Genomic DNA, 141,504 nt, shown 5'->3' with positions numbered 1-141,504 from the left:
ATTTGGGAGAACAGTGGTGTGAGGGAGAGTCTTTCCTGTACGAGCTTTGCACAGGGACAAGCAGGAGGAAGAGATTGTTGGGTGGTGTAGAGGGGGTGGGGGACGCCATGCTGGTGTTTTGCGTGGATGGCAAATGACTAAAGCTTGTGTTAAGGATTAATTACTCTTCCAATCACTAAAGGGGGAGGGGTTTCACCTTATTCCCGCAGAAGGAAAGTGAGCCCAATGCCAAGGGGCTGTGGATGACAAGGACTCCAGATTTGGGGTGGTAGACAGAGGATGCTTCTAAAAAGTAAAATAAGGCCCTGGGGGGCAGGGTGGCTGGACTCAGCTTGCACAGGAAGAAGACAAATTTGTCTTGGGCTAGACCCTTGGATGAGGCAGGTGGGACTCAGGGTCAGGCAAGAATCGCCTGCAGCCAAGGAGACAAACGTGAATATAGAGTATTCCCAGCAGTCAGACTGCTACGCCCTGGGGTTTGCCCAGGAAGAGGAGGGAAGCAGCCCGGACCATAAGAAGAGGGGTTGCTGTCACTGCTGGGCTCTGGGGGGTGCAGAGGGAAAGGACCCTGCCTGTCCCCTGGGCAGCCTGAAGGCCAAGAGATTCTAGCTTTTCCCATCTCTTTTAGAAGTTGTTAGTCAAATCTGTCGTCTACCGTGTCTGAGAAATAGGACCTTTCTCTAAGGTCCCTGATTAAGCTGTGGACACAGTGTAGTCCACAAGTCAGGATCCCTGGTTCTTACCCTGGTTTTGCCACTAGCTAGCTGTGTGGCAGAAGATGAGTCATTTAACCTCTCTGGACTTCAGCTTTATCATTTATAAAGTGGCAGGGGTGGAGGTTGGGGGAGACTGTTGAGACAAACTCTAAAGACACTGTTGATACTCACGTCCTATAATTTTCTAAGATCTGAGGAACCTTAGCAGGCTCAGCTGTGCCCCCCACTGCGCCCCTTACACATTCTTTGAACCCCTCCCATCCCTGATCAGCACATACACAACCCCAAAGGGTGCATGTTCTCTTCCTCTCTCTCTCTCTCTCTCTCTCTCTCTCTCTCACACACACACACACACACACACTCACTGCCTCCTTGCCCCTTGTATTGTGCATCCCTGGACTCCCAATCATTTACGAAATTTGCTGTGGTTGGGAAGGAGCCCAGGACCAGGGCACCCCAACAGAAAAGCTGACTCTATGTATTTCTGTTAAAAGAAAAAGGAGGGCTTCCCTGGTGGCGCAGTGGTTGAGAGTCCGCCTGCTGAGGCAGGGGACATGGGTTCGTGCCCCGGTCCGGGAAGATCCCACATGCTGCGGAGCAGCTAGGCCCGTGAGCCATGGCCGCTGAGCCTGCGCGTCCGGAGCCTGTGCTCCGCAACGGGAGAGGCCACAACAGTGAGAGGCCCGCGTAAAGCAAAAAAAAAAAAAAAAAAAAAAAAGGAAAATACCTATCAGAGCTGGAGACTGGAGCACTGAGGCAGAAAGTTAGCACCAGAAAGGGCTTGCAAGTGGGGAGAGGGACCATTGGGAGAGGGAAGAGAGCCCTGGAGAGGTGAGGAGAGAGAAAGACGGAGAAGGCTTAGCTTAGCTGCAGGGGACTCACGCTGAGAGTGAGGAGTGAAACGCTGACAGCCTTGTCAGGAAATCACCTCAAAGTGTCCCACACCCCAGCCTGTCAGGCTCCATCTCCCCAGGGGAGGAGCCCCTGTGAGTCATGCTGCTGTCTGTCCCCTTGATTCCACCCCTTCCTCCGAAACACACAGCCCTGCTCCAGAAGAGGGAGTTCCTTTCTGGCTGTTATTTCCTTCACCTGGAGAAATGCTGTGCATTTTGGCAGCATCAGGGGAGAGGAGAGAAGCAGGAAGAAGTCGAGACTGCCTGGGCTGGGGCCTCCTAGGATGGCTCTGCATCAACCAGAGCAATGCAGTGCCTAGGATGGAGCTGGTCTCCTAGGCAAACGTGGCACTTAAGAAAGAAGTGGGGTTTTCTCTAACAGCGTGGAGTCTGGAGCAGCGGTGGGTCACCTAGGACCCATCAGGGGCCCTGGAACAAAGCTGGGCTCTTGTATAGGCTCAGCTCTGTTGAAGGGGAAGCTTGGAGTTTGGAGAGAATGGTTCGGGCAGTCTTACTTGTGGAGTGGAGAGTCTATCTCTCTCTTAGCCTTGGAGGTCAGAAATGAGTTTTGGAGGTCAGAAATGAGTTTAAGTCACTTTGGGAATATTCTGGGGTTTCTTCTCTGGCCCTGTCTCCTTTCTCCCACCTCCCCTTCTGTGGGAATAGGTCTCAAATTCCAGCCCCAATCCCCACTTTCTCCCACTTCCAGAGCTCCACTCATCACCTCCATAACTCCCTAGTCTGTCTTTAAAGGATTCTTTTCATTGTTCTTTACTTTTAAAATATAATACATGAATATATGCTTATAAAAATTTCAAACAGTTTCAAACAATCCAGAAATGTGTAGAGCAAGAAGTAAAGGCTCCTCTTTCCTCCTTCCCTCTAATTCTACTCTCTTCTCTATAGGTTACTGGAGGTAACAATATGGTATGTATTCTTCTAGGTCTTTTACACATTCACTACACACACACACAAATTAGATTTTAAAACAATTATTGTATATATTTATCATGTCATACTACTATTTTAGTATTTGCTCTTTTCACTTTAAAAATATCAGAGATATTTTCTGGGTCAGCACATAAGGATGTACCTCATTACATTAGATAATTTCACGTGGTACTCCATAATAGATTTAACCCGTTCCTTAGTGGTGGACTTTTACATTGTTTCGAAGTTTTTGCTCTTACAAACAATGCCACAGTGAACCTCCTTAAACATATGTCATTTTGCACAAGAATGAGTATTTCTGAGATTCAGATTTCTAAAAGTGGTACTGTTGGGTCAAGAGATATGTAGTGTATGTATATCTAACCCTGACTTCTCTTTCAAGCTTGAAACCCACATTTCCAAGCAAGAGCCCACAGATGCTTAGAAGGGGGTGGCCTGCTGATTTTTTCCAGGTGAATGTCTCCAGACACTTCAAATGCAAAAAGTCCAATACCAAGCTCCTTACCCCTCTTCTTCCATCCCTCCCCCTGCCTCCCAGCTTCCTTGCTTTGGTCAACATCACCCTATACATGCTGTTGCCCAAGCACCACACCTTGGGTCATTTTTTTTTCAGTTTATTTATTTATTTATTTAGGCTGCGTTGGGTCTTCGTTGCTGCACACGGGCTTTCTCTAGTTGCAGCGAGCAGGGGCTACTCTTTGTTTTGTTCTGTTTTTGTTTTTTAACATGTTTACTGAAGTATAATTGCTTTACAATGTTGTGTTAGTTGCTGCTGTATAACAAAGTGAATCAGCTACATGTATACATATATCCCCATATCTCCTCCCTCTTGCGTCTCCCTCCCAACCTCCCTATCCCACCCCTTTAGGTGGTCACAAAGCACCTAGCTGATCTCCTGTGCTATGCGGCTGCTTCCCACTAGCTAGCTATCTTACATTTGGTAGTGTATATATGTCCATGCCACTCTCTCACTTCATCACAGCTTACCCTTCCCCCTCCCTGCGGGGGCTACTCTTCATTGTGGTGCGCAGGCTTCTCATTGCGGTGGCTTCTCTTGCTGTGGAGCACAGGCTGTAGGCGCACGAGCTTCAGTACTTGTGGCACGTGGGCTCAGTAGTTGTGGCTTGCGGGCTCTAGAGTGCAGGCTCAGTAGCTGTGGCACATAGGCTTAACTGCTCCGTGGCATGTGGGATCTTCCCAGGCCAGGGCTTGAACCCGTGTCCCCTGCATTGGCAGGTGGATTCTTAACCACTGCACGACCAGGGAAGTCCCAAACTTGGGTCATCTTTACCAAGGTGTCTGTGTGTCCAGATTTGCCCAGGATTGTCCAGTGTATGTGTACTGTCCTGGGGAAATGATTGATAGCACTTTGTTTGTACTCAAAACTGTTCTGGATTGGGCAATAAATTATATTGCCGCTCTGTTCCTCTTCATCTCTGATTTCTGTCCAATCCATCGCCAAGTCCCACCACCTCTCCCTTCATTCTTCCCTGTATTCCTTTCCCATTGTGTGACTTTGGATCCCATGATCAGGCTTGAATGAAAACAGGCTCCTAACTAGCCCCCGGCTCTGCATCTCTCCTCCCTTCAACCCATCCTTCTACTCCACTGCCCATCTTATCTTTTTAGGCCCTTCTTTTATCACAGAACTCTCTTGCTTCCCGTTGCCTGGAGATTCCCTAAAAGCAGGGGACCATGTATCTCCCCTCTAAATATGGACTCCGAAGGGCAGTTGACATTTCTGTGCTACTGTGCCTGAGTACAGACTCATAAGACTGAGTCCACTCGTGATCTATCATAAGGCCATAGTTCACCAGAGCACATATTTCCCATCCCCATAGGCCAGGAATCTGTATCACCTTAACTGGAGAAGGGGCAGGAATTGGGCACTGGAAAAACTGTTCCATGCTCCCCCAAACTAATGAAGAGAAAGACTCCTTGTGATCTGAATGAAGCCTAGAAGGTAGCTTGGTGTCTCTCTGAATTCAGATCTGGGTTGTCCAGAGAGGCCCCCTAAGGCACTCTTTCTCTTCCTGCTCACCTGGTGCCACAAAGATGCCAACCAGTTTTCCCTCCATCTCTTGTTCCAGGGCTGGAGTCTTCAGGGATATTTTATATTTGGCTCTTATCCAGCTGCCACCCGCCCACTGCACTCCATGCCAGCTCTGAGCAGTGTCATATATAATCAAACATCACAGGAACTTCCAGTCCTTGAGTGAGAGGGAGGGTGGCAACATAGAGCTCATGATGTATATAGGTAGTGTTGTTAGAATCGACCCTCAAGCCACTGTAAGCCCCACCCTGGAGAGAGGACTTTCAGGAACCTTCAGGGCGGGTCTGGACAGGATGCCGTATTCCTCCCCCATCATGTTAACCCCCACCCACCTGAGTCTCTGGGATAAACCTCTGGCGTGCTTCACCAAACTTAAGGGCACCTGCAGCCTCTCCAGTCCCTTCCCTGGCATCCCCTCCCCTCACTTAGATGTTGCCAAATGGATGGTGATCTTGGATGGGTCCTGGTGGCCGAACTCCAATCAGAGGGGGAGGCATCCTGGCCCCCTGCCAGCATTCCGTCCAGAGTAATTTGGCAGGAAAGCGCCAGCTGCATATATTTGCACATCTGTTTATGCCTCTGGCTTGTTACTTATTCTCTGCCTTTTATGGGCAGTAGAGCCAGAGCACACCTCAACTCTTCCCAAGTTAGATTAACTGGGAAAGAAGGCTGGGACACTCAGTCATGACAATTGCTGATGTTCATTGAAGGGTATGCCTTTTCCAGCAGCTGCTGCCACTTTTCATAGAGACACAGAGGAGAGGAGCAAAGGGGAAGTGAGGGGGAGGGAAAGGGTGGAAGGAGGGAGGGGGAGGGGAGGGCTGTGGGGTTAGAGCCATAGTCATGCTGGGAGTACTTAAATCAGGTGGGCTGATCCCTGGCTCCACCGGGGAGGGGGAGAGTTGGCCAGTCTTTCAAACACAATCACTCTGATCTTTCTCCCTGCTGGACACCAGATTTCAGCTTGTGTGTGTATTCTTGGATGGTGTGGGTGAGAGTCAATCATGTGGATAAGGTCTTTAAAAGAGGTTATGTAGGATAGGCTTCTTGGATGCTTAAATAACTATTCTTTTTTTAAATTTTTTATTTTGTTTTTGGCTGCATTGGGTCTTCGTTGCTGCACGTGGGCTTTCTCTAGTTGTGGCGAGTGGGGGCTACTCTTCGTTGTGGTGTGCGGGTTTCTCATTGTGGTGGCTTCTCTTGTTGTGGAGCACGGGGTCTAGGTGCGTGGGCTTCAGTAGTTGCAGCACACGACCTCAGTGGTTGTGGCTCGTGGGCTTAGTTGCTCTGCGTCATGTGGGATCTTCCAGGACCAGGGATTGAACCCATGTCCCCTGCATTGGCAAGCAGATTCTTAACCACTGTGCCACCAGGGAAGCCCCCAAAATAACTATTCTTGAGGGATTTCTGGAACAAAGTACTTGGTGGTGGAGAACCAGAAGCCAGGTTCTGTCCCTGGGATTAATAAGGAAAAGGAGTGAGAAGAGGAGGAAGAAGAAGAGAAGAAGGGAAAGAAAGAAGGGGAGGAGAAGAAAAAGGAAAGAAAATGTTAAAGAATGGAGAAATGGCAGGGAAGAAAGAGGGGAGATTGGAGGGGCCTGGAAGCTTAGAGATCCTTGAAATGGCTGAGGTGCTATCCTTGGTCCTGACCGATAAAGGGCCCAGGAATTGTCCAGAGTCCCTGTCCTGGATGGGGCTCCAAACTCCCTGAAATTTCTTTTGAAGGTGACTGGATAATTTTGGAGTAAGAATAAAGAGCTTGAGCCTCATCTGGTGAGAACTGAATCCACAGGTCTAACTTCTCCCCCTCTAACCCCTTCTCCCTCTCCTGCCTTTCCCAAAAGCAACTCCCTATGCAGTCAGTGCTCCTTGCAGCGGACAGATAGATGTGGGCTCAAAGAACCCTGTGCAGGACTCCTGGGTAAGGATGCAGGCAACTGAGTCCTGGGAGACCCCTAGCCTAAGTGGGGGAAAGTGAGGGTGCCCTGGGGGGAGGGAGTGCTGGCCTGGTCAGATTAAAAGCAGTTGCCAAAAGTCTGGACAGACATTTTGCTTTCACTTTCTTTCCTGCTCCTTTACAGAACTCGAATACCAACATCATTTTTTCCCCATCCTTCAAAAAATTATATGTAACGAGCTGTTCATAAGCGGGCCTTGCACAGATGGGGGTTTAATCAGCTAGAGTCTAAGCACACGGGCATTCCAACCTAATCCAATTCCCATCAGTTCATTAGGGGAAATATTCATCACCCAGAGATTATATTGAGGCCAAAACTCAGAATGGATTCTAAAGAGCTGTCAGTGGAGCAGTAACTGCACCAGCCAAGACGGGAGGCCAGATTGTGTGGAGGGTGCCTGGAAGTCCCTGGCCAGGTTCTGAGACACCTGGTCTTACCAGGCTATGTCATAGGTACTTTTTTTTTTTTTTTTTTTAGAATCACTGTTTATAGACTTTGGGGCCAGGTACTGAGGGAGAAGATAGAATGGAAATGTCAACTGCGCTTGGGAGTCCATATTTAGAGGGGAGATACATGGTCCCCTGCTTTTAGGGAATCTCCAGTCTGATGGGAGAGACATGGCTCCCACCCTCTGGACTGCTCTCTGAGCTCTCTGAAGAGTGCTAACTTGTAAGTGATCACATATCTCTGTCCTAGAGTTTCTAGCAAGAGGCAAGAGATTGCCACCTCATGAAGGCACAGGTAGGGACACAACTCCTACCAGTTCCTACAGCAAATCAGAAAGAGAAGTTGGGTATAGAAGGCAGGGTACAGACTCCAGACCAAGGGACACCATTACGTTCCTTCTGTCGTGGGGTGTTGAAGCAAGTGAAGCCAGGAGGAGAGGTTAAGGGGTTTCTCCAAGGTTGGCTTCTCCCACATAGATGAGACCCTCACTGATATCAAGGGACCTTCACCTGCTGGTATTGAGAATCTTAAGCATTTCCCCATAGTTCTTTCCCACATTCCCATGTGAAGTTTGGGAAACATGTTTGTTTATCACCTCTGGCTTTCCTGATGCCACCCTCTGCCTGCCATTTTTCTTTCATCCTCCCTCTGGTGGAGGGGGTCTTGTCTTAGGTGGCACACACTCATCCCAGGGTACTTCTGACCCAAAGGCAAGGCATTCACAGGGCTAGACTTTGGTCTCAAAGCCTGTAGTGCTTCCTACCACCTTCAGTCCTAGACATGGTCCTGTGGGCTGAAGAGAGCTGGTCCCCTGCAAAACTTGTCTCCTCTGCCTGGGTCCTCTGCCCATCTGCTCACCTGGCCCAGAACAGAAGTATGGGAGAGAGAAAACATGGGGCATGAGGCCTACCCTCCACTAGGGGTGAGGAAGAATTTCCTGGAGGAAGTACACTGAAGCTGAGACCTGAAGGGAAGTGGGAGGCACGCAGGTGTGGGGACGGCAAGGATTCTCACCCTTTTTGGTCACTTCTGCTCCCTTCACCTCTTATTTCCCAGGCTCCTGGGACCCATTCTTGGCTCAGTGCCCTTCAGTCCAGTCTCCAAAAGTTATCCTCCCCTACCCACACTCTATCCAGCCTCCCCAGGGATCTCCCAACTCTGGGACTATGCCAGGACACTATCCCGCAGGGATTCAGTTGAAAGATTTTGGACCTTGAGGAGGAGGGCACAGAGGGGGTAGAGTCTGGATGTTCCTCAAAGAGAATGACCAGAGCCTCGAAGATACGTAAGTGATGCCACTCTCAGGCCCATGTGTTCAGGAGGGAATCAGAGAGGGCATCAAGAACCTGGGACAGAAGGGCCTGGAGCTGATGGAGAGGACAAGATCCAGATAAGAAATGAAAAATCAGCTGAAACACAGTGATACTTAAGAGTTATGAAGTATGGGGAGCCAAAAATACCTTCCCACGTAGGCACAGGTATAACCTACCTGAGACTTGGGACCTAGGGCCAGGTCCAGCTGCCAAATGGAAAATGGTAACATAATTGGGGGTCCAACTCCAAACCTTATTTTCCCAACGATCAAATCTTTGATCAGCCACTGTTTTGTATCTGGTTCCAGTTTCCCAACCTCTAAAGAGAGGTATGTCAGTCAGGCCAAGGACCAATTGGCTGACGCGATTGTGGGGGTTGGTATCCTGGGTTCTTGATGCTCTGACTCCTTCGTAAGGACGTGGGGCTGAGAGGGGCAAACCCAAAATCTGTAGGTCAGGCAGTCAGGAAGGAAAGATCAGGAACAAGCTGGATGTCCTGGGCACTGACAAAGCTGTTGTCCCCCGGCAGTAAGGAAGATCTAGCAATTGTACAGCGAGCAGTTGTAGGCCCAGATGGCATTTGCAGTCTCCTTCATCAAGAATAGCTCAGTCCCTTTTAAGGGCTCACCTGATTAGGTCAGGCCCACAAAGGATGATCTCTCTGGTTTAAAGGCAACTGTTTAGGGACTTTAATTACATCTTCAAAATCCCTTTTCAGGCCCTAGATTAGTGTTTGATTGAATAACTGGGGGAAGGCGTGTATTTGCTGCAAAGTGCCTTCTTCCCTTTCTTCCATTCTTTTTTTAAATAAATTTATTTATTTAATTTATTTATTTTTGGCTGCGTTGGGTCTTCATTACTGCGCGCGGGCTTTCTCTAGTTAGGGCAAGAGGGGGCTACTCTTCATTGCGGTGTGAGGGCTTCTTATTGCAGTGGCTTCTGTTGTTGCGGAGCACGGGCTCTAGGTGTGTGGGCTTCAGTAGTTGTGGCACGTGGGCTCAGTATTTGTGGGGTGCAGGCTCAGTAGTTGTGGTGCATGGGCTTAGTTGCTCTGCGGCATGTGGGATCTTCCCAGACCAGGGCTCAAACCCGTGTCCCCTGCATTGGCAGGCGGATTCTTAACCACTGCACCACCAGGGAAGCCCCCTTTCTTCCATTCTTATAGCTTAACCTAGTTGCCACATCAAAAACCCATCACATGGTGAAAATGATTTTCATGAAGATTAACTGTTAGATACTCTTTGCGAAAGTTCCCAACAGCCCTAACTGTTGGGAACTCACTGTAGGTTAGTCAAACCAACCTAACAGGAATTTACACACTGGGGAGCTGGTGCCCCTCTTCCCTCAGTAAAGGGAGGCTAAAGAGGTCCGTCCTTTGTTGTCCTTGGTCAGAAAGAAGGGCATCTCTTCAGGGCTCTTGGGGTTTGTGGATATGGTTCAGCATGGGGAAGATCTCAAGATCAACCAGCACTATGGGGATGCCCTGCCCTGGCTGTTGGGACCACCAGAGCCAGAGGCACAGTAGCAGGTGATGGGAACATCTTCAGTGACCGGTGGGGCTTCAGCAGGTAATTACCCGGCAGAAGTGAGGAACTGACAGGGTAATTATTAGCTTCTAATTGCAGGACAAACTCAGGCTGAGATCCTCCTCTCCAAAGCAGAGGGCATTACTATTTGCATAGCAATTAATTACTTTGGGAGCTACGGAATTTAATTACCCACTAGTCCGCAGGAGCCAATAATTAAATTACTCTCAGAAACAGGGTATTTATTTCCCAGTTAGGCTGAGCAGGTAGCTTCTACCTTGGGGAGCATGCCTGGGTGGTGACCCCTGAACTAATGGTTGGCCCTTGGCCTGAACAGACATGAGTGGCAAGCTCAGTGCCCCAGGAGGGAGTGTCCACAGTGCAAGGCAGACAGATACCCAACACGCACAGATGCCGGCCCTCGCAGAACACTCGGACACATGGCACACTCAGACTCGGGGCTGGAGCTCAGACGTGTGGTAGCCCATGGAGCTAGGCACACTCATCCCCGCAGAGTCACACATATGGTGGGAAGAAGTGCCAAGGGACCAAATAGGGCATTTTGGGCTCGTTTTGCCATAGTTGTTTGGCCTAACTTGTGTCAAAATATAAAATATTTTTTAGTACCATGTATTTTGATCAACAGACTGTGGTTCTGAGCCCATTCTAGAATCTCTTCTCACCGCTGGTTCTTCTCATGGATGGGGTTGGAGTTGGGAGAGGCTCAGGACAGAGTGGGAGCTAGGGAGGGGCTATGGAGTGTCTGTTTTGAACACCAGTTGATAATAATTAAAAATAATTGTGGGGCTTCCCTGGTGGCGCAGTGGTTGAGAGTCCGCCTGCCGATGCAGGGGACACGGGTTCGTGCCCCGGTCCAGGAAGATCCCACATGCCGCGGAGCGGCTGGGCCCGTGAGCCATGGCCACTGAGCCTGCGCGTCCGGAGCCTGTGCTCCGCAACGGGAGAGGCCACAACAGTGAGAGGCCCGCGTACCGCCAATAAATAAATAAATAAATAAAATAATAATAATAATTGTGAAAGTTTAATGTTTCTGCATCAAAATGGTCATGTCGAAATGTCATGTACTCCTGAGAGATACTTCAGTAGAAGGTGGCCTCTTGGAGTGGAGCTGTGTTACATCCAGCATTTACCCCTCCCTCTTCAAAGAAAGCAAGGTGGGGCTGGGGTCATGGAGGTGAGAAGTTGCTGAGAGGAGGGAGAAGCCACCAAGGGTGTATCTGGTCAGCCTGTCCAGTGACTGGGACCCCCTGTCCCCCAGGCCTGAGAAACCTAGTGGTTGGGTAGTGTTGTCCTCCCAGCCCCCACTGCTCTCCCCTACGTCCACCCCGTCTGCTCTCCATCTCATTGCTCCCCACCGGCTGCCTGGGAGGCCAGCAGCTGCCAGGTAGTTGAGGCAGTGTGGCTTTCTCCTCCACTCCATCTGCAGAGTGTAGGGCGAGGTGTCTGGCTCCGGTGCCGGGGATTCTAGCGTCAGGGCAGACTGCAGCCTGGTGTGGGTGGGCCAGTCCTCCAGTTTGGAGGGCACCGTGCCCCTCTGAGGGAGGATGAAAGGAATAGGGCTCTGTTTCCTTACTCTTCACTCCCTTCATCCTGGGAAGGCTCTCAGGCAAATCAAGTGAGTCCTGGTTATTCGGTCCTATCAGCTTCCTCCCTCTCTTTCCTCCAGGTGACATTATGGAGCCCCTGATGTGTTCAGATCCAGAGCCAGGCCACCTCTCTGCCCTGTTGCCTTTGGAGTTTCCAGCTGATATGAGCTCCCAGCTCTGACCCCTTGGAATTCCCTCCCAAAGCCTAGAGCTGAGCCCCTGCCCCCCCCCGCCCCTCCAGGCTGGCCTCAGGGCCTCCCCAGGTGGGACCCCATAGGCGCTTCTAATGAAGTTCTCTCTGACTCCATTCGTGGCACCCACCACCCGAGGAAGGAGCGGCCGGCCCTCAGCCCAGGCTGCTGACAGCAGCAATCCATCTCCATCACAGTAATGGCGTCCCCATTAATCGGCCATAAACTAATAAAGCAAGCACTTTCCACCCCTCACCCCCCCCCCCAACTTCATTAAGTCTTTAGTACATTAATATGTCTTACTTAGTGTCAGCTAAGCCTCTTTCTCCATTTGGGGTGGAGCATGGCGGGGTGGGCGCCTTGCCCAGTGGGTGGGTGAACATGACCCCTCGTCTGGCCTGGGCAGAGGGGCTGCTGACTCAGGGCCACCCACTCCCCTCTCCTTCCTCCACCACTGCCCCCTTCAGGGGCCTGAGAGGCAGTGATGGAAGCAGAAGCAGGAGAACAGGAGACGATGGAGAAGTGGCAGAAAGAGGAGAGAGAGGAGGCTGGAAGGCAGGAGACAGGATGGGGGAGGAGCTGTACACCTCCAAATTAAATCTGTGATTCAGGCATCAGATGGGCTGACAGCCAGAGATTAATTCGACTGATCGAGTTATAAAGAGCGGGAGGCCCGGGTAATCAATCTTGCTGCTGTCAGGCCGACAGGCAGGAGTATTAACCTGGCTAGACGGCACATACCGAGGACTTTCATTTCATTCACCCCAACCACGTCCCTGACCACGTCTGGCCCGTCTCTCCAAATAATAATAATTGTGGCTGTTAACAATGACAGAGACAGGATGAGGGGACTAGCTCCTCTGCCGGGCCCTTCTGTCCCGGACCTCCCACCCCTCGCTCGGTTTGACCGTTCCCAGGAAGCAGAGCAAGTAACAGCTCTTGGCCCTCTTTGAGAGGTGGGGAAATGGAGGCAGGAGCTCCAACTAGACGTTCAGACAGGCCAGAGGTGGGGCTGGGAAGGCCCTTGGAGATCATTGTCCTAGATCGCTCTTGCCTCCTGGGAAAAGAGTTGCCCCCCAACCGGCTGGCTCAGCCCCTGGCACTTTTGGCTCTGGCCAAGGAAGCTGGGATCCAGAAGGTCAGACTTAGCCACCCTCTGGCCTCTTCGGGCCCTGGCCACAAATCTGCGTCCTGGGTGGGTTGTGTGGTGGCCCCACCCCTAAAACAGGCCCCTGGGCTGGGCAGAGCTGCTCTCCCTGACAAGGCGCCTCCTCCCCTGCTTGCTCTCCTCATCTGACAGCCGTCAGTCCACACCTGGGGGGGGGCGGTTGGGGTCTCCCTGCAGAGACTTGTGGAAACACCATCCCTTGGACAGAGAAGGGGTGGGAGTGGGTGTGCTGCCTTGAAGTTGACACCTCTCTCAGCTCCAGTTAATTTTCATCCTTCAAACCCTCATGTCTCTTTCTTCCTCCTTGCTTCAGGGAAAGGAAGGAACACTTCGCGCGTTGTGTGTGTGTGTGTGTGTGTGTGTGTGTGTGTGTGTGTGCAAGAAGATGTGATGGGGGGGCACCTTTAGGGCTTATTGGAAGTGAGCCAGGACTAAGTCAGCCCTCTGAAGTTCTCATGCCAGTGTGGGCTATAGGAAGTGGAGGCCTTGGAGGGCCGAGGTGAGGAGACACAAGCCTGCTCCTCCTTTCTCAGTAAGAATCAGGCACAGGGTTAGTTGAGGGGGCCCTGGTTCCTATAATGCTCTAACAGTATCTATTATTATTGTTATTATTACCAATCTAGGTACCACCTCATCCCTGACAACAACAATGCAACTCTCATTCATTGGATTTGAAATACCTAAGCATTTTATGTATGTTACAACTTTAATGCTCACAAAAAGCACTGTGAAGTAGGTTCTATTTTCAGCCCCATTTTACAGATGAAAAATTGAAGTTCAGAGAGGTTGGGAGACTTGCTGAAGCTCACACAGCCAGGACACTATAAAGCCAATACCTGTACCCTACCCAGAGCCTCAGCGCAGGCTATCTTTCCCCCAAGGCACCCAGGTTTCCCTTGACCTCCACCAAGGTCTCCTAGTGTTCCTGTTGGCTGATTCTGGATATCTCCAGCTGAGGCTCCCTGGGCACCAGATCCCTCTGGGTATGAGGAGGGTGGGGAGGGTGGTGCTACTGTTCGTTCAGAGGGTGGAGATGGGGGCTTGGTGTCAGAGAACACCCATCCAGGGCAAAGGGAAGAATAGGGGCCCCATCCGGGGAGGCTCCCCAGTGCCTTGCCCTGGAATCACCCCAGGGAGGAGAATTCGCCCCCTCCCCAGTTCCCATGGCCTCTTGGGAAAGGAGAGGGTGCTGACTTGCCTGCATCACCCGCCCTCCCCAGGGATGGAACAATTGGAGGGGCACCATGCTGGGTGTGTGGTGGGTTAGGGGGACTTGGATGGGTCTAGACACAAAGCTCTCCCTCTCACCTCCTGACCCCAGCTGGGGCTGGGCCCGAGTGGGGGCCGGGGAAGGAGTCCTGGCTGAGGCGTCAGGAGTTGGAGGCTGGAGCCAGGCCAGCGCCTCTCCCAGGCTCCCTGGGACCCATTTCAAGTGGCTGCTTCCAGGCTTGGCCAGCCCGGGGGAGGGGGAAAGGGAACAGGGAGCCTGTTTCCAAGCAAAGGTTCAAGGGTCTCCCTTCCTGAGCCCCCGCGCCCTTGCTCAGGGCAGCTGTTGATTCCATCCTGTCAGTCTTGGCGGTATTTACTCCCTACTCCTTTTCCGGGGCCAAGGCCCAGTGGAGGGACCTAAGGCCATGGAGAATTTATGTGCCACCCACCCCATCTTGAGGCAGTTCTTGTGCTTGGGGTAGGGGTGGATGGAGACCCCTAGCACAGACCCTCAGGGGCCGGAATCCCCAAATCTTAAGGTTTTGATCACTGGGGGGGGCTGGGGATTTACTTGTGATTGCTCTCAAATACCCTTTGCTCCCCCACCCCTACCAGCCTTTGCATTCATGCCAGACCCTGGATCGGGGGTCTGGGGTCTAGTAATTCAGGGACCTCTTGTGGCAGTAGGGAACGGGAATGTTCTCTGATTTCTAATTCTCTCAACCCCATCAAGGTTGATGTGGAATCAGATCCCCAAGGGCTGTCTTACTGTGATCACCACGATGGTCGCTGCAACATTCTCTATGCTGTAGTTCCCCATCCGAAGGTAATAGAGAATTATCTCCATGGTCTCTGCTTCTTCTGCTTTAGGCTGGAGAAAGGTGGGTTGCTGGGGAAGGAGAGAGGAGAGATCTCTTAAGGCAGTTCACGTAGAAGATCTGTTTCAAAAACTGGCCATCTTTCTGGGCCTCCGTTTCTTCATCTGTAAGATGGGAGAAATAATGTCTACTTCCTTGGTTTGGGGTGATGCTCAAGAGAGATGGCAGAGGGACTTCCCTGGTGGTCCAGTGGTTGAGGATCTGCCTTCCAATGCAGGGGACACAGGTTCAATCCCTGGTCGGGGAACTAAGATCCCACATGCTGTGGGGCAACTAAGCCCGTGCACCACAACTAATGAGCCCACTCACAGCAACTAGACAGCCCATGCACTGCAGCCCGTGTGCCACACGAGGAGCCTGCGTGTTGCAACTAAGACCCAACGCAGCCAAACAAAAAGCAAAAAACAAGGTCCTACTGTATAGCACAGGGAACTATATTCAATATCCTGTAGTAAACCGTAACGGTAAAGAATATATATATAAAAGAGAGAGATGGCAAAGAGGGCCTCGTACTGTGTCTGGCACATTGTGGGTGCTGAATAAATATTTAAAACCATCAGCCAAAGCAGGGGAAGGGCCCGGGGTGTGGTGAAGGTGTGGCTTCATGGGGGAGGCTCTCTGTCTTCCTTGATTCCTGGCTCTCCCACCCCTCACTCTGTGACAAGCCCAGGCAGAGGCCCTTGACTTGGACATCCCACTCTGAAGAGCTCTTGGACAAGGCTGGGAGAACGTCTGCCAGATGGGGTTGTGCTTGAGGGCTGTATGTGTTTCCACATCTCTGTTTTGAGAAAGGAGTTGTTTGGACCTTAGCCAGACTGTGTGTATATGTGAGTATGTGTGTGTGTGTGTGTGTGCATGCACACTTGTGCACGTGTGCTCAATGGCTGGCATCAAAATACTTGCTGATTAATCTCTGTCTTCCCACGCCCAGCCACGGTCCCTGGGAAGCTCTGGGCCTAAGCTGGTGTCCAATGGGCCTGAGGGAGCAGAATCAGGCCCAGGAAGATGGATTTCCCTGTCTCCTCGGCCCCCACCCAGCAGGGGAGGGGGTTGGCTGCTTCATTATGTTTAATGGGATTATTGGGGGGGACAGTAGTCACGGGGCATTAGCTGCTAATTGGGTCCATAATAAAGTTAATAAAGCTCTTATGGTCTTTGCCATTAAGTGTAATTAAGGGGGTGCTCTGTGGGGGGGTGTTGTTGGCGGGGAATGGGTACTGAGCTCTCCCTGGTAGAAGAAGCCAGAACAGGAGCAGGTGACGGGGAGGCTGGCAGCCATGCCAAGGCAGGAAGCTGCACCAGCCTTTGGAGCCCACGCCCATCTGGGCTCGCCAGCAGGTCCTCTGGGGGCTGGAGGGGGTGAGGTAGACAGGAGGGAAAGAGGGTTCACTCTGTGCAGTAGGTAGGAGCCCAGGGGACATTATTAACCCAGGCTCAATGTCCACACCCTTGAAGAGGCTCAGAACGTGGAAGAAATATCACCTCTGAGGAGTGATGGTATGGACGAGCTATGAGCTTTGGGGCCTGACTCTGGCTTGTGTCTGCTGTGTGACCTTGGGGGAGCTGCATAACTTCTCTCAGCCTCAGTTGTCCATTTGTAACATGAGAATAATAATTTCATGGTCATGAGAGTTCTGGAAGCTGATGTGGGAGGAAACTAGAAGAGTGACTGTGGTGCTGTTTTTCTTTTTACAAGCTTTTATTTATTTTATTTTGTAATTATGCAAGAAATACTTGAAGTCTTGTTGTATATACAGAAGCATATATGTGAACCTCCCCATCTCATTTTCCCCCTGTCATCAACGGTGTTTATTTTGGGGATAGAGTTTTGGGGATACATTTATGTAATATACAGGTACACAGAGAAACATATGGTTTTCTCTTCTTTCTTTTATTTTTTATGTAAATGGAATGATATTTCTGTATTGTTTTGCAGTTTGCTTTTTTCCCTTACATTTGTCTTTGTAACGTTTCCGTGCCAGTACATGTAGATCTACTTCATTTTTGCATGGTCACTCAATATTCTATAGTTTGGATGTACCACCATTTATTTAAACAATTACCTATTGATGGGCATTTGTTTCCAATATATGACATTTAAGCAATAGATCATACTTGTTTAATTTTTGTGTGGGCTTGTTTTATTTATTTGTGTGGGCTAGACTTCTGGAAGTTGAATAGTTGGGCCCCAGGATATATGCATTTTATTTATATTTGTGTGTATAATAGATTCATTTTTGAAAGGTAAAATACATACAAAGTTCAAAAAAATCATAAAGTATAAGTAAAAATTTTGTCTCCCTCCCACTCCTGCTCTCCACTCCTCTTCCCACAGCCACTACTGTTACTTCTTGAGGATTTTTTCAAAGATATGTGAATGTTTGCTTGTGTATTTCCCTTCTTCCCTGCCCTCCCAAATAGTGACATCTTCTATATTCTGCTCTGCACCTTGCTATCCTTATATCTTTTTTAAAAGAAATATTTATTTATTGTGTTTATTTGGCTGCGCCGGGTCTTAGTTGCGGCACGTGGGATCTTCCTTGCGGCACGCAGGATCTTTAGCTGCAGCATGCATGTGGGATCTAGTTCCCCGACCAGGGATCGAACCGGGTCCCCCTGCATTGGGAGTGTGGAGTCTTAACCGCTGGACCACGAGGGAAGTCCCACTATCCTTATACCCTGAAGATCATTCTTGATGGGAACATGCAGATTATTCTCTTGAATGGCTGCATAGTATTCCACTGTATGGCTGTGGCTTCATTATTTAGCTAGTTCTCTAGGTGGACACCTAGAAGGTTCCTAGTCTTTAGCTCTTAAATGCTGCAATAAGTTCTCTTGATATATTCCTCTGAGAACAAGTGAGGACATATGCAGACAAATTCATAGAAGTAGAATTGCTGGGTCAAATGAGATGTCCAGTGAAAGTTGTGTAAAAAACTTGCCAGATCGCACATCGAGATGATTGTACCAATCTAGCCCCACTCCCAACCCGGTGTAGCTGCCGCCTCCCAGGCCCTTAGCTGCAGCCACATTGGCTGTGCTCAGGCACACTCATGGGCAACAGGTTCTGCTGGCAGCTCCTGGGATCAGGGAGTCCAAGGAGAGTGCAGCTTTCCCCAGGAGAGATGGGCAAGAAAAGAAAGGCATAAGCCCTCCCCTCTGTGCCCAAGAAAGTCACTGGGTAAACACAGTTGTCAGAGGGGAGGAAGAGTTACAGTCGGGGTCAGGGGTTAATGCAGATGGAGCTACTGGACACGCTGCGCAGAGCAAACAAAACAAGTTGGGCTGAGGGAGGGGCTGGCCCTGGTGGGGGGCGCCAGCTAGCTTGGACTCAGCTCTTTCCTGGGCAACTGCTGTCATGGGCACGGGTTCCGGGCTGCTAAGGACCTTGTGGTTGGCTGCTGGGCTCTGAGGCCACGGGGCAGCTCTCCCCTTCCATAAGGCCTCCCAGCCCAGAGCTGGCAGGGCGGGCCCGCTGAGCAGCCCTGCCTGACTCCAGGGCCCCTCCACGGGGTAATCCCCCTGGAGCCCCGTCTGGGAGGCTATTAGAGGTGAGCCAGGCGGCGGGCCCTGGAGCCAGGCACAGCTTTTAGAGCATTCCTGGGCATTAGGCTCCCTGTCCCAGCCCAGCCTTGCCCTCACCCCACTGAGCCCCAGGGCCTTCTCTGCCTCAGCCACTCCTGGCCTAATTACAGGTGTCCATGTCGGGGTCAGCAGTGGGGTTAATTTGCAGCTTGTCCTGGGGCGTCCAGGGCTCATTAATGGAGTCCCAAGGAGTCCAGAGGATGAGCCAGGCAAACAGGGGATTAGGGGCCAAGGAAGACTGTTGTTGGGGAACAATGGGTTAGACAAGACTGTGAGTGGGGCCCCAGGTGGGGATCAGCTTCAAGTGTGTGTGTGCACATTCACCGTACAGATGCTCAGAGACACAGCAGGTGCTTGGACACACAGACACACGCAGCCTTGGAGCCACATACTCACCAGACACATGGATTTCATACCCACACAGGCTCACACGTCATTATGACTCAGAACTGCTTCCCACGAAGCCGCGGGCTATGCTAGGGTGGGGACTTGGGGGAGATGAACCAGAGATTCTCTCTCCAGCCATAAACCCTGCCCTGCCCCTGCCAGCCTCCCTTGATGCCCATCCCACCCCCACCAGGGGGATGATGTTCCCTTTTCCTTTTCTTTCAGCACCTCCTCCTGCCCCAGGACTGAAATTCTGAAGCATTGGCCTGTGGGTAGAATGACTTAGAGCAGGCTCCCAGCCAGGCTGGGGGAGAGAAGGGAGTTCTTCCTCCACGGCCCACAGTCCCCCAGAGGGTCCCTGTGCCCAGCTGTCAGCTCAGCTCCCAGAAGAGCCCCCACACCCACCCTGTGCCTCCTTACCAACCCTTGGGTTCTGAGGGGGAGGCATGTCCACACTGCTCAGAGGTCACCGGAGGGGAGGAAGAGGAGGAAGGAGCTGATAGGAGCCAGGGCTGGGAGGGGCAGGGCTGGGGGAAATCACTTAACCCCAGAGCCGCCACTGGTCTTTGGAACCCCCAGCACTGATGGGGGCCAGCTGGAGCTGGCTGAGGACGAGAGGCCCAAGTGTGGGAATCCAGGGAGGGGGCCTCCCAGGGCTTCCTGGGTCAGCTGGGAGGAGGGCACCAGAGCCTTCTTCCGCAGCCTGCCTGGCTGCCACCATTGCTGTGTAGGATGTGGAGACAGGACCTGGCTCCTGAGCTCTGGTGCTGATGACAGGGAACTTTTTCCAGCATTAACCACCATCCCGCCCCGGGCTAGCTGGCTGGCTCCACTCCTAGCATGGTGGCAGTGGCAGCAGGGATTGTGGAGGAGGGGCAGGTAGGGGGCTCAGAAACCCAGCATTCGACAGTGGAAGAGTCAGATTTTCCCAAGCATGCCTCCTTCCGTCTGTGCCCCCTTCCCAAGGCACCCCCTTGACTAGTATTTAGAGGTCACCCCAGAGGCAGTGTGACTTCCATTACACAAATAGCCACTACTCCATCCCACTAACTTAAACTTCTCATCAGTCAGGTGCCCACAGGGCTAGGCTGCCACCTGTTGTCACCTCACCTTGGTCCTAGGCATCACCCGTTCCCTCCCTGGGCTCCCTGTCTGCCCCATGCCATCCCTAGGACCCCCCACATACTCCAGGACCATAATTGAATATAAAGGCCCAGAAGCCAATGCAAACAGCAGCATTAATCACCAGCAACCTGGCAGCCTCCTGCCATAGATCTTTCTCACACATAAAATAGCTCATGTTAATCATTGCAGCTGATTTATTGTCTTCTCCGCCTTGTACATAAATTATTCACCATTGCGGGGCCCGTGTGGAGGAATCCTGTAATGAGGGCTTCCATGCTTCCTTCTCTGAGGTGGATCTTCAGACCTCTGGGTCCGCATGGCAGCTGTGCAATTCACTAGTTTGGTCCAGACATGGAGCCCCAGGCAAGGGGATTGAGGGAGATGGTAGGGAGAGGGGGCCCCATTCACGAGCATCTGTCCCACCCAAGAGCACACATGGGAAGTTTTCAGCTCCAGGAAATAGAGCTAAGCCCTCGGGCACCTCTGCAGTTTTGGACAGAAGAAGCGGCGTTTAGAACGGGGCCTGTTGGTGGCCCCTGGGCTTCTGAGACTGGGCTGGGTAGAGCAGTGTGAGACTTTACGTGGAGGTTCCTGATCAACACCTGAGTCTCCACTGCCAATCAAGCCCAGCTCTTGGGAGTTCCCGGTCCCAGGAAGCAGGATGTGGGCATGTCCACAGGACTTGGAGACCTGCCTCCCCCACCGCTCCTTCCTACCCTGGGGTCTGTGCTGCTCTCTGGCCATGGCCTCAGAAGGTGGTGGCAGTAGTTATAGCGATGTCCACCAGATGGCAGACCTAAAAACCAGGACAGCAGCTCCAGGAGGCGGGAAACAGCACTTGTGTGAGGAAGTGCCTTTGGAAAGGTAGGTATCCCCTGAGGAGAGTGATGGAGAATAAGTGGAGAAGGTAGAGTCTTCTGAGGGAAAGAGCCCTTAGCCGCAGTGGAACCAAAGGACAGGGCCCGTCTCACACATCCAAACCACACATGGTGCCATCTTCCAATGAGGTCATCTCAGGGGGAGCTGGGAGCCCAGGACACATGTGTAGGCAGTGCGACCCCTGCGGGGAAGGGTGCAGCTAGTCCTGACGTCACTGGCCCTGGTCCAACTCCCCTGAAATGCAACCCGCCTGTCAAGGCTCTCCTTCCCAGGCTCAAGTCCATCGGTTCCTGCTCCTTCTCTCTTGGCTGGGAGACCCTTGGAAGCAGCCAAAACAGGATCTACTGGTGTAATATGGTCAGTGGGGGTCCAGCAAAGCCCAGCTCTCAGCATCTGGGGCACCCACTGAGCCTGCAGACTGATCATTCACGCCCACAGGCCTGTGAGTTGCTTGGATCCATTCCACTCAAGGACCTCTCTCCCCCCACAGACCCACACTTTCCTCCCTTCTCCAAGTAGAGTGGTAAGCTGCTCAGAGACACAAATGGGTCCTAAGATTCAGGACACTTGTGGCTTCAACACTGGGCTTTCCAGAGATCCCCAGCGTGACCCTTCTCCAAACCCATCAGCTTCCACATGTGCCTTGGGGGTATGGTCGTATGCCATCTACTGGGGCTGGGCAGACACTGTAGCATGATGGTGTGTGTGGACCACGGTGTGGGCACAGCGTGTGTGGCGTTGCATGACTACCTAGCCAATGAAATGCCTCCACCGGAGATGCTGGGCTCTGGCCCTTTAAATATCCTGAGCCCTGAGGGTGGAGCTGGCAGAACCAGGCTCTAAAGGACAGCCAGGCCTCCTTTAGGCCCAGCTGCCTCAACTGGAGTTCTAGGAAAACAACTGGAACATCCATCTCCTTGGCAGTTCTTGTCTAGGTGTCTGTGCTGTAAACCCCTAAGCCCGGCTCTCAGCAGGTGTTATCTGGGATCCCAGGGTGCCCCTCCTGGCTCCCACCAGGGCTTTGTGTCCTAATGGGAACTTCCAGCCCCAGGCAGGGCCCTGTCTCCTGCTCTTAGGCTACTTGGAGGCAAGGTCAAGACGTCCCCATCAATGAAGATGTGTTTCTCCATGTGTGACTCCTGGGCCTATTGAGCAGGCTGTGAGGATGGGGTCCAGGGAATGGAACTGTCGCCAAGCTTCCTAAAGTCTGCACAAGAGACTTCCCTGGAGCCAGAGGAAAGCCCTATTAGAACTGAAGCTTCCTGAAGGCAGCCACAGACCAGGGCAGGTGGGTGGGGAGGTCTTCCTAGTTGGCCTCAAGGGCTGACTTTCCTGCCGCAGCTGCCCTGGAAGCAGGCACACTGCCGGCCTCCTCACGGTCCCCCTCCCTTCCCAGCCAGCCCTCCGCGCCCAGCTTGCCCAGCTTCCCCGGAACCGCTGTCTTCATGTCTGTCTTCGCATTGGTTCCAGGGCTGCCCCAGCCCAGCTTGTTTATCCTTCAGAGGGTCCGAGTGGGTATTTCAACCCCAATTATGCTCTGACCAGTCACCACAGATACCAAAACAAACGTCTTAGGCGACAGAGATGGGGGAGGCTCAGACAGGCTGGTGCCAGGGGGGTTGATAAAGGGGGATCCACTTGGGCTTGGAGGTGATGAGAGCTGCTCCTAGTAATGGGGCCCTGGGGAGCAGGAGCTCATGGCAAGGCCCAGGCCACAGAGGGGGCAGTCTTGGTCTACGTGCCCCGCCCTCCCACCTCCAGCTTCCCTTCATTCTCATCTAATAGAGGCCTGGGAGTGCCGTGGAAACGTCTTGTCTCTCCCCAGCCACTGGCTAAAACTGGCCTCACCTCCAGAAGACGCAGATCTTGACTCCTCAGCCCAGGCCAGCCCGTCTCAGACCTGGTGCTCAGTGTCTGGGGTTGGAGGTAACAGTCGGGATTCTAGCCCCAGCTCTGCTGGACTCATTCTCTGACTTGGGCTGGGATCCTGTACCTCATTTTCCTATCTCAGGGTCAGTTAGCAGGAAATGTTTCCCAGTCTGACTGTCCATGAGTGAGACTTTTCCTGATCCTCCAAGCCTCCCTGGGGTGCCCGGAGAATGCAGTGAAGCTTCTCGGAGAGTAGTGGTGAGCAGGATGCCATGCCTGCTGGGGCACTGGGGCCAGAGATAAAGAGGACAATCTTGGGCACTGCTGATGGGTGGGCCCTGATTTCTATCTAGAGCTTCAGAGGGATGGGATGCGAGGTAGCCAACACTAGGGATAGGCCCCCGGTTCCCATCTGCCTCTGTGACAGGGCAGGAACTGCCCTCCAAACCAGGGGACAGGGCAGAGGCCATGCTCAGCACCGCCGTCCAGCTGTGCCTGCCCCAAGCTCTGCCAGCCCCCAGCTGGGAGGAGCCCCTCACTCACTGCTGCGCTCTCTGACTTCTCACCCCAATGCCTGCTTTTACCTCCACCCTTGCCCTTCTGCTATGCCCAGGAAAGGCCACCTCGGCCCATCTGCCCATTGGCCGATCTCTACAATGGGCCACACCTGGGAACATTTTTAAATAACTGTCATAATAGCAAGGGTAACAAAAACCAACGCCCATTTACTGAACATGTTCCATGTGTTGTGCCAGATGTTTTTGCAATTTAATCTTCATATCAGTCCTGCCAGGCAGGCAGATATAGCAGCCCCGCTCTACAGATGAGGAAATGGAGACTTAGAGAGGTTAAGTAAATTGTCCAAAACCGCATCACTAGGAAGTGGGAAAACTGGGTTCAAACCCAATTAAGTCTGATTTCTCAGCCCAGGGTTTTTGTACCAGGCTCAGAGTGGCCTGAGGAGGGCCCAGATGACGGTGGGTTTCCATTTCTGATCTCTGTTCTGACCTCTCTTGCTCATTCAACCCTCACCCGCTGCACAAACAGAGGCAGCCTCTGCCCCGGGGCTGGAGCCACAATGTGGCAGGTGGAGGGATGAGAGGTGTGCTGTTGCAGCCAGACATCTGCTTCCCAGCCACTCCTCAGAGGCCTGGACTTACCTTCCTCCCCAACACACACTTAGAATGGGGTCAAGGTTAAGATTAGACCCTTGGCCTCTGGGAAGGAGGGAGAGCCACCAGGGGCTTATGAGGGTGAGTGTGGGTGCACTTGTGCCTGTGTGAGTTGTATGCAGAACACTGAGAGTGTATGTGTCTCTGACTGCATGCAGTTGTGTGCCTGTGAGGCTGTGTGTTCACCATTGATTATACTCTTTATTGGATTATACTCTTTATTGGAGTATAATTGCTTTACAATGGTATGTTAGTTTCAGCTTCACAACAAAATGAATCAGTTATATATATACATATGTTCCCAAATCTCTTCCCCCTTGCGTCTCCCTCCCTCCCACCCTCCCTCCAGGCGGTCACAAAGCACCGAGCTGATCTCCCTGTGCTATGCGGCTGCTTCCCACTAGCTATCTACCTTATGTTTGTTAGTGTATATATGTCCATGCCTCTCTCTCGCTTTGTCACAGTTTACCCTTCCCCCTCCCCATATCCTCAAGTCCATTCTCTAGTAAGTCTGTGTCTTTATTCCTGTTTCACCCCTAGGTTCTTCATGACATTTTTTTCCCTTAAATTCCATATATATGTGTTAGCATACGGTATTTGTCTCTCTCTTTCTGACTTACTTCACTCTGTATGACAGACTCTAGGTCTATCCACCTCATTACAAATAGCTCAATTTCGTTTCTTTTTATGGCTGAGTAATATTCCATTGTATATATGTGCCACATCTTCTTTATCCATTCATCCGATGATGGACACTTAGGTTGTTTCCATCTCCTGGCTATTGTAAACAGTGCTGCAATGAACATTTTGGTACATGACTCTTTTTGAATTATGGTTTTCTCAAGGTATATGCCCAGTAGTGGGATTGCTGGGTCATATAGTAGTTCTATTTGTAGTTTTTTAAGGAACCTCCATACTATTCTCCACAGTGGCTGTATCAATTTACATTCCCACCAACAGTGTAAGAGGGTTCCCTTTTCTCCACACTCTCTCCAGCATTTATTGTTTCTAGATTTTTTGATGATAGCCATTCTGACTGGTGTGAGATGATATCTCATTGTAGTTTTGATTTGCATTTCTCTAATGATTAGTGATGTTGAGCATTCTTTCATGTGTTTGTTGCTTTGCCCATTTTTAATGCTTTTTTTTTTTGGCTACACCGTGTGCCTTACCTCAGTTCCCTGACCAGGGATTTAACCTGGGCCACGGCAGTTAAAGCACCAAATCCTAACCACTAGACCACCAGGGAATTCTCACCAAATGTGTTTTTTAAAATCTCTTTCTCGGTGTGTTAGAATTCTTTACTCTGGATGTTAATATTTGTTATGCTTTGGTTGCTTGTCTTTCTATGTCATTTCTGACCTTTTATCACACATCAGTTTTAAATTTAGATGTAGTATATTTGTCAATATTTTTCTTTATGGCTCTTATAGTTTGTGTCTTATTTTAAACAGCCTTCTTTAATCCAAAATTATTTAATTTCAACTTGTCTTCTAACATCTTTAGGGTCATTTATTTCCTCTGGAATCTACTTTGTGAGTGGTGCAAGATAGAAATACTGTGATCGTTTTGTAAAGTTTGGAGACCTCCGCCACCATCACCGGGTACCTGGACTAGGAATCTGACTTGCTAATATCAAGGCTTGCCCGTTAGCGTTTTCACAATTTGGAAGTGAGAGACCTTGTAAGCAATGGCAGGTATCTGGTGTGGGGAAGGTAGGGTGGGCCTGGAGGTGGGTGGGATGTGAGAGGTCCCCTCACAGGGCTCAGCTGAGTGAAGATAAGTATAGGAGCCTGGCCTTGGCTCTCCCTTTCCCCCCTTCAGTATGAACATGGCTCCAGGCAAAGAGAACTGTAGGTGATCCCCTGATGGTCCTAACAGGCGAGTCTATGGGTACAGCACGTGTTATACCACATGAATGGTCTGTTTCCTTAGCACCGTCCGCACTAAAATGTCAACCCCCGGGGGCAGGGACTCTTCATTTTTATCTCCCCTGCACCTGCCACAGAGTTGGCATCCTAGGGTGAATACACACATACATTCTCCTGCTCACAGGTGCCCTAGGGGCGTGTTCCTGGGTGAGCACGTGGCCCCCTATGTGCATGGATACAGGTTGAGACTGCAGTGTGTGTCCTCGAGTCCCTATGGCCTGTGAGTGCAGGCTGGTCTACCCAAGTCTGTGGCAGAAGCCCACGTGTGCCTCTCTTCCCTCCGCCACAGGTTTTTCCACCTCTACTTCTCTGGTCAGGGAACTTTTTCACCTCGTGGGTGGGAAGGTTTATTAATGGAGATCAAGACATGGCAAATCTTCTAGTTTCTCCTGGGAAAGCCATTCTTTCCCCTTCTTCCTCCCGCTCTTTTTTGCTCTCTTTCCCCCTTCTCTTCCTAGTTCAGATCTCTCCCCCTCCCCGCTCTGGGAGGAAGCTCATCTGAGCTCAGCCTTTGCTGACACGGCCATTTGGGCCCATTAGCTGCCTCCTAATGAGTGAGTGCCTTCTTGGCCCCTTCCCCCACCCCAACTGGGAGGGAGGGATCAATTAGCTGCTACACACACACACACACACACACACACACACACACACACACACGCGCCCTACACATGTATCCATGCCCCCCGTACGTATGTACATGTCACATATACACTCATAACAAACACACATACGTCCTTTTCTTCTTGGCCAATAATATCTTTTTAGGGGTCCCTACCTCCCACAGTATTCCTCTAGAGAGAGATCCTGCTCAGTTCAACAAGCAGAACACCCATTCCAGCCTCACTCACCCCAGCTCATTCCCAGATTCCCATTATTCCAAATTCAGTCCAACTCTTATATTTTACCCATGGGCAAATTGAGGCTCAGAGTGGGGAAGTTACTAGTCCAAGATCCTTCAGTTGATTAAAAGCCAAGCTGGAAAGGGACCCGTGTCCTTGGACTCCCAGTCTCGTGCTATTGCTATCAACAGATAGAAATGGGGTGTCCCACAAACGCCCACCCTGTACTCAACAGAGCTGTGAGGTTTCAAAAGTAGTAAGTTCACATTAAGATGTGTGGACATGATCCTGGAGGTGACGGGGACCTGGGGAGGCTCTGCTATGTGCAAAGAAGGGAGAGGGTGAGCTCTTGAGGAGGCCTACCTTGTCCCATGGAGTCAGCTTGGCCCAGAAATTATTGAGAAATGGGTAAAGCCTCAGTTCCTCCTCAGTCCTCTCAAGCCTCGCCTTGACTTTCTCTCCCTCCAATGAGTACTGACCTCAGGGATTCCTGATGGAAACTCCTTCTTGTTCAGATAGGAAGGGGGCACCTTGTTGAGGGTTCTGTTCCAAAGAGTCTCTCCTGAGGACTGGGGAAAGGCTATCCTGGCCCTGGCCCATTCTCTAAATTCTGTATGAGGATAGGAAATGTAGGCACTGGGTTGCAGGCCTGAGACACGCAGGACCCAGCAGGGACAGCCCAGGCCACCTGGGTCAGAACACCCACTGCGTCCAGCCATTTGGGAGTCTCGGAACCCTCAGCAGCTGGGGTGCGGCTGAACCTTGGCAACTCACACCTCCCCAGGTCCCACCCCTGCAGACTCTGTAGGAAGAGAGGTTGAGGACAGGTCTGGGGGCAGGCGTGGGAGGGTCCTTCTGAAAGTTTACCCAGGAGTAGTCACAGAAAGCTTACCTGGAGGCCTTCCAGAGCCTCTACTCGCCCCCAGGAGCTAGGAGTAGTACTTGCCTTGTCCCTGCTCAGCCCCTCCCAGAGGCAGAAGTGGAGGGCTGGAATTCTTAATTAAAGGCCCCTCTTCTCCCTGTGAGCCCCAGACTCACACCCCCTCCCTGATCCTGTGTCCCTGCCTGGGAGGTACTGTGAAGACTGAGTCCTGTCTGCCTGCAGCTCTCCTGAACCCTAAGGCCTCAGTGGAACCTGATGCAGACTCGAGAGGGGCATCCTTGGACACATCCATTGGGTGACGTGGACCCTGCAGTGATCTCGGTCAGGATCCCAGGCCTGCTCCCTGCCCTTTCCTTATCAGGGATCAGCCCCGGCAACTTCTCCCCTGGATTTTTTTAACATCTTTATTGGGGTATAATTGGTTTACAATGGTGTGTTAGTTTCTGCTTTATAACAAAGTGAATCAGTTATACATATACATATATTCCCATATCTCTTCCCTCTTGCGTCTCCCTCCCTCCCTCCCACCCTCCCTATCCCACCCCTCCAGGCGGTCACAAAGCACCGAGCCCGTATCCCTGTGCCATGCGGCTGCTTCCCACTAGCTATCTACCTTACGTTTGTCAGTGTATATATGTCCATGCCTCTCTCTCGCCCTGTCACAGCTCACCCTTCCCCCTCCCCATATCCTCAAGTCCGTTCTCCAGTAGGTCTGTGTCTTTATTCCTGTCTTACCCCTAGGTTCTTCATGACATATTTTTTTCTTGAATTCCATATATACGTGTTAGCATACGGTATTTGTCTTTCTCTTTCTGACTTACTTCACTCTGTATGACAGACTCCTGGTCTATCCACCTCATTACAAATAACTCAATTTCATTTCTTTTTATGGCTGAGTAATATTCCATTGTATATATGTGCCACATCTTCTTTATCCATTCATCCGATGATGGATTGAGTTGCCGGAGGGGATGGCCTTCTCCAGCACAGCCCCTCACCCTGCCCTAAGAGCATGGAGCAGCAGGGGTGTGGCCTGCTTATGGGGGTGGTGGACCCTCTCACCTCTGCTGGGCTGTCACGGTGCCAGCAAGTAATGGAGGAGGCAATGGACCCAGGGGCAGCGGGAGTGAGAGCACAGTTTCCAGGTGAGGTAGACTTAGGTTAGCAACCAGACTTCCCCCACTTCACACCTGAGTGACATTGGAGAGCTGCCCCAGGTTTAAGAGTGTTTTCATTTGTAAAAAAAGAGAACCAGAGCTTCTTTGCAAGGATTTTGATACAAGGATTAGAAGGCACATATAATCTCTAATACTATTTTTTTCTGTGTGCATTGACAATTTCTGGAAGGGTAGCAGTGGTCACCTCTGGAAGTGGGAAAAGCAGGAGGAAGGAGGGGGACTTTTACTTTTCACTTTATTCTCATTTGTACTGTTTTAATTCTACTGCTAAGCATACTTTACCTTTATTTAAAGAGAGGAAGGAAAGAGAAGATGAACCACTTCCAGGAAATAGTTGAGCCTCAGTTGAGTCAGTAAATGGCAGCCTTAATTGCTGTCTGTTTACAGGGTAACAGTAACAATCCCTCCTTCAGTGGACGTTGTGTCTAGGCGTGAAAGTGATTCGTAAATAAATTGCTGTATGAGTGTTAGGCATGATTAACATCTGGGTAAGGATGTGTTTCTATGCTATGTATGTGAGATGGCTTGAGTAGGTGTGTGTATCCTTAAGGGTAATTATGCAAATGTCATAGGATGGTGGTTAAGAGCAAAGGTTGTGTTGCTTGGGTTTGAATCCTGAGCCCCCTATTTACTGGAGATACGATCTTGACAAAGTTACTTAACCTTTCTGTGCCTCAGTCTTCCTATCTTTAAAATGGGGATAATGTATACATATAGCTGATTCACTTTGTTGTACAGCAGAAACTAACACAACATTGTAAAACAATTATACTCCCATAAAGATATTAAAAAATAAATAAAATGGGGATAATGAATATACCTTCATCATAGGATTGCTGTGAAGTTAAATGAGCTAAGTTATATAAAACTCTTAGAACAGCCCCTGGCACATAGTAAGCATTCAAGAAATGTTCTCTATTCTGTGTATCTGTGTACACAAGTTAGTATTTCTCATCCCCTTAAAAGGAGGAACATCGTCTCTGCCCGTCTTCCATCGAGGAGGGGGAGATGGCTGGGTGGGTCTGTCTGTCCTTTGTGGATGCCTACTGAGGGGGCCTAAGGTGCTTGAGGACACTAGGGTCACCCTTTTTCCAAGAGTCCAGAGCCAGGGCCCCATCCTCAAAGGGAGCCCTGGGGAGGGGTATGGTGACTCACAGCTATCTCTCATCCCTTCCAGGCTTCCAGGACATTCCTGGGGGTGGTAAGCCCCAGTTGCTCCTCTGGGTCACTCAGATATAACGTCAGCTGAGCCCACAGGGTGGAATGAGCCACTGAGGGTAGGGGTGGGAAGAAGGAGGTCGCTGTCCCAGTTCAGAGCTCCTGCTGGCTGGAAAGAGAGACCCGGGCAATAGGGGAGGGGGGGCTACAAGCTAAGCTCTGAGAAAAGAATCAGAGCAGCTTCTGGCAGTGGCAAGCCTAATCTCCCCACCCCTTCTGAAGGGGTCAGTCTGCCTTCCCACCTACCCCACTCCCAGCTCTTGCTCTCCTGGTTCTGGTGTGATGCCTGTTCCCTTGAAGAGGGGTGCAGGAGGCACCTCTGGGAGATGCTGGGCTGCCAAGCCGGTTGAGCAGGTTTGGGAGATGGTGGGAGGGACCCTGATTCGGGGAGTTACCGGGACCTGGGATGGAGCTGACAGAGCCGGGTTCCTCATGGTGCCAGGGCAGGAGGGGCGTGAATGAGCCCGCTTGGAGGAGGATGGAAGAGCTGAGCCAGGCTGACCCTTCCTGCCCTGGAGACACAGCCCCTTTCCCAGTGTAGACCCTATGTCCTGGAGACCTACAGAAATCTGAGGTTCTGAACCCCCAACTGGGACATGTGGTAGGCAAGTGTTTGTGGGAATCACAGGGCAAAGTAATTTGGAATGAGATGTACTTATTCTACCTCTCCCACGTAGCACGAGCACTCATACCCCTGGAATCACACGTAGGGGCTCATGTGTACGTCCCAACATACAGGCACAAGCACACGCAAGGTCACACACATTACCTGCGGGCACGTGTATGCAATCACATAGACACAGATACACAGATAATCACAGGGACAGCACAGGAACCCGGAATGCTTTCTCTCACCGTAAGATTAAGAAACCAGGTCCCGGGAGTTTAAATAGTGTGGTCAAGGTCTGCCTTTGGGGGTTTCCAAAGAGAGACCCTCTTGAGATTTTTCTCTCCTAAAAAGCCACCCTTAACCAATGCCCTGTAGCACCCACTCCTTCCCATGTGCATTTTGTCCCTCTGTAGGGTGGCTGGCCTTCTAGCACTGTCGCACCAGTGTACACACCTGAGGTTGGGCCCAGTCCAGAACTTGGGCTTGAGGGCTCCTGGAGGGGGGCGCCAAACCTTCCCCCATCTGAGTTCTGCGTGCAGGAGAACTGCCTTAGATGGGGTCGCCGAATTTCAAGGGGAGGCCAAGGAAGGTGAGATGGAGGTGGGCAGGAGGGCCGTGGGGCTGGGGAGAACCCCAGACTCAGCAACCCTGATACATAAGCCTCTTACACACCCAGACACCCTCCCCTTCAGGGAGCATGAGGAGTGGGAGGGAGGAAGAGAATGCAGGGCAAGCTGGTGGAGGTGACAATGGGGGACGCTTCAGGAGACCGTCTTCATGTTCATTTTTGGAGGTAAACACTTTTATTGAATTATAACATACATTCGGACAATACATAAATTGTGCACTTTATGGTTTATGACTCTATATGAGTGTAGAGCTCAATGAATTTCCACAAGATAGACACACCCATGTAGACAGTATCTGATCAAAAAGTAGAATATTATCAGTATCCCAGGGACCCCCTCATGCCCCCTTTCCAGGCACAATACCCTATCCTGACTTCTCATACCATAGATTAGTTTTACCTATTTTTACCCTTCATGTAAATGGAACCGCAGAGCATGTTAACTTCTGTGTCTGGCTTCACTTTAACATTACAGTTCTGAGATCTTTCCGGGCTGTTGTGCTGACACAGCCTTAAACACTCTCCGTACCTGGAGATGCACACACACTTATAAGAGCTCACACACAGGCAGGGTCATGCGTATAGGGTTCTGCCATAAGTATGCACATAAGCTCACACACAAGCACAAGCGCACACCCAAGTTCTCATGCACGTGTGCACATTCTCATTACGCTCACACGTGTGACTATCATGCACACACATATATATATGTGTGTATATATACACATATATATATATATATAAATATTCCCACCCAGATGCTCATGGTTATACACACTCACGTGGGTTCTCCCACACACAAACACGTTCTCAAGACAGGTGTGCTATACTCACGTTGGTTTTCCCACACAAATGCACACCCTCACACCATGCCCCATCCGGATCGTGTGCGGTACCCGTTTCTCACACACCCGTGCCCACTCTCACATGCTGAGGCCAACCCCCAGCCTCTTTGGCTCAGGCTCTAAACAGACAGAGGAATGTGATCAAATCGACAGCTGAAAACTGTCCTGAGAGCAAAGCTGTACTTTGTTGAGAAATCCGAGCCCTTATTGGAGGGATACAAGTGTCTGTGTGTCTGGAGGCTGCGGGGAGAAGAGAGGTGGTGGGGTGGTCTCCCAGGGCGCCTGTGGCCATTGGGCTGTTTCTATTATAAAAAATGATGAAAGGACCAGAGCAGTGAGAGCACGGCTGTGAGTAAATAAAGCTGCCACCTTTGACCCCTGGAGGGCAGGGCTCACCACAGAACGAATGCTCATTAGGGAGGGGGGTGCTCAGGCCCAGCCCAAGTTCTCCAGCACCCCAGGCTCAAGGCCAGACTCCCAGGGGGAGGGGGATGGGGTGGGGACCTTAGACGCTGTATGATGCTAGGGGACATTGAAAGGGAGTAGGGGGAGGAGGTTGGGGACATTCATGGGGGAGGGGTGGAGACAGGGAGGAGGGCTCTGGCTTCTGACTCTCTCTCTCTGTCTCTGCACCTCCCCAGGTCTCTTCTGCTCCTGGGCTCCGAAACAAGCATATGTCTCCCTTCTCATGTTTAAGGCTTGCTTTGCTTGTTTTTCTAATCACCAGGAACTACAGGCAAACAGGGGTTAGCAAAAATAACAAACACAGGCAAACTACAAAGTCACCAGGAATTCCAAAAAGGTTGAGAAGTGGCTGATTCCGGCTTTGACAGAAATGAGAGTGTTGCTGGACCTGCCCCCGCCCCGACCGTGAGCCCCTGCTGAACTCCCTCCCAGGAGGTCTGTCCAGCTCAGCCCCCAGCAGGCACAGTCCCTGGTTTGAAGAAAACTCTGTCTGGGGCAGTGGCGTTGAAACGGTCGTCATCCCAGCTTGCTGTCCTTATGTGTTTGTCTGCACAGAGCACAGAGTTGGCTGCAGGGATAAATAAGTGAATAAATGAATGGGTGTATGAACGAAAGAAGGTTTCATTCCGTGGGTCTGGGTGCAAAAGTCTTCCAACAGGGCTTCCCTGGTGGCGCAGTGGTTGAGAGTCCGCCTGCTGATGCAGGGGACACGGGTTTGTGCCCCGCTCCGGAAGGATCCCACGTGCCGCGGAGCGGCTAGGCCCGTGAGCCATGGCTGCTGAGCCTGCGTGTCCAGAGCCTGTGCTCCGCGACGGGAGAGGCCACAATAGTGAGAGGCCCGCGTACCGCAAAAAAAAAAAAAAAAAAAAGTCTTCCAACACATATGTGGGGATGGCCTCACTGTGGAGTCAGGAAGGACCCTCAGCCCTTTCCAGACCTCCTCCTTCTCTTCTCTCTGCAGCCGACCCTCTGGACACTCCCTCTTCCCAGGGTTGACGTTCACTTTATTCTGTAGCCACCTTGGCTCCTAGAGGTTCCCCCGGTTCCGGTCCCCAGGAGAAGAAAGTGCTTTGCAATCTGGCTCTCAAAGAGCCCTGCCCTGCAGGTCTCTCCATCCTGCATGGACCCAGTAGTCACTCCCTTTGCCCCTTCTGGGAGACACTAAGTAGGTCCTGGGAAGTCCTGCCTTGGCTAGTTATAATGAGAGTGATAATAACAATGACATATAGCAATAACACAGAAGTTTTCATCGAAAGATAAGGATACTCCCAGGTTTATGTGTGAGGGACATATAGGGAAACATGATAGGAAACAGACCATTACACCTCCACCCCTGCCATCCCATCTGTGTCTGACCTAGCAAGAGGAATAGGGGAAGACAGAACAAGAAAAGCTTCTCCATTTTCCTGTAAACCTGGAGACTTGTGGCTGGAGTTGAACTGGAGGGAGGGATCATTGGAGGAAGCCAGACAAGAACACTCCAAGCAGGACAGAGCTCGCCTGGGAGGCCAGTCCTTGGCTGGGGAAGCTGCCTCTGTCCAGTGAGACATGGCCCGCAGCCAAGTGCCCAGGACCTGGCCCCTCTTTATACCTCAGGCACAAAGCCTATTTTCCCCCAAATTCCTGATGGGAACCTGGCTTGGTCTTTGTCCCTGCGGGGGAGGGGAGGCTGAACCCCCATGGCGGGGAGGAGGAATCTGAGGCAGCTGAGCCCTGTGTGTCAGCGCTGGATTCTTGGTCTGCACCAGAGGGCCCCTCTTGGCCAAGTCTCTCTGGCCTCGTCAGCTGATATGAGGGAGAGAGCCAGGTGGGCTCAGCTCCAAAACCAGCCAGAGATCCAAGAAATAGGTATCACAGAAATCAAACACTGCTTTCTGCCTCTTCCCTTAGAATTCCCTCAACCTCAAATTCCCTCAAATCATGACCGACTTTTACTGAGAAGTTACTCTGGGCCACACACTATTATGTGGATTTACATGAATTAACTGATTTCATCTTCACAATAATTCTAGGAATAGATGTTATTATTATCCCCATTTTATAGATGACAAAATTGAGATCCAGAGAGGTTAAGTTACTGGTCTAAGGTCACCCGGTTTTTAGATGGATGACTGAAATTGGAACCCACGCAGTCTAGCCTCTAAGGAGCTGGTGAGTATAACCAGTTTGTAGGAGCTGGCTGGGGGACAGGAAAGCCCAGGTTCAGGGCCACATTCAAGAGTCAAACCAGAAGGTAGTGAGTATCCTGTTAGCTGTCCTAGATCTCTGCTGCCAGAGTCCCCCCATCTGACCTAGGGCAGATGTAGTCCTAGCCCTTCTACAAGCAGCACCAACTTCTCCTCTGTGTTGATGGAAAGGCGGGATGACTTACACCCTTTTCTTTCCCTATTTTACGGAACTCCTACCTTCTCAACAACTAAAGACTCCATCAGTTTGAAACACCAAATATTTACAGCAACTGTAAGTGTCATCCCTTGATCCTTATCAAGGTTAAGACCTGTCCTTTTTCGAAGCTGTAGTCAGTAAGAACATACAATCTTTTGTGAATTTTTAAAGTTTAACATTGCATTGTACCTATATTTCCCTGCATCGTCATAGTCATCATTTAAATGATTTAATCCGTCTCGTGTTTAATTTTATGATGTAAAATAAACTAATTTTTCAAGTGGAAAACCTTTTCTCAACCCCATTTATTGAGTTATGTTCCTTTCTCCCTTGTTTTCTAACATTTATATTAAATTCTTAGGTGTGATTGGGTCTATTTCTGGGCTCTCTTCTGTCCCACTGATTTTGGTCCCACACCATGCTGTTTCCATCTAGTTGCCCTATAACAAAATGTTTTAACATCTGGTCAGACTTGCTCTTGTTTAGAAAATTATTTGATATATTCACCTATTTACTCTTTCATGTGAAACTTGGAATCATTTTTTTCTGAGTTCAAGAAATTTTTCTGAGTTTAAGTGTGATTTTGATTAGTAGCGCATCACTGTAAATTTTTCTTGGGGAATATTGATAGTTTTACACTGCTTAGCGTCTTCATCTAGGAATGTGACATGTCCTACTGCTTGCCTGTGTCATAGTTAGCAGTTTGAATGGCTGTGTACTGTCCCTTTGAGCTGATGTTCCCTAGCTGGCTTAACCATTTCCCTAGTGTTGGGTATTTGGGTTGCTTCCAAGGTTGAGCTACTATGAATAGTGCTGCTATAAACATCTTTGTACAAATTGCTTTTTTATTTCCTTGGGATATGATCCCAAAAGTGGGATTATCTGATAAAAGGATATGAAAAGTATCGTGGTTTTTGTTACATAACCCAGGAAGGATGGGACCAATTTACAGAGCCACCAGCAACATATGAAGAAATGCCTGCTTTTCCCTTAACAAAACCTTGAGCAGCTTGAACACTTAAAAGGGTAACTTGTTACTAAGGTAAACAAACCACAGCTACTGGAGGACAAAAGAGGGAGTCTGAGCGCACAGGATTCTGAAGGGAGCTGATCCTACAGCTAAAGAAGCAGGCTGCCCCGGCCCGGCCCGCAGCTGTCCTGCTGTCTCTGAATCCTTCTCAGACCCAGATTCCCCATCAGCATATGAGTCTGGCTTATTTTTATTTACTTAGCATATGTCAGGTAGTACTCTAAACACTTTACAAATATTAACTCATTTACTTCTCATAATAAGCTCATGAGACAGATCATATTCAATATTATTATCATGTCTATTTTACAGAGGAGGAAACCAAGTCACAGAGAAATTTGCTGTTAGGTCACATAGTAGGATTTGAACTCAGGCAATCTGGCATCAGATTCTTAACCACTGTGCACTGCACCCTTGACCAGGAACAGGCACTTCAGCTTATAGCTGCCCTTCTTTTTCTGGGCCCTGCAGGAAAGGAAGACCCTAAATCTTCCTGTCTGGGTTTCAGGCCTTCTTACACTGGCCTTCTAATTACTTCCTTCTCATGTACGGCCACCATCTGTTGGATCCTGCCATGCGCCAGCCATTGGGCTAAGCATTTTAGGTCTTTTCATTTCTTTTAATTCTCACTACAGTCACACAAGAAAGGTAGCATACCTTTATTTAATAGAGGAGGAAACTAAGGATCAGAGAGGTTAAGTATGTTGCCCAAGGCCACACAGCTACTAGAGTGGCAGAAGGAGAATTTGAATCAATGCCTTTCATCTTTGCATTATACTTGGCTCCTCAAAGCCCCACCTTTTACCCTAGTCCATTTCTTTTTGCCACGATTGATGTTCTTGAAATACACTGCGATGGAAACCAACCCTTTTGGTGTAGCTGTGCTGCTCTTCCTGGCCACAGTCAGACCTGGCTTCACCAGGGCCCAAGTAGCCACTCCCAAGAAAAGTGCCACTTTTGCCTTGTGCTTTTTGGAACTTAGAGGTCCCAGTAGCTCCTTCCTGTCCTGTTTTGAAGTCCATGCCCCTTTAGAGCCTACTTCTCTGTGTGTGTGCTTTTTGGTGGAAGATAGCAGAGATGCACGTCTGCATAGGTGAACCCAGGGCTTCAATGACAGCCTGATGTGTTATGCCCAAAGGTTTGTGTTTTGAGAGTGAGGGTCTACATGTACCCCTGAATTTGTGTGTGTGTTTGTGTGCACACATGTACAAATTGGGTAAAAGGGCTGGTGGGAAAGATTTCCTGTACCAAGAACACTAAGAAAAGACATAGCAGGGAGACTGGACAGGAGAGGCAGGGTGGAGAGAAAGGGAAAAGAGGAAAGACAGTCGAGTCTAATGCTTCGTAAACAAGTGAAAGGATGCTGTGGTAAGTCCGAAGTGCCCCAGACAGATTCAGACAGGTTTGCAGAATTCAGCAAAGTCACCTGTAGCCCAGGGCAGGAATGGCAGGTCAGAGTTGGTGGTAGGTATGCTGGCCTGACCAGGTGTAACCCCAGTTTTAAGGGACAAGGGACTGGATAATACAGTAAAGCATGGCCTCCCTCCTCCATCCTTCACGCCCTGGGCCCACAGACCCAATGGCCTCTCTGAGGTGAAGACAGTTTGGCCTTGGTAGAGAGGTGGGGGTAGAGGAGAGAGGCTCCAGGAGGCCTAGAAGGAGGCCTTGCCAGTGCCTTTGACCCCTGTGCCTCCTCCAAAGGCCAAGGAGGCTCCCTCTTCCAGAAACCGCTCAAAGGTTTCGCTGACTTCAGAGGGATGGAGGAGGAGGGAGAAAGGAGGGGAGGCCTCTGAGAGGGGAAACTTCTGCTGAGCCTGCAGGCTACCCAGCCCCTCCCTGGTTCCTCATTACTGAGGTCCTTGGGCATGAAATGTCTTTTTATCTGAAGGCCAAGAAGAACCCAGGGCTGTGTTAATGACCAGCCTGCACCAGGGCAAGGCCTGAAACAGGAGGCTGCCTCTCTTTACCTTGAAATCCTGTTGGCACTTTTCGGCTGTACTGATGTCCTGTTTTTTCAGAACTTGTCTCTACTGCCTTAGTCCTGTCCTCTCAGTTGGACCCTGAAGAGGCCTCAAGAGGAGAGAAGTTAGGGCGGCAAGGAGAAAGCATCTAGTATGTCTGAGGAGCTCACCTACTGGGTCTGGGAAACTGAGGGCTGGACAACATTCAGTTTCAATGACTCCCAGACCCGCAGGGATGACAAACATTGCTCATAAATATCACTGCAGTAAGAAAGATGGTAAAGCAGAGATGCACCTGATGAATTAGGAAACTTACACTGTTTCACCTTTATATGGGTTCTGACAATAGCTTGATGAAATAGAAGGCAGAGTCCACTGTGCCTGCTTTATAAACAAAAAAAAGCATGGGCCAAAGAAGTTCATGAATCTGTTCCAAATCGCATTTATAAAGCAGTGTGGGTGGGACTCCAATCCATGTCTCTGTGACTCCAAATCAACCACCAACAAAACAGGTAATTTTTAAAATGTGTGTGTGCTGTTGGCCCCTGAGGGCCTCATAAATTATGCCTGGAGAATGTCGGGGGCGGGGGCAGAACTTTGAGCTGGGTTTTGAAGTAGGAGTGGGAATTTCTGTTCCTTTTATTATTATTATTTTTTGCGGTGGGGGGATGGGTGTTGTCAGAGCATTGCACCCACCAGTTGGGTGCAAATGGGAAGGTGAAAGAGTATTTATCTCTCTTAATATTTATTAAAATGGTTAATGGTAGCCAGCAACTGGGGGAGGGTACCACAGATGAAGTGGAAAGTAAGTTAAGGGCCTTGAATGGTGGGATGAGCGGTTTTGATTTTCCCATGGACAACAGCAAGAGGTTTAGAAGCCAGAGAAGAACATGCCCTGGACACTCTTTAGGGGATGAGAACTGGCCCCTCCAACAGTATGGATTCAGAGGAGAGGAGTGGGGCGCCAGCTGGGATCAAACTGTTGCTGATAAAGAAATTAAGTGGAAGAAATGAGGGTGTCCGATGAGGCTCCTGGCTTGGGGGTGGATGCGAGGCTGCCTCCAGAGAAGAAGAGCTCCAAGCCAGGAAGCCTGGAGAGGAGGGTGGTCCTCATATCCCGGGAAGAGGGCACAGGCTGGCAGAGCCCCCAAGCACAAGGCGGCCATGCTGTGGCCACTCTTGCCGAGCGCGGCTGGCAGCCCCCGCGTTCTGAGCCTCAAGCCTCATTGAGAGGTTATTAATAGGGAGTTTGTCTGGTGTCAGAGCGCAGACATAAACGGCATTAGCATTACCCCATAATCTTATTTAGTAAGTGCTCATGCCTCTCCGTCTCCTGTAATTGCATTGGGAAGATGCAATATTTATGAAAGGGGAGAAGGGGATGTCACTGCTCATCTTGGTGCCGCAGTAAAAGTCCTGGGATGTATGGTGCGGGCGGCCGAGGCCTGGCCCGGGCTTGTGGGAGTGGGCAGCATGGGTGCCTAGGTCTCTCGGGGTGGCCCACCAAGCCTGCCCCCAGCGCGGAGCCTCCCACCCCCACCATCTCTCCCTGGCCTCAGGCAGCCACTGCTCCCCTTAGCATACTCCTCCAGAAGGTCCTGGTTACTGCCCTGCCGGATGCACTGAGCTCTTCTGCTGGGCGCAAGGCTCCCAGATTTGGCTCACTCCCACCCGTAGCTGGATATCCAGGGACCTTACCTTTGTTGCATAAGCTGGGTGATCTGTCAAAGCTCAGCAGGCAGCAGTGGAAGGCAGCAGCAGGTGGGAGTCCTGGCTGGAGCAGGGGTCCTGGCTGGGGCAGGGTCTCCGTGGCAGTGCTGGCCACTGGATGATACCCAACAAGGGCTGCAGCCCTAGGTTCCCAGGGTGGTGGCTCTCTTCTGCTCTCCTAGGATCCCCATGGCTCAGTCCCTAGGACACCCGCCCCCCACCCAGTCCCAGGCCTTCTGTTTCTGGGTGGAGGAGGCAAGGGTGCCAACTTGCCCCAAGGCACTCAGAAGCATGGCTGTGTACCCCCCACCCCTAAACACCCAGTCCCCACAGCTCTTGGGTGGAGCTCACAAGACAAGGAAGTCTTGCTGGTGTGCTGGAGCACCAGCTGGTGGGTGTGTATGTGTGCTGAGGGGTGAGCTGGGACTCTGGTGGGCCACCCCCTCCCACCCCCCCACCTCCTGCACATGCAGGAGACACAGAGCTGTGCTTTGGGCCTGGCCGTGGGAGTCCCAGGCCTAGGGCAGAGGAGTCGTTTCCCAGCTACACCTCGGGGGAGCTTCTTGTGGTCAGGGCGCTGTGAGTTGGACCTCAAAAAGCAGTGTGTGAGCACTGGATCGGCCGAGATGCAGAGCATGTCAGGGTAGGAGAAGAACAGAACGAAAAGATGCCTGTGCTTGGAAACCATTGTCCAGAAAGACGGGGGATGGGGAGGGGAGCAGAAGGGCAGGTTCAGGAACCACACTGTCAATTGCTGGTGGTGAGGATTCCAGTGGCGGTGTCTGATCCCCGGTGAGGCTGCTGTGGAAATCCAGGATGAGAGGAAGGCAGGTCCCTAGGCAGGCGCTTCCAGCTGCTGGCCTTGGGGTCAGTGTGGCCCCCGGAAGTGGGAGCTGGGTGTCCTTACAAACCCCATTCACACCTCACTCTCACACAGCCCCACACTCTACCCTTCAACCACGTTCACACACACATGGCCAGCACTGCACTCACTGTGGGTGGCTCACAGCTCTCCCTGCTCTTGCACACTCACTCACCCCACACTCACACAGACTACACACACCTCTCTCACTAAGACATCCAACGGGTCTCATTTCCAGTGGCAGGTTCACCTCCCTCCCCCTCCTGCCCTCACTTCAGGGCCGAAGGGGCACCGAACGGAAGGCAGCTGAGAACCAGGGAGAAGGGTGGGCAGAGGAGGGCCGCGGCCCCTCCCTGTGTCAGCTCCCTCGCCGCTATCCCATTAATCAGAGCTTCACAGTCCAGTTGGGGATCCCCGGCGCCCAGTGCCCCATGTAGCCCGCGGGACAATGGGATTATTTCCGGGGGGAGAGGCTGCCTCGGGCAGGGGCTCAGGCGGCGGTGCCTCCTTTCCTCAATCCGTCCCTCGGCACCCAACCAGCGCCTGCGGCGGCCGGGGCGGGTGACAGAGCGGACACGGGTGGCGCGGGTGGCAGGGCGTGGCCGGCCTAATTCAATTAGCTGGGTCGCCGCCCCCTCCCCGCAACTCTGGGCCGGCTGGGGCTCGGCTTTGGGCAGCTGCTCTTTGTGCTTGGAGCCCATGCATATGGATACAGTCCCTCCGCCTTTGACACCCCCCCCCCTTTCTGGCACCTGCGGCTCCGTACCCCGCCCGCCCTGAGAGAAGGAGACCTCGGCCTCCCCAGAAAAGTTGGGAAACAGTTGGCTGCTGGTGGGCCCAAAGTGGCCGGCAGCAGCAGTGCGTGAAGGGAGCGAGGTGGGTTTTACCTGAGCAGGAGGGTCTGCGAGGAAGAGAGTGTACCTGTAGGGTTGTAGCCTCTGTGCAAACCTGAGTGTGTGCGAAGGGAGAGGTTTGGTTTGGCTTTGAATCTGTGTGGAGGATGTCTGAGTGTGGTTGAGTGTGTCTGTGGGCACCTGTGTACGAATGCGCAAAGGAGGCTTTGCGAGCATCTGTGGGGATTGCACATAGGAGTGTCTGCGTTTTGTGTGCAAGAGTGAGTGTGGGTCTGTGAGTCTGGGCGTCAGGGGGTGTTGTATCTACTCCAAGGCTGTATCTGGAAAGCCTCGGGCGTTCGGTGTCTGTAGGTGACCACTGGTGTATATGCAGGGGTCCGGGTGCAGGCAGGACAGTGTGAAACGCATTACCCCCGCCAGCACCACGACCACCGCGAGCAGCAGCAGCTAACCCTAGCTGCTCCCAGGCCGAATTCAAGGCCCCCTCACCCCGCCCCTTGTTTTTCTGATGGAGGAGGAGCTTGGCGAGTTAATTTCAAACCGGAACTCCAGCTCAACTCATTTATTCGGAGGAAACTTCCCGAACCCACCAGGCTGGCGCAGAGACTGTGGCAGGGCGGCCAGACCCTCTCATTGGCGGCGGGGTTTGAGCCGGCCAGGTTTTCCTTCGCCAGGAACATCGCCGTTGCGGCTCCGCGGACGCCTGCAGCTTCCTACGTGCCCTGAGCGCTCTCAAAATTACCAGACCTGTCCATGCGAAGGCAGCCCGAGCTCCTATGGGCTACCGCGAGACCTTCAACCTGGCTTCCCGGCCGCAGCCTGGGATTGAGCGCCCTGGGAGTCTGGGTTTCCTGGGCTTGGAGGTCTCCATCCGCCCTTCCTCTGAGGCCAAATCTCTGCTCCTGGAGGGGCGAGGAATTGAGGCGAGAAGTCTGGGTAGATCTGGCTGCTGCAGCAGCTTCGTGGCCCAGCAGGAAAGCTGGCCTCATTCTCCGATTCCCTGCGGAGACGGAGCGAGAGACCGTCGCACCCGTGGATCCCCAAGGGAGCCTGCCAGCCCCATGCCGCAGGGAGGAGGTTCCTAGAAGGCGGTGGCGGTCCTCAGAGGGCTGACCTGCATCAGGCTAGTGCTCTCTCTGCTCCCGCTCCCTCCCAGGCACCTCGGCTGAGGGCCTGGCTAAGGGGGTGCCCTCCACCACAGGAAATTCCGCAGATCCAGCAGGACACCTGGTCGTTGAATACGGCCAAGGGTAGAGGACAAGGGTGGGGGAGGCTGGCATGTTCCTGGGGCCCTGGGTCCTAGTTACTGGGACCCACTAGTGGGAAGCCCTCCTGGGCTGTGCCTGTGGAGCTCTCCTGTCGGGGGATGGCAGGGCCATAAAGATCTGTCTTGCCCCGAACTTTCTCTCAGCTCACCCCCCGCCCCACCTCACCCCTGTCCGCCTTACTCCACCCTACTCCACTCCACCCTTTGCTCCTGAGAGGAGACCTAACATGGAAGACACACCCAGTCAAGGGCACCAGCGCTGGATGATGAGATCTGAGGGAAGGAGTTGGTCAGAGAGAGCTGAGGCCCTAGCTCAGTGCCCAGAGGTGATGGGGCCAAGAGCTTCCTTTGGGTCAGAAGCTGAGGGGGAGGCCTAGAAGGGAGCGCCTGCACATAAGGACCCCATTGCTCAAGCAGGCTTTGGGTTGTGGGGGTAGGAGGAGGAGGAAGGTGCTGGCCCCTATGTCAGGTGACAGCTGAGATGTGCCCTACCTCAGGGAAGGTCTGTCCCCTGTCCCTCTGTCTTTGACCCATTTGTGGTCCCTCCACTGATGGGAAAATGTGTGCCTGTCCTTCCACGATGGAGAGATCCTCAGGCCTTGCTCTGTAAGCGCCATCCTGGCACTGGCCCTGGACAGCCCCCACTGCCTGCCCTGAAGGATCACTGAATTGTGTGGCTGGACTCAGCCTGACCTGCTCACTCCCTCCTCCTCCATCCTAGGTTCCCAGAGACAATGTCATCTCTCCCACCACCTCACCCCCAGGTTCCTCAGAGGTAAAGTGCCCTTTACTGGGTTTCTAAGTCCCTGAGTCACCAGCTTCACCTGCTTCCTCCATGGACGGGGACTTTTCCTGCCCCTTTCCTGAGGCAGGTAAGCAAGGCAGAAGGGGTACCTTTGGTACTGGGAATCCAGACCCCAATGGCCCCCCTGCTCTGCTTTGTGTTACATGTCCCCTTACATATTTCTCAGCCTGTTCCATCCTTTCCCTTCAAAATGCCAGTTGGGCATACCCTGTCTCCCGCTGCCCGCACCCACAGGTCCACACGTGGCTATTTCCCCAACAATTACCCTAGAAAATAAGAAGCTCCTCCCACAGATGCACACAAACCATCAGCAGCACACATCATTATTACACTCACACCGTCACACAGTAGCTGAAGGATACTCTCGCCCTAGAGTATGTGCCCATTACAGAGGAACAGTTACAGAAACACATTCTTATCCTGTTACGGAAAACACACATTCACTTGCATTCTCACTGACATACGTCCTTACGCAGACAAATCCAGTTTGTAAAAATGACCGAGACTCCCTTCCTCTCTCCCAGCACCCTTACTGACATGTGTTTTGCTTGCAGTTATATCCCAATAGCCTAACACAGTACTATCCCAACAGTCTAACACTGATACATCATAGACACTTAATACATACTTGTTGGGTAAATTAACAAAATCAGTCCTCAAAGACATGCCCGGTATGTCTGCACAGCTACCCTCACTGTCATGCACTTTCACATGCAGCTTTCCCCTCATGGAGGCACAGTCCCACAAACAAAAAGTAATTAAGTTACACAAACACCCCTAAGCTAAAGGACAACCCCTGGCCCAGGGGTCTCTCCCAGAGCGGAGAGGGAGCCGGGTGGGATCCAAAGAGGCCTCCCCCTGTGGCTGAGCCCTCCCTTTTCTCTTCCCCCTGCCCCAGCCTCAGCCCCAGCTGCTCCCCTTTTAATTGGAGGTACTTCTTTATCCTGCAGGCAAGGGGAGGGGGCTGGGATGGCGCTGGGGTTGGGATGGTGTTACCAGGTGGCCTCAGGGCTCAAACTCACCTAGATGTGCACAGGATACTCCTGCAAGGCAAGAACCACAACTGCCAAGTTTGGTGTTGAGGAAGCAGCTTGTAATGAGTGGAGTCGGAAAAGCAGCATTTGAGCCGGTCTCTGTCCGTTTCCGGGTTTCCGTGAGTCAGTTTTCTCATCTGTAAAATGGTGATAACAAAAGCCACATCACAGGATTATTGGAAGATGAAATGAGATAATTCCTGTGACTGAAGGTGCCTAGGACATCACTTGTGCTTTGTGGGTCCTGCTTTCTTTCCCGCCCCACCTCTTTCCTAACAGGGCTACTCTGCAAAGCATGAAAAAGCGCTGTGGAAACACCTCCACCGAAGCTGCACTGACTATAAGCTCTGTGTGAGTCTCCTCCCCCATTTCAGAAAACTTCCCAACCTGCAGCACTGTGCTCAGGTAACACTGCTTCCGGGGAGGTGAAGGGCAGAGCCCAATGAATCCTCACCCTTTTGTCTCATCTTCCTAGGCAGAGATGGGACTGAGAGAGTAACCCTGGCCCCTCAGCAGCTATCCCAGCGGGAAACAAAGGCTGAGGTTAGAGTGGACTCAAAAACTCTAGCTGTGGGGAGGCCAGCACCTCAGAACTAGATTGGGATAAAAGTTGACTCATAAGCAAGAGAGGTGAGTGGGAAGGACTGCAAACATCAGGCAGGCGGGCAGCTGTGAGGGCAGGGGAAAGTTAGGACATCCCTGGGTTGTTGGGTTTTGATGAGAAGAGCACCCTGACAGTCTTAGTGGGCCACTAGGCGGCTGTGACCTCTGCCACCCTAGGCTGGGCCAGCAAGGGCGAGGTCTCCTCCCAGGTACTCTGGACAACTGGTGCCAGACCTGAGGAGGTGAGTGAGGCAGACGCCCAAAGGGTTGGAACAGGCAGGGTTGGAAATTCATAGGGTCTGGAAAGGTCCATCTGGAGGAAGAAGAAAGGAGGAAGAAAAGTGTGAGGAACACTCACGGGGTTTCCAGCATGAGCCAGAGAGTGGCAAAGAGAAGTTGTTCTGAGGGTTACCTAGAAAGACAGGGTTTTTTTTGTTTGTTTGTTTTTTGTGGTACACGGGCCTCTCACTGTTTTGGCCTCTCCCATTGCGGAGCACAGGCTCCGGACGCACAGGCTCAGCAGCCATGGCTCATGGGCCCAGCCGCTCCGTGGCCTGTGGGATCTTCCCGGACCAGGGTACGAACCCGTGTCCCCTGCATCAACAGGCGGACTCTCAACCACTGTGCCACCAGGGAAGCCCAAAAGACAGGGTTTTAATTGCAGCAGGCAGAACTGTGGTTAGACTCAAATATGACTTCTTGACTAACAGGAGCAAGGCAACTGGGACCCAGCATCAAAGGAAGCTGAAGCACCCCTCCCCATCATTTTCAGCCTTATACAGAGAAAATAGTTCAGATTTGGGGGTTCCCAAAAAGTCCTCTTCTGTCTGTGGGATTTCTGGAAAGTTTGTTCATCTCACCAAGTGTTAGTTTTTGTTTCCTTTTTTTAAAAAAAAAAAATAGACTTCCCTGGTGGTGCAGTGGTTAAGAATCCGCCTGCCAATTCAGGGGACACAGGTTTGAGCCCTGGTCTGGGAAGATCCCACGTGCCGCGAAGCAACTAAGCCCATGCACCACAGCTACTGAGCCTGCATGCCTAGAGCCCATGATCCGCAACAAGAGAAGCCGCCTCAATGAGAAACCCGCGCACCGCAGCGAAGAGTAGCCCCTGCTTGCTGCAACTAGAAAAAATCTGTGCACAGCAATGAAGACCCAATGCAGCCAATAAGTAAATAAATAAATTTATTTTAAAAAAGAACTTGAAAAAAATTTAAAAATTAAAATAAAAAATGAGATATAATTCATGTACCATAATATTCAGCCCTTTAAATCATACAATTCAGTGGTTTTTTAGTATATTTACAAAGTTGTGCAACCATCACCACTATCTAATTCTAGAATATTTACATAACTACAAAAAGATCTACAAACAGTAAATGCTGGAGAAGGTGTGGAGAAAAGGGAACCCTTTTGCACTGTTGGTGGGAATGTAAATTCATACAGCCACTATGGAGGTTCCTTAAAAAACTAAAGCTAGAACTACCATATGACCCAGCAATCCCACTACTGGGCATATGCCCTGAGAAAACCAGAATTCAAAAGGACACATGTACCCCAATATTCATTGCAGCACTATTTACAATAGCCAGGACATGGAAACAAGCTAAATGTCCAATGATAGATGAATAGATAAAGAAGATGTGGTACATATATACAATGGAATATTACTCAGCCATAAAAAGGGTCATTTGTAGAGATGTGGATGGACCTAGAGTCTGTCATACAGAGTGAAGTAAGCCAGAAAGAGAAAAACAAATATCATATATTAATGCATATACGTGGAATCCAGAAATATGGTACAGATGAACCTATTTGTAGGGAAGGAATAGAGACGTAGACATAGAGAACAGACATGTGGACGTAGGGGGAAGGGGAGGGTGGGACAAACTGGGAGATCAGGTTTGACATAAATACACTACCATGTGTAAAATAGATAGCTAGTGGGAACCTGCTGTATAGCACAGAGAGCTCAGCTTGGTGCTCTGTGACAAACTAGATGGGTGGGATGGGGGCGTGGGAGGGAGGTCCAAGAGGGAGAGGATATAGGTATACATATAGCTGATTCACTTCATTGTATAGGTATACATATAGCTGATTCACTTCATTGTTCTGGTGTACATTGTACACCAGAAACTAACACAACATTGTAAAGCAATTTTACGCCAATTAAAAAAAAGAGAGAGAAAGAACCTTTGTATGCTTTTGCAGCCAATTCCCACTCCGCCCACCCCACTCCCAGCTCCTGGCAACCACTAATCTACTTTCTGCTTCTACGCATTTACCTATTCTGGATGGTTCATATAAATGGAATCATACAACATGTGGCCTTTTTGTGCCTGGCTTCTTTCACTTAACATGATGTTTTCTAGGATTTTCTGTATTGTAGCAGGATTTACTTTTTATTCCTTTTTATGGTTGAATAACATTCCATTGTATGGATATACCACATTTTATTTATCCATTCATCAGATGATGGACATCTGAGTTGTTTCCACTTTTTGGCCATTATGAATAATACTGCTATGAACATTCATTCTGTTTTCTTAATTATTTAAAAATGAGGATGTTTCTATTAATTTCACAGGATTGTTGTGAGTCTTAAATGAGATCGGTGTGGTGCCTGGCACACAGTAGTTTCTCAGTAAAACATTTATGTTTATCTCTGCTTTAGTTCCCTCAAGATAAGAGGCAAGAAAGAGACTCATTCAGGCTCAAACAACTTCCAAAAAATGTTCTGGAACGTCCTGTGTAGAAGTATAGTACCCTCCTGTTTGGGTGGATGGAGAGGAGAGAACTGGCAAGGGAGTAGAGTTCTCGCTCATGTTTCTGCTTAGTGTTTACAAACAACCACCAACTTCATATCTGGCTTTGTCGTGAGTGGGCCTTTGTCCACCTGCCTGGAGCCCAGGCAAGGGTTTTCCCATAGAGGTGTGCCTCCAACCAGCAGCCAGGCTTCCAGGCCAACCCATAAAAGCAAGTTGAATCCAGCTCCTCCATCTTGATCAAGTCACTTAGCCTCGTTGAAATGTGGTTTCCTTGAATCCAGAAAACAGGAATAATACTCATCTTGAAGAGTTGGTGTAGTAGAGTTTATAGTGTTTTCCGTAACACTTACCACCATCTGGCTTATTGTATTTGCTTCTTTGTTTCTTGTATTCCATTTTGTGGAATGTAAACTCCATGAGGACAGGAACTTTGTTTTGTTCACCGCTGTTTTCCCAGTGCCAAGAACAGTGACTGACACACAGTAGGCACTCAATAAAATATTTGTTGAATAAGGAGGTTCTTTCATTCATTATTTACCCAAGATGAGGATATTTTGTGGGTTGTATTCCACAGGGGGGAACAGAGACGAATAAGCCATTCCCTGCCTCCAAGGAGATCTCTTCAGGTTAAAGTAACAGACATGGCCAAAGCAAATAGATTGCAATGAGATGTGTTAAGTAGAATGTGAGCCTCCACATGCTAGCATCTTGTCTGATAGAGACAGTCCCTCCCTGAAGGCCTGTTGAATCTGAAATAAACCAGAAATAGATCCCAAGTGATCCAACTTGTGCCCTTACCAGGGCTTGGCTCCTGGGAGGGAGCAGATCTTTCTCTAGTAGAGAGGAGAAGAGGGGAAGCAGAAAAAGGGAGTTTCCTTCTTCTCTCCTGGGCTCTAAGCCAGTCAGCCACAGGCAAAACTTTGAAAAGGCTTAAATTTGTCCTAGATGTACTTCCCTGATCTTGGTCCCACCATACCCAGCCCTCACTGTTTTAAGCCCCTAGGCCTCCCTTCCAAGATTCCAAAAGTAAGAAAATAACTCCTTCCCCTCACTATAATACAAAGGTTTCTTGCTTGGAATAGCCAGCCCTGGGCTAGTTGCTAGATGAAAGCAATCTGATTGAATTCATTCACATACTGTGAGAACTGCTTCTTGAGGCTTCTGTCTATTTAAAAGGAAAGGGGGTGTCTTGATGCCTGGACACCCCAACAGCAGGCCCCAAGCCAACTCCCTTGACTTGTGCCTGTCTTTCAGGAAGTCTTCCCTCCCTCAGTTTCTCTAAACTGGCAGAGCTGGGGCTGTTGCTGACTTTTTCAACAACATATAGCCAGTTGTTCATAGGCCTGTGTTTTAAAAGACAAGCCTGAACTCACCTTCCTGCCTCAGGGGCCTGGGCTCCATACCCGGGGAGTAGACAGTCTTCTACTTTCTAACAAGCCGGACTGCAAGTTTGGAGTAAACCCTCTGGTTGACAGACAGGTGCTTCCCAGCTGAGCCCTTGAGGTGATTCTCCAGTAGCGCTGGGATGCCCCTTCCCCAGAGGCCTGGTGGGCTGGCCCCTTTGGCCCAATTCTAAGCAAGCGGGCGGCTCCTGCCAGGCTGGGAAGAGGACTCTGACCTCCACCTCCTTGGGGCCATCTGTCTGTCGGTCTCTGGGAATGCCGGCCTCCTATTCTTTTTCTTTCTCCTCTTAAGCCTCTGGTTGGCCTCTTCTCTCTCTTCTTGAACTACTTCTCTGAGCCTCTGTCTCAGTCCCTCCGTCTCGGGCTCCTACATCTGTCTCGGCTCCAGGCCTCCCTCTCCCGTTCTCCGCCCCTCCCCCGCGCTGTCATTCACCCCGCTCCTCTCCGCGCACAGCCAATGGAGAGACCCGGCCGAAACGGCGAGGCTCACTCGCACCGTGGTTTTTCGCCCGGTGATTGATGTCCCAGAGTCAACAGCTAGCGAGCAGCCGGAGAGGGGAAGGAGCAGCCGGAGAGGGGAAGAATACGGCGCCCCCTCTCTCCTTCCCCTCCCCCCTACTTTAGCCCCTCTGCGCACTTAGCCTCCAAGTCTCAGCGCAGCCAGGAGCCGCCGCCGCCTCAGTGCCTCCGCGCCTCAGCGCCGCTGCGCGCTGCCCCCGAGCCAAGCACAGCGAGTGCCACCGCCCAGCCCCCACGCCCACCGCAGGGCCGGGGTCGGGGGCTAGCATGGAGCACCTGGGTCCGCACCATCTCCACCCGGGCCACGCGGAGCCCATCAGCTTTGGCATCGACCAGATCCTCAACAGCCCGGACCAGGGCAGCTGCATGGGGCCCTCCTCTCGCCTCCAGGACGGAGAATACGGCCTTGGCTGTTTGGTTGGAGGCGCTTACCCTTACGGCGGCGGGGGCCCCGCGGCCGGGGCGGGGGCCGGGGGCGCGGGGGCCTATGGCGCTGGAGGCCCGAGCGGCCCCGGTGGCCCGGCGGGCGGCGGCGGCGGCGGCGCCTGCAGCATGGGCCCGCTGGCCGGCTCCTACAACGTGAACATGGCCTTGGCGGGCGGCCCCGGTCCCGCCGGCGGCGGCGGCGGCGGCGGGGCGGGGGCGCTGAGCGCTGCGGGGGTGATACGAGTGCCCGCGCACAGGCCGCTAGCTGGAGCGGTGGCCCACCCTCAACCTCTGGCTACCGGTTTGCCCACCGTGCCCTCCGTGCCTGCCGTGCCGGGCGTCAACAACCTCACCGGCCTCACCTTTCCCTGGATGGAGAGTAACCGCAGATACACAAAGGACAGGTTCACAGGTGAGTCCGGCCCGCGCGCGCCCCGCCTGGCCGCGGTCCCGGCTCTCCTCTACCCCCTCACTCCTGCCCCGTGGCTCCCCGCAGCCCGCTCTGTGCGCCAGGTCTCCCAGCTCCTCTTGGTGCCTCCCCCAAGTTCAGCCGCCCGCCACCTCTCTAAGCTCGCGGAATCGACTTGCTGGAAGAGTTCTCCCAGCCTGGGCCCCTCTCCGTCTCTCCCACAGGACCCCTGCTCTGAGAAGCTCTCCCTGATCCCCTCTCGGAGTCCCTGGGCCCGGTCAGGCGGAGGGAAGGGGAATGTAGCTTCGGGGCTACTACCTTCCGCCGGCATTTGGGGCTCGGGTATCTCGGAGAAAGGGGCGCGATGTGAACAAACTGTTTCTTGCGTCCCGGCAGACGTTCTCTGGCCGAGGCGGCGAGCCCCAGAATCAGACGCAAGGAAAACAGGTACACACACACACACACACACACACACACACACTTCACGCTCCGTGGTCCAGTGCCCGTCTCGCTGCCGAACCCGGTAGAGGCTCCGAGCCGGAGTAAAGCAACAGAGCTGGCGGGCCCTTCTTCCCGGACTGCAGGCTCCGTCCGGGTCAGTGGCAGCGCGAGGCTGAGCCGCCCGCTTCATTTTCGTTCTGTCCCGGCTCGGCGTCCTCCCCTCTGGGCCCAGCCTTGTTTCCTCCGGCGTTAATAATGCACCGGCCAGGCCCGTGATCGATCGGCAGCCGAAAGAACTCCTGGGACGATTACGCACTCGGCGGCTTCCGCCTGCCGCCCTCTCAGCTGCCTGCTCCGCGCCTTCCCCCGCTTGCTTCGGCTCCCTCCGTTCCCTCTTCCGCTCACGGCACTCGGCTCTCGATCCTGCGCGGGTCCCTTTCCCCGGCCTCACTTCCCGCCGCCCTTAGCGTTCCCTGGATCCGAGACTACAATCCTCCCGCCGGACCAAGCCCGCTGGGAGGCAGCCACGAGTTGAGCCTGAGTTCCTGGCCGGGCCTTAGACAGAGGAAGCAGGAGGCATAGGCGGCTGCCGACCGACCACGACGTGGGGCTCCCATGGGGCTCGGGCTCCAGGGCCCAATGGTGGAAGGGGAATAAGCAGTTAAGAGCTAGACCCTGGGCTAAGCCCCTGTTCCAGCTTTGGAACCTTGGCCCAGACCCTGGGTTTGTGGCAAAGTGGGGTGGAGGGAGGTAGAAGAGCCATTCCGCTCTGGGCCTCCAGAAGGGGCCCCAGTGCCCCAACCCAAGTCCTCTCAGGCCTGGGGAGGCAGGGCCTAGTGCCCCATCCCACTCCCCCCACCCAGGCCAAGCTGGTCTTAAAAGACTCTGATGGAACACCCTCCCCACCCCCAAGCCTGGAACCCACTGGGCCTGGGTCTCTGGCGAAAAGGTACTCCACGTAGCCTACCTAGGGGAGCCACAGCCTGCCGTAATCTTGCTTTAGGCCTAATGAAGGTTCTGAGGGAGTATATGGCTGTCACCTTATGCATCTGCCTTTGTGCCTGTGCTTGTCTGGGTGTCAGCTTGTCTGGGTGTATAGATCTATAATTTGCCCCTGTTGTATGTGATGTGTCTGTGTATGTTGCTGTGTGATGGAGGTCTCAAGTCAGGACCCAGCATTCAGGGCCTTGACCAAGGATAGCCTCTTACCGTTGGGCAGCTTCTCTGAGGCTGGAGACCTGAGGCTATGGGGGGAACTGCGACCTTTAGCTCGCCTCAGACGTGCCCCTCAAGGAGACTGCGGGTGTGTGTGATGGACACGTGGGAGGTCAGGGCTAGGGAGGTCTCCGTGGTGGCAGCAGCGGCGTCGGCCTGGCGGGCGGGCGGGGGCCATTTCACGCCGCGGGCTTGGAGCTGAGGGCTGACGGGAGGACCACAGCTCTTCTCCTGGGGTCTAGCCGCTGCGCTCGCTGACTCGCGGGGTGTCGGGCCTGGGACGCCTCCTGACGCTCTGCCGCTTGCCTCTGCCGTCTGTCTGTCTCCCGCTCCAGTGGCCCTCTCACCCTTCACTGTAACACGCCGTATAGGTCACCCCTATCAGAATCGGACGCCCCCCAAGAAGAAGAAGCCGCGCACGTCCTTCACGCGCCTGCAGATCTGCGAGCTAGAGAAGCGCTTCCACCGCCAGAAGTACCTGGCCTCGGCCGAGCGCGCCGCCCTGGCCAAGGCGCTCAAAATGACCGACGCGCAAGTCAAAACCTGGTTCCAGAACCGGCGGACAAAGTGGAGGTAAGCGCGCTGGGCGGGCGCGGCCGTGGGTGGCGCAGTCTCCGGCTCCGGGCCTCTCTGGGGGCGTTCATACTCCCATGCTCGCCACTTTCCTATGGCTCTGGTTCGGAGGAGAGCGCTGCTCTGCTAGGCTCGCGGGGAGCGGAAAGCCACCGTGGCCGATGACTGGACGGGGCCGAGAGCCCCAGCTGTTTTTCTTTAAGGCTTTCTGGCCCGGGGGCGCACACTCAGTGAGGGTGTAAACGCGGCTGGTCTCCGCCGCTGCTTGGGGAAACGTCCGGGTTTGAGCGCAGTCTACGCAGTCCAGGCTTCCGAGATCAGTGCGTCCTGAGGGACTTTTTGTTTGCGCAAACTTACGTGTACAGAGATGCCTCGTCTATCCCGGAGACCGGAGGCAGGATGGCAGGCGCCCTGTTTCTGCGCCCCAGCCGGGGCTCCCGCTAGAGCGTCTGGGACCCCATACCGTGGGCCTGGGCCCTACTGACTCACTCCTCCCCAGACGCCTCGCCTGGGCGCAGCGGTTCCCCTACCGGGGAAGGGGGAAATCAATCTGCGCCGGCTGCGGCGGGGTTTTCGAGGGTCCTACTGAAAGGGGGATCAATCAGGAGCAGATGGGTGTATGTGTGTGAGTGAGAGAGAGAAACATTTTCTCTTCTCACGTCACACACCCACAACTACACTCATTTTTCCCCCCACACAGGCGTTTTCTCCGATTGCACCCTCTTGCACCCCTGCACCCTCCCGCACATCTGGCCCGCATACTCGGTTCCACACGTGCCGGGAGTTTCTTGCTAGCTCAGGCCTCAGTGGGGAGAGCAAGAGAGTCTGGGCGAAGTCCCCGGCGCCTGGCCGGGAGGGCCTGGGTCCGGAGGAAGGAATTGAAGTTTCTTTTTCTGAATGAAGGCTAGGAATCTGCCGCCGTGGCCACAAAGGAAGCCACTGCCCCGCGAGTCTGCTGCTCCCCCCACATTCCTGCTGCTGGGGAAGGGGTGGGAGACGTTGCTCCAGACCTCTGGAAAGCTAAGGAGGGAGCAAGGGCTGGGGGGGGAGGGGGGTGGACGTACTTGCGTTCCCAAGGCCCACCGGGGCTGCAGCATAGGGGAGGGGAGGGGTCAGGCAAGCCCTTGGGGTCAGGACACAGAGAAAAATAGAGAATAGCAGACAGAGAGAAACTGATACACAAGGGGGGGTGGCGGCAAAGACAAACACCCCACCCAGGGAGAAAAGGAAAAAACAGTCAGCCTGAAGAAGTCTTATGTACAATAAAGGAAAGCCATAGTTGACTAAAACCTTCATTTTCGTTTCAAACAAATTCCCTGAAATTCTGAGAGAAGGAAGAGGGTGGGGTGAGAGAAAACAAGAGGAAAAAAAGACACAAAGTCTAAAGGAAGAGACATAGTTTGAAATGCGGGGAAGAAGGGGAAGACGAGAGACAGAAAGACACAGAGAGAAAAGGCTAGAAGGGGCGGCGAGGAGGCCGGCGTCCGCCGCTGAGAGAGGCCCTCGCCGGCTTCGCGCGGCTTCATCGATCGCCTACAAATTGCTTCTGGAGGCCCCGGGGACTCCCATTAGGTCTGTCCACCTTAGAGACAGACGTTTGATCTCAGTTGACGGGGTGGAGGGAAGGCATTAAATGGAATAAGTGAGTCATCGCCTCCCTGGACCGCCTTGGAGGAAGCCGGCTGGTCCGGCGGGAATCCCAGCAGGGCACAGGGCTTGGTGCAGGAGGTCAGAAGACTGGGAGAGGTTCGCAGAGGGAAGGGGGAGAAGAGAGGTCTGTCAGGGCAGCTCATATCCACTGGCCCTTGCCTCTGCCCTGGACTGGTGAGGAGGGTGAGGCCCCTCAGACTTGGGAAGGCTCCTGGTCTTCCTGGGGTCTGGGGAGAGGCGAAATGCCATCCTAGCCCTGGCTGCGCCTTCCAGGCTGGTGAGGGTGTGGGCCCTGCCTGGAGCCGGGGAGCCCCAGCTGCTTGGGCCTAGCGGATTTCCCCACAGCTCCCCCAGGATACCCCCCAATCTACTTTTGGGGCTTCCAGTCTTTGTGGAGTCAGGACCCTCAAGATAAGGGAATGCATTCAAGGGGCCCAAGTGGAAATTGGGGGCCGCGAAGGGGAGCAGTGCCCGCTCGTTCAGGCTGTCTCCTGGGAGCGCGCCCGAAGCGTCGGTAACGGCTTGTCCCCGGTGCAGGCGGCAGACCGCGGAGGAGCGTGAGGCCGAGAGGCAGCAGGCGAACCGCATCCTCCTGCAGCTGCAGCAAGAGGCCTTCCAGAAGAGCCTGGCGCAGCCGCTGCCCGCCGACCCGCTCTGCGTGCACAACTCCTCGCTCTTCGCCCTGCAGAACCTGCAGCCGTGGTCTGACGACTCGACCAAGATCACCAGCGTCACGTCCGTGGCGTCGGCCTGTGAGTGAGCCTGCCTGCTCCGCCCCGTGAGACCCGGGCCCAGCCAAGGGTCGCGAGGCCTGAGAGCCGCGACTCTCGCCGCCCTCCTGCCGAAGACTGCACGCAGCAGGGGAACGCCGTGCCCCTCCCTCCGCACCGGCCCGCGCTCTCGTGCCGACGCTGTTCTCTTTTTGGTGGAAAAGAAGAGAAGACCGCGCAAGAAAGGGACGCGCGGCCGCCTCCCAGATGCCTATGCGGTCTGGCGCCTGCTGGAACTGTTCGGAGTCCTCCGTTTGCGTCTCTTTTATTTTATTCTGATTTTTAACGTGGGACTGAGAGAGGCAGGAAAGGTGGAGGAAGAAGAGCTTCTGGGAACCCCAGAGGACAGCATGAGCTGTCATTTGAACTTGCCCTGGGGAGAGCACTCTGTTTTCCACTCCGCATCATACACGGACACCCACAGGCCCTCACAGAGGTGATTTCACTGTCCCTCCTGGTGTCACCCCACAGTCACACACAGGGGACCTATGGCAGAGTGTTATGCACACACAGGGCCATAGCCTTCACACCCTTGACCCTTACTATCAGGGGTGACCCAGATTCATTCTGAACAGCATGGCGCTTCTCACAAACACAAGGTCACGGTCACAGTGTGACACATCGTCACACACACAGCAGCCACAACAGTGTCACTTGGCCTGCCAGACCCCCATCACATAGCCTAGCCACACCCAGGTACGCACAGACAGGTTTCCACACAAACTCAGCCTATTTCTCCAGATCCTGTTCGTAGGGGGCGTTTAAGTTATGCACTTATAAGGTGTTCTCTGTGTAACCTTTTTATAAAGTGCTTGTGTAATTTATGTGAAAAAATAATAAAACCCTCCGGATCCGGAGTCAAGGCTGCCTGCTCCTTGCTGAGCCCAGCACGTTCCAGCTACTTGGGTTTGGTGTGAGCTGGTACAGCCAGGGCAGCCCCTGGTACCTAAATTTGAGGGACATCTGGGGACCAGGACGTACAGGCTCTGGAGAGAGGAAAGAAGGAGGGGAAGAAATGGAGAGAAGGCAGTGCTGAGGAAAGTTGGGAGAGCCAGTGCTAGAGATTTGTCTTTGGGTGTGAGAGTTATGCGTGTGCATTGTGTGTTTGTGATGGGTGTGGGCAATCAGGATTTCACTGATAATGAATGTTTGTAAGTGTTCGATTGTGTAATTTTGTTTGCAGTTGTGTGTGCTTATTCTGCTTAAGTTGCAAATCGAAACTACCATTATACATACGAACTTGTGGTGGTGTCTGTGTGACCATGTATGAATGTGGCTTTTTGGATAGCTGTGTAATCACCAGCGTCTGTGATTGTGAACGAATCATGTGGTAATGTTTGTGAAAGTACATATTAGTTTCTCATTGTGAATCTATTCTTGTGTTAAATGTGTGAATGTTTGTGATTGTGTATCATCTATAATTGTATGAATGCAATCATGTGTGAGATGTGTTTTACTGTATATATTTGTGTGAGACCGTATATAATTGGGGGAGTGAATTAATGGGGAGTGTGGATCATTGTGGGTGACTGTCCCTGCAGGTGAGTGTGTGTGGTGTTGTGTGAGTGGGTGTAATTGTGCACTGCTAGTGTACATGGTGGTGGGGGTCTAAGGTGGGGTGTGCAGATACATTGTGGGGGTATCAGCATCGGCTTGGAGTTTGGGGGTTCCAGGCTGTTACCCAGCAAGCTGCAGAGACTGGGGCATGCTGTCAGTAATCAGGTCAGGATCCTCTGTGGTGCTCAAAACAAGATTTCCCAGCTTCCAGCACTAGGCTGGCTTAGGAGGGAATCTGAAAAACAGACTTCCCAGGGACCTTCAGGGAGGCCCCAGACCACTTTAGCAGGGACAGCAGCCACAGTACACAGCCCTCCCCATAACATTTAGTCCCCTGCCTACTAGACCAATCTCAGGATGCACAAAACTGACTTGAGCCTGCTTTTCTGGAAGAGGCTAGGTGGTGAAGACTTTGGGGAACATGCCATCCTTGTAGAGTAGGGTGGGGGCATAGGGGGCTGTTTCTTTGGGATGGGAGAGTGAGAGAACTTTGTGGCTAAAACTAGAAGAGAGTGGGGTGTGGGGCTTGTTCGTGTATGCAGAGCTGTGTGCACCCACACTGGGGTTGAGTGGAGGAGAGTTATGGAAACCATTAGAGCCCTCATCCTCCCCAGACTGCCATCCTGGATCTGCCATATGATATGGGGACAAACAGCAACCTCCAACCCAAGGAGGTCCAAGGGGAAATTTGGCTGAGTGGGCAAAGGGCAGTGTTTGTCCACCTCTCATCTGTGGCCCCCTTGGAGTAGGATCTGGGCAGAAGAGGATTCTGGGTCCAAAGGACTTCCGGGGTGGAGGGGCTACCCCACCCCCAGGCCCACCCGGTGACCAGGCCAGGCCCTGACGGCGTGTTGGTCGTGGGGAGAAAGTTCTGGCCTCAACGACAAGTCTGCAGTGTGTCTCCCGCCGGCACTGGCTGCCGCATCCAGTACCGGGCCAAGCGAAATCCGGAAATGGCTTTCTGGAACCGCAGAATTCGGCTCCTTCTGCCTGGGCAGGTCTGGCTGTTCTTCCCCTCCCGCCGCCAGGACTGGAGCTGCCCAGCCCGAACCTTCGTTCGGTGAGGTATCTCTCCTTCATCTGCGTCTTTAAGAGGCACCTTCAGTGCCTACCCGTCGCAGTATTCCAGAGTTGCCGACCCCAGAGGAGTCTGGGGTCTTCGTCCCACCTCCCAATCCCTGGGACCCCTCAAGAGGCTGGGCGTCCGAAGGCTCCTGGATATTTTCTGGCCGCAGACTGTCCAGCTGAGGAGCTGAGGCAGGAATGGGGAGTGGCTGCCCGGCCCAAACTCAATCCCCAAATCGGCCCCGAAGCCCGACTCTTCACCACCACCCCTTCGCCCCTCCTCTTGCAAGACAAACGCAACCAAAACTAGGCAGAACACACTTCCTACCTGCCCCGATCTTCACAAACAGCTGGGGTCACACTCAAAACGGCGCGGGCCTAGGCCCCTCAGCCCCGCTGCTCTCGGACCCTGTCCAGCTTGTCGGGGACTCGCGGGGGATGGGGCTTCCGCACGCCAGGATCCCGGGCGCCCATCGCGGGAGGCCACCCGACTCCCCGTCCCCACTCGCGGCTCCCGCGCGCCTGCTCCCGGCACTCGCTGGCGTCCCGGTTCGCACACTCTCCCGGGGCCCCTCCCAAGCGCCCAGGCCCCGGGGCGAGGCGTCGCAGGGGGTGGGGGCAGACTCTCCGGGGCGCTGGGGCCCTCGGCGCTGAGGGATGGCGCGCAACTCCCCTCTCTCCGCCGGAAATTCGTTGGGGTGGAATCTCGCCGAATCCCGCGTCGGCCGAGGGCCGCGGCTAGGACAGGGCTGGAGGGCGGCGGGGCCCGCACACCCTGTCCCGAGGAGACGCAGGCTGGAAGGGAGCGGGCTGCCAGGGCCAACTACCCGCAGCAGAAAGCTCACAACTCCGGGTCTGCCACCGCCCCTGCCGGAAATGGTCGGTCTCTGTTCAAAAATAGAAGAGGAACAAATTATCCGAATAATGGTGTGTAGGGGTGCGGAAAGAAAAGAGGAATTAACGAACCTGCCTTTCTGCCCACTTCCTTCCTTGGCTTGAGTGAGATGATTGCACTGACCAAATTCCCCGGTGAGTGAGGCCCCCATCACCCGCTCAGACCTGGCGCAGCCCAGAGCGGTGGCTGACAGAGTGGTGGCCTTCGGGGGGCCCAGAAACCCATGCAGGGCTGGGGTCCTAGCAGTCCCCGTACTGTGCCGCGTGGCACACAGAGAATCTGGCTCAACCTGTTAACTATAATAGCGGCTTTGCGTGGCGGGATCTGTGCCTGGGGCTGTGTGGGCACGGCCTGAGCACTGCCTAGTAAAGCCCCCACTGTGGTGGCAAGTGTGGGGTTTGCCCTGGGCCCAGGACTCAGATAGGCATCCTGTGTGTGGCGTGACTGACTTGCAGATGGGCAGGTCGGTTCCAGGTGTATGAGACAATTAATCAGGGACCTCCAGGCTGCGCAGAACTGGAGCAGCTGGGATTCAGAGGCCATGCTGGAAGGCGGAGTGGGGTGGAGCTGTGGCCCCAGAGCTGCCCTGAGGGCCCCTGAGGCCAGATGCTGGAAGAAACCCACCCCCACTCCTGCTCTGCTCACACTCCCCGCTCCCCCCACACACTTCTCACTCCCTCCTCGCAGACCCTGCTCCTAAGCAGCTTCTCACTCTCCTAGGCCTTCCTGATCAGCTCAGAGTTTGGTGCCTGGTGCCCGTCACTGCCTGGGCAACTAAGAGAGCTGCCCGAGATTTTCCGCATGGCTCGAACCCACTGCCCTCTGTCGGCCCAGGAAGGCCCCTAGAATCGCCCACCTGCACTCACGCCTGGATTCCTTATCCTGAGGAGTCCGATAGGAATAGGCTGAGTGATTGCGAAGGCTGGAGCCAGTCTGGATTTTCCAAGGAGCTCAGAGTGGACTCGGAAGATGTTGCGTGAGATTGGGTGTGTGTGTGTGTGGGGGGCGGCGGCAGTGGTGAATGGAGGAAGCGATGAGTACCCATGTCGTGTTGAGGAATGGGTGCAAACTCACATCCTCTCATGCACGGCGTGCATTGCTGTGGACAACCTCACATACCTCCTCCAAATGTACAACGACTGAGGTATGCGATGTTAAACAAGGCAAGCTACAGGTGTGCCATTCGAAGCACACAGTCTCCATTTCTGGGTCTGCAGTTACCCCCAAAGCTCCCATGGGTGGTTACCACGCGGCCACCCTGCCAAGGGCTCTCCTCCTCTCCTTCTCCCATCTCTCCTCCCCCAGCTTGGGAGGAGAGACTGCCGGTCGGCGTGGGGGTGGAGATTGCTGAGGCAATCTTTGGTTTTGGTTTCTGGCCACGCGGCTTTGGTTTCTAGCCATGTAGCTCCGGCCGGCGACGAGACCCCATGGGCTGATGATGGGCTTGGGGGCAGCAGGCCGCCCTGGATTCCGGCCGAGGACCCTAGCAAGGCCCAGAAAGTCCAGCGGCCGCCGCTGCCTCCCCGAAGCCCTTGGCAATCCGGCCTCCTGGTGTGTGCGAGAAGATGGGGGGATGGGGGGTGCGAGGCCCCCACTGCTCTGTGCCCCTCTGGAGGAGGTTTGATAGGAGCTGCTCCTGTCACCTCACGTTTTCCGCCCTGTGGTCCCAGAGCCCACGTATCTTCGGTTCCTGCAGGAGGAGTCACAAGTCCCCAAATCCGAAGGCCCAAAAGCGGGAGCCGGATCTGGGGTTTCACCGCAGAAACGCAGGACAAGTGAGTTCCGGGCGCCCTCTAGGGGCCGCGCGGGGAGAGGCGCCTCGAGCCGAGGCCCTGGGAGCTTGAGGCCTGAGGGACCCTGGAGACCTCAGGGGCGGCTGCTACCAGCCCTGGTGGAAAATAATAACGATAATAATATTAAAAAGCAACATTATTGAGCACTTGCTGTGTTCCAGGCACTGCACTAGTTTTTAAAGGTATTAATACATTCCTAACAACCACCGTATGATGTAGGTGGTATTTTCATCCCACTTTATAGACAAGGAAAATTGAAGTCCAGAGAGGTTAAGCAACTTGCTTAAGAGCACGCGACTGATAAAAGGTAGGGCCAGCATTCGAAACCAGGGTCTAACCCTAGAGCCAGGGTCTTTGGGAGGGATGGTAAGTCCAGGGGTGTGGTGGATTTGAGGAGGACTCCTCAAGGAATGTCTCATTTTGTGGAGGGAACTCTTAGCTCAGAAGTCCACTGGGATTTTGCTCCCCTAGGACTTTGGGAAAAAATGTTTCCAAGCTGCTCCAGTCCTCTGGTTCCCCTCCAGCTCTGACTGCCCCCCCCTCCAGGATCCCCTCTGTAGCACTGCCAGGACCCTGAGACCTTGCCCTCCTCCTTCCCTGCACCTATCCAGAGCCCACCCTTTTGGCCTTCTCAGCCTGAGCTTGCCACCTTCCAGGAGACCTTTGGGATTGGAACGGAGCTCTATACACTTCCACCCCTCCCCCTTCTGGGTCAGCAGGATGGGGGATTCAAATCAGCAGAAAGTTAAAAATAGAAGTGAGGGCTTCCCTGGTGGCTCAGTGGTTGAGAGTCTGCCTGCCAATGCAGGGGACACGGGTTCGTGCCCCGGCTGGGAGGATCCCCTGCGGCTGGGCCCGTGAGCCATGGCCGCTGGGCCTGCGCATCCAGAGCCTGTGCTCCGCAACGGGAGAGGCCACAACAGTGAGAGGCCACAACAGTGAGAGGCCCGTGTACTGCAAAAAAAAAAAAAAAAAAAAGAAGTGAATGAATCACACTTTATTGGACAAAAGAGTGGAGAACCAGGAAAGAAAATCCTTCTCCTTTTCCATCTGCTCTATGCAAAGCCTGTAGCTGGGGGAGGTTGCTCTGGGCTGGAGGATGGGAGAGCATGTTGGTGGGTCAGAGAGTTAGCAAGGGCTTATGCCGAACTCGTAAACAGTAAGATTCAGTTAGAATATGAAAAGAAAAGAGAGCATGTTCTTCCCTGCCCCCTCCAGAATGGTAGAGGAATTGGGGGGGGAGTGTCCCTGGGGAGGCTCTTTTATATACAATATAAGGTGTATCCATTTATATATAAATTACACCTGACAGTCTTAAACTTTAAGGTATGTAAGAAACACTTGGGAACCTTGTTAAAATGTAGATCCTCATTCACTATGTCTGGGGTGGGGCCTGATATTCCAGATTTAGGACAAGCTTCCTGTGGTGGTAATGCTACACTATCACCCTATGTCTGAGATTTTATTCCTGGGTTCTCAAGCTCGCCGTCAAATATGGCCTGTAGTTTTATTTTATTTACCCAAGAGGATTTTTTCCATTTTATTTATTTAAAGAAATGAAGAATACAGACACAACAGATACACTAAAATTCACTCTCCAGCACGCCACAGGCCTCACCACTTCCCTGTTACCTGCACGGCCCCTCTCTTTCCCCACACCCTCTTCCTTCTGCACCTGTCCCTCCGTCTAAAATCCTCTTTCACTCCCAGGCGGCTGCTGAGGTGACTTTGGACATCAACCTAGGTTTTGAGCTCTTCTCTGCTTTCTAACCTCGGGCATGTTAATTAAATTTTAGGATCCTGCAGTTGCCTTCCCCAAATGATAAAGCCAACCCTTCCCCGCATTACAGAAGGGATTAAGGAGATAACGCAAGTAAAAGCGTTTGACTTTTCGCCGGTGCTCCAGGAGTGGTGCCGCGAGCCCCCAGGGTAGCTTGACCTGGTTTTTCTGTGCACCAGGCTGGGTGGGGCGGTAGGGGGCGGGGGCGGGGCTGGGGCGGTGGGGGCGGGGCTGGGGCGGTGGGGGCGGGTCCTACAAGCTGCAGAGGCCCCGCCCTCCCCTCCTCATTCCCAGATCCTTGACTTCCGGGCGGAAGAGTCGAGGGGCCGCTCTCCTCCACGGCAGCTTTCCGTCCTCAGAGCTTCTAAGGGAGCCTTACTGTGTATTTAAGTGCCGCGCTTCCCGCCACTCCTCGGAACAAGGAGCAGGTTAGCGAGTCTCCACGTTCACAGGCGCCCAACTGTCCGTTGGGGTGGGCCGGCGAGGTGAGAACTGGTACAGACCCAACGGGGGTGGGTGGAGACTGGCCCAGCCCTAGAGGGCCAGGGCCGGAGGCCCGGCCAGGGTGCGGCCGCTGCAGAGCAGTGTCTACCACCGTCCCCTGCCATACGTGCACCGCACACCTCCGCACTTGCTCACAGGCACACACGGCCCTCTTCCTGTCTCAAACTCTCAGGCTGGGTCTCAGACTGACCAGTGCGTCTACAGAGCGGGACAGTCCTGCCGCATGTCTACACATTTACCCACTCATTCCTTCGAGATCCTTGGTTACACAACAGCTGGTGTCCCCAGATCTCACCCTCATGATTGCCTCCAGTCCAGGGAAACGCAGGATTGCAGGCATTCACCCGCTTTTTCCCAGGTGGCCACAAGGCCACACCTGACTGCATATGGACTTGGAGGTGGGTCCCACAGGTTCATAGGAAAATACTTAGGGGCCTTCGCAGAGTCCTCTCACCAGTTCACTTGCTGTCAGGGAAAACCGGCTCTTGCGTGTTGGCACATTTGTTCAGGAGACCAGCCCATGAGCTCACAGACGCACAGTGGTAGACTTGAACCCATTTCTACCCACAGGCTTTCCTTCTCTCCCTTTCACATCTCAGGTCAGAAATTGGGTACTTTCTGGTCAGCACAGGGGTGGCATGGTTGCTCCACTGAGGTGGATTCTGCAGGTTGCTGGGCAGGAGTGGGAGAGGACGGTTTATTAACCCCACAGAAGCCCTAAGTCAGCTCGGTGTCCTCAACTACTGTCCTAGGGGAGAGTAAGGCAGTGGCCTACCTCTGTGCACAGGGGCCCTGGGGCAGAAGGCAACTCCAATCCCGTTTATGGCGCTGGTGCACACAGCCAGCCTAGCTCCAGTGGGAGAGGCTTCTAGCCTAGAGAAAGTGAGCGGTGGGGGCTCCTGAGGGACTGGATGTTTCTCAGTTGGGAGTCGGGGGTGACTGAAGCAGCAGATCACTGGAAGGCCTGGGGCCTTTGATTGCACAGACTGAGCAGAATACTCAGTGCAGGCCCCCACCCCAGTCCCCGAGCCTTCTGACCTGGGTTGGGTTCCACTGTCCTCTCCACACAGCTTGTTGCGGGGTATCACCACCAGTTCACAGGAGTTCACGGGACTCCAGTGAGCTCCAGCGCCGACCTGCATGGAGCTGCCCCGCCGTGCACAGAAGACAGCCCAGGACGAGGGGAAAGCTCTGCTTTCGCACACACACAGCTTAGAGCCTAAAATGGAACCAGGCCAAAAGCTCAGCGGAAACCTCTGTAGGGACCATTGGTGAGCGACTCAGAAGCGCCCCCTCGCCTCCACCAACCAAAGGGACTGTCGGGGCCAGACAGCAGGGGACACTCAGAGGCTGGGGATGACAGGTTGGAATTGCAAGAAATGCGACAAGGGTGAGAAACTGGCTCTTATTTTGAAGCCCGGTACCGGGGGATCCGGGATGAGGAATATAAACAGGTTCTCGGAGAAGAGGGGCATCTTGTACTTCAGTTCCCCAAAACTGGTCCTCTGGGGTGTCGAGAGGCCGGGCGGCCAGGGAGAAAACGCAGCCTGCGTCCATCGGCTTGGATCCGAACGGTACACAAAGTCAAGCCTCCACCCAGGTCTGACGCGGACTCCGCGGGCCCGGGGGGTGTGGTCTTGTCGCCACAGAGTTGGGGAATTATGCAAACCTGGCCCTTTCTTCAGCGAGTTGCTCCGCTCGGCCACGTGGACTTGACCGCGCCGAGAGGCCAGGGAATCCCGCCGCCCTGCGCTGACTTGGGCTGCGGGGGTCGGCGCCCTGGGCCGCCCGCAGATAAGGGCTTGACTTTTATTCCTGCGCTCCAAGGACACGTGCCCGAGGCAGCTCCGGGCCTCAGCGAAATCTGCCATCGGGTTCTCCTGTGGGCTTCACCCCTTCCTAGAACCCAAGACCCGGGCCTGCGCAGGAATGTGCGCGGCGACCTTGCTTTTTCTGCCTACTCCTGGACTCCCCATCCCACCCCGCATCCAGAAATTGTGGGAAACGCGCGACTGACTGTACAGAGGCCGTAGAGGCCCCGGGCCCTGCGCTGCCAACCCCGGGGACCGCCCTGGCCGCGGATTCGCTCCTGTGGGTTTCGGGGCAGAGACTCAGGAGCAGCGCTCATCAAACGGGGATCCGCCCAGCAGCAGAAAGGTAAACGCTTGAAAACCCGCGAGAGGAGCCGGGTCCTGCGAGTGAGGATTCATTCTGTGGCCTGGAGGAGGGTTGCAGGTTAAGAGCCCGGAAGGAGAAAGGCGCACTTGCCTGTGGCTCTCCGGCACAAGTAAGCACCACCCTGAGCCCCTTTCTCTCTAGTCATACCTGCGTCCCGGGCCCTGTGGGGCTCCAGGATGACCTAGGGAGGGCATTAGTTCACTACAGAGAGATGACAGCCCCAAGGAGCCCCTATGGAATCCTCCCCCAATAAGTTCTCCCCTTACTTGGCCCAGCTGGCGGCATCCATGAAGGATCAGGGCAAAGGCAAGTCGGATAGAGGAGTTCAGCTACCCATTATTTTTTTGTTGAGGAGATAACACCTTGGGCTCCTTGTTACTGGGAAGCTCCCCTATAGCCCGGGTTGTGAGTTTCATTATAGTGAATGCTGCTGCCTCCTCTTCACATTCCTTGGAACAGCCAGCAATCCCAGGAAAAAGAAGAGCTAACCCAGCCCTGACTGCTCCGCCCCAGGTAGCTGAGCCTTCCCTGCCTCTCTGCCTTTATAGCCCTTGGATGTAGGGTGTAGCAGGTAGGAGTGCTGAGTCTTTTGGATCTCTGGGCCACAGGTCTGGCAACTGTCAATAGCCACCCCTGTTGTCCTGACAAATGAGTCTTCTTAGTGACCAGAGTCCAAAAAAGGGACCTCTGGGAAACAGAATCTCTCTCCAGCCAATACAGGGCAGAAGCCCTCCTCATCTACAAAAGGTTCAGAGAATACTTCTCAACCCTAGACTGCAGAGAATACTCCCCTTCTTTGAATCCTTGATTTTCCCCATGCCCATCAGTGTGTAAGTGTGGATTCAGCTAACTCAAGAGAAAATTTAACTTATTTTCAGGGATACTGGATAGTTTACAGGATCAACAGGAAGGCAGAAGAATCGAGGAAAATCATTTCAGGAAACACCACAAGGTCACACGCAGGAAAGCCTGGTTAGTACACTGCTGCTGGCATCCCTGTCACTAGACTCTTGGCATAAGTATCTCACACTATGTGTAATCTTTCAAGTCTACTTCCATCCTTACTGACTTTAATCCTTCAGATTCAAATCTTGTGTGGGATTGCTTGATTGGCTAAACCTAGGACATATGTAGGCACCAGCTGTCAGAGATGGGTAGAAAACAAACATAGTCCTTTAGGTTTCTAAATAAAAAGCTAAAACTCCCCCACCAATATTGACCTTCTTTGGGGAGAGTCTCCCCAATCAGGAAGAGTGTTCAGAAGCTAGGAAAATGATAAGTGCCACTACAGTCCATCCCTGTGGCCGCCCAACATCAACACATGCATTTCTTTCTAAATTTACAGTCCTTTCCCCCACAAAATGCTCCCATCCAACATCATGCTACTGTCATTCATACAGAATGCATTCAACTTGTCCCCAAGGGAGACAATCCAAACCCTCATAGCTGTAAATTCAGGATCTTCATTCTATTCCTCCTCTAATTCTTCTGGAATTCTATCTCAGCATTCTGCAACCTGTGAACTAGACAAATTGTAAAGTTAATCATCGTCACACTTAATACAATAGCAAGGGAATAAGAACTAGAAGAAAATGCAAATGAGTTCAAATATATAAATGTCTAATATGATAGAAGGTCAGGAGGTAAAAGCCACTTTCTGCAATATGAGATTCTATTTTGTATTTATGACATCCCTCCTCCTTTTTCCATTCTATGTTTCTTTTGCCTTCAGCTATCACCTGAGCTGGTTTGCTCTTTACCCAGGGGAGGAGCAAGCTTCTATTCCTGAGCGATCTGGGCCCTTGATGGTCCTGCCTATGAAGGGTTGTAGTTAACTTTAACTTTTACTTCCATTAATGTTTTAAACTTTAATTTCCATTAACTTTTACCACTGGACATAACAGCATTAGGAGACACCCCAGGGGAACACCACCATAAAAAGCTAAGTTGTTCTAACAAAGAGTCCCAAAACACAGTGACTCAAACTAGATAAAAGTATTTTCCTTTTACAACCAGGGAAGAGAGATAGCTCTGCTCTATGAACACATCTCAAGACCTAAGCTAATGAGGAAGCTCTGCCATCCTCAGTAAGTACCTTCCAAAGTTGTCGGTCCTGGCCAGCAGGAAGGAAAGGGTGCAGCAACTCCAGGGCAGGCTCTTCAAGATGACTTGAGGGCTTCCCTGGTGGCGCAGCAGTTGAGAGTCCGCCTGCCGATGCAGGGGACGTGGGTTCGTGCCCCGGTCTGGGAGGGTCCCGCGTGCCGTGGAGTGGCTGGGCCCGTGGGCCATGGCCACTGGGCCTGCGTGTCCGGAGCCTGTGCTCCGCAATGGGAGAAGCCACGGCGGTGAGAGGCCCATGTACCACAAAAAAAAAAAAAAAAAAAAGAGACTTGAAAGCTGTACTTATCAATTCTACTTACATTCCATTGAGGAGAACTAGCTACAAGGGAGGTTGGGAAATGTAGTCCCTATGTGGACAACCATATGCTCAGGAGAAAGGGAGAATGGGTTTGAGGGGACAAGCCATAGTCTCCACTATACCATTTCATTGATCTGTAAAGTCAGCTGCTTCTGGGTGATGGAATACATAAGTAAGATCGGTGAATATCACGGACGTTAGCCTGGATTTTAAACTGCAATATGAATTCTTGTTAAGAAGCAGTGTTGTGTAGGAAATCAGTTATAGGGCACAGACTAAAGTCATGGGAAATAATATTGGCAGAAGCTTGATGTTCAGTGAAGGCACATCCAAACCTTCTACTAGATCCCTCCCTGGTCCCCCTGGGGTGATAGAATAGGGGACCTGGGGTTGATTGCTGCTGCTGCTGGCAAATTGGGCACTTTGCCATGATGGTAACCAGGTTAGCTTTGGTGAGATGTTGAGTTCAGGTATAGCTTTCATTTCAGTCTTGGGGCCATTTGTTCGGGAGAAGATTGAGCAGGCCCTGGAGTTCCCTGGGGAGAGAGACTCAGATCCAGAGTGTGTTATCTTGTCTGCCTGATTATTAAGAACCCGTTCTATAGTGGGAGGCTTTTGGTGCTCAATTTCATAAAACATGAATATTTTCACACTCTGTATCCATCTCCAAAGATTCTTCTTTATACTTTTTCTTTCCACTTCCTTGCCCCAAGTCTTTAATCTCATTCATTTCAAGTCCTTGACCATCTGTCTAAACCATCGGCTACCACCCATATATTCACTGCAAATCCTTACCTCAGGCCAGCTTCTGTCGACAGACAGACAGAGCCACAAAATGTACTGTTTAACATTCTGCCCACTGGAAAAGTTTCTCTTCTCTTGCTTTTCACGGCCACCCTTGAATGGGACTGTAGAGCAATGGTCTGTTTCTGGCCAGGGTTGGTGTATTGCACTATAAACTAGACTTGAAACTTTTCTTCCTCTATCACCTGGTGTTAGGGTATTCCTCATGAGATCATAGATGTGGAGTGAGGGGTGGCATATTGTAGTATGCGTGAGGATGAGGCAAGTTGGCTGCCTGTTGTGAAAAATACAAGGAGGCCTTCACTCTCAGGGTGTGCAAGTACTGGGTCAGCACCTGAGTGAATGCCTCCATAAACTTTACACCGTAGGTATCTTGTCTACCTCCTAGTCCAGGCCCTGGTCAGGGCCTGCACAGACACTTACTTATGCCTTCAGGACCTACTTGAACCTGATTCCATAGATTCCACTTCTACTTGATGACAGACTCTAAAGGGTACAGCCAACACATAGCTAGATAGATCAAATAGCAGCCAGCTCAGTTCATCTTGGTGTCTCGTGTACACCTAGTGATTTACAGCAAACCAAGCCCCCTTCTGTGAGTAGCTATTTTCTTTTGGGAAAAAAAGACTCTTGGTTCTTTCCTGGACCATGAGAGTTACCTACACTGTGATTATTATATTGTGACATGCCACAGGCTCCACATAGCTCCCCTATGTGCTCTAGAAACTTTGAACTTTCTCCGAGCCTTATCCATGTTCTTCTGTCTCTTGATAATTAAATGCAGATATGATAGGAATCATCACCCTTCACTTTTATAGTCTTTCATGGTATAATTTTTGCAATTCACTCAGGACGTAGTTTTTGATCTACTATTGTGGTACAAAGTGAGAGCTCCAGGGGCTTCCACTGTGCCTTTCCAACTACTAGATTGCCAATGTGTGTTTTTTGCTAGTTCCTGAGGATAGAAAGGAAGATAACCATGGAATGGTTTATATTGGGCCTGCTGTAGGGCAAATTGAGTCAAAAATTATCTCATGGAGATTGGTTCAAGAAGGCAGAGTAGAAAAATGTGTGCTCACTCCCTCTTGCGAGAGCACCAGAATCACAACTAACTGCTGAACAATCATCGACAGGAAGACACTGGAACTCACCAAAAAAGATACTCCACATCAAAAGACAAAGGGGAAGCTGCATTGAGATGGTAGGAGGGGCGCAATCACAATAAAATCAAATCCCAAAACCGCTGGGTGGGTGACTCACAAACTGGAGAACACTTATACCACAGAATTCCACCCACTGGAGTGAAGGTTCTGAGCCCCACATCAGGCTTCCCAACCTGGGGGTTTGGCAACGGGAGGAGGAATTCCCAGAGAATCAGACTTTGAAGGCTAGCGGGATTTGATTGCAGGACTTCAACAGGACAGAGGGAAACAGAGACTCCACTCTTGGAGGACACACACAAAGTAGTGTGCACATCAGGACCTGGGGCAAAGAGGGTGACCTCGTAGGAGACTAAACCAGACCTACCTGCTAGTGTTGGAGGGTCTTCTGCAGAGGCAGGGGATGGCTGTGGCTCACTGAGGGGACAAGGACACTGGCAGCAGAAGTTCTGGGAAGTACTCCTTGGTGTGAGCCCTCCTGGAGTCTGCCATTAGCCCCACCAAAGAGCCTGTACGCTCCAGTGCTGGGTCATCTCAGGCCAAACAGCCAGCAGGGAGGGAACTCAGCCCCACCCATCAGCAGACAACCAGATTAAAGTCTTACTGAGCTCTGCCCACCAGAGCAAAACCCAGCTCTACCCACCACCAGTCCCATCAGGAAGATTGCCCAAGCCTCTTAGATAGCCTCATCCACCAGAGGGCAGACAGCAGAAGCAAGAAGAACTACAATCCTGCAGCCTGTGGAACGAAAACTACATTCACAGAAAGAGAAAGAAAATGAAAAGGCAGAGGACTATGTACCAGATGAAGGAACAAGATAAAACCCCAGAAAATCAACTAAATGAAGTGGAGATGGGCAAACTTCCAGAAAAATAATTCAGAATAATGATAGTGAAGATGATAGAGGACCTTGGAAAAAGAATGGAGGCAAAGATCGAGAAGATGCAAGAAATGTTTAACAAAGACCTAGAAGAATTACAGAACAAACAAACAGAGATGAACAATACAATAACTGAAATGAAAAATACACTAGAAGGAATCAATAGTAGGATAACTGAGGCAGAAGAATGTATAAGTGACCTGGAAGACAGACTAGTGGAAATCACTGCCGTGGAACAGAATAAAGAAAAATGAATGAAAAGAAATGAAGACAGCCAAGAGACCTCTGGGACAACGTTAAACGCACCAACATTCGAATTTTAGGGGTCCCAGAAGGAGAAGAGAGAGAGAAAGGACCTGAGAAAATATTTAAAGAGATTATAGAAAACTTCCCTAACATGGGAAAGGAAATAGCCACCCAAGTCCAGGAAGGGCAGAGAGTCCCAGGCAGGATAAACCCAAGGAGAAACTCACCGGGACACATAGTAATCAATTTGACAGAAATTAAAGACAAAGAAGAATTATTAAAAGCAACAAGGGAAAAACGACAAATAACATACAAGGGAACTCCCATAAGGTTAACAGCTGATTTCTCAGCAGAAACTCTACAAGCCAGAGTGGGGGGCGGCATGATATATGTAAAGTGATGAAAGGGAAGAACCTACAACCAAGAGTACTCTACCCAGCAAGGATCTCATTCAGATTTGATGGAGAAATCAAAAGCTTTACAGACAAGCAAAAGCTAAGAGAATTCAGCACCACCAAACCAGCTCTACAACAAATGCTAAAGGAACTTCTCTAAGTGGGAAACACAAAAGAAGAAAAGGACCTACAAAAACAAACCCAAAACAATTAAGAAAATAGTAATAGGAACATACATATCGATAATTACCTCAAACATGAGTGGATTAAAAGCTCCAACCAAAAGACACAGGCTTGCTGAATGGTTACAAAAACAAGACCCCTATATATGCTGTCTACAGGAGACCCACTTCAGACCTAGGGACACATACAGATGGAAAGTGAGGGGATGGATATTCCATGCAAATGGAAGTCAAAAGAAAGCTGGAGTAGCAATACTCATATCAGATAAAATAGACATTAAAATAAAGAATGTTACAAGAGACAAGGAAGGACACTATAAAGATCAAGGGATCAATCCAAGAAGAAGATATAGCAATTATAAATATATATGCACCCAACATAGGAGCACCTCAATACACAAGGCAAATGCTAACAGCTGTAAAGGAGGAAATCGACAGTAACACAATAATAGTGGGGGACTTTAACACCTCACTTACACCAATGAACAGATCATCCAGACAGAAAAATAATAAGGAAACACAAGCTTTAAATGACACAATAGACCAGATAGATTTAATTGATATTTATAGGACATTCTGTCCAAAAACAGCAGATTACACTTTCTTCTCAAGTGCACACAGAACATTCTCCAGGATAGATCACATCTTGGGTCACAAATCAAGCCTCAGTAAATTTAAGAAAACTGTAATCACATCAAGCATCTTTTCCAACCACAACGCTATGAGATTAGAAATCAATTACAGGGGGAAAAAACGTAAAAAACAAAAACACATAGAGGCTAAACAATACGTTACTAAATAACCAAGAGATCACTGAAGAAATCAAACAGGAAATCAAAAAATACCTAGAGACAAATGACAATGAAAACATGACGATCCAAAACCTATGGGATGCAGCAAAAGAACTTCTAAGAGGGAAGTTTATGGCAATACAATCCTACCTCAAGAAACAAGAAAAATCTCAAATAAAAAATCTAACCTTACGCCTAAAGGAACTAGAGAAAGAAGAACAAACAAAACCCAAAGTTAGTAGAAGGAAAGAAATCATAAAGACCAGAGCAGAAATAAATGAAATAGAAACAAAGAAAACAATAGCAAAGATCAATAAAAATAAAAGCTGGTTCTTTGAGAAGATAAACAAAATTGATAAACCTTTAGCCAGACTCATCAAGAAAAAGAGGGAGAGGACTCAAATGAATCAAATTACAAATGAAAAAGGAGAAGTTACAACGGACACCACAGAAATACAAAGCATCCTAAGAGACTACTACAAGCGACTCTATGCCAATAAAATGGACAACCTAGAAGAAAGGGACAAATTCTTAGAAAAGTGTAACCTTTCAAGACTGAACCAGGAAGAAATAGAAAATATGAACAGACCAATCACAAGTAATGAAATTGAAACGGTGATTAAAACTCTTCCAACCAACAAAAGTCCAAGACCATATGGCTTCACAGGTGAATTCTCTCAAACATTTAGAGAAGAGCTAACACCCATCTTTCTCAAACTCTTCCAAAAAATTGCAGAGGAAGGAACACTCCCAAACTCATTCTATGAGGCTACTATCACCCTGATACCAAAACCAGACAAAGATACTAAAAAAAAAGAAAATTACAGACCAATATCACTGATGAATATAGATGCAAAAATCCTCAACAAAATACTACCAAACAGAATCCAGCAACACATTAAAAGGATCATACACCATGATCAAGTGGGATTTATCCCAGGGATGGAAGGATTCTTCAATATACACAAATCAATCTATGTGATACACCATATTAACAAATTGAAGAATAAAAACCTTATGGTCATCTCAATAGATGCAGAAAAAGCTTTTGACAAAATTCAATACCCATTTATGATAAAATCTCTCCAGAAAGTGGGCATACAGAGAACCTACCTCAATGTAATAAAGGCCATATATGACAAACCCACAGCAAACATCATTCTCAGTGGTGAAAAACTGAAAGCATTTCCTCTAAGATCAGGAACAAGACAAGGATGTCCACTATCATTCAACATAGTTTTGGAAGTCCTAGTCATGACAATCAGAGAAGAAAAAGAAATAAAAGGAATACAAATTGGAAAAGAAGAAGTAAAACTGTCGCTGTTTGCAGATGACATGATACTATACATAGAGAATCCTAAAGATGCCCCCAGAAAACTACTAGAGATAATCAATGAATTTGGTAAAGTTGCAGGATACAAAATTAATGCACAGAAATCTCTTGCATTCCTATACACTAACAATGAAAGATTAGAAAGAGAAATTAAGGAAACAATCCCATTCACCATTGCAACAAAAAGAATAAAATACCTAGGATTAAACCTACCTAAGGAGGTAAAAGACCTGTACTCAGAAAACTATAAGACACTGATGAAAGAAATCGAAGACGATACAAACAGATGGAGACATATACCATGTTCTTGGATTGGAAGAATCAATATTGTGAAAATGACTATATACTACCCAAAGCAATCTACAGATTCAATGCAATCCCTATCAAATTACCAATGGCATTTTTTACAGAACTAGAACAAAAAATCTTAAAATTTGTATGGAGACACAGAAGACTCCGAATAGCCAAAGTAATCTTGAGGGAAAAAAACAGAGCTGAAGGAATCAGACTCCCTGACTTCAAACTATACTACAAAGCTACAGTAATCAAGACAATATGGTACTGGCACAAAAACAGAAATATAGATCAGTGGAACAGGATAGAAAGCCCAGAGTTATTCCCACGCACCCATGGTCAACTAATCTATGACAAAGGAGGCAAGGATATTCAATGGAGAAAAGACAGTCTCTTCAATAAGTGGTACTGGGGAAACTGTACAGCTTCATGTAAAAGAATGAACTTAGACCACTCCCTAATACCATATACAAAATAAACTCAAAATGGATTAAAGACCTAAATGTAAGACCAGACATTATAAAACTCTTAGAGGAAAACATAGGAAGAACACTATTTGACATAAATCACAGCAAGATCTTTTTTGACCTACCTCCTAGAGTAATGGAAATAAAAATAAACAAATGGGACCTACTGAAACTTAAAAGCTTTTGCACAGCAAAGGAAACTATAAACAAGACAAAAAGACAACCCTCAGAATGGGAGAAAATATTTGCAAATGAATCAACAGACAAAGAATTAATCTCCAAAATATATAAACAGCTCATGCAGCTCAATATTAAAAAAACAAACAACTCAATCCAAAAATGGGCAGAAGACCTAAATAGACATTTCTCCAAAGAAGACATACACATGGCCAAGAAGCACATGAAAAGATGCTCAACATCACTAATTATTAGAGAAATGAAAATCAAAACTACAATGAGGTATCACCTCACACTGGTTAGAATGGGCATCATCAGAAAATCCACAAACAACAAATGCTGGAGAGGGTGTGGAGAAAAGGGCACCCTCCTACACTGTTGGTGAGAATGTAAATTGAAACAGCCACTATGGAGAACAGTATAGAGGTTCCTTAAAAAGCTAAAAATAGGGCTTCCCTGGTGGCGCAGTGGTTGAGAGTCCGCCTGCTGATGCAGGGGACACGGGTTCGTGCCCTGGTCCAGGAAGATCCCACATGCCGCGTAGCGCCTAGGCCTGTGAGCCATGGTCGCTGAGCCTGTGCGTCCGGAGCCTGTGCTCCGCAACGGGAGAGGCCGCAACAGTGAGAGGCCTGCGTACCACAAAATAAATAAATAAATAAATAAAGCTAAAAATAGAATTACCATATGACCCTGCAATCCTACTCCTGGGCATATACCCAGAGAAAACCATAATTCAAAAAGACACATGCACCCCAATGTTCATTGCAGCACTATTTACAATAACCAGGTCATGGAAGCAACCTAAATGCCCATCGACAGACGAATGGATAAAGAAGATGTGGTACATATATTCAACGGAATATTACTCAGCCATGAAAAGGAACGAAATTGGGCCATTTGTAGAGATGTGGTTGGACCTAGAGACTGTCATACAGAGTGAAGTAAGTCAGAGAGAAAAACAAATATCGTATATTAACGCATATATGTGGAATCTAGAAAAATGGTACAGATGAACCAGTTTGCAAGGCAGAAATAGAGACACAGATGTAGAGAATGTATGGGCACCAAGGGGGAAACTGGGGGGTGGTGTGGGATGAACTGGGAGACTGGGATTGACATATATACACTAAGATGTATAAAATAGATAACTAATAAGAACCTGCTGTATATAAATTAATTGATTAATTAAATTAAAAAAACTTATGACCTCCCTGAGCCTCCACTCTGATGGATCACAGGGACATTCATGTTAGCTGACTAATAATTTCTCAAAAGAAGGAGTGTTCCTCTTTCTCTAGGGTTTAATTCCCCATGGAATGATTGAGGATTCCTTGAAGGAAGGCCGAGAGGAGAATTCAATATAGTTCTGTGGTCAAGAGCACAGGTCTGAAGCTGTACTGTGTGAGTTTGAAATTTGTGTCTTAGTTTCTTACACTGTAGAATGGGAGTAAACAGTGCCTACTTCATATGGTAGTTTCCCCCCGCTAAGTCATGTTTAAGATGTAACTTGCATACAGCAAAGTTCACCTGTTTTAGTGAACAGTTTTATGAGTTTTCACAATGCATCCATTTGTGTAACCGCTGTGGAGACTCACAAAGTAGTAGTAGTGTGTGGTGAATACCCTTCTCAGTGTAGCCAGCCAGAGGTACTCTCAAACTGACCTGGGAGGGGCGACGGGATAGACTTATTGGAGGATGTGATCTCTCAGCTGGGTGTTGAAGGGTGAGGAGGAGTTTGCACAGTCAAGATATAGAACATTTTGGGGACTTTCCTGGTGGCACCATGGTTAAGAATCTGCCTGCCAATGCAGGGCACACAGGTTTGAGCCCTGGTCTGGGAATATCCCACATGCCATGGAGCAACTAAGCCCGTGCACCACAACTACTGAGCTTGCGCTCTAGAGCCCACGAGCCACAACTACTGAGCCCGCGTGCCACAACTACTGAAGCCCACATACCTAGAGCCCGTGCTCCGCAACAAGAGAAGGCACTGCAATGAGAAGCCTGCTCACCGCGGCGAAGAGTAGCCCCTGCTCGCCGCAACTAGAGAAAGCCCGTGCGCAGCAACGAAGACCCAACGCAGCCAAAAAGATAAATTGATTAATTAATTGATAAAAAATATATAGAACATTTTCAACACCATCCCCCTCAAATTCCCTTATACCCTTTTGTAGTCAGCCCCTCCCTCATCCCCAGCTCCTGGCAACATCTGTTCTGTCTTCTGTCCCAGTAGTTTACCTTTTCTAGAATGCTATGTAAATGAAGTCATACTGTAGTAGCCTTCTGAGCCTGGCTTTTTTCACTTGGCATGATGCAGTTAAGATTCATCCATGTTGTGTGTGTGTCAGTAATTCATTAGTTTTTATTGCTGAGTAGTATTTCATTGTATGGATATACCACAGTTTGTGTATCCATGCACAGTTGAAGGACGTTAGGGTTGTTGCCAGTTTGGAGCAATTAAGAACAAAGCCAGTATGAACATTCATGTTCAGGATTTTCTGTGAACATTCAAGTTTTATTTTTCTTGGGTTAACTACCCAGGAGAGGGATTGCTGGGTCGTGTGATAAGTACGTATGTATATCTTTATAAGAAACTGTCAAACTGTTTTCCAAATTCCACCAGCAATGCATGAGAGCTGTAGTTACTCCATACCCTGGCCAACACTTGGTATGTTTAGTTTTTAAATTTTTAACCATTTTAAGGTAGTGGTATCTTATTGTGGTTTTAATTTACATTATCCTAATGGTTAATGATGTAAAATCTCTTTCCACGTGCCTATTTGGTAAAGTGTCTGTTCACTTTACCAAATCATCTGCCCATTTAAAAAATTGGATTGCTTACTTTCTTTTTATTGAGTTTTGAGAGCTCTTCCTAAATCCTGGATACAAATCCTTGATCAGATATATGTTTTGCAAATATTTTCCTCCAGTCTGTCTTGTCTTTTAATTTTCTGAGCAGTGTTTACTGAAGAGCAGAAGTTTTAACATTTTTATGAAGTAGAATTTATCACTTTTTTCTTTTATGTATAGTGCTTTTGGTGTTATGGATAAGAAATATTTGCCTAACCCAAAGTCATAAAGATTTTCTCCCATGTGTTCTTCTAGATGTTTTATAGTTTTAAGTTTTACATTTAGATCTGTAATGCATTTCAAGTTAATTTTTGTTAATATGCCAACTTTTTTTGGTATATGGATTATAGGGTAGTTTTGAGGATTAAATAAATTAATATATGTAAAGCAATTAGAACAGGGCTTGGCACATAATGAAATTCAATAAATGATAGCTATAATTATAATTTTTAAAATAAATTTATTTGTTTATTTATTTTTGGCTGTGTTGGGTCTTCGTTGCTGCATGCAGGCTTTCTCTAGTTGTGGCGCACAGGGGCTACTCTTTGTTGCGGTGAGCAGGTTTCTCATTGCAGTGGCTGCTCTTGTTGTGGAGCACCAGCTCTAGGCATAAGGGCTCAGTAGTTGTGGCTCACAGGCTCTAGAGTGCAGGCTCAGTAGTTGTGGTGCACGGGCTTAGTTGCTCCACAGCATGTGGGGTCTTCCCGGACCAGGGCTCGAACCCGTGTCTCCTGCATTGGCAGGCGGATTCTTAACCACTGTGCCACCAGGGAAACCCTATCTTCCTTTTACTTAAGGGTCTTTGGGTCTGTGAAATGACTCAGGTCTGGAAATTGAGGGAGGTGCCTCATTCTCTATCATTGGGGTTTACTAATCTATCACCATTACTTACCTGCGAATGACAGAGACCTAAAATAACAGTGTCCTAAGTGAGGTAAAAGTTAATTTCTTTCTTATGTGAGTGTCCAAATGTAGGCTGTCCAGAGCTGGATGGTATCTCTATTCCACAAAGTCATTCAGGGACCTACACTCCTTTTTATCTTGTTTTCTCACCACACTACAGTATTGCCCTTGTCCACATTCCAAAATGCCTCATAACCACTTCTATATTGTGAGCAGTGGGTTGGAGAAAGAGGAAGAAGAAGGGTACAACCCCTACTTTTAAGACCACCCTGGGAATTATACATGTTACTTCCACTCATATTCTATTGGTTAGGGTTTTGTCACATGGCCATACCTAGCTGTAAGGGAGGCTGGGAAATGTAGTCTTCATTCTTGGTAGCCATGTGTTCTGCTAAAAATCAGAGGTTCTATTTCTATGAGAGATAAGGGAGAAATAGATATTGGAAAACAATTAGTTGTCTTTGCAACAGTAACTCAACTCAAGCCTCTACTCACCGATTTTTACTATTAAAAAATATTGATCAAGTGGCATCTTAGTGGGCTGTTTTGATTCAGGCACTTAATTTAAAGAAGAAGCAAAAATAATTATAATGGTCAGGGACCTTTGTCCATGGGGTACCTATTAGCTCTGTTGACTAATGTGTTGTTTATGTTCATTTGCCTGTGCTATTAAGTGTCACTACTTGGTCTAAAGCACACAGAGTTCTTCATTTTCTTTGACACAAAGAGTCACACACCATCTTCCAGTAGCACCCATAGCCTGCAGAGAACAGCTTACAATGCTTTTTGGTGCTTCTGTTATTTTCTTCACCAAAATATTTTTAAAGTTATTTGATAACAAAACGTATGGGGCTTTTTCCAGGGACGTAATGGGGGGTGGGGTGGCCAAGTTGCACACAGTAAATCTTCTCCAATGTTCCTTTCTTCATAAGTCTTCAGATTCCTTTGAGGTTATACTGTTTCTGACATTGTAACTTTAGATGAGGCTGAATTTAATGCTGTATGAGAACATATCAAAGATTTTGAAATTGCTGTTCTAGTTTGAGCAGTTGGGAGTCCAGGTTTCTGTCACCCATCTGCTCCTTCAAACAGAGTCCTCCCCTAAATTGGCATGCTGGGATTTGACATATCTGGAGAAAATGTTGGGTCAGAGGGGTGGGGCATGAGGATAAATGATGTCCTCTTGCAAGGTAACTCCAGAAGTCACAGCCTTATCAGTCAAGGGAGGGGCATTGTCAGACAATGGACAGGAGCTGCTTCAGCTGATAAGGGAATGCTTGGGGATTCCCTCCGAATGTCTCTTATATAGCCCTATTGCAGTTCTTGGGGTTCCATTTTTTCCTATCAATATCTTAATTTTATGACTGTGATTTCTCTAATATTATGATTCAAGAACCATTAGATCAAATTCTGAGACTGGTTTTTACTTATGTTAGCCCTGTTGCTACAAGATTTTTCAGCAACAATAGAAAGTCCATGGGTTTAAGTCATTACTTTGAGCTGATAATTTAGGGCTTGAGATTGTTATCCAGCTTCCATAAGCTGTGCTGTGGTTTTAGAAGCAGGTACCCCATCCCATATAGTCTCCTAAAACCTGTCCTCAGTGGAAATTTCATTTTAGGTGACCACAGGCAATAATTTAATTAGCTGGTTTGCATTATATGGCATAGGCTACCAAATTCCCATTCCTGAATCCCAGTAGACCTACAGCCCTAAGGCAAATAACCAATCCCCATTTCTTCCATTCCCCTGATAACCTTTTGGCTGCCATCTTTTTTCTTGTACCAACTTATGTCCCAGTTAGGGTTCTTGGCAGCAAGCACAAAAATTAACTTTGGCTACTCTAATGGTAAAAGAGTAAAGAGTTCTTGGAAAGATTTTGGGTAGCTCATAGAATCCACATAAATGCCAAAGAACCAGTGTGCAGGAACCAGGAAGGCAGCAAATGTAGCCAAAGTCAAACTACAGGGTGTTCTGGCTGGGAGTCCCCACGGAGCACTTAATGCTGCTGGTGCTGTGTTCTCAGCCCCATTGCCCTCACTTTGAAAATTTTTTTGGCTGTCCCTATATCTTTGAGTTATCCTTGGTAGGAGCATTAACTGGCTCACCTTGGGTTATGTGCCCACAAGCTAGCTAAGAGTGAGGCAGAGAAAGAAAGCTCTGGTCCCTTTGCTTCTCTAGTGGCAGATGAGAGTCTGCCTCCTTCCAAGACACATACAAAGGGGTACCTCCCCAACTGGAGGGAACTCAAATGTGGAATAACCAAGCATACACACACACACACACACACCTGTTCACTGTAGTTGGGAACTGCCTGGCTTTCCCTTCCTTCTCCATGCAGCCAAGAACCCCTCTCCACCTGCAGCCTGTCCTTTCATCTAACCCAAACCACTGACAAACCCAGGCCTGGAGCCACATCACCATGTCCTGCATCCTCTCTTCACCAGGCCACAGAGCACTGATGGAAAAACTCACACAGATGGAGGACAGGTACATCCATGGGGTCCAGCTTTTGTTAAATCTGCCCAGGGCTTAGAAACCCTTTTATGTGAGATATCATACTATTTACCTCTAAAAAATAAGATTATTTTCATACTTGCCTAAAATTAACAATAATTCTTTAATAATATCTAATATCCACCCCACATTCAAAGTGTTCCCCAAATCTTGTGAAGGAGATCTTTCTGTAACGTAAATATGGGTATATCACTTCCTTCATTAAATTATTTTAATATATTAGTATCATAAAATAACGCAAATGCAAACAGTACGAAGTGGTATGGAGTAAAAAGGGGGCGCACCCGTCTTCTCCTCTCCCCTCCTTCTCAGCCCACTCCATCTCCCCTGAAGTATCAATTGTTTATTTTATGTGTTTTCTTCCAATAAGTTTTTAGACATTCACATGCAAACATGTACGTATATATGTATAGATAGATCCTTGACACAGAATACAAAGGGATCACAGCATACACATTCTCATGTGACTTGCTTTATTCATTTGATCACCTATCTTGGACATCTTTCCATGTCAGACAGTGCCTCGTGTCTCCCTCTCTCACTGGAGTGTAATCTTTACCAAAGAGCGTGGATTTCCCTGCGTACACTACATTTCTCTTACTCCATGGCCATGTACATATGATTTCCTGTCTGAAAGGCCTTCTTCTCTTTTATGGGGCCCAATAAACTATTACTCACCCTCTATGAAGCCTTCTCTGTCAGGAAAGAATCTCAGGAAAGAATTAGGCTTTCTTCCCAGCTCTCAAAATGCCCTTGGTATTCTTCTCTCATCACACTCATCATGGGGTTTTGTGAGTGCTCATTTACTTGTCTTCTTCTCGCACTGGACTACAAGCTCCCAAGGCCACCCTTGGAGTTGTAACCAACTTTGTCCCAATGCCTGTCTCAGGGCTGAGTCAGAAGTGGTGTTTAATAAATGGTTGTTACTAGGCTTCTTCTCCCATCCACAGAGATCAAGGATATCTTAGGGCAATAGAAATGCAGGGACCCCACTCTGCCCACATTATTCAGTCAGCAGGATACTAGGAGACAGGACTTGAAGACCAAGAACTGAGATTCTCCAAGACTGGTTGGTGTTGAGGGGGATGCTCTGAGTGAAAATGAGCCAAGTGAAAATGAGCCTCCACTTTGGAGCTCTTTCAGGTTCATCTCAATTAGGGCCTGTGAAGTAAGGGCAGAAATTTTGGTAAGAATAGCTGGGGACATGGGTAACAATGATCCCAAGCCCAGCAGACTGACCTTGGCATTTCAGGGGTAGGCAGAGTGAGAACTGCTGAACAGTGATTCTAATGGGAGAACAAGGCCATGTTTTGTTTTTTTTTTTTTTTGCAGTATGCGGGCCTCTCACTGTTGTGGCTTCTCCCATTGCGGAGCACAGGGTCCGGACGCGCAGGCCCAGCGGCCATGGCCCACGGGCCCAGCCGCTCTGTGGCACGTAGGATCTTCCTGGACCGGGGCACGGACCCGTGTCCCCTGCATTGGCAGGCGGACTCTCAACCACTGCGCCCCCAGGGAAGCCCAAGGCCATGTTTGACCAAAATAGATAAGAGGTCTTTACAGTCAGTGGGATAGGGAGGGTCCTTCCTCCTTGAGATAGTTAGGCTGGGGCTGGGGAAAATGGAGGGGGTGGTGGTGGGTGTGGGGTGGTTGGGTTGAGTCCATGGAATTTCTGGGAGGGAGAATGGAGTTCCACCATCACTTGGAAGGTGTGGTGGATACCATGAATTAGCCCATTCTGCATTCATCCAACCCTCTTCTTGTGTGCATTCCTCTCACAAGGCCACAATCAAGGTATTACCTGGGGCTGCCATCTCATCCGAAGGCTTGACTAGGGAAGGATCAACTTCCAAGTTCATTTACATGGTTGTTGGCAGGATTCAATTCCTTGTGGGTTATGGGACTGAGGGCTGAGGACTTCAATTTCTCACTGGCTGTTAGCTGGTAGCTTCCCTCGGTTCCTGTCCCTCAGTTCCATGTGAGCCTCTCTGTAGGGCTGCTCACAACATGGCAGCTGGCTTTATCAGAGCAAGAAAGCAAGAGAGAGCTTCCCTGGTGGCGCAGTGGTTGAGAATCTGCCTGCCAACGCAGGGGGCATGGGTTCGATCCCTGGTCTGGGAAGATCCCACATGCCGTGGAGTGGTTAAGCCCGTGCACCACAACTACTGAGCCTATGTGCCACAACTAATGAAGCCTGCACACCGCAACAAAGAGTAGCCCCAGCTCTCTGCAACTAGAGAAAGCCCGCGTGCAGCAAAGAAGGCTCAATGCAGCCAAAAATAAAATAAATAAATTTATTTATTTAAAAAAAAAGAAAGCAGGAGAGCCTGAGAGAACAAGAGGGAAGCCAGTCTTTTTGTGACCTCATCTCAGAAGTGACATCACTTTTGCCATATTCTATTCATTAGAAGCAAGTCTTTAGGTACAGCCCACACTCAAGGGGAGGTGATTCCACAAGGAGAGGGGGATTACACAGAAAGCAGGGATCACTGGGCACCATCAAAGAGACTACCTAAAACAAACAAACAAAAAAAAACAAAAAAAAAGAGACTACCTAACACACCCCCACTTGTAAAAACCCTCAGTACCCAGGATAACTCCTTTCTCTTCCCACCTGCACCCCTGCTCTCTCCCCTATGACCCTAACCATACAAGCCACAGCCTCCCCCTAGTCCTTGCTGCCTCTCCCAATTGAGGATCCAGGACAGTCTCAGAAGACAGGGACCCAGAACTAAAGAGCCCCAGCTCATGGAATGGATAGAAGTATTTGGTATGGCCATTGTCTGTGGTTAGCAGACAGGCTGGGTATGGAGAAGAGCCGAGGGCCAGTCTGGGGCCTGGAGGCACTGTCTCTCCTGAGGCTCGTCAGATGCAAAAGCCATACCAGTCCATAAGTCAAACTCAGAGTCTTTTGGACTTCCCTGGTGATCCAGTGGTTAAGATTCCTTGCTTCCACTGCAGGGGGCGTGGGTTTGATCCCTGGCGGGGGAGGTTCCACATGCCATGCAGCGTGGCCAATTAAAAAAAAAAAGACTCAGAGTCTTTTCCCAAATGGGGGGCTGATCCTGCCCAAGTTGGCCGGGTTTAGGCCCTGCTTGGCTGGATGCTGGTTTGAACATCACCGTCTTAGTTCCAGAGAGCAGGGTGTCTGGGAACTGACAGAGGTCTATAAGGCTGGAGAATGAAGAAAGTACAGTCTTCGTAATTTCCCTCTAGGGGCAGCCTATTTTGGTGCACCCATTTTTCTATCTCCAACCCTCCCGTGTTTTTTGTAATCTCAAAAGATTGGAAACAAAAGACCATCAATAGAGAACTGGGAAAATAAATTATGGTATACCCATCAGTGTAATGTGTGCAGCCATGAAAAGAATGAGAGAACTCTAATTACACTGATGTGGAGCAAATTCTAAGATACAATTATGTGTAAAGAACAAGAGTCAGAACAGGGTGTGTGCTAGGCTGCCCTCCATGTGTGTGTGTGGGGAGGGAAAATATGTGGGCCTGAACATGTATAGAAATGCTTGGGAAGGACACACAAGAAAATGATAACTCTGGCTCTCTGGGGAGAGCAACAGAGTGACTGAGAAAGAGGGTGGAAGGAAGGCTGACGTCACTGCTTTGAACTGTTTGAATTTTGGGTTGTGTGAGTATATTATTTATTCAAAAATATTTCAAGAGCACACATTTGGAACCACAGACTTGGATTGCCATCCCCGTTCTGCTACTTACCAGCTGTGTGATGGTGAGCAAGTTACATTACTCTTTGAGTCACAATTTGTTCATCTGTAAAACTGAACTGTTGGAAGTCTTCCCAGCACTCTGAGAGTGTGCCAAAGGTGTTTCTGTGGCACATTTGGGGAGCCCAGGGTGGCACTGGACATCTTTCCATGTCAGACACTGGCACTGCTGCCATTTCCACCACTACATACAGATGACCAACGAGGATAAGCCTCTGACCAGGAGAGGCCAAAGTCACTTACTAAAACCTCACAAAAGGTAATATGGTAAGAGATCGGCAGTGTGATCCCTGACCCCACTGAACTTGGCCCAGTTCAAAGAGCCAGCTTAAATGACCTCTTGGGTTTCACCTGCTGGGTGACGTTATCTGATGGACCCTCTTCCCCCACTTCAGTGACCATGCCCAGGACCAACCCTCAGGGACTTCGTCCCAACTCTAGGTGGTTATGTCCTAAAATTCCTCCCTTGTTTCCTCTCTTGCTCTGTCTAACCAGTGAGAGAATAGTGCAAATATGAAGGAATATAACATGTAGTCGTCTGGGGTTTTGCAGGGAGAAGTGCTCAAGATTTCAAGCTTAATGGTCTTTAGAGAGCTTCTCCCTGGAGTGGCCGCTTGGGGCACTGCGTAACTCCACTGCTGTGACGTTGACCCTGTGTCCAAACTATGCATGCCAGGCCAGGAATACTCTCTTTCATCATTTATTCATTTGACACAAATTAATTCAGTCCCTTCTCTCTGCGAGGGACGTGATGGAGACTAAGATGGAAGTTACAGTCCATTGCTGAAGCTAAACAATCAGATAAACAAATCATAATGAAGTGCAATAAGCATCAGAGAGATAGCCAGGCTTTCTAGAAGCACCAGCAGAGGTACAGGACCCAGGGGCAGGGGTCAGCAGGCTCCTCTGGGAGGAAATGAGGTTTCAGCTTGCACCTGAGCGTAGGGGGTGGCGGACGAGACCAGGTGAAGAGAAGCGGTTTTCCTTCAGCTGTTGTGAAGGTGAGACGGTAGGTGTAAGGCTCGTGCAAGGCCCAACACACTATCAACACTCCATAAGTTCTAGATGGTAGCTGAAGGAATCTCCCCAGATTCCCAGGCCTGAGTTCAGGGCTGTCATTTTGCCAAAATGCCACAAGAGGGAGCTCGTCCCCTGTTGTACGTTCCTGCTCCTGTCCCTGGAGCGGCAATGTAGCCGTTCTCCCCACTAAGGGCTAGTTACTTACACCTTACAAAGCTGTTCCAAAGCGCCCCCAGACACCCACAGCCCCTGCCAAGGCCAGTGTGTGCCTGAGCCTACGTGGCTCCTGACAGCCTTGTCCTCGTGTTTTCTCTTAAACCCCAGAATTTGTTCCTCTGAATTCTTACCACCTCAAAATAACTCCAGTTCCCAAAAATAGCCACCAATTATGATCTTTTCACTCTTCTTGGTTCTTCCCACCCACACGAGGCATCCACAGGGCCCATCCCCTAGAGCAGCACCCATGGGGGTGAGGCACTGGCCACTGACGCCTCAGGGCCATCTAGGCCAGCAGAGCTTCATTTCTCTGTGTCTGTCAACCCCCAGCCAGGCCCCCAGTCTCTCTCCAGAGGGGATGAGAACGTATTCTCCCACAAATGTCCTTCCTCAGTTAGGAATGTACTCTTTGTTGTGAACCCCACAATCTCTGCCCTGATGGCTTCTGGAGAGGATTTGATGGCTACATGCTCTGGAGTGAGACGGATCTGTTGTCCAGTTCTCACTCTGTGGGTGACCTTGGGCAACTCCATCCCCTCCATGGTCATCATCTGTGAAACAGAGATGAAAAGAAGATCTAACGTCTTACTTATAGGATGGTTGGGAGGACCAGGTGTCCCCGGAAAAAGGAATATTCATAGGTGACCTTATTCCTTGTCTCCTCTCCCCCATGGAAGATTTTGTTTTCTTTTGTTTTTGTTTTTGTTTGTTTTATTTTTTTTTCCCCATGGAAGATTTTTAAACACACGCTGAGACTGACATACAGGTAACTCTCGAAAGGAGAGGGGCCATGACAGATGGCTTCAAGCCAAAGAGATAAACGTGGGTTCAGGTGGAGGCTGGCAGGAAGTTACTCCCTTTCAACTTTCTCCCGGGAGGAGTCTGGTGAGGTTGAGGACTGACAAGCACAGGACCTGACGAGGTCAGGAAAGGGACAGTGGAAGGATTTCCAGGTGGAGGAAGCACAGACATGGATGGACTTCACAGGTCAGTTATTGGGGACTGTCCCCTCGGGGGCAGGAAGAAGACCTCAACCACCTGTGTCCAACTCAGTGCCAGGCACATAGAGGGCAGCCTCCTGGGGTCCAGAGTGATCGGAGCCTTTGTCCCCTGGGCACTGGTTCCATCAGTACCCATTACAGCTAACTGACGATTTAGCCCCCTTTGGAAGATGACAGGCCATCCAAAGGTGCCGCATATGAACTTCAGTTTGCCCCTCAGTGAAAGAAGGGTTGGACCAGTTTGAAGGTTTTGAAACTGTGTTCCTCAGAACCCCTCAGAGACAAGGAGGCAGGGAGAGGGAGATGATGAGGTGGGCAACAAATGCTCAAAGCCCCCTGTGTCTACTTCACGAGAGAATTACAAAAGAGATCATGTTTAAAAATGAGGGGGAAAAGAACAATAAAGAAAATCCATACAACTTATTTGTGCAGTTTAACAATTAGTTATAAAACGAATATCCCATTATGCAGGGAAAGAACTAGAACATTACCTACACCCCAGGATCCCCCTGAATACCCTTTCCCTTGCCACCCGAGAGGCCCTAGACCTGATTTTAAGGAAGCCAACTGGTCTCGTATAAGATGTAGCTTTATTGTGTGTGTGCGCGTGCACGTGCAGTGTCTGTTTTAGCTGGGGTGGACCTCAGATTGCAGGGTTCAGTTAACTGACCCAGATCATGCAACGTAATCATAGGCTCATACATGCCCTTTCTTTTATATGCTTATTTTTTTCCCTTCATCTCCACCACTGCTCATATTTTCCCATTTCCCCCATAGACACTTAATATATTGTATTTGGCCTATGTCCTTGGGTATATGTGTCTTTGAAAAATATATTGTGTTTTGAATGTGTGTGCATTTTAGATCTCTTTTTGTTCCTTACTTTTTCACTGCTTTTAAGACTTATCCATGTTATTATGCATACCTCAAACCCATTGCTTCCAACTGCTACTTATTTATTCCACAGAATGCATTTACCTGTCAAGGTTTACTTATCCATCCTCCTAATGATGGATACTTAGGAGGCCTCCAATTCTCTGCTGACGCAAACAACACTCATGCATGTTCCCCCATGGACCTGAATTTGGTTTGCTCTGAGGCATAAGACCAGGAGGAGATAAGACAAGACAAGGTAGGCAGGTTTAGGATTGGTTAGTTGAAATAATTTCATTGGCCTCTTGGGTATAGGATCTGTCTCTAGTTGCCTGGTACCTGGCCCTGGGTGATTAGGGCAAGGGAATAGTGGCCTGGAGTGAAAGAGCCCAGAGAAGATGGAGTGGGGTGTGTGGGCTCTGGATTGGTTAGTTTGCAGATGAAAGGCATGCTCACAGGTGAGTCCTTTGCTATCTCTAGGAATTGTCTGGCCCTTGGATGTCAGTCTCTCCAAGGTTAGCAAGGTCCCAGATATTAAAGCATCAGAATAAAAAGACATACTTAATACCATGGGTTTGGTAGAACTTAGCTACAAAGTCAACTGAGCTGAGAAAAAAATTTTAAGGTGTTAATTTTGATTACCATTTCAATTATTTTACTGGTTGTTGGCCGATTTGTTATTTCTTCCTGTTCAAAGTTTGGCATTTTATGTATTTCAATAAACATTCATTTCTTATAGATTTAAAGTTTTATTGGTATAAAGCTATTTCTAATATTTTTTTACTTTTAACCTTGTTGTGTAATTATGAAATTTTCTAACAAGCAAGAAAAGAGAATAATGTAAGCACATCTGAGTATCCACTATCCAACTTTGTCAAATTTTAATATTACAAAATACCATCTTCAGAAGTTTTACTGAAAAACTTATAGATACAACTGAGGCTGCCGTGTACCTCACCTCTCTCCCACCCCACTCCCTCCTTTACGAGAGGAAACCTCAATCATCAATTTAGTCTTTATCATTCCCATGTACACTTTCATTCCATTTTTGTGTTTCCCTAACTATCATATAGTTTTGTTTTCAGAAAGTTAAATTCAATAAATAGTATATAGGAGCTCAGTGCTTTGTGACCACCTAGAGGAGTGGGATAGGGAGGGTGGGAGGGAGATGCAAGAGGGAGGAGATATGGGGATATATGTATATGTATAGCTGATTCACTTTGTTATAAACCAGAAACTAACACACCGTTGTAAAGCAATTATACTCCAATAAAGATATTAAAAAATAATGATAGTAGAATGGAAAAAAATAGTATATAAGGACTTCACTGGTGGTCCAGTGGCTAAGACTCCATGCTCCCAGTGCAGGGGGCCCAGGTTCGATCCCTGGTCAGGGAACTAGATCCCACATGCTACAACTAAGAGTTCGCATGCCACAGATAAAGATTCCACATGCCGCAACTAAAGATCCTTCAGTGAAGATCCCATGCGCTGCAACTAAGACGCAGAGCAGCCAAATAAATAAATAAATATCTTTTAAAATAAAATAAATAAATAGTATATAATGCACATATTATTCTGTAACTTCTCTCTGGCTTCCCAAATTGTGTTCTGGAGAGTGTCCATGTTAACAGATCATTTTAACTCCACTTCATTTTAACTGCTGTGTAGAACTCCATCATGTGGCTGTACATCAGTCTGCTGTTGATGGACATTTAGATCATTTTAAACTTGTTGCAATCAATGGTGAACATTTTAGTACATGTCTTCTTGTAAACACAGGTGAGAGTTTCTGCAAGGTATACACCTGGAAGGGAAATGCAGGGCTGTGCGCATGCACATTTTCCGCTTAAACTCATGTGAATTTACACTCCCATCAACGTGTGAGCTCCTCTTTCCCTACTTCCTTGACAACACTTGGTCTGGTCAGATGTTAAACAATTTTCCAAACATCCTTCTGAATTGGTATCTCATTTTTAAAATTCACACTTCCCTGTCTTCTAGTAAGGTTGGACATTCTTTCACATGTGCCTTGGCCATTGAGTTTGTCCTTTCTACTGGGCTGTTTGTTTCTTATTGACTTGTCAGAATTCCTTATATAGTACTCTGTGTTCTGACCCTTTGTAGGTTACATGCACAGTAAATTTCTTCTCCCAGTCTATGCCTTATCTTTCAACATTGTCTCTGTCGTTTTTTTATGTGCAATTTAAATCTTTGAATGTAGGCAAACACATCAGCATTTCTATTAATGATCTGAGCTTTTATTCCTTCTTTAAGAAATCTTGCCAACCCCCATGATACTAAAAAATATTCTCCTACATTTTTTCCTAAAGAATTTAGTTTTGCCTTTCACATTTATGTCTTTAGTACATCTAATTTTTTTTGTATATGATGTGATGTAAGAATCTAATTTTTTCCTATATGGAGAGCTACCTAATTCAGAACGTGCCATGCCAACTCTGTTACATTGTATGTATCCATAGACAAATGAGTCTTTTTCAGGGCTCATTATTTTGTTCCACTAGATTATTTACAAGTCTAATCTACAAAACATAGTATTAATTGCTTTTACTATTTTTATAATCTTTGCTGTGACTGTAGTTATCTTCACCTACCTTATTATTTATTTAGTTTATTTGCATCTTCTTCCTTTTTTCTTGATCAGTCTTTCAGAGATACCCCTATCCTGTCAAATGATTCAAAGAACAGGGCTTTAGTTTTGTTAATCTTGTGTATTTTTTGTTGTAATTTTCAATGTGATTGATTTTTCCTTATCTTTTTTTTTTTTCACATTTGTATCTTCGTGTGTATTCCACTGCTTTTTTATCTTCCTGAGTTAAATGCTTAGCTCATTTTTGAAGCTATATATTTTCCTCTAAGTACTGTTTTAATTTTGTCCCACAAATTATGACATGCAGTGCTTTCACTGTTTATTTTCAAGTATTTAAAAATTCTCCTTATCATTTCCTCTTTAAACAAAGAGTAATTTGGAAGTATTATTTTAGTTATTTTAGGATCTATTAAAAATCTCTAACTACCATTGTTGATTTATCTATTCCCACCCCAAACCCAAGTTTTGTCAGTTGCCATTCATATACTTTAATCTGTAACACTAGGTTCATATGTATTCATAGCTATTTTATCCCTTTGACTTATTCTTTTACAAATATATACTATCCCTCTTTGTCCTTTATGATGTTTTTCACCTTAAAATCTTTTTGAAAAAAAAAATCTTTTTGGTCCAATATGAAAACTGCTACACGGCTTTATTTTGGTTGATGTTTTAGTTTATCTTTTTTTCTCTTTATTTTCAACCTTTCTGTATCCCCTTTTAAAATAACATGGTTTATTTCAATATATTATTTACTTTTAATTTAATATGAGATTCTTTGACTTTTGATTTATAAATGTAACCCATTTATATTATTTGCTGTTATATTTAGACCTATATCAGGGCAGCATGTGGGATCTTAGTCCCCTGACCAGGGATCGAACCAGTGCCCATTGCTGTGGAAGCGTGGAGTCTTAACCACTGGACCGCCAGGGAAGTCCCTATATCAGCCAACTGATTTCATATCTCCTATTTACCATATTGGATTTTTCTTTTTGTCTCCTTTCATAACTTTCATTGGATAGATTGAATTTTCTTTTGTTGGTTTGAAACTTGTACATTCTATTTTCATTCTTTTGGTGTTACCCTTAGCTTATGATAACCCTTACTTGTGTTTATTTTTCCTTGTCAATTTTGAGCTTATCAATAGCTATATCTTTCTCTCCAAAAAAAAGTGTGTGCTCACCTCCCAGTGGACTTCACAAACTTCCAGACACACAACTCTGTCATGTTGTATCATCTAGAAATTTAGTGCTCAATGATGGATATAGCTTTTTGTCTTTTTATTTTATACTTACTTATCTAGACAAATATATACTTTATTAAATACTTTAGTCAAACTTCATTCCAGTATCTGTGTCCTCTGGGATTTAATTCTCTTTGCTAGTGTACTTCCTCCAAAAGTATTTTCAAAGAGGGCCTTTAGGTAAGTAAATCTTCTAAGACTTTGAAAGTTTGAGAATATCTTTATTTCACTTTCATACTAAAATTCTAATTCTAAAGTTCTTTTTTTTGATTTCTGTATTGCTACTGAGAAAACTGATGTCAGTATAATACTTGTTCCTAGTGGGTAGTGTGTGTGTGTGTGTGTGCGTGTGCGTGTGTGTGTGTGTGTGTTTGGCTGCATTGGGTCTTTGTTGCTGTGTGCGGGCTTTCTCTAGTTGCAGCGAGCAGGGGCTACTCTTTGTTGCAGTGTGTGGGCTTCTCATTATCGTGGCTTCTCTTGTTGTGGAGCACAGGCTCTAGGCACGCAGGCTTCATTAGTTGTGGCTTGCGGGCTCTAGAGCACAGACTCAGTAGTTGTGGTGCACAGGCTTAGTTGCTCCACGGCATGTGGGATCTTCCCGGACAAAGGCTCAAACCCGTGTCCCCTGCAGTGGTAGGCGGATTCTTAACCGCTGTGCCACCAGGGAAGCCCTGTTGTTTTTTGTTTTGTTTGTTTGCTTGTTTGTTATGATTCTCTAGAAGCTCTTAGAATTTTATTTAACAAAAATTTTTTTTATTTAAACAAGGAATAAAAGCTCATACTTTATTAAATTTTACTGTAATATGTTCAAGTGGTTTTTTAAAAAATTCCATCTTGTTGGTACTCAGCATGAAATCTTACACTTTTTTCTAATTCTGGGAAATTCTGGGAACTGTTTTACTCATTTTTTTCAAATATTTCCTTCCTTCCAGCTTTTTTTCCCCTCCTCTTCTAAAACTTTCATTTTAAAGACATATCTATCTTCCATATCTATTAAGTTTACCCTTGTATTTTTCATCTCTTTATTCCTTCCTGATACCTTTTGGGAGAGTTCATCAACCCTGTCTTCCAGTTTATGAATTCATTCTCAGTCTGAATCTATTTTGCCATTCAACTTACATATTGAGTTCTTCACTTCAGCTATTATATTTTTCATACTTGATAGCTTCTTTATACATTCTCATTCCCTATTTCAAAGTTATAATATTATCCATGATCTCTTTGAGGATTTTTATTATGATTATTTTAAAGTCTTGTTGTTGATGGTCCATCAATTCTGCTTCATTTCATATAGGTTCATTTTTCTGGATTTTCTTTTATAGGGATTGTACTACTCAATGTCTTCTTATTTTTCTTTATGAGCTCATGTTCCCCTGGGGTATCGTTCCCTTGGCTGATGGTGTGTACCTAGGAAGGGAACTACTACTATCTGGATCCTTAATTTTGCCACCACCTCCAGTGACCACTCCCCCGACCCTGACCCTGTTTGCTTAGGCAGGAGAGGATGTGCCTTTGGATGAACCCACTGGGTTTCAATCTGGGTTCTGCTACTCCTGAAATGCCAGTCTCCAAGGTGGTCCTACCTTTACTCTGGAGGTTCAACATGGGGTGGTTAACAGGAGGTGAGAATGCCTAGCAGTGAGCTAGAAGGAGCCCATAGAACATTTATGTAAGAACTAGGAAAAAAATGTCCCTTTCTCAACACACTTTATGATATCTGCTAAAACAGTATCATTATGAATATGCATATTTACAGTGTTTACAATGCCAGTGGGACCCCTTGGAGTTATACTGGGTTGGCCAAAATGTTCGTTTGGTTTTTTCCATAAGGTGGCTCTAGCAGCACCTAGTTGTCTTTAACCTCATTCGAAACAATTTTGTTAGATTGTATGTGACAGCTGTCATATCAGCGTGCATTTAAAAAAAATTCTTATCAAAATTGGTGAATTTTTGTGTAGCCATTTTAATATTGAAGATGGAAGGAAAAAAGCAACATTTTCGGCATATTATGCTTTATTATTTCAAGAAAGGTAAAAATGCAACCGAAACACAAAACGGAGAAGGTGCTGTGACTGATCATGTCCAAAGTGGTTTGTGAAGTTTTGTGCTGGAGATTTCTCGCTGGACGATGCTCCATGGTCAGGTAGACCAGTTGAAGTTGATAGTGATCAAATCGAGACATTAATTGAGAACAGTCAACGTTATACCACGCGGGACATACTCAAAATATCCAAATCAAGCGCAGAAAATCATTTGCACCAGCTTGGGTATGTTAATCGCTTTGACGTTTGGGTTCAAAATAAGTTAAGCAAAAAACCTTCTTGACCATATTCCTGCATGCAGTTCTCTACTTAAACATAATGAAAACGTTCTGTTTTTAAAACAAATTGTGACGGGCAATGAAAAGTGGATACTGTACAATAATGTGAAAAGGAAGAGATTGTGGGGCAAGTGAAATGAGCCACCACCAACCACACCAAAGGCCAGTCTTCATCCAAAGAAGGTGATGTTGTGTATGTGGTGGGATTGGAAGGGAGTCCTTTATTATGAGCTCCTTTCAGAAAACCAAACAATTATTTCCAACAAGTATGCTCCCAATTAGACCAACTGGAAGCATCGCTTGACAAAAAGCAACTGGAATTAGTCAGCAGAAAACGCATAATCTTCCATCAGGATAATGCAAGACCACACGCGTTGTTTCTCTGATAACCAGGCAAAAACTGTTGCAGCTTGGCTGGGAAGTTCTGATTCATCCGCCATATTCACCAGACATTGCACTTTCAGATTTCCATTTATTTAGGTCTTTACAAAATTCTCTTAATGGAAAAAATTTCAATTCCCTGGAAGACTGTTAAAGGCACCTGGAACAGTTCTTTTCTCAAAAAGATAAAAATTTGGGGAAGGTGGAATTATGAAGTTGCCTGAAAAATGGCAGAAGGTAGTGGAACAAAAGGGTGAATAAAGTTGTTCAATAAAGTTCTTGGTGAAAATGAAAAATGTGTCTTTTATTTTTACTAAAAAACCAAAGGCACTTTTTGGCCAACCCAATACATTCTGCACAGTCTGCATAACCGTATGTGGATATATGTCCTGCCAGCCTCCCCACTGGCCTTATCAGCATTATGTTACCCTGCCTTCTTTTGGAGCCAGGTTGATCGGACCAGAAATGGATACCTAACTCAGCTGGCCAATCAGATTGGTTCTCCCAGGAACCTGAAGTTGGGATACAGAGCTCTATTTTGTCATTATTGCATTGAGAGAAAATGCAGAGTCGTGGCTGGGACAGCCATTTCCTGACATACGTCAGTTAGAATTCCCTGATTCCAAGCAACAGAAACCAAGTTAAACTTAACTAGCTAACTTAGTTTAAGCAAAATGGAACGTTTTGGAAGGAGTCTGGGAAATCTGGAGAACCCAGGGACCAGGAAGGAGGAACAACAGGAGTAGCTTCACACAAGAACAATCTGGCTAGGGCTCCACGTGGGGGTGAATGACCTCCATCCATCTCCTCCTCCCCTGTGTCTCTCCCTCAGGACCCAAAGTCTTGGGAGAGAGCATCTGACCAGCCAAACTTCACTCCGGTGCCCAATCCTGGATGTACAGTGATGATGAAAAGAGGGGTCCATCCTTGGATTGTTGGGTTTTTTCCTAACTTAAAGGACACTTTTTCATTTATAAAATTATTTCAAAAACATGAAACAGAGCAACATTTCCTCTTGGTTCTCAACTTCTGATGTAGGATCTGGTGGTAGCGCCTCCAGACACTGTTGCTCTCCCAGCCAGTTTCACCATCACCGTTCCCTCCCTCTGCCATACTGTCCATCCCTCCTGCCTGCTGTCCTTGTCCTCAGGAACAGATGTGCCTTCTTCACTATTCACTTTGTTTTCTGTCATTTCTTCAAGGTGTCCCCTCTGTCGCCAGTGGAATGCTCTTGCTTTCTTTCTTTTCTTTGGTTTATTAGCTGCTTGCTCTTCCTCGGGAACAATACTGATTGGACCGCAGTCAGCTTGCTCTGCTGCCTCTTTCCCCCTTTCTCTGCCCTTTGTGGGCATGTTCCTCTGCCTGTGTAATTTCAGCTGCAATTCTCTCCATATCCACTTCTAACTTTAAATGGCACCAGCTTTTTTCTTTTTTTAAAAATTGAAGTATAGTTAATTTACATTGTTGAGCTGGTTTCTCATGGACAGCAAGGTGATTCAGTTATACATATATATCTATCCTTTTTCAGATTCTTTTCCCATAAAAGTTATTACAGAATATTAAGTAGAGTTCCCCATGATATACAGTAGGTCTTTGTTGATTATCTCTTTTATATATATTAGTGTGTATATGTTAATCCCAAACTCCTAATTTATCCCTCCCCCTGCCTTTCCCCTTTCATAACCATAAGTTTGTTTTCTATGTCTGTGAGTATGTTTCTGTTTTGTAAATAAGTTCATTTGTATTTTTTTTAGATTCCACATATAAGTGATATCATATAATATTTATCTCTCTCTGCCTGGCTTACTTCACTCAGTATGAAAATCTCTGGGTCCATCCATGTTGCTGCAAATGGCAGTATTTCATTCTTTTTTATGGCCAAGTAATATTCCATTGTATATATGTACCACATCTTCTTTATCGATTCATCTGTTGATGGACACTTAGGTTGCTACCCTGTCTTGGCTATTGTAAATAGTTTGTATCAGCTTTATTCATAATTGCCAAAACTTGGAAGTAACCAAGATGTCCTTCACTAGGTGAATGGATAAATAAGCTGTGGTGCATTCAGACAGTGGAATATCATTAGCACCAACAAGAAGCTATCGAAGTAGCATACTATCAGGACTCTGCTAGTGGTCCAGTGGTAAAGAATCCACCTTCCAGTTCAGGGGACATGGGTTCGAACCCTGGTCGGGGAACTAAGATCCCACATGCCGCAGGACAACTAAGCCGGCACGCTGCAACTACTGAGCCAGTGCACCACAACTACTGAGCCCACGTGCCACAACTACAGAGCCCATGCACTGTGGAGCCCCCGCGCCACAACTAGAGAGAAGACTGCAGGCCGCAACGAAGATCCCAAGTGCCACAACTAAGACCCGACACAGCCAAAAATAATAAATAAATAAATAAATATTTAAAAAAAAAGTTTGCAACAACTAACCACCTCCCTCCCTCACCTTTCTTATAACAGGGCTTTGCTGAAAGCTTTCAGGGAGTTCGGGGTTTTTATTTTTATTTTATTTTATTTATTTACTTTAAAAAATAAATTTATTTATTTATTTTTGGCTGTGTTGGGTCTTCGTTGCTGCGTGCAGGCTTTCTCTAGTTGTGGCGAGCAGGGGTGGTGTGCCGGCTTCTCATTGCGGTGGCTTCTCTTGTTGCAGAGCATGGGCTCTAGGCACGCGGGCTTCAGTAGTTGTGGCTCGTGGGCTCTAGAGTACAGGCTCAGTAGTTGTGGCGCACAGGCTTAGTTACTCCATGGCATGTGGGATCTTCCCCAACCGGGGCTCGAACCCGTGTCCCCTGCATTGGCAGGCGGATTCTCAATCACTGCGCCACCAGGGAAGCCCTTGGAGTTTTTTTTTTTAAAAAAAAAAAGGTAGCGTACTATCAAGCATGAGCTCTCAAGCCATGAAAAGACATGGAGGAAACGTAAGTGCATATTAATAAGTGAAAGAAGCCAATCTGAAAATCTACATACTATGATTCCAATTATATGACATTCTGGAAAAAGCAAAACTATGGAGACAGTAAAAAGATCAGTGTTTGCCTGGGCTTAGAGAGGAGGGAGAGATGAAAAGGCAGAGCACAGGGGATTTTTAGAATGGCAAAACCATTCTATATGACACTATAATTGTAGATACATGACATTATGCATTTGTCAAAACCCATGGTATGAAAAGAGTGACGCTAATGTAAACCATGATCTTTGGGCAATAGTGATGTGTCAATGTAGGCTCATCAATTGCAGCAAATGTACCACTCTGGTAAGGGATGTTGATAGTGCGGAGTGCTGTGGAAGCGGAGGCAAGGGGTATACAGGAACTCTCTGTACTTTATGTTCAATTTCACTGCGAACCTAAAACTGCTCTAAAAGTCTAATTAATTAATTAATTAATTAAAAAGAGACTCTTCCTCTAAAACAGCTCCTGCATGGCTTTTTTTACTTATGTAAGGAAGGTATGATGTGGAGGAATTATGATAGGCCTTCATAAATTCATTCTGTTCTATATTTTCTGCTTCATATTTGTTTAAATATCTTTGTTTCTCTTCATCAGTGAGTCCTCACCCTATGCCACCAATAATCTTGCCAATTTCCCGCAACTTTAGGTCAGGGTTAGAAGCCTTTACTTGGTCCCAGACTTTTGTGCTGTTTGTCATGTAGGGCATCGGTGGCTTATCTTTGGTGGTTTTGAATCATAATACCAGAGGACACCACGACCCGGACGTTAGTGCCCAGGTTCCTCTCGGCCTGTAGTTCTAGGCGAGATGACTCTATGGATTGTTTCCCACAAACCCTCGTCTGCTGGGCATTTAGGTTGTAGGAGCTGGAGTGGGAGGTGGTGTCATAAGATGATCTTTTTGACATTGTGAAAGATTAAGTTCTCAGTTCCTTAAGAATGACTATGAGACACAGAAACTGTGCCCACAGCTCCAGCTTCACTCCCATCTTTCTGGTTTTATAGAGGGAGGAAGAATGCCTGCACTTACCATCCCACCAAGGTCACATCCAATGTGAGTGGGCTAAGTTCCTGTATTCATTATAATTTCTTATTTTCTATATATTTTTTTAAAGAAGTGTTTGATATTTGTTTGTTTATTTGGCTGTGCAGGGTCTTAGTTGTGGCATGAGAGATCTTCGTTGCCGTGTGCAGGATCTTTAGTTGCAGCATGCGAACTCTTAGTTGGGGCATGTGGGATCTAGTTCCCCAACAAGGGGTCAAACCTGGGCCCCCTGCATTGGGAGTGCAGATTCTTACCCACTGGACCACCCGGGAAGTCCCTTATTTTCTATATTCTTGATTCTCTGGCAGCTGGGGCCTTACTGACTGGGGAGAGATGGCTCATCCTAGGGTTAACCAGTTCTTAGAGATCACAAACAGGGAGGGTGCCTTTCATATATAAACTAACCAGTCCATAGTCCGTACTCCAAACCATCTCCTCTTACGCTCCAGGAGACAATATCCCTCTGCCCTAATCATCCAGGGCTAGATACTAGACTACTACAGACCATCCTATAGCCCAGAGCCCACTGAAATTATTCAAATTTGCAAATTCTGAATCTCCTTACCCTCCCTTGCCTTGACTTTCCCACAGAAACCGCAATAAAGGCTTATGCCCATGCATTCCTCTTGCTCCTTCTGCCTCCTGAATGACCCTGATGCTTCCCCATGTGGACCTGTGTGGCAGGCATGGCCCCTCCTCTTGGGATCTATGAGTAACAAATTATCTTTTCAATGGCAGTCATCTCTTGATCAGTTGACCTCATCATACCTGAATAAAAACAAAAGCCAGGGTACATTTAAAAACAGTCCTCCATAGGAAACAGGGATGTTACTAGGAAGGGGATATAGATGTTGAGTAGCCCCAAAGTGACAAATGTCCACTACAAGAGTGCAAAGAGAAGCAGATAAAACCAACTGAGAGAGAGAGAGCGAGAGAGATCGTATGACACACAGTGGGTAAGCTTGCATGACATTTGGGGATAATAATCCCAGTTATCACTTTCAAGTGCCTGTATCTAGGTCCTTATTAGGCCCAGCTTCATCCCTGAAACTTGAAGTCTACGACAGACTTGCTGCTATTTCCTTCTAGTAAAACCTGTTTTGGTTGAGCACGTTAAGTATGTTTCTGCTCCTTGCAGCCAGTGATTCCTCGAACAGGGAACTTTGTTCCCACACAGATGCACCTCAACCTATAAAAAGGTTTTTTCCCAGATGGTGGCCAGTCATTGTTGGCCCAGGCACCTCCTGCCTCCCCCACTGCCCTGCCCTCCTTGCACCCTGTCTTGTCCTCTGGTCTTAAGATTCAAGGCCAGTGCATTTCTAGCCCTGATGCTCCCTCCTCTTCTCATTCAGCTCCCTCTCACCTTGTTTGCCTTGCCCCCTAGTTTGACCTCAGGGTGGGGTTTCCTTTTGCAGAGCAGAGGCCCCTCGTTCCCCCTTTCCACCACTGCTGCTGGGGCAGCCCCTCAACCCCGGCTGGCAGATGCTGGCTCTGTAACTTCTGATTGTCGCCCCCCAGTCTTGCTGCCCTACCTTTTTTAGCCTGAATTCCAGCCCCTGCCTTTAGGAACTGTCACCGCCTCGGGAAGACCCCCTCCACCTCCCTAAATGGAAGGTATTCCATTACACGGTAAAGTGTGGATTAAGTAGCTGTAGGGAAATGTGACAGAATGTCTGTCAGAGTTGGGCTGGACTTGCCAAAACTTGGTGTAACGTGGGGACCCCATCAACATGCCCCCTAAGGAAACATGAGTTGAGTGGAGCCTGGGGCAGGTCAGGATGCTCCAGGTGAGAGGCAGGAAATGGTGTGGGGGAGGGGCAGAAAAAGCTCAGGCGGGGGTGGGGGTGGGGGGTGTCGGGCAGAGAAAGAAGGGCTCCCGGTGGGTGGGGGCAGGAACTTCCCCCTCGCAGCTGTCCGAGGCAGTGGACCCTCAGGATGTCCCACTGCGTTAGGGTGGGTTGGTTGGGGCCCAGCTCAGCTGCTGGTGGGGTGGGGGAGGGGTATGGAGGGGGTTGGGAGGTGGGGGAGGACAGTGAGCCAACAAATGATTCTTCCTGAGGCCAGAGGCGCCTGGACCCCAGAGGAAAGGCCCTCCCTCCAGAGATGAGAAGCTGGTGGTTGCTGCTGGAGAGGGCCTGCGCCTTGGGGCAGCTGGAGGGCCCAAGACTGGCCAACAAGAATAGCCAACAGGGTTGTCTAAGCCCCAAGAAAGCAACTGAGCAAATCCCAGAAATGGACCAGCCAGATTCTGAGACCTTTTGGTCTCAGTGCCCGCCCCACCCCCGGGGCTCCTCCCACATTCCTTTGTCCAGAATGGACACTCCCAGCCGCCAGCCCCTCTGTTCGTCTGGGCTGGTGGTCAGTCAGGGCTCAGCCCAGCTTTCCCTCCTCCGCCTCATCCCTGCCATCCTCCCCCGCACGCCTGGAGGTCGTCTCTCCTCCACCTCCGGGGCAGCCCAGGGCCTGCCAAGCCGAGCCCACCTCGCCCCAGCCTCGCCTCAGCCGGGACACAGCCCCTCCCCGCCTTGGCAGGCTGAGGCACCTGAGGCTTCAATTACTCCAAAGGCTTTCTGGAAGCAGGTGAGAGAGAAAGTTTAAACAAGTGAGTGAGTGAGTCATCTGGCCCTCCCAGCCCGCATGACCGGAACACCCTTCCTGCCTCAGTCTCACCCTTCCCACCAGCCTCTCCAGTGACCAACCACCGGTTTGCTCCTCATGTGGACACTGTCCTGGGGCCAGGGCCCTCCAAGGCTCCTCTGTCGCCCACCATTACCTACAGCATCTTACTCTGCAGCACACCCCCACCGTTGATGGAGCCAAAGCTCACCTGCAAAGCACTTTCCACAGATTCGTTCATTTAATCCTTACAACGTCCTGAGGTAGGTACTATTATGTCCTTTTTACAGATGACAAAAGCAAGGCCTAGAGATGTTAAATAATGTATCCAAAGTGACACAAGTTGATGGTGGACCCAGGTTCAAATCCCAGCAGTCTGACTCCAGATCAGCACTTTTAAGCAAGACCTAGCCTTTCTCCTCTCTCCCTTTTAGAATTCCCAGCTGTAACACACGCACTCACTCACACACGTGTGTGACATTGCAGTGGCCCTGCAGCTTTGCCTCTGGCTCTCCTCCCATCACAAGCACTTCTTGTGCACATTGCAAAGCCCGGTTCATCCCACACTTACTCTCCCTCTTCTCCCAGACCAGGAGAGGAGAGAGCCTCTTAACTCTGGTGTGTGTGTGTGTGTGTGTGTGTTGGGAAAGGGGGCAGTTTAATTGAGGTGACTTTTTTTTAAACCAAAGTATAGTTGATTTACGATACTGTGTTCGGTTTTGGTGTACAGCATAGTGATTCAGCATTTTTGCAGATTGTACTCTATTATCGGTTATTACAAGATAATGGGTATAATTCCCTGTGCTATACAACGTATCCTTGTTTCTTATCTGTTTTATATATAGTAGTTTGTTAATCCCATGCCCCTAATTTGGCCCTCCCCCCATTAAGGTGACTCCTTTGTGAGATTTCTGCTCTGAATATCAGTTGTGGAAGGATCATGAGGGAACTAGGAGGGAAAGGCTGGGACATGGGCCGGGGGGGGTTACAAAAATGACCCTGAGCCCCATTTCTTTCCATCCAACTGTGACCAGAGCCTCAGCCTCAAATTTAGGGAAAGGAACAAGGAAGTAGCGTGTTCAGTGGGGCAGACAGGGTTGAGAGACCATCTCCTCACCTCTCACAGCTGATGGCTTGGAGGGGCAGCATAGAAGAAGGGCGAAAGCACAGGCTCTGGAGTCAGACAGGCCTAAGTCTGAATCTCACTGCTTTGTGGCCTGGGACCTTTAGAGCCTCAATGGTTTAATCTGTAACCTGAGATAATAAATAGCAGCTGATTCTAGCTGTTGAAAGGCGTGAACTCCATTTGGCAACTGTCATAGTACTTGTTGATCCAGGAAAGAATCATCAGTGGATGCTAAAACTACTGGGCAAGAGTTTCTGGGGCGAAAAGACAGTCTCAAAGCATCTCTCCACAGAGCATTTATTAATTTCAAAGGGAAGGGACTTCCCTGGTGGGGCAGTGGTTAAGGCTCCGCACTCCCAATGCAGGGGGCCCGGGTTCGATCCCTGGTCAGGCAACTAGATCCCACATGCATGCCGCAAATAAAAGTTCACATGCCACAACTAAGGAGGCCACGTGCCACAACTAAGAAGCCAGTGAGCCACAACTAAAGGAGCCCACAAGCCACAACTAAGGAGCCTGCCTGCCGCAACCAAATAAATAAATAAATTTAATTTAATTTAAAAAAAATTCCAAAGGGAAAAAAGGAACCTTTGGCAGGGACCACATTAACCTAGTGACCAAAGTTAATATCACCCATAATGGGACCAAATGACATCCTGTGCCTCTTGATGGATGCACCAGGGAGGATGCAAAATCACTCATATGCTATCCCTGTCTAAATGCACAAACCGAATCTAATGAGAAAGCTGTCAGACGTCCAAGACTCTTCCAAAGAGTCAATATTATAAAAGGCAAAAGAGATGAGAAGAATGTTTGCAGATTAAAGGAAACTAAAGAGACATGACAACTAACCACAGTATGTAATTCCGGATTGGATCCTGTATCAGGAAAAAACAAATGCTATAAAAGACAGTATGGGACAAAGGGCAAAATTTGAATATGGACCATATATTAGATAATAGTGTGTATCAATCACATTTCCTTAGTTTGGTAGTTGTCCCAAGGAAATGTCAGAAAATATACTTGTTCTTGAGAGATATGTACTGCTGCGGGGTGGCGGGGGGCATGAATTGGGAGATTGGGATTGACATATACACACTAATATGTATAAAATAGATAACTAATAAGAACCTGCTATATAAAAATAATAATAAAATAAAAATTTAAAACAACATAAAAAAGAGATATGTGCTGCTGAAGTATTTAGGGATATGATGTTTGTAACTTACCCTCAAATAGTTCCAAAAAAAAAACCTAAAATAATTACATCTCTGTGTGTGTGTATGTGTGTGTGTGTGTTAGAGAAAGAGAGCGAGAATTAAGCCAATGTGGCAAAATATTATCAGTGAATCTTGGTAAAGGTCATTTGGGAGTTTATTATACTATAGTTCTAACTTTTCTGTAGGTTTAAGATTTTTCAAAATAAAAAGGTTGTTAAAAGAGAGTTACTGATTAACAAAGCCTGGCACTGATTTAGACCTTGTTAGATGATAGTTCATATTTTTGCAGGACAGTGGGTCCCAAAGGCAGCACAACCCTGGGCTCGCAGTGAGACCCAGGGTCAAGGTCCTCACCCATCATCTGGCTTCACTGAAATCCCCAAGCTTCCACCTTTGTATCCACTCTCAGAATCTTCCGGCCAGAGCTGAGAGGTGGGGAATGGGAGGAGGTGGCCGACGGGTGTGAGGAAGACAGTCCTTCCTCTTTCCTCACCCTCAAGAATTGTATCTTTTGGGAGTCTGGACAGATTTGTCCACATGTATTAAGTGGTTTGTGTTGAGCGATTTGCCAACAGAAAAGATATTGATTGAGAAGCAGGAATGTTCCACTGGCTCACCCTCCTGCCTCTTGGCAATGCCTGCACCTCCGAGTACCAGAAAGGTGCAACCCCGCCCGCCAAGGCATCACTCAGCCCTGGGAAAGCCAGCCTGAGTGTCAACACTGTGGCAGAGAGAAGTGCTAAAATGTATATTTAAAGATGTCTGAACAGACTTGTTTGAGAGACAACTGGAGCTGTGAAGTAATCCAGATGTCTCCCTATGTCTCAGTTTTGAAGGCAGGGTTTGCCTGCAGGCCTCTGACCTTTAATGTCTTTCTATTATTGTTAGCATTTAACAAAACTTTGCTTAAGACTTGGGGATGACAGAAATCAACGCAGAGAGGAGCTTATAACTGCTGCTAGCGAGGCTACTTACCTCTTAAGACCCTCTCTGGGACAGAAGTCAGCTCAGCCTAGGATTCTCCAGGCCTAATGCCTGGGCCAGTGACGCTGCACCAGGTACAAACATTTCTTCCATAAATTGACCTCCTCTGGAGCCCTAGTGGCCCCGTGAGCCAATGTCTGCAGCCCCAGTCGGCAATACTAACCCATGGGGAGAGTTAACAGGCTCTTGCTCAGAGCCCTGCTTCTAGAATCCTCCCCCAGTGTAAGCAAGGGTCCAAGAGCCAGTGGGCTGAGCCCAGGCAGAATAAGTCACAGCAGGAGATTAAAGTTCCAGGGAGAACAAGAACATAGGAAACCAGAGGGCTGTTGGCAGAATGATTCAGATCTACAAAGACAGGGCTCTGAGGGAGAGCTGATCAGGAAGACAGAAGAGGAGGATCTGGAGCCATTACTACCATTTTTCTCACCCAGCTTCCCTGCTAGTTATCTGCCACACCCCTGGCCCCTGGAATGAAAGGGTGTGGGGGGGTTGGGGGGGGGCAGGTGGTGTCTCACTGCAGACCAGTGGACACTCCCAATCAGCTCTATTCTTTAAGGAAGCCCCCTCCCTTCCATGTGTGCATTGAGGGGCTGCCATCACACTATCCTTGCCCTCCTGGCTACAAAGTTCAGCCAAAGGAAGGGAGTGTGACTCAAACTGAGTCATTAGCTCCTTAACTGGGATTTTGCATACGGGTAACAGGAGAGAGAAGGCCTTTTTAAAATCTGGGATCCCTTTATTTACTCTGGGTGATACAAGCCTAGAGTTGTCAGCCTTCCCCATATTCCATGTAAAGGTCCAATATGAGGGAATGAGGCCAACACAGAGGGGAGTAGAGCCCCAGTGACATTGTTGGCATTTCTCGATCCAGTTGTTCCTGAAGTCCTTTCCAGTCTGTTCATATCAGTTACAGGAACTAATCTGTTCCCACTTTTCTTCTTGGGATACTTAGAGTTGGACTTCTGTCTCTTCTTTAAAAAAAAAAAAAAAGAAAGGAAGAAATGGTCCCTGACTAATACACTGTGTGAGACTCCTTGTCCCCCAGGCTAAGCAGAATCTCTCTCTCTCTCTCTCCCCGCCCCCCTCTATCATATTTTAACTACATGCAGAGATTACAGTTTAGTGGCTAAAGCTAAAAGGTTGTATACATTCAGGACTAGGGCAATCACTTGGTTTGAGATTCACTGCTGGAAACAAAAAAGAAAATTGGTCTGTTGAGATAAATATAGGCAAGAAAAAGAACCAGATGGGCACATTGAGAGAGACATGATTTTTCCAATTCCTGAGCCCCAGTGTGCTTCCTGCATTTCCTTTCTGTGATATTCTGAATTCCTACAATACCTACAATGTCTTAGGCTTTCTTGGGTCTAAGTGACAGAAACCCACCCAGGCTAACTTAGGCAAAAAGGGTAGTTATCATAAGGATAGGTGTCTCCTGGAACCCAGGGACAGGGGCACCCCTGACCCCAGGAGGGCCTGGAAGCCAGGCAGCCTTCTCTCTCCCGGTTCCATGGTCTCCAGCATCTTACTTGAGACCCACTTCCTTCAATTCTGCATGTGCACGAGGGTGAGCATGGCTGCTCCACAGCCCCTGAGTGTACACATTCAAGTGGTCACAGAGATGACCTGATCACCCTCTGGCCTTTGTCCAAATGAGGAGAAAGGCTCTGGCGGGCCCAGTCTGGGTCAGTCTCCACCTCTGCTCTGATCAGCCATGTCTGGTAGAGTGGGGGTCGCATTGTACCCCGGTTTCTGCAGCCCACCTCCGGGGAAGGCTCAAAGAGGAGTCCTCTGTGGCTGTGTTATATCAAGCTGCTTTGGGTGGGTTTCCACTCACTGCCATCAAACAGAGTTGACGAAAACAGCGACCGATAGCCTTGGGGGCCAGTTTGCCCCTCACCTCTCCCTATCAGGATGTGTGGCTCAGGGGCGTGACCAGCTGGATCGAAGGGCCCGTTCTTCCTAAATGAGTGCAGAGAACATTCTTCCTCAATCAGTCTCATGTGAACAACCAGCATTCATGGTGGTGGCAGTTGACTGTCCCTTCCTCCCCCACCCACAACCACCCCTGAGGAGAACTGGCCAGATGTTTCCCACCTGGACCCATCATGCATCCTGTGTAGGGTGACTAAGAATCCTACAGACATTCCATAGGCAGGCTCCTACCTGGCAGGTACATGACAGTTGTTCAGGAAGGACAAGTACCAATGTTTTACCATCTCTGGACAATCCTGGAACCATACAGACTTAGCACTGAATGGAGAATTCTGGAAGTTGAACATGATTCTACAGATTTCACTAGGGCTGCAGGGGCTGAGGCAGGTCAGCCTGAATCTTGGGCACCTCTCCCAACCCTGCACTGAGGACTCTAAAAGTATCAGTTCCACCCGGAGGCCAGAGGTTTCTTTCCTGAGCACCTCATCTGCTTGGTGAAGCCCCTGGAGTATGTCTTTAACGTCTCCCTCTTCCATGATTATTTGGCAACAGGAAGCCCTGGATCTAGGGTAGGATGGGGGCTGCCTGATGGAGCACAGGCCGAATGAAGGCTCAAAGTGGGAAGGGCAGCAGGATGTTTCCCATTCAAGGCTGTTCGTATAAAATGAAAATATGACTGGCTTGCATCAAAGCAGAAGCACATAATTACAGCCTAATATGATTGAAAGGGATAATTCAGAATTTAGAATAAAATATAAAGAAATGCAAACATTCAGTTGTGTCTAGATTCCCTCACTCATCCAGTATTGTCCTGTTCCCCATCACTTTCTAATCTAACTCTAATTTTATCCTTCAACTTGAGTAGAATACACTTTCCTAAATCATTCAGAGCATATCTTGGCTTGTTCAAGGCCCAGCCTCCTGTTTGCCTCCAGGCCCCCATGGGCAGCTTCCATTTAGCTTTTAGGATTCATGCTGGCAGGAGACATGTGACTGCCTCAGTGCTTCCACTGGCAGAGGATGTGTTCCAACAGGACACCTCGTGAGTAATAAAAGCATCAGAGCAACAGCCTAAGTGGCACAGGGAGGAATGCACTGGAGAGGGGGTGGGGGAGATGCTGCGGTACAAACATGTCATTAACGACTAAAACGATGACAAACCACCAGGAAGGAAACGATAGGGACTTGGGGAAAGAAGAAAGGGAAGGTTAGGCGAGGCAGGACCTCGGCCAGGTGATGGGGTTTAACACCATCAGTGATGAGTCATGTTGATTACATGTCCCCAGATGTGATGTGATATGAGGAGGAGGGCACTTCACCTCTGTGGTCTTCTTCCCAAAATCCATAGCCCCAGTTTAACCATGAGAAAACCACCAGGCAAACCCAAATTGAGAGACAGTCTACAAAATCCTTGACCAGTACTCCTGCAAACTGTTAGGGGCATTAAAAAACCAAGGAAATCATGAGCAGCTGTCACAGACAAGAAGAGACTAAGAAGACGTGACGGCTAAATGTAATGAGGTATCCTGGATGGAATCCTGGAACAGAAAAAGGACATTAGTGGAAAATCTAGTGAAATCAAATAACGTGGAGTTTAGTTAAGTAGTAACACACCAATATTGTTGGCTTAGTTGGGATGAATACACTGTGGTAACGTAAGACGCTAACAACAGGGGTGCTGGGTGAGGGGTACATGGGAACTCTGTACTACCTTTGCAACTTTTCTGTACAGTGTTGGTTTGGTTTGGTTTGGTTTGGTTTTTTAAGGTAATGCGGGGATTGTGGGGGTGGGGGTGGGGAGGGCAGGAGGACCTGGCTTTCTGGTTGGAAGGAGAGGGAAGTTGTGAAAGGAAGAAGTCCTAAGGAATCTGAAGTAGGACCAGAGAGGCTGCGGGTCTTGAATGAAACAGGCATCCCTGCCCCAGCAGCCCTGAGGAAGCGGCTTCCTACAAATAAGGTTAGCACGGTTTCCCTTACCTGTGGATGGCAGAGAGAGATCTAGAACTGAACTCGTCCAACTCCAACAGGCACACGAATCACTCAGGGAAATCCAGGTGATGCTTGATGCTGTTGGTCCCAGGACCACACTTTGAGTTGCAAGAGGCTGGAGAGACGGACGTCACTGCTCGCCTGGGAGGAGCGAAAGAGATGCTGAAAGGGAAGCTGCAACCTGAAGGCACGATTCCCAACCTCCGCAGGGCCTGAGTAGAGGGGCGGGCTCGCGCGGTGGCCGGAGCAGAGCAGGAACAGAGCGCAGACTCTGCAGAGTCAGGAAGCAGGTCCAGTTCTGATCGCCTGCAAACTGCCACACTGGGCGGTGCCTTCGTCCTCAGCCTCGCGTCCCCATCTGCACAAAGGGCATCCTAACTCCCGGTGCCTGTGTCTCTAGATTGTTCTGGGGATTGAATGTGAGGGTCTCGGCACACAGAGCAAGTCCTTGTTGAAATAACTGAGGCCCTCCAAAACAGCTTCAGATGACTTACAAAGATTGTGTTTCCCTGTTTTTTTTTTTGTACCCTCATGAAGCTACTTTTGCTTTATGTATTGAATCATTCAGTCATTCAACAGATATACATCGAAAGCCCACCATCCAAAGAATTTGCTGTCTGAAATCTCCAGTCTCGTGGAATACAGATTTAGAGGTTAGAGCTGAAGAAAAGGGAAAGGCCGGCTGGATCTCACCTCTACTTGCCAAGTCCCCCTTTGTCTTTCTCCATCTGCTATGCTCCCTCCCTCTGACCTCCCTCCCTGGCTGGGTCCACAGAAGAGAGAAAACTGCACCCATGGGCCACCTCCAGGGACCCTCCTGCTGGTGAAGGTGTGCCCTTCCCCCCCAGCCGCCCTTCTCCCTGGCGTTTACCTCCCCTTTCTCTGGCTGTAGGGCTTTGGCCGAAACCTCAGCCACGTCCTGACCACTGTCCTCTCAGGGGCCAGGGCTATGGAATTCCTGCTCATCCTCAAATTTAATGTATACAAACACATTTATATGCACAGTCACAGGAGTTTCAAAATCAAATCAAGGTGGTTTCCTCACAGCAGATACAAGGAAAAGAGAAAGAAATCGAGGCTGTTGACTTCTGCTGTGTCACAGACACTTTAGGAATCTGATAACAGCATATAATGCGTCACCACCCAGAAAAACACACTTAAGCACAGCTGCAGGGGTTTCTAGGCACTGCGTTAAGAATGCCAGGTCTAGAGGCTCCTGTAAGCTTAGGGATACAGGGAGAACACAGCCAGACAACAGGCTAAGGTGGTGGGTATGATGAAAGCCCCTAGTTTTCAGTGTCATCACACGGTCTCTATGCCCTCAAGTCCCCAACTCCATCGGTGGTCACCCTCAGCCACACTTCACACCATCCCACAGGTCAGGGTGAAGACTTGCCCTGCGGTGCATCCTGTCAGCTGCTTCTCCTGGGACCTTCAGGAATCTCAGTGCATTGTCCCATTGGTGTGGAAACCCTGGGCCACTTCTTTCTGGCCTGTGGCTGATTCCACTCTCACTGCCCTCCAGCATTATTCTTGGTCTTCCTCCTCTTGGGCTCAGGCTAGCACAAAAAAATAATGCACCTTTTTTCCCAGCACAGAAGTCCACAGACCTTTACTCAGAGCCCAAAGAGATTAGAAGGAAATAAACAAGAAGATACAAATGCATAAAAATAGTCCATCATCCCCAGGACATCTCCTTGACTCCAGACCTTGGCCACAAGCTGGTGGCCCTGGGTCTTGGTTTCTGCCCTCCCATCTCCTTATCACTGTCTCAAGGACTTTCCTTCTTTGCTTGCAGGATCTTAGCTCCCCAACCAGGGACTGAACCCAGGCCCCAGGCAGTGAAAGTGCTGAGTCCTAACCACTGGACCACCAGGGAATTCCATCAAGAACCTTCCTTCCTAAATGATCCCTTCACTGCTTTTTTCCTCAGGCTCCCTCTCACGCATCGCTCTATCACTGTCTTCCTCAGGCGCTGTATATGAGGAAGATGTGGCTGCCCCCAGGAACAGAGAAGAAAATGCTAGTTTTTCTACCAATATCCATGATCCTGGTCTTTCTTCAGCACACCGAGTTTTATAGCGGGCGCATGGTCACACAGCTGAAGATTATACTTCCCAACATCCTTGCAGCTAAGGTGAGTCTGTGCAACTGAATTCTGACTGATGGCTATGAAGAGGTCAGCTGTAGGCCACTTTTAAGTTATGAACTTAAAAGAAATGGGTATGTGCTCCTCTTATTCTTTCCTTCTTCCCACTGACTGGGAGGCAGACATGATGGCAGGAGCTAGAGCAGCCAATTTGAGCCCTCTCATGGGAGCCACCATGGGCCTCAAACAGTGACTGATACACAGTAGGTGCTCAATAAAGAATTTTTGGAGGGACTTCACTCATTTACTCTTCACAAAAACCCTATGAGGTAGAATTACTGTGTCATTAACTATTATCATCCCAACTTTACAGATGAGGAACCTGAGGCACAGAGAGGTTGAGTAACTTCTGTAAGGTCACAAAGGGTAGGATTTGAACCTGGTTCCAGAGTCTGCTCTTAATTGTGATAGCATATAGACTTACATGAGGGAGAATAAACATCTGTCACATTTAGCCTCAGTATTTGGGGGCCTCTTTGTTATAGCAGCTTAGATATCCCTTAATATACCCTCTGTGACATCCCAGAGGTGACTGTGGGTCTCCCCATTGCCTAAGGCCCAAGAATGAGCCCCTTGAAGGCCAGTTGCCAAGGAGGCAGACTTCTAGGAGGCAGCTGAGGGCGGCTCTCTAGGGGCTGAAGACTCCAAATTGAGTCCCTTCCTTTTCACTCCAGGCTCCATACTATTAAAAATCAGCAAAGTCCCCATCCTGCTTGGGTCAGCAGCTCCTGAAGCACCCACACGTGCTCACTAACCCTCCCTTTCCTCCAGCTTATCACCTCAAAGACATGGGCACACTCACACTGCACCCCAATGAGGACACAACCCCTGAACCCTCCCCAAAGGGTAATGTTTGGTCTGTTATTTAAATCAACCAACATTTCAACAGTTTTGCAGTTTACAGTTTACAAGGTACCACCACAGAATCTAAGCATGGAAAGATATCCAGGATCTATTATTAAGTGAAAAAAAAAGTAAGTTTCAGAACAATATGCATGTTCTTTTCTTATTTCTACATACACATGCACACATCTATATGTCTGTGAAAATGCAACCCCCTCTCTGGAAATAGTGGCTACTCATGACCATTCTGGAATAGAGCAGGTCTGACTGTCACCCCCATTTTACAGATGAAGAAACTGGCTTTAGACAGGTCAAGGCCCAGACCATAAGGCTAGCATGGGTGAGACCCCTGTCCCGCACCTCAAAGCCCTGCTGTTTCCAATAGACCTGCCTCCTGTCTTTCTAGGTCAATGTCTAGGTTATTGTCCCCACAGTTCACCCAGCTCACTACTCCCTACCCCAACCCCAGCGTCTGCCCTAGAACGAAACCAGAGACAGGCGGTCTCGGGGGGAGCTTTTCTGGCAGGGCCTCACTGCCTTCTTATGACCAATAACACTAGATAGTCTCGGGCAGTGGATCTCACCCAGTGACAAAGGAATCCCAATTGCCTGGAGAACATGATAAAAATGTACTAGCCAGCACCCCCCGAACCAAACTCCTGATCCAGGCTCAGCCTCCTGTGGGGTTTTTTTATAACAAGTTCTCCCCCACCCCTGGCAGGTAAACTTAACCCGCAGCCACTTTGTTAATATTGGAAAGTGACGTTAGGTAAGCCCCTTCATGTGAAGGGTAAGGCCATGGCTGTTTTCCCCTTTGTTTTCCCACAGAGATCAGTTACATTTCTTTGGTGGGAGAGGTGGGCTGGGAAGAAAATGTGGGAACAATGTGGAAACCTTGGGGCACTGCAAGAGAGATGGCCTCACGTGCCCACATGGAGGAGAAATCTCTGAAGGAGGGTCCCCCTGAACTTATTAACATCTTACATCTAGCGCTGAAGTTCTTGAATAATAGCCGGCATTTGTACTGAAATGTGCCTTTTACAAAGCTCTTTTGGGGAACATTAGGCTCACCCGGCCCTCAGTGCAGCCCTCTGAGGCAGGGATTACTGTCCCTAACTCACAGATGGAGAAACTGAGGCTTAGAGAGATGAAGTGACTTAAAGTCCCACAGCTAGGAAGTTACAGGCTTAAACCCAGGATGTCTGATCCCTAATGACAGACATGATTTCCTCAGCTGTAAGCCATTGTGTGTATGTGGGGGGGCGGGTATGGGAAGCTGGGGATTCTGTTCTTCTCACAGACTAGTGCGCATAAGAATCCAGGAAGGGGGCTCCCACACCACAGGGAAGATTCTCAGGCCTGGTTCCCAGGGATTCCATTTCAGTGGCTCTGGAGTACAGCCCTGAAATCTGCATTTTCTCAAGCTCAGATTGGCATACAGTTGGGCACATCAGCCACGTCTCCCCTGCTGCCTTCTCCCAGACCTATGGAGAAGGGGACACGAGGTGTCCTGGCTCAAAGTGTGGTGACTCTAAGGCCTCCCAGATGTCCACACTGGAGAGAGGAGGAAGCACCGTGCCCCCTCATGGGAAACTACTGAAGACCCCAAGAGAGAAAGGATAGGAATGGAAAAGGGCAGAAGCCCCACCACCACTTTCCCCATCTAAGGCCTGGGTTTAAGGAGTCTCATCTTCCTGGACTACTTAGAGTAACTGGAAGTTTCCAATAGTTGTGGCTTACTTTGATCTGTGTCCAGATGAGCAGGAGGGGCCTGGATCAGAGCTCTGGGAGACCTATACACAATCACAGAGCATCACCTCAAATGAAAGGTTGTCACCAGATCTCATTACAGGGGGACCTTCGAAGTCCTGTACCCCTCCTTCCGTCACACACACACACACACACACACAGTGCCCCCCTCTCTTCTCTAAGGACAGTGCCAAAATCAAGGGCAAAGACCTAGAGTGACCTTTACGGACTGCCTCATCCCACAGCTGACCAAGGTTCCTGCCCACTCTGACCTTGCTTCACCTAGTTGTCCAGGGCTAGAGAATGCCCTGCAGTGGCGTGGGAGCAGATCCTGGGAGTGGGGCTCTGGTGAGAGTAGCTGTGCCAGGGTCAGGGGCTCAGGGTCAACAGGAGATGGTGGCAGCCTGGGTCAGCAGGAGGAAGTACTTTGTATTGGGGGAGTCAGTGTGTGTCAAGCATGAGAGGGACCTCGTGGGGTTCTCTGCCAGGGAATGGCTGGCTGTCACCTGGAAACTCAGGGATCTTGGCTCTTGTAGAAGTGCCAGACAGCACTGTCACCACCTCTCACCACTTTTTAGATAGTCTCTGAATGGACTGACCTGTTGGCACTCACCCTTCCCCTGACATTTCCATCTGTAGATTTTACTACCTAGAAAATACAGCCTGTCCTGTCAGGCTTGACAATCATACTGTGGAGGAAGAAATTTATAACTTGCCAGACACCGTATCAGTTGGGCAGGGAGGCAGCTGGCCCAGCAGCAGAAGGGAAAGAGCACAGAACTAGCGGTAATGGTGGAACTCAGTAGCACTGAGTCATTTCTTCCCTGTGCAAACCCATAAAGACCAGAGAAGCCTCTTCTTCCCGTTTGGGTAAGGGACCTCCTCCCTGAAGGCAGAGGGATGGCTAAGATGACCACCGGCAGATCAGATCAGGATCAGAGAAAAACAGATCCTGCTTTTTGCCTGAGTTTTGCAGCCCCTCAGAGCGGCAGCCTGCAGCAGTGCCGAACTATGGACAGCAGAGGGAGCTCTTGCCCAACCTTTCCCGCGCGGAGGAGGTTGCAAGGACCTGAGCTTTGCGAGCCGAAGGGTTCTGGTAATTTGCTTCCGAAGTCTGCGTGACTGCAGAGCGGCGCATGGCTGGAGTAGGAATAGGGATGACTAGAGGCTCATAACTTCGCTTTTAGGCACTCACCCAGAAGTAGTGGCCTCTTGCGATGCCCCAAGGAGTACCCTTTTTATGCCCCGCGCCAGCAGAGACATGGGCTTGCGCCTTTCTCAGCCGCACTCCATATCCGATCCCTGAAAGAGCGTCCCCTGCATCTGAGGGTTCCAAGGAGGTGCCCCCCCGACCCCCCACCACCAGCTGCACCCCTGCTCTTCCTTGCTGTGGCCCTCTCCTAATGTCTCAGTGCCAGAAAGTGGAGGTGTAGCGTGCTCACGTAAGGGCTTGTGGTGTGACAGTGGGACTACGTCCGGGTGGGCTTTGGGGTTCCAGGTGGGTTGGGGGGAAAGAGGTGGCTGAAAGGTGCATGCAGCTGTTGAGCACCTCCACAAATGCCGCTAGGTGGCGCTCGAAGCCCGCATCTCAGAGAAGCGCAGGTTTTTGAAGACCCTGGCTGGCTCAAGTGCAGGGGATTTGGCTTGAAGACTTAGGGAGGGATGCAGGAAGGAGCCAGCTGAGTCCACTGCAACAGGGGGACGGACTTGGTATTTGGGAGCTATGGATCAGCCATGGTTTCCAGGAGGCTTGGAAAGGGCGAGGAGAAGAGCGGGGCCGAAGGCATGGCACATATTGCGAGGGATAAAGGATGAATCCCCCAGACCTTCCCCAGGAGCTGGAGAGGGGTTGGAGGATCCTCCATCTTTTAATCTGTCGTCGGATTAAAACCTATAAAACCTCCGGATTTATAGGTTTTGTTCTGAGGCCACTGGGAGAAGAATTCGGGGTCTCAGAATCCAAATTCGGCCTGGGAATTTAAAAATGCAAGATAATTCCCGCGTCTGTCCATCTGTCTGTTTTCCTCCCAGGATTTGTGGGTCTGTGTATCACCTCCTGCTCTGGGCCTTCCATACTCCACCCCGTGCAACCGGAAGGCGGGGGGGGGGGGGGGGCGGGGGGGCGGGGGAGAAATCTCCGGATCTTTGGCTTCTCTTTCTTTGCTCTTCCTTCAGATAGCCTCAACGGCTTCCGCTGACTCTGGGAAATGTGCCCCAAGCTTTGAAGAATGGCCCTCACCCCCCTCAGAGTCCAGGACAGAAGGGGAAGGGGCTCTAAATGCATCTGACTCTGCCACATTCCCTGGGTCAGAATTTCTCTCCAGGACACCCTGGAGTCAGGTGCCCTTCCTCTGCTTGAGGCCTTCCCTGAACTGATCCATCGGGCCCCAGTTTAGCTTCTCGCCAAGGCCTGCAAATTACTGAGACTGTGATGCGCCAAACTTGTGGGATCCTCCCTCGGCACCATCCCCGTATTCGGAGGCTTGACCCAGAGGTCTCATTCCCTCCCAGCTCTCACCCTCCGCGTTCAATCCGGAGCCCGACTGGAGGGAAGGGAAGACCTGAAGAGGCCGAGGGCACCTGCTGCCAGCTGCGCAAGCGTTAATCCCACCCAGCCGTCCAGAGATCGAGATCCGATGAGGGGCGATAGAAACTGTCACGCGCTGGCAGCCTCACGAAGTGCGGAACGCGGTCTGGCCTGGCGGACTGGAACTCCTAGGTGAGACCCAGACCCGCCGGCTTCCTCCCCTAAAGTAGCGGGTGGCGGGGAGAGGTTGCGTTCTCGTTATGCGGACATAGAAATGTGGGTTCAGAGACTGAAGGGAGCCGGGACTGGGACCCGGAGAGGTGGTGCTTCCCCTGCGGTCCACACTTACCCGCCTTGCTCCAGAGGCCTTAACAACGTCCCCAGAGGTTGCCAACCTCCTGGAATGGGGTAGGTGGGCTTGAAAGGACGCTGAATCTCCCTTTGGGCCTGCAGAGTCCCCTCAACAATCGGGCCCTAGCTCCCTGTCCCTAGCAGTGCCAGCGCGGCGGGAGCTCCAAGGTCAGCGCGCTGGGACACGGGTGGCCTGGGGCAAAATGAATCCAGGGTTCTGGGAGAAATTGGGAGAAGTGGAGGTTTGAATGACCGCCGCCCCAAGGTGCCCGTTTTCCAAGCTTCGGCACCACATGCTGCCAGGTCTCGGTGGGGGCGGGGGGGCGGATAGAGCCCGCCCCTGAGAGTCCCCTCCCCCTCCCCGAGGCCGGAGGTATTACTGCTGCTTGATCAGACCTCATTTCCTGCGAAAATGGAGACATATCCAGGGTCCTTAATAAAGTGAATGACGAGGCTTCGGCTGTAATTGGGCTTCCGGTTGGTGGCTATTTCCTTAAACTGACAGTGGAAACAATGTAAAGCCACAGCGCCCAAATATAATTATATGATTATCAGAAAGAGGTGCAGGATGGATTTGCCCAGACCCGGAGGCGATCACCTGAGAAATGGGCACAAACGCTTACCCAGACCAAGGGACCCAGGAACCCCGGACCTCCACACCGACCCCACATCCAAGCGGGCGCCTCAGCAAGCTTTGGCTTCTCCTCCCATCCCGAGCCCCGCTCTGCCGCTGCCATAGGGAAACGCAGGGCCTTTATACGCTGGGGCGTGGGTGGGTCTTCTGCTTCTGAGAGGAGGAGGGTCCTCCAGTGCCGGGGGTGGGGGGCGGCCTGGCTGAGAGTCCCCGGACCGGTGCCCCGGACCGCGTACGCCGGCTGCATATTTCTATGCATAATCCGATTTTCTCCATGACTATTTAGTTAAACTCTTTTAACAACAGCTACATAATTAGAATTTGGATTCCCATTAATTTTCCCTGGGCCTCGAACCATTTGCAGCTCACAGTGGTAATTAATGCGATACATCACTAACTTTACCCAGCGCCGGCCAGCCGGGCTCAGATCGCTCGGCCCGCGCCTGGCACCCCTGTGCGGGTCCCTGACACTGGACCCGGCTTTCCGAGTGGGGGCCGTTTTCCTCCCTCCAAAGCCAAATGCCTCGGCTCGCGCAACCAAAGCCTTCTTTCCAGGAAATTTCACAATTAAAAATATTTATCGGGAGCAGATTTACGTTTCTGGGTTTCCAGTCTCGGGGCGTCTGGGTAGGCTATTAAGAGTAATTAGCATCTTTTGCGCGTGCAGATTTACTTCGCTCATTGCCACATCACTCATCCCTAAAAGCCAGCGCAGGCGAAAACAGGCGCCGCCGCCAAAGCCGCTGCGAGAGCTACCGCCCCCGTCTGGGTCTGACTAGGGCTCCCCCGGCCCTGAGCCCCCGTACGCTGCCCGCTCCTAGTTAATCTGGCCAAACTGCTTGCTCCAGGCCCAGAAGGCTGCGCGCCAAGCGAAAAGGTTCCCACCCTGGAGACGACTGACGCAAGGTCGACCTCAGGCGGCGGGGGAGAAGGCCCAAGCCAGGCTCTCCCCGCTGCCTGAGCCCACGGTCTGGACCCGAGGCTTCGCGACAGTGCACTTGTGTGCGCGAGCGAGTAGGCGTGTCTGTATATGCAAGATCTCGTGCGCGCAAGTGCACGTGCATGTGGTTGTTAGTGCGCGTTCCTGAAAATGCACGAGGCGCGCGTGGAAAACGAGCGCCTCAGCCCCCACATTCAACAATCCCTTCCCAGGACCGCAGCTCAAATGCCAGTCCTAGGCCACTCAGCTAGGGCACTGAGGTTCAGAGGGAAACTCGGACCCCTACCTTGCCTTGATTTCCTTTCTACAGAGCCGGCCCCAGCCAGCCTGAGGGCCTGGAACGCGCAGCGCAGGGCGAGAGGGAAACTGGGAGGCCTGACGCCCGCTCACGTCCGAGCGCAGGTTGCCTGGTGCTGGTGAGAGGCCGCCAGAGAGAGGGCAGGCGGAGCAGGGAGTCACTGAACAGCGGCTGGCAGGACCGCTGGGGGCGGCCGGAGAGGTTGGGACCAGGTGGGAATGGGGTGGGGGTGGGGGTGGGGGTGGAGGGGATGGGAATGGGGGGCGGGCCAAGGTGCAGAGTGGTGGTGGGAGAACCAGGGCCAGCAAGCGCCGCGGTGGCTCCCGAGCTCCCGGCCGAGGCACCCACTCCGGGTTGGTTATTAACGCGCTGGGAAGTCCTCGAGCCGCCCAACTTTCTTCTCTTTAATGAGCCTAGAAGAAGAGGCTGCCCTGAAGGGGTTTGTTCATTAAAGATGTAGCTGGAGGAATATTGTCTCATTAATTATCTGGTTTTAATTACACTCCTACCCTTTGAATCCAGAGATGGGAAAAGTTGATTCAGTGGCGCCGCCCCCTTTAGCTTAAAGAGTCGGGCGGGGCAAGGAGACCAGGAGGGGGCGGTGAGGACTGCGTGTGCCCGGGAAGATGTGAGCAGGCCTTTGCGGTGTATCCGCCTGCGAATCCCCATGCGACAGGGTTCTAAGCCTGGGGTGGTGTGTAGATGTGGCCTGCGTGTAGATCTGAAAATGTGCGTGTGTCTGAGTGTGTGTGACCACGTGCTCCTGAAAGGCCGCGTGGAGGTGACTTGGGTGTCTATGTATGCTCCCCGCCTGTGTGGGGTTCTGTGCGTCTGGGTGTGCTTGTGGGTAGCTGAGTGTGTCTATGGACAGGCCCGAGTGGGGGTCTAAGTGAACAGGAGTGTGACTTCTGCGTAGCAGTGTCTGCATGTGTCTAAGAGGGTGGCTTCCTGCCTGTCAGCTCAAGTGACAGTGGCTGACCGCGTCTCTGGATCTCTGCTGTGCCTGTATGTGGCCCCATGTCTATGTGTTGAGGGGGGATGCTTCATGGCTAGAGCCTCCCAGGAGCCAGGACCTTCTAAGGACATAGCTTGGTTCTCCAGGGTCTCCAGAGCTGGGGTGCCATCCAGAAACCCCAGTCCTTCTGGAAGGGGAGTTATTTAAAGGGGTGCTCGTCCCTGCCTCATCCCTTGTCAGGCCAGCTCGGCGCTAAAGCGGGGGCCGTTTTCCCTTTAAATTGCGGACACTTTGACAGGGGACATTAAGGACCCGGCTGCTCAGGCTGAGCAGATCATAAAACCGGACAGGCAATTTCTGCTCCCGCCAAATAGCCGGGCAAACTCGTTCTGCATCTTTGGTTTTAATGCACTAAACTGGCAGCTAAGCAGGGAGTGAGCAAAGAGGGGGTGGGGAGCCCCCCACATACACGGGCACACACACCAGCACATGAACACGTGCAAACACCCCTTCACACCCTCTCACGACCCACGCCCCGCCCCGACCCCCCCCACCGGTGGAATTATCAACTAGAATTTGATTAATATGCAAATCGCAGGCAAACAGCTCCATATAATTCTTTCAGTGGAGAGTAATTAATCACCAGTTAAAGCAAATTAATACATATATCAATTTTGTCAGAAACATGCTTAGTTCAATCGCCCGTAAAATTGAAGTTTGAAGTATTAAGAGGCTCTGCAGAAACGCCAGGACTAAAACTTTCAAATTGATCCTATTTAGTAATCAATCAGGCTCTCCCCTCAGGTTAATCTGCCTAATTTTTCATCTCAAATCATACACTTTACTGACACGCCATCTAGCAAACAGTCGATAAAAAGTTAACAAAAATGATAACGACTCCAGCCAGAGCCATGGTGCAGGGTGGGTGGGTGACGAGCAGCTTTGATTGCATTTCTGGGGCGGTTGGGGACTTGGGTTTTTCCTGGGCCAAAGGCTAGGAGTTCTCCCGGACAGCCTCATCCTCCCTGCCTGCCACCCTTGTCTGTGATTTGCTACCCTCTATCGCTTTTGGATTCCTCTCAGAACGTCAGAACATTGGCAGCGTTTTCCCCAAAGTCGCCTAAACCAGCTAGCTCCCTCTCCACGCCTGTGGTTGCACAGAATGTCTGGAAGCACGTGTGTGTGCTTGTGGTCATTGTGGGCTGTGCCTCTGTCACTGTGTCTGTATTGTGTGTATAACAGTGGGGATGGTGTAACCATTTAACAGCAAAGGTTTATCTGTTTAACTGTTGTGTGTGCTACTGGCTACCTATATTTCCATGGGTGTGCTGTGTCATATGTGTCCGCACTGTTTCTGGGCATTCTGTATGTCTGCATCACTGTGTATGTGTTTGGGGTTTCTGCATTGTGAGTCTGTGCAACTCAGTGCCTGCCCTTTGTGTTTGCATTGTTTCTCCGATGTCTGTGTGACACTGTGTGTCTGTATTGTGTGTGCCCTGGATTGGCCGTGGCAGTATCCCTCATCTACATGTGGGCATGTGGTCCCAGGGGGTCCTCAGGCAACCCGATCAATATGCCCCATCACAGACATCAGGAGAGAAGGAACAGTCCCTGTGGAGACGTAGGCACTTCACTGTGAGCAGCCTCTGAGACGTGGGAGGGGGTCACTCCTTCTCCACCCTACCCTCCCTCCTAGCCTCTGTGTTGGGGGGTTGTTGGGGGGATGGGTAAGGAAGGGGAGGGAAGGCTGGGAGACTCCCAGCCCTAGATCCCTCTCCACAGAGCCCTGGACCCACTGCTTCTGACTTGAGCCCTTGAATTTTGAACCCAGTTGGGTATAGGCATATATCCATGTATTCAGATGATACAACCACACCCAGATGCGGTGACAACGCATCTCATCTCTATCTACACATGCTCATAACTAAACCCACACAGGTCCCAGGATACTCACAGGTAACTACTCTTCCTTCCCTATTGCATTCACACTCACTCACAAACAACTAGCCACATCCAGCTCTCCATAGGGAAACCTGCACATGTCCACATGCACACACCAGTGCACAGCAATCCCCGCACACACTCGCACATACACACACCAGATTCCAAAGCAGGTGGGACTCATTCACTCCCAACACTGCCGGCAGCATCACCCACCCACCATCCACCATGCACACCTGTGCACATTGCCATTTGTACCCTCCCCATTTGTGGCAGTGAGGAGCCCCTGCAGGGAGGAGTAACTTAGCTGGGGGAGGCTGGGACTTCTAGGGCAACGTGGGACTGGTACAGCCAAAGGTAGGTCTGCAAATTACACTAAGGTTCAGCCTGGGGACCAACTTGAGTAGGAGAGGGCAGGCTGCATCCTAGCCATTACCCAAGCAAACAGAGGACAACCCCACCCCCCTTCAAAAGAAGCAGAGTCTGTGTCTATATAGTGTTTATTCACTGCCCCAACTGCCTTCAGAGTAGACTTAGGCTCAGGCTGAAGTTCTCCATCCCACTTTCTGCTCACTCCTCTCATAAGCCCCCCTCCCTTCCCATCATGTGCTCCACTCCACCCCCCACCATAAGTGTAAATTTGAGAATTTGAGTAGCCAGCTTGGTCAACCTGTTTGGAGCTAAGATTCTGGTTGTCTGTAGCTTCAGTTCCACATCAATGTTCATTCTCCCGGTTATCTTCTCACACCTGCTCCCTGCATACGTCACACACCCCGGGGGGCATCACTCACCCGCTGGTCACACCCACCCCAGTGACAGCTTTACTTCTTTTCTGTCCATTGCACAAACTTAGTCACACCTAGTTTGCAACAATCAGTTATATGAACACAGCAGCACACAGTCACCCCCAGTTGCACATGCTCCGTTTCATCAATCAGCTGCACATGTCCAGTCTCTCAGTTGCACACACTTTCCTGACACACTCAGTTGATGCTGGAGAACTTGGCCACACACACACACACACCCTCAGCCCCAAGGTCTCTCTCTGGACTGGCACCTGTTAGGCGGAGACAAGGTAACTTGCTGATGGCAGCCCTGGATCTGGAAATGCAGAGCTGGGGCCCCAGGAAAACTCAGGGTGGGAATTCTCCAACCCGAGTATTGCTCCCCCCCTCATACACATGCACCAGGCCTAGGACCACCACCTTCCTTTGCTCTAGTCCCAGGAGCCTCATCCGTGGGAGACACAGCCTGTGGACCCATCCGGGATCAGGCTCCCAGCTCCCCCAGGCCTGCTAACCTCTGCCCAAGACCTCATTCGTGCACATGCACAGTCTAGGGAGGCACCCATTTTGCACACAAACCAACCATCCACAGTTCTACAGCCCAACCATCACTACCCAGCACACCCACAGTTCTAACCTGGACTCACACCACCCGCAGCCGGCCAGGGGACTCTCCACTTTACCACAGTGGCTTCTAACCTGCTGACCCTCGTGACGCCAGTTTGCTCAGGTTCCAGGTCCCCTCTCCCTCGTCTTGCAGTCCCTGCCCCTGTCCATTCTGGGTCCCTTATCTAGTCGCTCCCCTACACCTCATGCTCCCTTAGGCCTCTTCCCAGGTGTGTGTGTGTTGGAGGAACATCCGTATTCTCGGCACAAACCGCTTTCTGGGCCGCGAGAAAGAGTGGTTGGTTGTTGGAGTAGGAAGCAAAGTCAAGGTACCCTGGGTTCCAACGGCAGGAGACATGCAGGGCGATGTGAGTGGACTTCCCTGGACCTGGAGGCTCCGAAGGGTGGGGAGGAGGGGGTCCCCGCGGCGACTGGCAGGGGCGGAGGGGAGGCGCGCGGCCCCAGCCCGTCCCTTTCAGGGGGGACTCATGCATCAAACTTCAATTTTCCGGACGATTGAATTAGTGATTTTTTTTCTCCTGAACTAAAATACACTTAAGTCTTTGGGATTAATTACCACGTTCTGGTCCCTCAGACTGGAGTATTACTTATCGGAGCTGCGTCTGACACCGGCCCGACACCTCGTAAAATAAGGAACTGTGCCTCCTGGCCTCACCAGGCGCCGCCCGCAGGACCCCGGGTCGGAGAAGGCGGAGCAGGGAAAGCCGAGCCAGCCGGATCGTGGAGCCAGGCCCAGCCCGTCCGCGCCCCGCGGGGTCCCGGGCCGGGAGAGCAGAACCTGCCCGCGTCCTGGGACTTGGCAAGCAGGGCCGAGGCCCCGGACCCAACCGGGAAGGAAGAGGCAGAGCTGGGCCGCTTCTCTTGGGCAGCCGGGAACCGAAAGCGGGTCTGCAGAGAGGCTAGAGTCCTGAGCACGCAGGCCTGCGACGGCCCCAGGCTATAAAGTAACTCCGCCACAGGGCTGGAGGCCAGGAGGGTCCCAAACCTTAACGAACCTCGCCCTGAGAATGGGCGCAGGGCCCACAGCCCCTCACACGATCCACGCCACACTTGTACATACACTCACACTCGGAGAACAAACACGTAATGCACACGTCCGACTCCCACGGAGCGCACACATGCAGTGCACACACCACGCACAGCCGCACCCGAGGCAGGCCCAGCCGGCGCCTGTTAGGAGACCAGGGCCTGCACTTGGATTCGAGGCCCTCTCCCATCACAGGTCCCCGCTGAAGCACCCGAAGCGTGGCTAAGGCCATCCCAGCGCCCTGGGCGGCGTACGGGTAGCTGCTCTCATCAGAGCCGGGATTGCCTGGAAGAGGGTGGGCTAGAGCCCAGGCCTCCCTGGACCCCCAACTCCTCGCTCCCATCTCCAGACAAGCCCTTCAGCCCTTGCCCTCAGTCGTCGCCGCCTCCCTGCGCGATGGGGCCGGGAAACTAGCCCCGCGCCGCGTTGCCCGTTCGGACCGAGTCGGGATGCCACGGCCACATGCGCTGTCGGCCGGGTTCCGGAAGCCCACCGGCAGCCTGGCGGAGGCATCGAATCCAGCACAGACGAGAAGACTGCGGGGCGGCTGGAATCCGCTTCCCAAAAGGTGTGGGACCCAGCGCGGCGCGCTCTCTCCAGGGCTCCTTGGGGTCAAGCCCTGGGCTCCACGTTCGCCTCTCTCCCCTTCCCTCCGACGACGGTGCGGTCCCTCCTTCTGCCCGCCCTCGTTCTGGCCTATAGAAACAACGAATTCCTCCTCATCTTTCAAGGCCTGGGTCCAAAGCCACCTCCTCCGTGAAGGCTGCACTACCCCGGGCCCTAAGTCGGTTCTCTGGGCTCTGCAAAGGGCACTTCCCTGTCCCTCGGTCCAGGTCTCCTATCTGCGCTGGGGTGCGGCGGGTCTCGTCTGCTAGACTGGGAGCTCATTGAGGGTAGGAACTGGATCTGATTCGTTTCCATTTCCCCAGCCCCCAGCGTGGCCTGGCGCAGAAAAGAGGCACAACAAACATTTGCTGAATTGAATGGATTTCCCCCTTTATTTTATTAATCCTTCCCCTTCCTTCTTTCCTTCCTTCTTTTCCTTCTTCCTTCCTCCCTCGTTACTTTTTATTTCTTGGTTATATTCAATTGTCATGTTTTTCAGGCTCATTAAATCCATTTAGAGACAAAAGAATAAAAGGCAGAAGGGGAAGGAGGGGGAGGAGGGCAGGGGGAGGGGATGGGAGGGGGAGGCCAGAGAAGCAAACAAATAACCCGCTTTAACTAGACGGGCGGATAAATGGCCCCGTTTCTCCTCAGCCCCGATGCGCCTGCTTAGCTGCGCGCCCCGCGGGCTCTTCAGCTCGGGTGGGCTCAGCCCCGGGGCCGCCGCCCCCAGCCCGAAGGGACCCAGCAGGGTCCGGCCCGGGGCCGCGAAGCGGGCAGCGGCCTGAGGTGCCAGGGCCGCTTCATTGGGATTCATGGGCGTGTTGGGCGGGCGGCCCCGGGCTCAGGGCGCGGGGCGGGGGCCGGGCGGGGGCGGGGTGCGCACGGCGGGCGCAGATGCCCAAGTGACCGCCGCGCCGCGGTCCCTGCGCCGCCTTTGTGCCGGGGAGGCGCGCGCGGGGACCTAATCCATCAAATTGTCTACAAATTGTGAAGAAAATTCAAAAACCATATGGTCGCCAGCGCCGGCGCGCTCTGGGCTGCGGAGGGCCGTGGCCGTGCCCGCACCCGGAGCCGCGGGGGGCTGGGCCCGGCTATTGTCGCCTGTCAGCGGCCGCCCGGGTCCATTCGTCCCGGCCTTCATGGTCCGCGCTCCGAATTACAGACCCATCCATCCTGAGAGGGCGATTTATGTCGCTCGGGAGGAACCGGCCGCACGCCGGCCCCGCTGCCCGGCCGCCTCTTTCCTTCTTTCGTTCTCGCCTCTCTTCTCTCCCTTCTCCCCATTCCACTTTTCTCCCTCTGTCTCTGTCTCTGTTTCTGTCTCTCTCTTTGTAGCTTTTCCTCCTTCTCTTTCTCCCCCGTCTCTGTGGCTCTCCACTTTCTCGCTCTGCTTTTGAAGTGTTCTGTTCTCTTTTCTTCTATTTCTCTCTCTTCGTTTCCTCGTGGACTCGCACGTTCCCGATTCAGGCCCCGGGGCCCCATCGCCTGCCCGAGACCAGATGCACATTTCTCACATCAATTTTGCTTAGAAAGAGAGCCGAGTGGCCTGGAGGCGGGACCCTCCTCTAGTGACAGCGGCCACTCGCCAGCCCAGCGACAACAAAAGCCCAGAAAGAAACCCGCTCCGTTCGGAAAAGTAAAAGCTGCCTGTGTTCCTGCCCCAGCCGCCCTCGGGGTGCGGGGATTCCCCCAGAGTCCTTGGGAGATTGATGTCTCTGTCCCCAGCCGGGTTCGGGGCCCAGAATTTGTGAACGTTACCAGAAATCCACCCCAACTCTCAGATGCTTCGGGCTCACATCTTCCAGTGCCCATGTGAGTAATTCAGCCTGCCCTTGGTACCTTTGGCCTCATTTTCCTCCCTCACCCAAGGGTGAGGCCCTCTGGCGAACCGAAGCTTGGGGAGCTCTCAGGCTCCAGTCCGCTGCCCGACTGAGCTATATACCACACCCAAGGCTTAGCCGGTGTCCCGGGGAGCGCAGGAAGAATGCCCTTGGGTCCCGGCTGGGATGCACGAACCCCACGGCAAGTCCCCCCCCACCTAGCCTTTGCCCCATACAAATTAATTTTGCACCCGTGGCGCCCTCAAAGTACGCACACGTTTTCTCCCAGCATTGTACGCCTCTCTTTTTACCCGGACCTGGCGAAGCCCGCTTCTCTCGCCCCCGCACCATTTGGTAGCTGCCACGTGTTTGTGGGCAAGAAGCGCCTCCTCCCTCTCACTAATTCCCCCTCACCCCTCATTCTCACGCCTGCCCTGAAACTCCTCCAAATCTCCAAGGCCTGGGCAGCCGGCAACCAGCAGCGGCGAGACACCGAGCCTGACGCGGCTTCACTGAATAAGGTCCACTCGTTCAGACACGGTCACCGCCGGTTCTAGTAAAATGGCAAAGACTTTATTTATCGGAGAAAGAGGCCTTGGGTACAGTCCGGGGAGGAGAGGGCAGGGCAGGAGCAGGGGAGTGGCACGCGGGACCCACCCTCATCCAGGCACCCTCGTCTGGCCAAGTCGAGCTAGGAGCAGGGCGTTGGATACCGCAAGACAGACCCAGAGCTGTGGAGGAGGTGGCGCGAGGGCTTAGGTCGGCCTCGTCTCAGTCTCTGTCACATGCAAAAAAATTCTAAAAAGAGTAAAAAATAATTCTTGGACTTTGGGTTCTGTTTTCGCTGGTTGGTTGATTGGTTGGTTGTTGGATTTCCCCCTGCTTTGTCCCTAAGACCCGGACCCCAATAGTCAGTCCCAGGCAACCGGGAGAGGGTGGGGAGGAATCTTAAAAATAGCATTACTGGGCATTAGGAGGCAGAAATGGCATCGAAAACAGACTTCTTTCGCTGGGGGGGAGGGGGAAACATCGATTTGAAACTCGCAAGTCAGGACCCGGTTGCCCCCCTCAGCACCTTCCCAGGTGTGTGTGGGGGAATAAAGGCAGAAGGAAATAAAAGAAATCAACTGCAATAGGCCAAGGGAGGTGAGGAGGGAGAGGGCCGGTGCATTCGCCACATGCAGAGAAAAATCAAAAAGTCGGGGCGGCCCCTCCTCCAGACCTCGAGGTTAAGTGTTCATTACCCTCGATTCTATCTCGCCCTCAGCAAACCCGGCAGCCTGAGCTTTGAGAACATGGAAACTCCGAGATTTTAAAAAATAAAAGAAAGAAAAAAGTCAGGCTGCGGTGGGAAGAACCCAGTATATAGGTTTAAATATTTATACAGAAGCCATACAGAATTGCACGGCGAGGGCTCCCGGGGCAGCGGAGGCCGCGCGCGCGGCGGCCGGCTTGGCCGGCCATCCCAGGTTTATTGCTTCGAGAGGAAAGAGGCGGCTGCTGGGAGCCGAGTCCAGGCCAGGGACAGGGGAGAAGGCGGGAGTTGCAGAGGAGGTCCCAGCTCCCCTTGGCGGTCCTGTCCGGGAGGTGGCGGGCAAAGAGCGCTAGGAGCCCGGGGCTGCGGAAGATGCTGGGCGCCGCTCAATCGTCCACGTCGATCTCTTCGTCTTCCTCGTCCTCCGAGCAGTCCTGGCTGCTGGCCGGCTGGTCCGTGAGCGGGGAGGCGGGCGAGAGCTGCAGGGGCCCGGCGCCCGGGGCCTGCGGGGCGCCTGGGGGGAGTGCCGGAGAGCCAGGCCTTGACTTAGCCCTGCCGCACCCGCCGCCGCCGCCGCCGCCCGCAGCCTCCGAGTTCTGCTCGAGTTCGGCCAGCGCCACGATGTCCATCTGCCCGCTGGGGCCCAGTTTCTTGGCGGACTCCACGTCGGCCTTCATCTCCTCCAGGTCCCGTTTGAGCTTGGCACGCCGATTCTGGAACCAGGTGATGACCTGAGCATTGGTGAGGCCCAGCTGCTGCGCAATTTGGTCGCGATCGGCGGGGGACAGGTACTTCTGGTAGAGGAAGCGCTTCTCCAGCTCGTAAATCTGGTGGTTGGTGAAGGCCGTGCGCGACTTTCGCCGCTTCTTGGGGGTCTGCCGCTGCCCAAAAATGGTCATCCCGTCGCGGCCTGCGAGGAAACCAAAGTATAGGCTTGCGCCAGAGGAGAGGAGACCCCACCCCGGTCCTTACTCACTCCACCTAGACCCATCTGGCCTGCAGTCTGCCGCTGTTCCCTTCTAGGATTAGATTCGGCCACCCGGACTAGGCCAAGCCTAGGCTATGGCAAGCCGCCTTCCCCCATCTCTCATCTACCGGAAGTCCCTAGGAAAAATTGTTTTGGTCTCTGCCGCTTCACCTGAGAGTTGGTTTGAAAGACCCGAGGTCGCTAGAACATGAGAGCCAGAGAGGGACGCCCTGCCTGGGAGTGAATGTTGGCTCTCCACCTCGTCGCAATCAGCCCTGCTCTACCCCTACCCAAAAGGTCCCAGCAAAGGCTCTCCATTCCCCACCCCAGGAACAGGGCTAGCAGTACCCAGGCCACCGAGAACGGGAGGGAGTTAAGCAGAGCAGGCAGACTGCAGAGAGATCTTGGGTTCCTGCCTCCCCTCCGCGGTCACTCGACTCTAGCCTATCCAGAGGCCCTTGGAAATAGGGTTTGGGTCCTGTCCCACGCATCTCCACTCCCAGCGGCAGCGGCTTGGGCTGGAGGGCCCAGACAGCCGGCGCGGGAGGGGTCGGCCAGAGGCAGAGAGCACTAAGCGTGGTACACATTGAGCCGGGAGCCTGGTGCTGGGCGCCGGGGAACCCAGTGGCGGCGCCTACCTTCGGCTGCTTGCAGGACGCTGACCTCCAGCCCCTTAAAAGTCTTGCTGGCGAGCTCCTCCAGCGCGCACAGCGGCGAGGTCTGCGAGAGCAGCGCGCGGCCCGCCAGGGGCAAGCCGCCCGGAGCGTGCTTGTCCGCGGCCGCCAGCAGGTGCGCCGCCCCGCACAGCGAGTAACTTCTCCGCACAGACGGCTTGTTGAGGATGTCCTCGATGCTGAACGGCGTCAGCGGTTTGTTGGAGTTGGCGGGAGGCGGCAGGTGGTCCAGCGGGCTGCGCCGCCTCTCCTCCCCCGGCGCCGCCTTGCTGTCCTCCTTGGAAGTCATCTCGGCCTCGTTTGGGGGCCCGGCCGGGGCGGCTCGGGCCTCGGGGACCCAGCCCGCGGGCAGCTCTGGCGCCGGGAGGCGCGGGCGGGCGGCAGGCGGGAAGGAGGCCGCGCCCGGCAGCGCGCGGGCCGGGCTCGGGGCCGATTAGCGCAGCGGCAGAGGCGAGCACAGCCGCACGGGGCCCCAGGAGGAGGGCGCTGACGCGGGCGCTACCGCCGCCGGGGCTTCCAGCAATCCGGGGCGCGAGCCGGGGCGCGCCGCGCGGGGCTCCAGTTTCGCCAGCCCCGGTGCTATTTAAAGGTGTCAGGTGGCTCCGCGGCGGCTCCTGGCCCCGGGTCCTGGCGGCGGCAGTTGGAAGAGCCGAGGCGAGGGCGCCGATCCCGTACTGCGAGGGGAGGCGGAGAGATGGGGCAATTGACTATTGCTAACAAGTTAGCCTTGATCGAGGAGTAATCAATTATCTGCAGCGGCACTTCTCGCTCTCTTTCTCTCTTTCTCTCTGTCTTTCTCCTCTCTTCTTTCTCTCTGTTCTCTCTCCTCTTCTCTCTCTCCCTCTCTCTCTTCCTCTCTCCCTCCCTCTCTCCCTCTCTCTCCCTCTCTCTCTTCCTCTCTCTCTCCCTCTCTCTCTCCCTCTCTCCCTCCCTCTCTCTTCACTGCTCCCCCCGTCTCTCTCCTTCTCTCCCTCTCCCTCGTCCTCTCTTTCACTCTCTGTCTGTCCAGTGCAGGCAGCTCTAAGTTGGGAAGCTCATTAATTAGCGGGCCTGGGGTAGGAGGAGCCGGCTGGAATTAGCCTGCCTAATGCGCCTGTCAGTCCCGGCGCTGCGCCGCGCTCGGCCCGAGCTGTTTGTAAATTACATTAGCGGCTCCTTTATTGCACCCGAACCACCGGCGACTGAAAAGCCGCCGCCCCCACCCCAAACTGTGAGTCGCGCTCCCGGCGTACCCGCCTCCCGCCGGCCTGGCTGTGATGGCAGCGCTGGCCCGGAGGTCTCAGGCTCTCCAACCCGGGATTTGGCGCCGGAGAAGCGCGGCAGGAGCCCATCCGGGGAGGTATGCAGCCGCCGCGCGGGCCAGGTAAGACCAGGAGCCTGGGTGGGCCCCGTCGCCGCCCAGAGCGGACTTTGCCGGGCTGAGATCAAGGACCCAGCGCCCCTACCCCTAGATCCACTTGCCCCTCACCCACGGCCTTGGGCAACGCGCCTGGGGAGAAGGAATCTGCAGCCCTCGGGTTGGCCCGCGGGAGGTCCAAGGAGGCTCTGCAGCCCTGGGTGAGGCGACACAGGACACAGGGGTGGGGGATCCCAGGGGTTGGGAGAGGAGGCCAGTCAGAGGACACAGCCTTCCCCAACCGAGAGGTGGAGGGGGGGAGTTGCTGGTGGCCCTAGGCACCTCTTCCCCCGCCTGAGCCTGAAGCGACAGCCTTACCTCCTCCGGCAATCTTGCACACTCTTCTCAGGCCGCGGCTCTCCGGGCCAGCTGGGGCCACGGCCCGCCTGGTGACCGGCGTCCGACCGTGGTAGCCGGACCGGGTGCCGGGGCTAACGGGGCAGGCTCAGGGCCTCCCCGCTGAGCTCTGCCCGGCCCCGGCCGGGGCCCCGCTGCCGGCCCCGCCCAGCCCAGCGCCCGGCTTGAGTGCACCGCCAGGCCGACTCCAGCTGTTCCGGATGCGTGGCGGGGGCCCGGAGGGGGCCGGGCCACGGATGGGGCTGCGATCTCAGGAACCCGCAGGGAGAGGCATTCGAGTCCGACTGGGCACTGGGAACCCTACGGCCCGAACTCTGTGCATATCAGGCGAGCATTTATGTGTGTATTTGAATGTGTTTATGTTTTTGAATATGTATATTTGTGTGTGGTTCTCCATGTGTTTATTTGTGTAAACGTATGTGAACCTGTGGGTATTTTGGTGGCTTGAACCCCTACCTATGTCTTTCATTCCCCTGAGGCACCCAAGGGGGCTATGTCCCCAGTTTTTGATGTTTTTTTCTCTTGAGTCCCTCCTTTGGTTTGTGTGGGGCCACCTGCCCTGCCACCCTAATTTTCCATTTCCACCCCTGTAGGAAGGAGGGGAGGAGGAGGGAGGTTGTAGCCAAGGGAGGAAGAGCTGTTCCCTCCCCACATACAGCCCCAGCCCTTTCCCTTGCTTTGTTTGTAAACTCCTGGGCAGGCAGTGCAGTGTGGCAGCCCTGCTTAGTCTAGAGAAGACCCTAGAGAGGCCAGTGCAGAGGACTGTGGCCCAGCGCAGAGGTTGGGGTGGGAAGAATAGGACTTCTTGCCCCTTCATACCTGCTCCAGAGAGCAAACCAAGCTGGGCTGTGGGGCAGGGGACAAGTTCTCTTCCTTGATGCCTCTAGCATAGGGTCCTCTGAGCATCAGAGATCAGTTTCTTTATCTCCTGGTTAGTTATTCATTTGGAATAAGGCTTGCAGCTCTCCAGAGTAAAAGGGGACAGTGTAGGGAGAGAGGATTCTTATTTGGGACCTCAGTGCCTGCCCCAGGCCTGCTTGGCAGTGTTGGGAAGATCTACTTATCCTCTTCCGCATCTTTGTCCTGCATTTTGGGGGGGAGGACAGGTGCTTTAGAAGCAGGAACGGTGAGAATGTTCCCCCAGAGCTGCAGAACTATCCCCAAGGCAGGCTTGTCTCTGATGCATCAGTGCTGCTCTGGAAGCCATGAGGTGAGACTGGGCCTGGAGTCGGAGTCCAGAGATGGTGGAGAGGGATCTGAAGAAGAGGGCTCCAGGGAGCTGAACCCTGCTAGGTTGGAATCTCTGGGACCAAAAGGGGTCTGCTCTCTCCTCTCACTTCCTGCTCTCAGGATCTCACCTCAGCCGCTGGCCCACAGCCCTTTCCTGCCATAACCCCCAAAGCCCTGACCCAGAACCTCAGGCAAGCCATATCCCCCATGCTAGCAGAGGAGGCCCTTCCAGATCAGGAAATAGGGACTCTTTGGTCCCCATCCTCCTGAGGAGCTCCCATAATACCCCTCCTCCCCCATTTTTCCAGTCTGTTCCTGTCTCCACACCTGATATTGGTCGGCAAGACAGGATCTTAAGGACAACCCTGCTGTTACCCATCTCCCAGTCCCTCAGGAACAGCAGAGCTCAGGATTATTGTGAGGCTGCCAGGAAGGTGAGGAAAGTGAATTGGGGAGCAGAGGGGTGGTAGCATAGAATTCCTCCACTGGAGCCCTGTTTCCCTGGACCTTTAGTCTCTGGCCACATTGTGTCAAAGTGGACAGGACAGTCCACAATCATCTGCTACATTACCCCTTCCACCCATCATTGTCAAATCTCTCCTTCTCTTCCTAGCAGGCACCTGCCGCCCAATCCCAAGGTTTTGGGTTTTTTGGTCTATTTGGTTGTGCTCTCCGCTGGCCAAACAGCTCTGGCCAGCATAGTTGGGGAATCAGGGGGCACATGGTGTCACCTGCCTGTTTTGTTGTTTAGGGCCCCCTACCTCCATCACCCCATCCAGATTATCTTTAAAAACCAGACCAGCTGCCACACTGATTTTTTTCCCCCAACCCTGTGGTTTTCCCCCAACTCCAGACCTCAGTGTGTGGGAGGTTGGCTGGGATCCCTCCCAGTGTGGGGGAGGTTCTGGGATCCTGGGAGCCCAAACCCACCGCCTCCTTCTGCAGAGCTAGGAGCTGTGTTTTGGGTTTGCCCTTAGCCTCACTCCCTCTCCTGCCATATGGGAGATGCTTAAGGGCAGGGTCCTTGATATGGGGATTCCATCCACTTCAAACATTCACAGGCCAGGCAAGAACCTGGGTACTCTCAATTATTGGTTGAATGAGTTTTTGTCAAGCAAATAGAGGATAAACAATTATGTATTGTGGAGGGGCAAGGCTTGGGCTTTGGTGGTCCCACCTCAGAGGATTTTTGGAGATAGTAAGGTTTTTGAAAGGGGAGTAACTCAGAGGCAGGTGGGGTGAGTGTTGGTGGGAAGGAACTCTGCCATTGCTCCAGGATCTCACCTTCTACTCAGCCCCCTTCTTGGGATTCAGTGCTGGTTCAGGAAGACTTTCTGGGGTCTCCCACCCCCGGTCAACTGGGCCAGTGTCTTCTCCCCTGGAGGTGGAAGCAGCTGGTCCCTGGAGTCTGCTCCATAGAGGGAATGCCTGTCTTCAAAGCCTGGTCTATACTGTATCCTGACTCCCGAATTCCTGCTTGCTGCCTATACCACCAGGGCCCAGCCTTCTTCGGTCTCCAGTGGAAGGGGAAGGGATTATTCTGCCCCAAATCTGCTTTCCCCCTAGTTCAGTGAATATTCCGGACAAAGAGGAGGGAAAGAAAATTGCATGAATTGCGAGGGTAAGAGGACCCTGTAGACTCAGACAAAATGAGTTATTCCTTAGCATGAGAGAATATTCAAGTAAACCCTCAAAGGCTCCATCGGCTTTAATCCAGATTGTTTTGGTAGCCCCATTCATGTCCCGATTATTTGTGTAAGCACCAGCATTGGCCTTCAGGCCAGCGCTTCCTTCAGAAAAAAGGTTCTGACATTGCTTGAAATTAGTTAACTTGACCACAAATCAGGATCATTTTTGTCCCCCAGGGACCTGCTACTGTGACACGCCTTGTGGAATTCAGAGTGTTTCTTCTGCCGTAGAAGTAGACTCCGATAGATGGCTTCCTGCCACCCTGGCTGAACCAGGACTGCCTGCTTGGTTTTTATATTCTGCCCTGGGCCACCTTCTTTAGTAACAACAACGGTAACCATGACAATAAACACCATAAGCTCTTACCATGTGCTTGGCTACCATGTGCTTGGCTTCTGGCTAAGAGTTTTTATTGATTTTATTTATTACTCACAACCCTGTGAGGTAGCTACTGCTGTTACCCCGATTTTACATACAAGGAAAATGAGGCCCAGAGAAGTTAAGTAACACTTCCAAAGTCACACAGCCTGTTTGGGAGTAATTAGGATTTGAAGAATGTTTTTTCTGACTCAGGTCTTAATCCTGGAACCACAAAGTATCTAACCAGAGCCCAAAGTTTCCTTGAATGGGCTTTAGGGGCTCTGCAGATCCCAGAAATTGTGTGTAAAATTATGTATGTGAGCCCAAGTGTGCACGTTTTTTCAGGGGCAATATTACATAACACATTGGATTCTCAAAAGGGATTGGAGACCCAGAAAAGGTTAAAGCCAGAAGCAGGCCAATAGGGGAAGGGGGAGGGAAGTTGCCTCTCTGCAGGCCTGGGGAGCAGGGAGCCAGCTGCTCCAAAATTCAGACCAGGCTCCAAGCCTGCTTCTGGACCTGCCCTGCTGTCTCTGGCCAGGCCCAGCTCTCAGGACCTCTTCTGGCAAAGAGAGATGGGGGCAGGGTCTATGACCAGGGCACTTTTTTGGAGAGCGCCCTTCCCTGCTTCTCTCCACCCACCTCCCCAACTTCTTTTGTGAACTGAACTTCAGAGCCCAGCCTCTTCCTGGCCCTTCAGCCCTGCATGGGGGAATTGACTGCCCTTTGGAAGTGTGAGGGGCATAGACAGACCACTGAGTGATAGATATGGACAGGTAGAGATGGGGAGAGATGCTCAAGGCCCAGGTGATCATATTCTGCAGCCTCCAGGGCAGCCCTCTTTTTGGTCCCAAGCCTTTGCTTCCCCAGGAAGGGTCTCTGTTGCTTCCTTTCCTGGCACCTCTCTCGCTCTCTCTCTCTTTTTTGGCTGCACTGCACGGCTTATGGGATTTTAGTTCCCTGACCAGAACTCAAATCCGGGACCCGGTAGTAGGTAGTGAGGGAACTGAGTCCTAACCACTGGACAGTCAGGGAATTCCCGCCTGGCACCTCTTGCTGTTTTTAGTGCTCACCTTATTTTGGGGTGCCCAAGATGAATGACTGAATGCCCTATTCAGTCCTCTGTGCTCCTTAGCATACCCCCCTTGGAGTCAGTGTCAGATTGCCAGGAACTGCTGGTTTGTCATCTGCCCTTCTGCCTCCCTCTCCGCCTGGCTGTGAACTTGGGGAACTGAAATTCCTCTCCATGACCTATGCGAGCCTGGCATATACCAAGACCTCTCCATGCCTTTGTCAAATGAATACGAATAATAAGAGACAAAAGGGAGAGCCAGGTAGGGGCCTCTGCCTGTGCCCCAGAGAGAGGAAGAGGGGTGTAAGGGAAGGGTAGTATCGTTTTGCCAGCTTTGTGCAGATGTGTGATGCACTCTTGCTGCTCATACCTCCAACATACAAAAGGGGCACAGAGACCTCATTCTTTCATGCTTTTTGGCTATGGAGAGGGGGGTCCTTGGTTCTCGACCCAGCTGTGGTATGGCCTGACTCAGGAATGGAGTTTGTTCACCCTCTCCCTCTTTTTTTAAAAAAACAGGATTGAGTCCCCATTGTATTTTGGGCTCAGAAGCAGAGAGGAAGATCAGACAGAAGAAGGAGAGAGATGGGCAGGCAGGAGTGGCAGGAAACACACCCCTACCCCAGTAGCCCAGGGGACTATGAGGAGGGTAAATGATAGTGGGGGGAGTCTGGTTTTGTCCCAATGGAGGTGGCATTTGACATGAGCCTCAAAAATCCAGGAGCATTGGGGTAGGTGCAGAAATGAGGACCACTTTCTTGGCAAGGGGGACAGCTAAGCAGGAGGCCAGAAACGCCATCCCAGAGCAGGAGACAGGGCATCCCATACTTCTTCCCTCCCTGGCCTGGGCATCGAGCTGCTGAGGTTGGGATGAAATCCCTGGTCCCTTGTGCAGCCCCATCAGGTTCTGCAGCCTGAGGCAAGGGCTGGTGGGCTCCTGGGATGGCTGTTTGGGGCTGAAGGTCGGGGAAGTTGGGGAGAGGCTGCACCCCAGCCCTTGCTGCTCCTGGGTCCACGGTGCGGGGCGGGGGGCGGGTTCCATTCTCTTTGCCATCTAGGGAAGCTCCAAGAACTGACCTCTCTCTTACTAAACAAACTCCTAGGTCTGAGCAAAACCACTAACGGTGGTCAGGCTACCCATTCCACAGCCTCTGCCTGTGGGAGGGCGCCAGGCTGCAGGCCAGGCAGAGGAGCCTGGGCTAGACGAGGTGGATAGGCCAAGGAACCTAGGTGGGGAGAGGTGAGGAGACCTAGGAGCCGGCCAGCGTGGCTAGGCGGGCGCGGGAAAGGCCTGAGTCAGGCTTCTCGTAATGAACTGCACGTAAATAATTCAGCAGCCATGCGGGGGCTCATTGCATTAGCGCCACCGCCCGTGCCTCCCCTCGAGTTCCAGCTGAGGGGAGGGCGGGTCACTATCGCGCTTGAGGAGGGGAGCCAGATAGAAGACTCCTGCCTGCTCGCATCCTGGATTCCGCCCGGCCCAATCCCAGGAGACCCTCTGGTCCCCGATCCTCTCGGGCCCCACCGGTCAGAGGGCTGCCTACTGTGCAGGGCTGTCCCAGCTTAGCCGCTCTTAAGACCCCGGGCAAGAGAAAACGGGCAGCGGGACCTGGGCCAGAATAGGTAACGAGGGGGCCCTACCTGCGGGAAACCGAGCTGTGGTAGTGCCCAACCGCACAGAGAACGCGGGCGGCATGGCTCTGAGCAAAGTGGGGAAGGCAGGCTCCTGTGCTCAGAGCTCAGTGCCCAGGAGCTGCTTTGTCCGGGCCGGGATTTTCCTTGTGGTCAGAGTGTATGTCCAGGGAAGGCACGGAACTTTTCACCCACTGTGATCCCCAGGTTCTGCCTCTGCCCCCCGCCTCTCCCGTACCCATATATCCAGTTCCCGCCGCGCCAGCCAACGGTGTCGGCTGGGGTCCCCAAGCTCGTCCTGGGTGGAAGGGAGCCCCAGGCTGCTGGGCCTGAGAGGCTAAGTGCATACTGCCCACAGCCTTATTTCGTTTGAGTGGAACCAGCCTCCTCTGGCTTTTCCACTCCTCACAAGTCCCTGGGTTCCTGATCTTGAGGGATCACACTCATTCCATCAAACATCCACCAACGCTTAATTCCTCCAGCTCTTTCTCAGGCCCCTTCAGTTCCATTAGGTGGACCACGCCCTCTCTTCAGCAGCCTCCCTACTCCTACGTAGTGAACCTCGGGCTGAGACCCTCCCACTGGCCCCGATGACCCTCCCGGGGCCGGCGCGAACAAGACCCCCGGCCTGGTCTCCACCAGTGTTGCGGGCAGCCAGACCCGGGGGAAGGCAGCTTGCGTCCCCCCCCTTCCCTACTCCGCTCTCCCCCCATCAGAATCTTCATTGTTTGCTGCTGCCTCCTCCTCTTCCTCTTCCCTCAGCCTCTATGCATTTGTTTTTCTTCGTTTGGTGCCGTGCCGTAGGCCTGTGGAGGCCTGGACATACTCTGCCCGTCTTGAGGCCTCAGCCGGGCCGCTGGGTACGAGGCCAAATTGCAAACGGCTTCTGCAGCAGACCGGCTCGGGTGTCTTTGCAGAGGCAGGTGAGATGGACTGACGGCACCTTGACCTCAGACGGCTCCACCGCCGGCCGGCTGTGTGATATTGGGTAAGTCTCTTAACTTCTCTGAGCCTTGAGGAGGCAAAGGTCAAGAGATTTAAGGAGAGTGATGGGAGACTAAGTCTTTTGATTCGTTTGGGAGAAGGGGTTGCCTGCTTTGGGGCCTGAGGAGGAAATGAGGTTCGGGAGAACACTAGGTCTGAAATGACCATTTATTTTAACGAATATTTCAAGAGCAGCTGGTAGCTGCTTTTTATTTTATTATTATTATTTTTTTTTTACAGCTGATGGGTTGCCAGGCGTTAGAAACTTCTCCAATCCTCACCACATCTTGGTTCTACCGAAGAGGAAACTGAGTTTAAGATTGCCTCCCGCTGGTCAACAGCACAGGTGGGATTCGAAGCTATATCCGGTTCCGAGTCGCTCGTGTGAGTTTACGCCACGCAGCTTCGCTTGGACTGGCGATTCGAGCCCTCGCAGGGCCGGCCACCACCTGAGCGGAGAGGGGTTGGGCTGAATCGCCAAAAGTTCCCTTTTTTCCGTGCCGGGAAAGCTTTGAAATTCTTATTTTCAGGTAAACGATTTTGACGGCTCCCGGAGAAGGACGGAAGCCAGACCCAGTGTGGGACTTCCGGCTCGTTACGGGAGAGCCCCTGGGGCGGGACGGGGAGGGCAACTTTTCCCCCCGAGCCCGGGGAGGCGGCGGTGGCAGAGCCGAGGCAGAAGCCGTCGCTCTTCGATTTTTCCTCTTTGGAGTTTATTCATCTGCTCAGTCTGTCCTGTGGGGCCCACGTCTTCGGAAGTCCTGGTCGGAGTGGGAGGAGCGCCAGGGAGAAGACACACGGCCCTGCCCAGGGAAGAGGTATGGCCAGATATTCCCCCAACTCTTTTACCCTCTCCAGGGGCGCCTCTCTGAGGTGGGGTCCTCTATGCGGCTTGGGGGGAGCGGAGTGAGGCAGGCTGGAAGCTGGGGCCTGGGGACCCCTGGGTGGGCAGGGAAGGGCTGGCATCTCCCTGGCGACCCCGTCCCGAGCTCCCGCCGCAAGGTCACCCTGTGGAAGCCCCGACAGGCCACTAGCCCCTCGACACAGGTCCCATTACATTGTATTTATGTTTCATTTTCCCTGTCTCTTATTATTGTCTCGCTCTGGGGGAGGCAAAGGATATAATATATTCATCTTTATTATACCAAATCTGTGTGAAGCATTTAATAAGACGCTGTTTCCACACAGCCAGGGATTAGTGTGAGCTATTCTTAAATTAATGCTCGGGAAGGGAGGGCGCCTCCGCCACAGCGCCTGCTGCTGGCGGCCCGGGGGAAGTGCAGGCCCTGGCCGGCGCGCCCACGCCCACCCCCAGCACACGATGCCCTTCTCAGCCCGCGCGCCCGTCCTAGCGTCTCTCAGTGGCCCTTAGGGCCCCAGCCTGGGGGGAGGGGCTCGGAAAAGCCGAGTTCAAGCTCCCTCCTGCGTTTCTAACCTGCTGCGGGCCTTGGTTTGTGCCTATGAAAATGGGAAGAGCAATCCTATAGCCGCTTGCGTCTCAGGGCTCTTTCTTGGGAGGCTGAAGAAGCCGCGGGTGTAAACAGGACTTTATAAACCGCAAAGGAAAAAGCGAGGATTTGTTGGGACTGAGTTGGTGGGGGCCAGAGAGAAACAAGGAGGCCACAAAAGTGGTTCTAGGAGAAAGAGAGCCCCAGTCTGCATCCCAGTCCCGGCTGCGGAGCAGCGTGCAACTCCACTTTGAGCGGAGCCCAACGGTTTCGGCATGCCTGGACCTCACCCCCAGCCTGATGAACGTGAACGAACCGAGTAAGGATCTTGGCCTGTCACAGTAGGTGACATGGTCCTCCCTGTGGGTAGGCAACAGTCTTTGTAGTTCAATTTACAGCTAGCAAATTGAGACTCAGAAGTTCAAGTGGCTTGTTTGAGGTGACCCAGCTGAAAAGTAGCACAGCAGATCATCCTGTCTTTAGATTCCACTCTTCTCCTTCCCCCAGCCCTCCTGCTCTCTATTTCTCCCCTCACTACTCCCCAATCCCAATCCTCCATAAGCCTTACATTCTGCTTTCTACACACACACACACCCTACCTGGGGATGCCCATGAGAAGGAGAAACAGTCACATGACTTTCCATATCCAGGCCCACTGCTCAATGTCCTTTAGAACCCACTTGCCTGTGTTCGTTTTCAGGCCCAGATTTGGGCACACCAGCCTTACTTAGTCCCTTGTTCCAGTGCTGTGGGGAAGGGTTGGGGGCCACTAAGCCAGGCCAGAAGGAGGTGTTGTGCAGGAAGGGATTGGAGTGGGCAGGCAAGTCCCCCCAGTTAGAACTAAAACCCTCCCATAATTCTCAGTCTGCTTCTGTCCCCATCTCCCCATCCTTGGGGCCATACCAGGTAACCCCACGTCTTGTAGGCTGCTGGTAGGAGCGTCTTTGGAGGCTAAGGGGACTTGAGAAATCTGACAGCTCCCACCTGGGGCTGGCTAGGGATGGGTACAGACTCACTGTGTGGTAGGGCTGGGGCTAGGTGAGGCAAATAAATAAGGTGCCTAGGGCACAAAATTTAAGGAGGTACTTGTTCTCAGTGTTGGGTACGACCCCTGAAATTTTGTGCTTGGGCATCTCACTTGCCTCACCCTAGTCCCAGCCTGCTGTGTGGTCCCAGAGGTGGAATTACCACAGTTGCCAAGTGGGGACAGAGAGGATGATTTCACCTTACTATTGTGAATGAATAGCTTTCCGAAAGGTAGAAGTGTAAACAATGGAATGAGCTGCCTTGTGTGGGAGTGAGCGGTCCCAACAGGTGGAGTATGCTTTGAACCAGCTGGGAAGGCTAATAATCAATCTTATTGCCATCATCATCATCTTCATCATTTTACTATCGCTTATTTTGTGCCAAGTAAGAGCTTTACCCACATTATCTCAGGCAATGTATATAAATGTCTTTTGGCTGAGGATGGATATTAAAGTCTCTGATCTTCTGGGTCCTTTCCAGCTCTGAGAGTCTATTGTTGGGTAAGACAAAGGACACTTCTGTTGATTTTGGTTCGTTCATTGCATTATAGTTATTATTTGAACTTGTCTTGTGGCCTTTACTAATGGATAAGCTCTTTGAGGTCAGGGACTGTGTCTAATCTCTCTCTTTTTTTTTTTTACCGTTCCTTCTCTTCCATGCTCCACACAGGACTAAGCACATAGCACGTGTTTAATAAATATGTACTAAACAAACACATGAGTAATCAAAAGCTGTCTGTCTACCTGGCCATCTGCTTTCCATGCTGTGACCATCAGAGCTTTGAGGGTGGCCCCTGGGAGAGCCAGTACCACCTCTGCAGTCATTATGCCCCTTCCCCAACAGCTGAGCTGAGTTCAGGCCAACACTTATAAAGCGTCCTTCTTCCTCATGCTCCCAGCTCTATTCTAGTCTGTGGGCAAGATAAAGTCCAGCCCAGGTTCCACCTGTGCAGAGGCGCTCCAGTCTCATACTGGACAAGCCTCATAAGAAACCATTCAGGTGGGGGAGGGGGCCTGTGGGAGATCAGAGCAGGCAGGAGCCCTGTAGCCAGAGAAGTCTGCCTGGCAGAGCTGGAACTGGAGCTAGGACTCGAAAGATGGGAAGGATTGAGAGGCTGGAGGGAAGAAATAGAGAATTCCAGGTTGGAGAGAGAGGGGGCAGCAAGAGTAAAAGGACAGAGGCAGGCAGAACTGCTCACAACAGTTTTAGGAGAGAGCAGGCTGGCCTGGCTAGAGCAACAGAGGACTATAAATGGGAAAAGATGGTTGTGGAGTGCCTTGAGTGTCCAGGCCCAAAGCCAGGGACCAGAAATTGGGGTTCAGAAATCAGGGTCCACATCCCAGAGCAGAAATCAGAGTCTAGAACTCCAAGCCCAAGGCCTTATCCAAAGCTGTCCTCTGGGTTGGTGTAAGATGCCACCATGGGGCTCTAAACTCAAGGGGCATGAGCTTAGTGGGTAACAAGCTGGACCCTTCTGATTGGCTTGGCCCAGGAAACCCAAGGCCTGATGTGAGCCCAGAGTCAGCCTGGGCCTACCTGAAGCCACATTGTCTAGGACTGGCATGAGCAACTGTACTGGGTTCCCCCAAATCAGAACTAAAGTCTAGCCCCATCTGCAGCCCAGAAGACCTGAGCTGGAGCAAGAGTTGCCCACCAGTATACACCCTCCCACCCATCCCCTTTCCTTCCTTCCACCCTCTGATACAGGTGGAATCTAGGGCTTCTAGGCTGGACCCAGCTGGGCTAGGCCGCTGGGGGGTGGAGCCGTAGTGCCAATGAGTGTGTAGGCCTTGCTGTGCCGGCCTGTCACGGAGCGCGAGCCTGCCAAGGAGCCGGAGCGCTGTGCCGCGTGGAGGGTGTCAGGGGTGGTATTGTCGGCGCACAAATGCTCAACTTTATGTACTTTTAACTAGAGGTGTAACAGATGGCCCCGTTTCTGTCCAAGCCAGGGAGACTGGTGCCCATTCCGGCTGCAGCCAATCAATCCCGCCACTCTGGGGGGAGCTACAAGCTGGGCTGGGAGGCCTGGAGCCAGCAATCGCGCAAGGCTGTCTGCTTGGGCTGGCCCAGTACTGCCTCTGCCAGCCACTCAGCCGTGGGCCCGGGAAGGTAGGAGGGTAGGCAAGTGGCAGCCATGCCCGGCAGCCCAGTCAGAGGCCTGTCTGGAAGAGAGAGCCTGGACCCACCCATCGGGACCCAAATGGCCAGTGAAGACATTCAAGTCCCCAACCTGCACCACTTTGTCCTCATTCTCTTGTGGTCCCTGCTTCGTACCTAAGCCCCAAATACCTAGCCTCAAAACTCTCTAGACCCATAACCCTGCAGTGTCCTGCATTGTAGACACCAGATGTCGCTTGGGACTGGGGGTGGATAGTAGTGCCTTTGGGAGAAATAGTTCATGGGACTGCAGAAGACTTCAAGAAATGCCCAAGACAGCGAGGGAAGAAGAGAAAACAAGAGGATCCAGGGATCCTGGAGCT

General features: G+C 50.8%; 2 protein-coding genes and 2 long non-coding RNA genes across 8 annotated transcripts; 2 read left to right on the top strand and 2 right to left on the bottom strand.

Annotated features, from left to right (window-relative positions):
* Positions 1-41,880: 41,880 nt before the first annotated feature.
* LOC141276742 (uncharacterized) lies at positions 41,881-58,627 on the bottom strand. Its single transcript, XR_012326731.1, has 3 exons — positions 58,157-58,627; positions 44,421-44,569; positions 41,881-42,326 (listed from the first exon to the last, which is right to left on the bottom strand). It is a non-coding gene; the product is annotated as an uncharacterized lncRNA (long non-coding RNA).
* TLX1 (T cell leukemia homeobox 1) lies at positions 49,624-56,092 on the top strand. 3 transcript variants are annotated; one of them, XM_033842143.2, is made up of 4 exons: positions 49,624-50,560; positions 50,954-51,004; positions 52,585-52,786; positions 54,974-56,092. In XM_033842143.2, the coding sequence occupies exons 1-4, from the start codon at positions 49,990-49,992 to the stop codon at positions 55,194-55,196; spliced, it is 1,047 nt and encodes a 348-aa protein (XP_033698034.1). In that variant the 5' UTR covers positions 49,624-49,989; the 3' UTR covers positions 55,197-56,092. The 3 variants fall into 3 exon arrangements, with proteins under 3 accessions (XP_033698034.1, XP_033698035.1, XP_019795486.1); XM_033842144.2 differs by lacking the exon at positions 50,954-51,004 and having other exon boundaries at positions 49,625-50,560; positions 52,549-52,786; XM_019939927.3 differs by lacking the exon at positions 50,954-51,004 and having other exon boundaries at positions 49,627-50,560.
* Positions 58,628-62,613: 3,986 nt separating the features above from the next.
* On the top strand, positions 62,614-140,873 carry LOC109550663 (uncharacterized). 3 transcript variants are annotated; one of them, XR_012326929.1, is made up of 7 exons: positions 62,614-62,781; positions 63,871-65,087; positions 65,857-65,950; positions 109,652-109,816; positions 114,932-115,139; positions 136,484-136,554; positions 136,791-140,873. It is a non-coding gene; the product is annotated as an uncharacterized lncRNA (long non-coding RNA). The 3 variants fall into 3 exon arrangements; XR_002177249.3 differs by lacking the exons at positions 136,484-136,554; positions 136,791-140,873 and having other exon boundaries at positions 114,932-117,381; XR_002177250.3 differs by lacking the exons at positions 136,484-136,554; positions 136,791-140,873 and having other exon boundaries at positions 114,596-117,381.
* LBX1 (ladybird homeobox 1) lies at positions 126,301-129,738 on the bottom strand. Its single transcript, XM_004313620.4, has 3 exons — positions 129,545-129,738; positions 127,795-128,504; positions 126,301-127,099 (listed from the first exon to the last, which is right to left on the bottom strand). The coding sequence occupies exons 2-3, from the start codon at positions 128,117-128,119 to the stop codon at positions 126,576-126,578; spliced, it is 849 nt and encodes a 282-aa protein (XP_004313668.1). The 5' UTR covers positions 128,120-128,504; positions 129,545-129,738; the 3' UTR covers positions 126,301-126,575.
* Positions 140,874-141,504: the final 631 nt, after the last annotated feature.

This window comes from Tursiops truncatus, chromosome 16 (assembly GCF_011762595.2).
Source record: "Tursiops truncatus isolate mTurTru1 chromosome 16, mTurTru1.mat.Y, whole genome shotgun sequence".
In the NCBI taxonomy this organism is placed as follows: Eukaryota; Metazoa; Chordata; class Mammalia; order Artiodactyla; family Delphinidae; genus Tursiops; species Tursiops truncatus.
This window is presented reverse-complemented; position numbering and strand designations above follow the sequence as displayed.

What these genes read in the sequence shown, in the direction of transcription:
- LBX1 (XM_004313620.4), bottom strand. Translation starts at nt 128,119, where the DNA reads ATGACTTCCAAGGAGGACAGCAAGGCGGCGCCGGGGGAGGAGAGGCGG. An exon ending in CGTCCTGCAAGCAGCCGAAG is followed by an intron (nt 127,100 to 127,794) that starts GTAGGCGCCGCC and finishes GTTTCCTCGCAG; the next exon opens with GCCGCGACGGGATGACCATT.
- TLX1 (XM_033842143.2), top strand. Translation starts at nt 49,990, where the DNA reads ATGGAGCACCTGGGTCCGCACCATCTCCACCCGGGCCACGCGGAGCCC. An exon ending in CACAAAGGACAGGTTCACAG is followed by an intron (nt 50,561 to 50,953) that starts GTGAGTCCGGCC and finishes GCGTCCCGGCAG; the next exon opens with ACGTTCTCTGGCCGAGGCGG. An exon ending in ATCAGACGCAAGGAAAACAG is followed by an intron (nt 51,005 to 52,584) that starts GTACACACACAC and finishes CACGCCGTATAG; the next exon opens with GTCACCCCTATCAGAATCGG.